This window comes from Salvia splendens, chromosome 21, assembly GCF_004379255.2.
Source record: "Salvia splendens isolate huo1 chromosome 21, SspV2, whole genome shotgun sequence".
In the NCBI taxonomy this organism is placed as follows: Eukaryota; Viridiplantae; Streptophyta; class Magnoliopsida; order Lamiales; family Lamiaceae; genus Salvia; species Salvia splendens.
In genome coordinates this window covers 23,884,170-24,023,365 of record NC_056052.1, presented here as the reverse complement: position 1 = coordinate 24,023,365, position 139,196 = coordinate 23,884,170, and the positions used below count along the sequence as shown (strand labels likewise).

Below are 139,196 nucleotides of genomic sequence, written 5' to 3'. Positions count from 1 at the left end.
GAAGAGGTATGGGTTACCCATACTCTATGCAAGATTGTACAAATTGCACAACCCTTTTTCTATGTTTTGCACGTATCGTCCCTACAAGTTTTATCTTTAGACATCAATACATTGAATAAGCCAAGTATATCGATAAAATAAAAATATCTCGAGTATGCCAAACTTCTACGACTTGCATCCACAATTTCCATTTTCCATTGGGTGTGAGATTTGCAATTGATAATTCTATCAGTAGGGTTAGACCTGAGGGATTCAAAAATAAAGAAACATTCAAGATTTAAGACCATAGGAATCTCCAGTAGCAGCAGCAATCAACCACCCTTAAAACAACTCACAACCTCATCAAAAAAAGAAGATTCTGCACTGTCTCTCAAGATTAACAACCAACTTCTCAAAATTATTAGCTGATCAGTTTGGATGGCCACCACAGCCAATCACATAACAGCACCAAACTCACAATGAGTGAAAACGAAATAATTGAGAGATGAATGACAAATATGTACAAGGCTCCTGCAAGATTGAGTGGTGATTCATGATTCATGTACCTATCATTCAATAAAAAGGGGTACGGCATCAATCATGTCTGATCAACACCATGCCCTTCCAAGGAAGATGTTAAAGTACATTTTTGTACTGGTGATTTTCAGACATTAAAGTTGCCTTTACTTCTGAGAAAAAGAGGATTCCTGCTCACCCACTAGATTACAATATCAACACTATGATATGGACTGGACACCCCCATAAAGATTAAAGCAATCTCCTTTCTCAACCCACAGCCAAGCAGAACCCACAACAGAACAAAAGTTCTCACACCTCAAGAAAATGATAATCCAAGAAACATATCTTTCCAGCCAACTCACTATAAATATTATAGTAGTATCAAATTTTGGCTCCCTCCTTCCTACCTTTGGATGGATGGCTGAAGAAAATGTAGCCCTATCCTTTTCTTCATTGTTCTGCACACTAGCTTCCCTTCAAATATAACATGAGATGAAATAAAAGTAATGTAAATTAACTGAGGCAACCAAGATCAAGTTTTTATTCCAATACTTGATGGGGGCAATCCTAGGCATCTTGCTAGGAGTTAAAGAAAGCAATAGCTTATTAGGGATCCAAGATGAATCAGGAATACCAAATTTCCATGGCATATTTTACTTATAATACAACTGCCAATGTTATCATACAGTACATTCTGCACTTGACAACATTAAATGCACAAAATTCAAGGCCAAATAAACCAAGATATAATCAATAGCATGGCACTGTGCAGATTGAGCATTCCAAGCAAAAGGCAATAATATCTATAACCGTTGTCGTTTATGAACTGTATTAGCCTCACATTGAAAATATTTTTGTTAAATTAAATTTTAATGTGAGCAACTGGATGAGCAATACACAGCAAAACTCAAAGTTTTGAATGAATTAAAGGTTAAACCAACAGAAAACAGATCAAAATGGTGAAATCAATTCAGCATTGCCACTAAAAGGTTATTATCTACACCCATCCACCCCCAATTAAGGGATTCATCATATTTCTTTCACCATCATCACTGCCAAATTTCATATCCTTTAATAAACTTACCAACGGCTAAGGATTTAATCATTTAATCATCCTCATTTTCGCTTTCACCGCCACTACTCATCGGCAAAACCTTGCTTGTTGCGATTGCGCTCTCAACAAACGTGGCTGAGCTCATCTCCATTTGACAAATCCTCACGGCACCGAATAACCGCTCAGGCAGCTCTTCCTCCTTTTGCCCCTCAACCAGAAACCCCATATCCACTGTCACCGCCGTCACGCAACCCAACGCCAGCTTCAAAATCGCGGAGGCGATGGCGGAGCTACCGATATCGACATCGATTTCCAAATAATTAGGTCCGCGGTGGTAGTAGCAATTCAACGCCTTCCCTAACAAACACGCCGAGTAATTCCCCACCGTCGTTTTCACAATCCACGGACCTTTCACGATTTTATTCACAATCTTAAATCGACTGCTGCGGAAGGCGTCGGAGCCGTTGATGAACTGATACAGCAGCGAATTCGACCCAATCGGCTCGTCGACCTTGCTGGAAAAGTAGAAAACCGCCGAGTGATGCTCGCGCCCTGGGACTTGGAGATTGATCGCGATGACGAACGTCTTCGACGATTTCTCGCACCTCGAGGCGCGCAGCGCGTTCATCACGCGGTTGTCCGGCCGCGCCAGGACGTGATCGAGTTTGCCGCTGGATCTGAGCCAGTCGACGCCGGCCGGATTCATCAGCCACTCGCCGGCGGGGTTCTTGCCCTTCTTCGTCAGGTAATTCGGGCCGCGGACGGAGAATAGGTCCCCTGGCGGCGACCCCCAGCCGTTGGATCCGGTGTTGAGGTCGACGTGCTTCAGCGATCCGGTGGTGATGGCCTCATCCCTCCAATCCTCCCCGGTGGCGGCAGCCGTAGTGGAGGGGGAGGTGCGGGGGTGATTATGGCTGTTTTGGTGCTTCTGCTTGTGCTTTGTAGAGCACATTGTTTTTCAATTTTCCGGCGAGGGTTTTTCTCTCTCTAGACGTCGAAGCTCCGCCGTGACAATATCACACACAAACACTACTGAAGGATTTTTGGGGAATTAAATTAGGAAAGGGGAGAAATATGTGCCCTTCATACAATCTCGAATTACAAGAATGCCATTTTTGTATGTGCCAGCCTTTTCCTACTCTGTTTTGGACCTTTTGGTAGTACTACTTTTACTTGCTCCATAACATATTTCAATTTGGTATACTAAATATTTTTGCATCCGTTAATTAATATTGTTACACGTGCTACTAATTATTAAGCTAGTTGTATTTTGACTATTTAGGACATGAATATTATTAAAATATACACCTAGCAAGAATATAACTGTCACAACTAGATATTTTTTTATATAAATAGACAGCTAGAAGTAATATTTATGATAGCTTAATAAGATATTCATCCTATATTAAATTACCAAATATTTCATATTCACTTGATGTTATATTTCATTGCTACTGTAGTACTATCTGCTATTCAATATAGACCACGTAGCGTATATAAAAGTCAAGAGAAATTTAGTGGCTATACATTTTTAATTTAAAATCGAAATTAAATGAATTATCCCGGCGAGGGTATTTTCGAGAATTAACGAGATGGAGAATGGATGACGTGTACCTTTGACTTTTTAATATCACAGTCTCCTAGCTTAATAATGCCACGTTGCTCTCAATTTCACTTTTTTTTTACTTTGTCACTTTGTCAGACCTAATTTGCAATATTAGTATTTTCTAATTTAAGACCTTCTGAATATTTCTGTAAAAACAAAATTTGGATTAATTACCTTCAAGACTCAATTATATAAACTTATGAATTATGATCTGTTTTCAGTACATAACTCTTAAACTTCAGTATTTTTTATATTTTGAGCATGAATTTTAAATGACAATTTTGACTAGTATCCCTTATTAATTTAAGTTGATAGAAGCACAATTGAGTTTTTTTTTTTTATCAAAGACGCCCTTTGTGCAATATCGGTGCTAGTGTGAATCGGTGTGTGCGAGGAAGGAAACCAGGCATCGAAATACTCCCAAGCAGAAATCACCGATTGACTCGAAAAAAAGACATGGCTAAGAGACTCGACCGAAGGAGACCTACAATAGTGACACCTAGAAGCTAACTCAATCCCCCTCATCTGCAACTTCTCATCCACCGGCAGCCTACCAAACAGTAACCTTCAAATGAATACCGACATGGTAGGAATCAACCCCTGGTTCCAAAAAAGACTAAAAATCTCTCTCTTCGGCAATCTAGTCCGGATGCTCTCCCAGGCTGAGGTCACAGAGAACTCGCCATGACCAGTCAGACTCCACCGCCTCACATCCTTTGCCCCCAACTCGATCGGCATGGCTCTGATCTGGTCTATCACAACGAGAGGTACGCCAAACCTGAAAGATAAACTATGCAGCATATCCTCATCTCATGCATGCTCATGCCAATATGATGCAACGGCCCTGAGATTGGGGAGGATCATTTTCCGGGACGCACAGACTTCGGATGGGGCTAGCCCCAAGCCAGATATCATCCCAGAAGCTGATCTTCCCCTCACCCAAGGACCAACGAATATAATCATGCATGTATGACCAAATACGAGGCATACGACGCCAAGTAGGACTATCATGCGACCAGCAGGGAGATGTATGTAAATGACAGGGAAGGATATTGTACTTCTGGGTCATGAACTGTGCCCAGAGAGAGTCCTGAGCGAGAAGTCTCCACCACAACTTGAACCCAAAAGCCACTGCCACTTCCCTGAAGCGACGAATACCCAAGCCACCCTCATCAAAGGGTAGGCAAATCTGTCTCCAAGATATCCAATGCAGCTTCCTTTTTTCTCCAACTGTGCCCCTGTTAGGATCGTCGACTGCAACATTAGTTTGATATTGTCCGCTTTGGGTCAAGCCCGCACGGATTTGTTTTTGGGTCACTCCCAAAAGGCCTCAAACTAATTGGGGTTGGACAGGAATTATATACACCTTCCAACTTCCCTCACTCATCCGATGTGGGATAGGTTTGTAACCCAACAAACCTCCCCTCGAACCGAGACCACATCGGGAACGCAGTCGACACGAACATGGGTTGTTCCAGCCCTGGCCCCTGGGTCATCCTGGGCCCGACTCTAATCCGAGTCCTTCAGGGCCCGACCCTAACCGGGGCTCATCCAGGCACAACCCATAGCCACCTGGGCTCTGATACCACTTGTTAGGATCGTCGACTGCAACATTAGTTTGATATTGTCCGCTTTGGGTCAAGCCCGCACGGATTTGTTTTTGGGTCACTCCCAAAAGGCCTCAAACTAATTGGGGTTGGACAGGAATTATATACACCTTCCAACTTCCCTCACTCATCCGATGTGGGATAGGTTTGTAACCCAACAGCCCCAAAAGTATCTAGCAAATATCTGCTCCAACTCATCCAGAAAGCCAAGCAGATGGCTAATGACCTGTAAGATGTGTAGTGGGATGGCGGCTAAGGTGCTCTTAATCAGAGCAATACGGCCCCCAAAAGTAAGGTGTCGATGAGACCAACTATGGGTCCTGTCCATCAGCTTCTGCCTAAGGGGCAAAAACAATTGAGTTGGAATTCATCTATTTGCAGCTGTCCAGAATCATAAATATTGGACGCATATAATATAACTTTACAAGCTCTAATGAGTCTGTAAATATTGCATGCTAGAAATATTTGGTTTAAAGATGACAAAAAGGGAAAAATAATTAATAAGATGATTATGTTGCTTTAGAAATAAAGGCGCAAGGAAGGAATCAATTAGATGTGTCACAATCTTTGTACAACCATGCCATGTGATATATAATTATAAATTATTCCCCCAATTAAATTGTAGGGTGGCATTAAAGTTGAGAACCCATTATTTTCCCACTGCAAAAACTTATAGTAATTGATATACTATAATGATGTATGTGCCACGAATCGAATTCTCATGAATTTAATGTGGCACCTCTAATTTTAATTTTAGCTACAATTTGGGTGATTTAAAAATCGTTTTCTTTATTAATATTGGAAATGGCACTTTAGTCAGTTATGAGTTACCTACCCACTTTCGAAGAAGAAGGCAACAAAAAATTGACACAAATTCGTGCACAAATATTTCATGAATAAGACAGATAAAAGTATGAATAATCATAGTCCAAAAGGCGCAATATTCTATAGTCGGGAATAGTACAAATTTTTTTTTTATTGAAGGACTGATAAAAAACTATGAAATTTTAATTTGTTTGCAATAGTGAAAATTCGATTACCAGTAATATAATGTCAATGTTCTTCAATCAAACGATGTTGCTTTTGATATGAATGGCAACATCGTTTAACTCATCAGCAGTGACTTCCACTAAAAATATTTCACCATGTTTCACCATGTGATAATTGTAAACCTAAAAATATTTCACCATGTTTCACCATGTGATAATTGTAAACAAATCCAAACTTTATGGATTTTGTAGCTGATTTCTAAAACCGTATGACTTGTCATAATTAGACAAAATTTCATGATTTTTTTTCGACAATTTGCCAAAGTATATAATCGGGTACCCGGTTCCCAAAATATTACTACTCCACCAAACACTAGTGTACAAGACTCATACATCAATTCGTAGAATGGTCGTCATTCATTAATATATTAATTCAATTGAAAACGATTTAACTCATTCTAAATATAGCCGTAAATATTACGTTTGGCAAAAAATGGTCCCTAATAAACTAGTGACGTAAAGAAAAGAAAGGAAGGAAAAAACAAGTTTGAAAGCAAGATAAAGAGCTTTCCAATCCAGAATAACTAACACCCTTCAAATCTAAGCCATCCATATTAAGCAATCAAAACACATTAGTGAATTAATAGTCTCATTAATTGTTGATAAATAATACACATAATTTTCTAGAATACTAGTAAAAAGTAAACAATCGAGACTAAGTAAAGTTGTATAGTTTTTACCTTGTATTGCAGAATCATAGTAACCCTTCAATGTCTGTTTCACAACCTCGAACAGTAGCTCTCGAGCCAAGCAGAAGCCGACTCCAGCACTCGTAGTTCACCACTCAGGAGATCTGTTGCTAGTTTCTGCCTCAGAGCACTCTTCTCCCGTAGAGTGGGAGGCGTTGAAGCCAGCGACTTGATGTGTTCATCGTGATCTTTTATCAAACGAGACATCTCAGAAAGCAACAGCTGATGGGCTGCGAGCTCTCTGTTCTTGTTCTTCAGTGGCTTCCGAGCCAGCCTTCCATCATTCTCTGCAGCTTCCTTCGCCAGGTCGTGTAATTCTTGCTGAGAATCGCAAGCCATGATACGAGCAAATGCACGGAGTGATTGGGGGATCCCCTTCCCCCACCTGCTACCACTTCCTACTTCTCTGATCGTGAAAGAATTTTCGTAGTATGTGAACTCGTTATCATCCTTGATCCTTGGTGTGCGATCTCTGCCAAGAACCTCCAACTTCTGCGTGTAGAGAGCATTGTGTTGGGGCACATTAAGCTCAACACGAACTTGGTCATAGCAGTTGCAAGAAACAGTAAAACCAAAATCCAGAAGGAGTGTAGCATTCGAAAACTTTCCATATCTTATCAGGACCTCATCGCCTGGAGCGAAATCGCGATCAGCTATCACCTCCGAATGCTGTCTGCCTTCATCACTCAAAACATACGAATCTAAAGTGCCATCGTGATTCAAGAAATCTGCAAAGGGAATCATGGAAACACCCCTCGAGCTCACCCATGCTCGAGAAGTAACTAATCCATAAGCGTACGTGAAATCCTGCAACGTGATATTCTGTAATCTCGTAGGAAAGTTATCAGAAACCAGCTTAACAGCAAAGAAGTGTTTCTCAATCTGCTTCTTCTGTTTGAGAGTTTCTTCATACAGAGCACTCAGTCGAATCATCTCCAGTTCTTCATCACTCCAGAATACCGAGCTATGCATATCCGCGGGCAGAGGAAGCCGGCTGATATAAGGCGCCCACTCTGACTTCTTCCCCAACTGTTTCTCATAGAGAATGAGCAAAGCAACTTTAGCAACATCACCAACTTCATCTCCCAGCAAACAAGCTATTCCCGGGGGGAGATTATCCGGGGCGAGCTGCACGCTATACGGAACCTTCAACAGACAATCCCCACTTTGTATATCCTTAGCAGCACACAATGCCCTACCATAGGCCGATTTCCCAATCGAAAGTAACGAAGAAATTTCACATCCAGCCTTGTTTCCAAGCCATGGCAGAAAATCATTGCAATCCTCACGCGAAGAAACTGAAGTAAAAGCATCATTTGATTTGCATGAACATCGAAAGAGAGAGGGGAGTATAGGTCTCTGAGACCGAGCCCACAAACTGTTTGTTGAAATGACTGAGTGAAGTAGCATATCACAATGTAAGAACTTATAGTGAATCAATGCAAATGCAGTACTCAAATCGCAATCATTTCACATAAAATTCCTTTTTGTAACAACTTTGAACAATCAATTCATAGATGAGACTTACTAATCGAACAATACTCAGAAAATTAATCAAAAACGAGAATAAAAAACATTCAATTTTCACTTCCTTCGCCGATTTTCCTCTGCTGTCACTAGTGCTTCTTTTTCTTCGATGTCTTATCAGTAGCTAATTTGTAAAACCAGTAAACCTAAATCAGCCAAAAAAAAGTGTTATGAGGATTGGGGCAAAACTGCACAATCAGTTCAGTTCGGTTACCAATATACTGTTCGGCGATTAGGGACCGATATGCTGTTCGGTGATCTGACGAACTGCAATCATGCTCGGTGATTGGTCGAGTTTGTAGTCGTGCTCAGGGATTAACCGAGCTCAATGTTCGGTGTTGAGCTCGGTGCTCAGTGCTCGGTGTTGGTGTTCGGTGTTGGCCGAACTTAAACGTGTTCGGTGTTGGCCGAACTTAAACGAGTTCGGAGTTGACAGTTGTTATTAACTGATGCACGTCGTCGGATGCGACTAGTTAGTTAGCTTTAAATGAAAGCCGTTAGGTTGAACTAGTTAAATAGAGCCGAGCTGTGGAAAAAGAAAAGAGAATTTTTCATCCAAGAGTTTTGTAATCTTCCACACAAATAAAACACAAGATTTCCATTGACTCTCCAAGAATTGTTTTTGCTTATTCATTTTCATATCAAGTATTCGTTCTTCTCGTTCCGGAATCGATCTCGTTGTGATAACAAGATTGAGTCGCGTATCTGATAGCATTACAAATTGGCGCCGTCTGTGGGAATCGAAGAAGGACGACGAATTCAACAATGTCTACCGCAAAGTTCGACGTTGAGAAATTCACCGGCGAAAATGATTTCGGCCTGTGGAGATTGAAGATGAGAGCTGTTCTGATGCAGCAAGGCGTCTGGGATTATGTGAAATCCAAGACGGACAAGAAAGAGATTCAAGGGATGGATGCGGCGAAATGTCAAGAACTGGAATACAAGGCGTATAGCTCGATTGTCTTGTGCCTCAGCGATAGAGTCTTGAGGGAGGTTCAGAAAGAGGATGATGCCGCGGGAGTGTGGGAGAAATTGGAGAAAATATATATGGAGAAGTCAATCTCCAATAGGTTGCATCTCAAGCAAAGATTGTTCAACTTTAGATTTTCTGACTCCAAGAATCTGGCGGATCAGCTGGAAGATTTTCGAAAGTATATAGATGATCTTGAGGGTGTGGATGATCCCATGAAAGATGATGATAAAGCTTTGATGTTATTGAATGCTCTGCCTCAGAGTTTTGAGCAATTCAAAGACTCAATACTTCTTGGAAGGGATTCGAAAGTGACTTTGGAGGAGGTATTTTCTGCATTAAAGCTGAAGGCAATGCAGAAATGTGTCAGCAAGCCAATCGATCAAGCTGCTGAAAGCCTCAATGTGAAGGCAACTTCAAAGAAACAATTCAAATTCAAGAAACCCCCATCTGACAAGTGGAAGCCAAGATCATCTAAGGAAGGAGATCAAAAGGAATCTAGAAGCTGCTTCTGGTGTAAGAAACCAGGACACATCAAGCAAAATTGTTTTGCTTGGAAGAAAAAGCAATCTGAAAATCACAAAGGAGATGGTACAGCAGCTATCACTGAGGAAATTGAAGAGGCAAGAGCTCTCAATGTGGTGGAGGATAGCCCATTATCAAGGCTATGGATCATGGACTCAGGCTGCAGTTTCCATATGTCCTCCAATCTCGACTGGTTCCAAGATTTAAAGGAATCTGAAGGCTCGGTGTTGCTGGGAGATGACCATGTGTGTGATGTAAGGGGTGTTGGGAGCATATGTTTGAGAATGGACAATGGAATTTTCAGAACTCTCACTGATGTGAGATACATCCCATCCATTAAAAGGAATCTTATATCCTTGGGTCTTCTTGAGAAGAATGGCTATGAATTGACTCTCTTTGGTGGAGAGATGCTTGTCAAAAAGGATGGCCAAATGATCATGAAGGCTGTCAGAAACAATGTGCTCTATTATCTGAAAGCTGAGGCAGTTGCTGGAACAGCTAACAACACACAAAAGACCATCAATTGGCATGCTAGGCTGGGCCATGTGGGGGACACTGGGCTGATGCAGCTGGTAAAGCAAGGCATTATTCAGATGGCTGATTCAGAGATACAAAGAGCCATTGGATCGTGTGAAGAATGCATTCTTGGCAAAAACAAGAAGCTGCCATATGGAGTGGGCAAACATAACTCAACACAACCTCTCCAATATGTTCACAGTGACATATGGGGCCCTGCACCAGTAAATAGCATTGGAGGAGGCAGGTATTTCTTATCATTTGTTGATGATTTTTCAAGAAAGGTTTGGATAATGATCATGAAAGAAAAGTCAGAGACCTTCAAGAAATTTCAGGAGTGGTGTACTGCAGTTGAGCTAGAAAAGGGGAAGCCTTTGAGATGCCTAAGAACTGACAATGGGCTGGAATTTTTGTCCCATGAGTTTGATGAGTTTTGCAAGAGAAAAGGAATTAAAAGGCATAGAACGGTGCCTCACAACCCACAACAAAATGGGGTCGCCGAGAGAATAAATAGAACCATTCTTGAAAGGGTAAGATGCATGTTGATAGCATCTGGAATGTCAAAACCATTTTGGGCAGAAGCAGCCTCCACAGCTGTTGTTTTAATCAACAAATGCCCCTCTGCTGCCATTGAAAATCAGACTCCGGATAGTAGATGGTATGGATCTTATGGAGACTATTCAAAATTAAGACCATTTGGGTGTAGAGCATATGCTCACATCAAACAAGGAAAGCTGGAACCAAGGGCTCTCAGATGTGTGATGATAGGCTATCAGGTTGGAGTTAAAGGTTACAGATTATGGTGCTGTGAGGAAGGGAATAAGAAGGTTGTCATCAGTAGGGATGTTATTTTCAGGGAATCTGAAATGCCTTTCTTCATGAAGCAAGTTCAGACTGTTGAGTTTGAGGTGGAGGGTCAGAGGGAATCCTCATCTGATGCTGTAAGAAGTCCACCAGATACTGTGAGAAATTCACAAGAAACCAGTGTTGGTGGATCCTCTGAACATGAAAGTAACATCAAGACTCCACAGAGACTGGTTGCAAGAGACAGAACCAGAAGAAGGATCAAGCTCCCTTCCAGATTTCAGGATTTTGATATGATGCACTATGCACTGGCCATAGCTGAGGAGATGGACTATCATGAGCCTTCAAATTACAAGGAAGCAATAAGGAGTCCGGAGAAGGATCAGTGGCTATTAGCCATGCAGGAGGAGATTGATAGCTTGTACAAAAATCACACATGGATTTTGGTGTTGAGGCCAACTGATCAGAAAACAGTTGGTTGTAAATGGATTTTTAAGAAGAAAATTGAGGCCTTCAACAACAATCAAATCAGATTTAAAGCCAGGTTGGTGGCCAAAGGCTTTACACAAAAGGAGGGAGTAGATTATAATGAAATATTCTCCCCTGTGGTAAAGCATAGCTCCATCAGGATTCTACTTGCCATTGTTGCTCAGAGAAATTGGGAATTGCAGCAACTCGATGTCAAAACAGCCTTTCTTCATGGAGAGCTCGAAGAGAAAATTTACATGGAGCAGCCTCCTGGTTTTGTCCAACCAGGAAATGAAGGAAAGGTGTGTTTGCTGAAAAGAAGCTTGTATGGTCTAAAACAAAGTTCAAGACAGTGGTATCTCAGGTTCAATGAGTTCATGCATAAGATCGGTTTTGAGAAGTCTTTGTATGATCATTGTGTCTTCATCAAGAGAAGAGGTGGAGTTGCTGTGGCATATCTACTATTGTATGTAGATGATATGCTGATCTCTGCAGAGCATAAGGAAGAGGTGGAGTTAGTGAAAGGTGATCTGAAATCTGAATTTGATATGAAGGATCTTGGAGATGCAAAGAAGATCCTTGGAATGGAGATCATAAGGGATAGAGACAAGAAAAGGATATGGCTAACTCAGAAAGATTACATCAGGAATGTGATCAAGAAATTTCAGATGGATAAAAGCAAACCAGTGAGTGTGCCCCTGAGCCAGCAGTTTAAGCTCAGTGTAAATCAGTGCCCTAAAGATGATAGTCAGAGAAGAGAGATGGATAAAATCCCATATGCAAACATAGTGGGAAGCATCATGTACACCATGGTGTGTACAAGGCCAGACATCAGCCAAGCCATAAGTGTTGTGAGCAGATACATGGCAGATCCAGGTATGGAGCATTGGCATGCTTTAAAATGGATACTAAGGTATCTGAATGGTACTCAGGATTATGGCATACTGTTTGATGGAAGTAAGAATTTTGATGCACAGCCTCTATTGGGATATTGTGATTCTGATTTTGCTACTAACATTGACACAAGGAAGTCCCAATCCGGCTATGTTTTCTGCATGTATGGAGCTGCTGTAAGTTGGAAGTCGAGTTTGCAATCTGTGGTGGCACTCTCAACAACTGAGGCAGAATATATTTCCATGGCTGAGGCCGTAAAGGAGAGCATGTGGCTGAAAGGAATCTGCTCGGATTTTGGAGTTGATCAAGGAGCTGTGACTGTATTATGTGATTCAAATAGTGCCATATGTTTGTCAAAACATCAGACATTCCATGAGAGGAGCAAGCATGTGGATGTTAAGCTTCATTTTGTGAGGGATGAAGTTGAAATGGGCTCAGTGAAGATTGAAAAGGTAGCTACTGAGCACAATGCAGCTGATATGCTAACAAAGGTGTTGCCCGGACTTAAGTTGAAGTATTGCATGGATTTGGTGAATCTGATTCAGCTGGAGTGATTGTGGAAGATGGATGAAATCTATGGATTGTCCAGTTATGTCCCAAGGTGGAGATTTGTTATGAGGATTGGGGCAAAACTGCACAATCAGTTCAGTTCGGTTACCAATATACTGTTCGGCGATTAGGGACCGATATGCTGTTCGGTGATCTGACGAACTGCAATCATGCTCGGTGATTGGTCGAGTTTGTAGTCGTGCTCAGGGATTAACCGAGCTCAATGTTCGGTGTTGAGCTCGGTGCTCAGTGCTCGGTGTTGGTGTTCGGTGTTGGCCGAACTTAAACGTGTTCGGTGTTGGCCGAACTTAAACGAGTTCGGAGTTGACAGTTGTTATTAACTGATGCACGTCGTCGGATGCGACTAGTTAGTTAGCTTTAAATGAAAGCCGTTAGGTTGAACTAGTTAAATAGAGCCGAGCTGTGGAAAAAGAAAAGAGAATTTTTCATCCAAGAGTTTTGTAATCTTCCACACAAATAAAACACAAGATTTCCATTGACTCTCCAAGAATTGTTTTTGCTTATTCATTTTCATATCAAGTATTCGTTCTTCTCGTTCCGGAATCGATCTCGTTGTGATAACAAGATTGAGTCGCGTATCTGATAGCATTACAAAAAGTGATAAGGATATTCACATCAACACAGCGACAAAATTAAAGATAGATGAGTTCAATTTGAGGAGTGTGGATACTGACAAATGCGATGACGTGGGCAACGATGAGAAGGACGACCATGAAAGGCAGGAGATCGATCCGCTTCGACGGTAGGTCAAGGTTAGCCATTTTTGTCTTGAGTTGGCGCATTCAAAATATCAATACGTAGCGCTTCTCCTTGATCTTAATTTGATTTGTGGCTATATTAATTAAAATTAATACTACCTAATTATGACTATTAATTTCATTAATATCAATATATCATCATCATCAACTCAATTTATCTTCATTCGTTGTTCGAGTTTAATATTCTTCAAACCAGCTGAAGGTGAATTCCTCTCAACTTAATTATTACTTTCAAGTTGAAATATTGTTCTGATAGAGTAAATAAATTTGTTGATTCGTGAGGCTGAAATTACTGCGTGTTCTCTAATTGATGATAAGCATCACTGTATTTTTTTTTCTTTTTATTTCCCCCAAATTGTTTGTCTGACACTGTTCTACTGCTCTTGACGTGTTAATAATCATATTGTTTTAAACCGCCCATCATTATATGAACAATTTCCGAAGCTCCTGAATTAGGGGAAACTTCTGCACTGTGAGGAAATGGTGGTCTAACCTCATAAGCCTTGAATTCGTTAGGATTTTGCAATGTCGAGTGGCTTAGGGTTTGTGCACCAATGCTCGAATCCGCTGATAGCGCTTCGATCGCCGAGACACTCCATCCCCATCCCTGCAAGGGGGTTGATCGTGAGCAGGGGCGTTGCTTGCCGCTTGAAGGCATTGAAGTCTGTTCCAAATTCAGACACGGTTGTGGTAGCTGATGAGAGTTATGGGCGCAAGGAAGTCATTAGTGTGAATCCTCGGCTGTATGACTACTTATTGGCTAATACCAGAGAGCCTAAGGTTGCCACTTTTATCTTTTCATTATCTGGTCTTAATACTTTTGTGGTCAAATTTGTTCATTTTTCGTGTTTCAGATACTGCGTGAGCTCCGAGAGGAAACTGCTACTAGGCATGGCAGCCAGATGCAGGTTTTCATGTGCTTGACTTAATTTACGGCTTGTTTTTTTTAATGGTGTTACGCTACTAGCTTCTAAATTTCCCCAGTGGAATGATTATATAGTGTGGGTGTCTTAATTCCTAGTGTTTCGTTTCGGTTATAGGTATCTCCTGATCAAGCACAGCTTCTTGCAATGCTTGTCCAGATTATGGGAGCAGAGAAGTGTATCGAAGTTGGTGTCTACACTGTATGCATCCTGGATTAGTTTCTTTTTTCCACACACACACACGTGTATATTACTAGTTTGCAGTTTGAAAGCTCAAACAAGCATTGTTCCTTGAGGATATTGAATTGTAGTGTCTTGGTACACGGTTAGCCTTACAGTCTATAATCCTATCAGTTTGTTGAAAATGACCTTGTTTGTATTTTGATCCCAAAACTCATGAAGTTGTCGATTGCTTTTGGAAGCCCTCCCTTACAAGCTCTTAGTATGTGTTTGCTTTGTTAATTTATAGTTTGATTGATTTAAATATGAGTAGATTGAATGTTGAAAATGATCTAAACTTACAGAGATAATTCAGGAATATTTTAATGCTCTAACCAAGAGAGGATGAATGCACTCCACCTCTTTAGGTGGGATAAATATCACCCAATTAATCACCAAGTCCAAAACAATTGGCTTTGTGTTATCCTCCCAGTTAAGCAAGGCCTTATAGTCTTATTTTAAAGTTTGTTATATTCCTTTGGCAAATGTCTGCCTCTAATAGTTCGTGAATGGCAAAGATGGTGTCTGTTCACTTAATTTTTAAACTTCACATATGTGCCAGGGTTACTCATCCCTTGCAGTTGCTTTGGTACTACCAGAAGGAGGTCAGCTGGTGGCATGCGAGAGAGACGCAAAATCTCTAGAAGTTGCACAAAGGTACTATGATCGTGCAGGTGTTTCAGAGAAGGTATGTTGGTTGATTACAATGTTTAATGTTTCTGGGCTGGTGTTGTTGGTTACGATACCTATGCTGCTGTGAGCATTTTATTACCTTTAATCACCAAAGTAGCAGGTTTATAAGAGGATCTGAGATTATTAACTCATCTTATAAATGTCGGTTAAACCCACTGATGGTAACTTGCCTCACAACCTGCTACTGCTCCATTGATCAAGCACATATTCCATAGCATTTACAAAAGAATTGACTTTATATAAGTCTTAAATGTGTATTGACTATATATAGTTGCAGGACCTATGCCGTAGAGATTTATTCACCATGTAGCATTTTTGTGATTTAGGTGATTGTCAAACATGGGTTAGCAGCTGATACTCTGAAGTCCTTGGTTCAGAATGGCGAAGCTAGCAGGTTTGTTCTTGTCTAAATATCTAAATATTGGCTCTTTAGTTGTATGGAAATTCATTGAATTTCAGCAATTTTAATCATGTTTATGTGACTGACTCATATTTTAGTATTTGGGTCAATTTCTGACTTCTCTTATAACCCATTCACCTTCTTTTCTTCTCTAACTTGCCCTTGAAAAAATTTCGTTCACGTTTCTATGTTTCTTTTTTTTCATTTTTCAGCTGCTATAATCTACGTCTATCATACGTTCGACTAACCATGGTTTTTAAACTCTGCAGCTATGATTTTGCTTTTGTTGATGCTGAGAAGAAAATGTACCAGGATTATTTTGAATTGCTACTGCAACTGGTTAGTAGCTTAACATCCCGAGCAGCATATCTAGTCTAGGCCATTCAAAAACCTTTTCTGACTACACATTGTTTCATCATACAGGTGAGAGTCGGAGGTGTTATAGTGATGGACAACGTCCTCTGGCACGGAAGGGTCGCTGATCCACTGGTCAATTATGCTCCAACTTTTCTCATACTTGCACACTTCCACTGACTTAGAAAATTCGTTTGAACCAAATGTGTTTTTGAATGAACAGATAAATGACTCGAAGACGATCAGTATCAGAAACTTCAATAGAAAATTGATGGAGGATGATCGTGTAAGCATTAGCATGGTATGCCCTAGCACATTTCTCTTAACAGAATCAATAACTAGACAAGTCTTTTCAACTTTCATTTGCAAATGCTGATTGTAGGTTCCCATTGGTGATGGAATGACCATTTGTCGGAAAAGATAGAGCTCGAAGGCTACCACTGTGTCGCGTATCTACAAATCATCCACCAGAGTTTTCAAGTTAACACGCCCAGGTTTGGTCATGGAAACCTAAGAACAGTGGCTCGACAGCTTCGTAGAAAGGTGAAGTATTGCCATGCACGAGGTGCGAAACCAACAAGCACGATGTGATGAACAAGGAGAATCTCTTGTGCGAGGTTCAAGCTTCGACTAATTCTTGAGGGCAATCGAGCAAAGTGCATATGAATGGCGGACACAGAAAAAAAATGTTGGTAGGAGGCAGGAGCTCAACTATTTTTATACGGAGTAATTTTTTAGACATTAGTTCGTGAAGGACTGAAGACAATTTTTATTAATTTCCATAAATTATTTTTTAAAAAAACAAAATAATTGGTAGCCCCTACTCCCTCCATACTGTGTCCCACATGGCTGGCCTGTATGTAGTATTTGGGTTGATATCATAAATTCCACCAACTACTATGTGGAATTTATGTGTGAATCTAGGCCCCTTCTATATCCAGCTAATTGGTGCTAGAATTTGGTAAAATATGTAAATGCATTGTGTGGTACAGAAGCAGTATAGTTGTTGAAATCCAGTTAAGAATTGAATATGGTCAAGAACAATAATGGGACTTTGATACGAAATGGCAGGTCTACAGGAGAGGAGATCGGGAGGTCGTTTGGCCATCAAATCCGGAAGAATAGCGAGAAAGATTTTGAAGTAGGGCTAGGCACAAATATCTCGGCAGCTTTTGTTATGAAGATTTGTTTTCATTGTTTATTTCAATTTCCACATAGTCTATAAATAGGAGCTCTCGTAGAGATATAGAATCATCTTGGAGAGATCAGGTTTAGGACGATTTCATATCGTAGGCCTCCTTCGTGAGGATTTGTTTTATCTTTGTTCTTCCCATTCTAGTTATAAATAAAGCCGAGAGTTTTCCTCCTCAAAGATTATTGTGATTTCATTGTGGCAATTTATCAAACAACTGGTGTGTGAGTGTGCAGTGAGTCATTTCGTCGAGCATAACTCGTGCTCGCATCTGATCGGCAGTCTTAACTCTTAACAGACTTGGTCAATAATGACTATTATACATACACATTTATGACAATATCCATCGATAATTATCAAGAATATTGCACATATTCTAAAGCGGACTTCAATTTATGGCTACTGATTGGTGTGATTTTGATGAATGAATAAGTTCACATCTTCGACCGTCCGAATCAATCCTTAATGGATGTTCAAAACTATCAGATACTATAATTTTAATTAATCGAATAATATATCTAAGATTCTATATACATTTCAATTCACTATAGAACATTGCATTATTTTAGGATTGCCTTCTTATTCGGCGGTTTGGTTTTGTTTTGTCACAGTCAATTTTCCCACAGAATTGGGCTCCCTTGCTCACCACCAAATAAAAAATAAAATATATGTCCCATCAACCATTACCCTTAAATAAGTGTATTTTATCCAATTCCAAATAGAAAAGAAAACAAAAATCAAATTCTAGGTATGGAATTGTTGAATTATTGGGTATGATTTTTTGACCTTATATTGCATACTACAAAATTATTGCACGGGTAGATTATCAATCCTATTCCCTAGGTAACATTTGTTTTTTGGTAGAAGTAAAACCATACTTTGATGATTTTATGAAACTACTAGTACTTCTATAGATAAACTTACCCATTCTTTGTCTATGTCTAATGAAATAATTGTTGTATAATTTTGGTGGAATGAAATAGTAGCACAAAACATTTAAAAATAGGATAGTAAACATGATGCGCTTATCCATTCCCTTTCGACAAAGAGATTTATTTGTATGACTCCCACCTTTTATGCTTTGCCATAATTATTGCTCTACCGTTGTGATTTTTATAATATATATCCATTGGAGAGAGAGAAGAGAGATTGTTGAAGGGGGGAATATATGTATATCAAAACCCCTTGGCTCTTGCTGCATGTAAGCCAAGTGTTGGGCGACCTCAATTTTGCAGGTACATAAATGTGCAAGTGCAATGTGGGTTGACTGAGTCACAACTCAATTTTAGCATGACTATGTTGATACCGTGCTTAGTCAAACAATTTTGACTAATAATAAATAATACAAGATATTTAATTTTATAAAATTTAATGTAATAGCATCGATCTATGTTCCGAGTAGATGACCGAGCATATTCATTTTCTCAAATTTGATTCCCATTAAGTGATAAATAATATATTAAAGTTAGTCACAATAAAGCTAGAAATGAGCTATGAGAAAAACTAATAGATTAATTATTTGAGTATTAATTATCTCACATCGGGGATGATAAACTTCTTTGATGAAGTATTTAATAAGATAAATTATTATGTGTAATAATTATCGTGGAATAAGATGGGTGACAGAGCCGTCGCCGCCCGCCCGCGCACCGGGGTGCCTTGTGCCTTGGATCTTTGGCTGTTCTTTGGAGCTGGTCGTTGAGCGTGGTTCAAGCCCCGCTTGTTCTTTTTAGACCACCTCAAACTCCACGCTATCCCCGACGGACCCCGACTCATGGTGGTCGCGTGCGTTGGATCTTTGGTTGTTCTTTGGAGCTGGTCGTTGAGCGTGGTTCAAGCCCCGCTTGTTCCTTTTAGACCACCTCAAACTCCACGCTATCCCCGACGGACCCCGACTCATGGTGGTCCCGGTCCACGTCAGGTCCCCGCTGGATCCCGACGCATAACGGGAGACAAAAAGTCCCCGCTGGATCCCGACGCATAACGGGAGACAAATGGTTCCCGATGGACCCCGACGGTCCATGATGTATCCCGTCGTGTAGTGTGTCCAGATGCATCGTGTCTCTTCATCTTCCAATGGCTAGTGTACCAGACAGTAACCCCCGGCGGTTACAGTCAATGGGCTTGATGACATACATTATGTCTGTTGACTCCAGCAACCCCTGCGGGTGGACTTGGCCTATAAATAGGCATGCATCCATTGCATTCAAGAAACAACAAACTCAAGCATTCTTGCATACACGCTATCTCCCTCTCTGCATAATCTTCCCGTTGAAGCTCTGCCCTCGCCTTACTCCCGTTCGCCGGAGCTCTGCTGCTAGCGGTGCTGCTACTTCAGAGACGAAGCCGTTTTATCTTTGGGGATGACATGCCAATCCGAGAGCACTATCGGGACATATCTCGTTTTGCGGAAAGAGGACTCCTCGACTCTGCTTACATCTTTACGGTTTATTGTTTCGAATTCTTCTTTGTAAATTCAATTCAGTTTATTTCCGTTTAGAGCATCCACAACGGTGGTGGGAGTGAAGGCCGCCGTCCGTGCCAGCGGCGAGGACGAGGACCGTCGCCGCTGCGCTCGCGCCGCTGGCATGGCGCTGCTCATCGAGCAGCGCCGTGCCAGCGAGCAGGCGACGTGGCGGCTTATGATTGGGCAACGGCATAGCCGTTGCCTTTGAATTATTTTTTTTATTATTTTAAAAATCGTTTTTAAATTATATAAAATGATTTTAAAAAAATTCCAAATCCCAAAAATATGGCCGTTTTTCTCGTTTTTTCTGAATTTTTTTGAGTTTTTTTTTATTTTTTTTCCCCCAAAATCATCTATAAATACACACATTCATCATCCATTTATCACATCAATTCATCTCCCATTCATCTCTCATTCTTAAAATTCTCATACAAACTATCAACACATTCATCCCTCATTCAAAACCTCAAATGGATTTCACCCATATTATGGCGGAAGCGGAACGCGAAGAACAAGAATACTACGAACAACATCGTGCCGCTTACGAAGCATATGTCATGGCGAATACCCCAGCTCCTCCTCCTCAACGAACCAGATCAAATCGGCGCTACATCCATCGTGACCGGGAGGGAGCCCACGAAAGGCTCGTTGCCGACTACTTTGCCGACCAGCCGCGGTTTCCGGCAGATACAAGAAGACCTAATCAAACACATGTGGGCGAAATTCGGCAACGAGTAGTGGTTTTTTAATTTTTAGTATTTTAATTATGTAATTTTTAATTTTTAGGATTTTAATTATGTCGTTTTTTATTTTATTTGCCATTTGTAATATTATTTATGTTTTTTAATGAATTTTAGTATTATGGAAATGTTTATGTTTAATTGAATATTAAATTAATTGTGCTCGTCCTTGCGGAAGAGCACAGTTGTGGGTGTTGTGCTCTTGCCAGAGAGCAGGCATGAATAGTACCACCCGGGCCCACAACCGTGCCGCTGGCAAAAGCACGGGCGTGGATGCTCTTAATTTCTCCATTCTTTATTGGGTTATATTACGCCCGATTAGTGTATCTTTATATCACAGTCCATCTATAACCAAAAGAGTAAACCACAACCCAAATCAGGCAAATGAAAACAAGGTCATGAAATGAATCTGTATGCACCTTTTCTTTCAAGGCCAAAAGATAAAAATCCAATCTTGAAGAGGAAAGGAGATAATTAAAAAGAGGGATTGATTTGATTACTTTCACTTATACTAGTTTATCTTCAAGGAGATAATGAAAAGAGCCATTGATTTGATTACTTTCACTTATACTAGTTTATATTCTTTGATTGAACTGCTCCAATAATTATATTACTACAATCCCCTACCCCATCTCTTTACTCTCCATTTTTCTTCATCTTGACATTTTTTCTCATTTCTTTTCTAAAGTCTCTTTCTTCTCCCCTACCTGCCCAACACTTCAGGTTCTCTCTCTCTCTAGCTTATGTTTTTGTTGTTTTAATGTATGATAAGAATTTGCCCTTATGTGGTTTCCATGCATTTTCTTTATTGATATATGAAAGCTTCTTAATCATTTTTTGATCAAGACTGGATTTTTTGGGGATTAAAATGAAAAAAGATGGAATTTGTAATTTGGGTTTTCTTATGATTTGCACCCACAGGCATATATATGTAGAGTTGCTCGAATTTTATCATATTCTATTGGAATGATGGGTTTTGGAGATGAAAAGGGTTGTTGGACGGTTGCAACTTTTTTTCATTTTGAAGGCTCTTATTTTTCTGCACATGCATATTAGATCTATACTTGAATATGAAGTTTCATGTGTTTTATTGCTTCGCTTGCCGTGTTTCAGTGAATCAAGATGTAATTTTTAACCTTTTTTTGCAGGATAAATTGAAAAATATCCTTGATTGTATTTGAACCAATTTCAGATGCTGTGATGGTTTGATCTTGCCGTTTTTTAATTAATACATCCTCCCAATTTTAGCCTCTTAAGATTTGTTAGAGGAATTTATAAGGAAGAAAATAGGTGAATTCCTTCTATTAATTAGGAAAGAGTGTCGAACATATTGGAGCTAAAACAACAAGTTTGAATTGGAAAGGAAATTGAAGAGTGATTGATCACATGGGTTATCTGAACTCAGTATTCTCACAGTCGACAAGCCAAGTCCACGTCGATAGCGCTCCAGTCAGCGGGGGTGGCCTTAGGTGATTTTCTCACCCTATCTATTTTGTAATCTTGTTCATGTTATGTTTCTTTGGACAATGTTGGATTCATTGTTCTTGAATTGAATATTTCTTAAGTTTTGCATTATAGCTAGTAATGAGGTTTCTAAAAATTTCATAGATGAGGCCTTTATCAAGATAAATAACTATAAGATCAAACAGATGTTAACCCATATTTAATTCCCTACAACTTTTTTATGTCCACGAAAAACGGGTGTGTTTCCACAACCTGCAATACTGTAGCGTGTGAGAATCTTGCCTTTTTAACAGTCGCAATGATTGGTTGCTTACATAAGTTTTTTGGAAGTTTTATGTGTAGAACTTGAGCTTTGTCCCCTTTCAGATATTGTTTTCCATCATTCTAGAACTTCCAGCAAATCTTAACTTTTTATGCCACATGTGTATTTCATTCATATTCGAGGAATCTGATTGCTTACGCATGATAATGGCAGTTCTTCATTGGCCTTGTTAATGTGCTTTAGGATTACCATTACATGCTTCAAAAAGCTTGACAACAAACTGATGGTTGTCTTATTTGGTAAAACACTAGTTTTTTTTTTGTTGTCCACGTGCAACATTGACCGCCAACGTCCAGAATAAAAGGAATGATATCACTTCCTGATCCGTCGTTATAGAATTTTTGGTCAAAACGTAACTTTTCTATTCTTTCATACTTGAGGGATCTGATTGCTTACGCCCGATAATGGCAGTTCCTCATGGGCCTTATTAAATTACCTTACCATGTGTCAAATAGCTTCACCAACCGTTGGTTGTCTCATACGTTGATATTATTATTTTTCTAGAAAAAGGTCATATTTGACAGCCAATATCCATAAAAAGGTCTAGTTTTTTTCAGTTGCGCGACACTTGGATAAATTTATGTAAAATGCAAGTAATCGATGACCAGGAAGATCATCTTTATCCTTCAACCAAAGTGTCACTTTTATTATCCTTGCTTCGCTTGTTTAAAATATATACCATCGAACGGATGTTTATAGATCCATGTGTAGTGACGTAGAGTGACATGTCTTTTCCTTAAGGTATAATGTCTCCAAATCCGTATTCTGAACAAAAGGAACTTCATAGTACTGTTTCCTTAGCTAGCCATTGTTCCATTGAGCTCAAAATAATACTCCATCTAAATAATTCATTTGATTTTTCCTCGAATTATTTTCCACAAAGGTTTTGGTTTCCGCCTTAATTGTTTATTGACTTATTGACGTGTCTAAGAAGTGTATTATAGCGGTTCAGTTCAATCTAACATTGAGCGCATTAACTTGGTGCAGCCAGAACGGAAAGTTTAGCTACGGATATGCTAGTTCTCCAGGCAAAAGATCTTCAATGGAGGACTTTTACGAGACGAGAATTGATGGTGTTGAAGGAGAGGTGGTTGGTCTCTTTGGAGTCTTTGATGGTATCTCTCTATTTTTACTTTTGAGCAAAATCAGCCCCTCTTCAAATGTTATGAATATGGAAATATATTATTCCTCGTTTAGCATCACGTTTTAGGAATTATATGACTCTTTTATCAAGTCTGCAAAAAGATGGCAAAAGTGGCTGGACAACTACAATCATGATTAGTTCAAAACAAGTATTATCTTGATATTCTGCAGAAAAAATTATGATTTCTGATGATGATTAATATGTTTGGCATTTATTGCATCTGATGTTAATTTTTCTATGTTTCGCTCTACCCTGTATATAAGGTAATGGTATATTAACAATATTTCATCATTCTAATTAACTTCCATTGGTTATTTGGTTAGGTCACGGTGGAGCTCGAGCTGCAGAATATGTCAAACAAAACCTTTTCAGCAACCTGATAAGGCATCCAAAATTTATATCTGATACTAAATCAGCTATATGTATGTCTCGTGATGCTATTGCTATTCTCTTCTAAATAAGTTATTCTTTTGTATACATATGGTGTTTTCATATATAGTACTACTGTTTTAACTAACTTGTTCTTATTCCAGCCGACGCATACAATCATACAGATTCGGAATTCCTGAAATCTGAGAACAATCAGAACAGGGATGCTGGATCCACTGCTTCCACAGCTATCCTTGTTGGTGACCGCTTACTAGTGGCAAATGTTGGAGATTCAAGAGCTGTCATTTGCCGGGGTGGTGAGGGTAAGAGTCGGAATATTTTCGTCGTTCTCTTTTTCTTAATGAAGCACTGTTTCGTGGAGGTGATAAGATGCATTTTGGAAATGTTGCAATTTTAAATCAATGGTTGTGTTTGTTCTTGCAGCTTTTGCCGTCTCTCGAGATCACAAACCTGACCAGACAGATGAGAGACAACGGATTGAAGATGCTGGCGGCTTTGTGATGTGGGCTGGTAAATGCCTTCACGCTCATCTCTTTAAACCTCGTTTTAGTATGCTATCTTCTGCAGGAATTTTCTCATCATCTAAGTGTCCTCTACAGGAACTTGGAGAGTCGGAGGAGTGCTTGCAGTATCTCGTGCATTTGGTGATAGACTGCTGAAGCAGTATGTGGTTGCTGACCCGGATATTCAGGTACACTCGCTCACTTGTTACAGACGGTGTTCCAAAAATTCAAATCTCCTTACTAATAGTAATACTCATAGATTTGTAGTTGCATATTCAAGTGATTAAGAGTTCCTTACTTGAAACTTGAAAGGGCATATATATTTTGTCTTTTCGTTTGGCGTATACCCCGTCTTACTTGAATGTGTCCCAGGAGGAAAAAGTTGATGACACTCTCGAGTTTCTCATCCTTGCCAGCGACGGGCTTTGGGACATGGTAACAAATGAGGTCCGCCTTCTGGATATAGTTTCAAGTTTATGTGATTGTGATTGTGATTGTGATTGTCTGTTGGTCGTTCTCACCCACGTTTAACTTTCAGGAAGCTGTTTCTATGACTAAGCCGATCCCAGATCCCGAAGATGCAGCAAAGAGGCTGCTGCAAGAAGCTAACCAGAGAGGGAATGGTGATAACATCACCATTGTAGTTGTCCGGTTTCTGGCTGCCGAAGAGGAATCATCTCATGCCGCCCAATGAAACTGATTTCTTCTTCGTTCGAACATAAAAGGAAACAGCAATAGGAAGCTTGTGCAGCAGCACTGAACTGTAAAATAGATAGAGACCCAACCAGTCTTTGCTAAAATGAACTACTTAAGAAGACTATATAAGAACCAAGAATGCCTGTAACTTGAGTTCTATATATTGTTATATGAAATATGGGATTATTTATTAGTGACTGTAGTGTGCAACTTGAGTTCCAAAGTACTGAACATTAAATATGAAATGTGTTGTGATTTCTTTTGTGATGCTCTTTCCTTTTCTATGTATTTTTCCTTGAGATCTACATGCATCTGCAGATTGAGTCTGAAGAAGGAAATAATTTTGATTCAAAGAAAGATGTCACCCTGAAGGCCCTCATAGACTGCATAGTGTAATAAATCTAGTACATTGACTTGGAAAAACTCAAATCCACTCGATATTTAATAGCAATGTCGCAAAGCATATGGATTTAGTTTATAAATTGCTATTCACAACATGATCTATAGTTCTGCGAATTAGATAGCACCGCCCCTCAACGCCAGGACAAGGTGAAGAACCGAGCCACCCTCGATATTGTAGTCTTTGGCAGTCTTGTCATCTCCAAGCTGCTTGCCAGCATAAATGAGCCTACAATGTGAATGCCTTGGTGAGATCATATAGCTTTCAAATACCAGACTTCAAAAAATGGGAAATCAGTATATCTTGAGAAACAAATTTCAAAAGTTACAATTAACAGAGAAGAGTTGCAGAACAATGACAATGGAAGGAAAATATATTGACTGGTATCATGAGGAGTATCAGCACATCAGTAGATAAATCATTCTTTACAATAAATATAAATAATGAACCGTTATTGTGCTATACTTATATTGCTTGGATATCGGAGCAAAAACGCTATACAATTCACTAATGCAAGCCATCTGATTAATTGCATGAAGGAAAATTAATGTGACAAGAATGCTCATGAAGAAAGACAAACAAACAATCTCAATCCATAGGAATTTTTTTAAAAAATATTAAAGACAAACCGAACAACAACAAAAAAGGTACTCCATGAGACAATGTGTTAGTGGAAACTGGTTTCATGTTATAAAAAAACAAACCTTTGCTGCACCGGAGGAATTCCCTCTTTCTCCTCAACCCTTTCCTTGATTCGGTCGATAGTATCAGTTGGCTCAATATCGATTTCAATTTCTTTCCCAGTAAGGGTTTTAACCTTGATCATAGTACCTCCCCTAAGTCTCAAAACAAGGTGAAGCGTTGATTCCTTCTGGATATTGTAATCTGCCAGGGTCCTGCCATCTTCTAACTGTTTACCAGCAAATATTAGCCTCTGCTGGTCAGGAGGTATGCCTTCTTTATCCTGGAATCAGCAGCAACTCATATTCATTACAGACAGAAGGTTAACTATGTTCACCTAATATGATTGATCAATTAAACTAATGCCCTGAAATTAGACGGTACACATGTAACTGAAGTAAAGTAACTTCTCCCAACAACAAAGGCCGCATTTATGCAAAAACAAGATAGTTGAACAATAACACGCTAGGATTGCCACGGATTCTGGTAACTGATCACAATCTAGTGCACTTTTTACGAAGAATGGCCCAAAAAGAGATCACTACTAACTTTGAGTGATAGAATTTATGGATAAAACATAGGATTAAATATTTAGAGAATGAGATGGTCAAACCAAGCTCAAAATTAATCAATTCATCAAAGTAAATGAGATTAGCTTGGATTATAATACCAACTCCCCCCTAATCCCATTTCCAATACATAGTTAGTTATCAAAACACTAAAAACTAAAGCGATACCTATAGGAGAATACATTGATCAAAATGCTCAAATCTTGTCCTACTCATCACAGTTCACAACACAACCCTTCAATTGTCATCTCATCCTCCAATAATATACCTATGAGAATGATCAATACTACCCTAGCTAAACAGATACTCGAATTTCATAGCAAACACTTGCAGCGAAGTGATTGAAAAGGAAAAATTAATCACTCACCACCAGGCCCTAGCTCCGTCCACATCAATTAATAAAGTTTAGAAGTAAGTAAAACAATCAGAAACTCAAAATCGATAATCCCTGCAGCAGAATCGGTACAAACAATAATAAAGCAGACAATCAATAAAGCACAACACAAATCCATTAACAGGGAGAGCGAGCAAATGAAGGACCTGAATCTTGGCCTTGACATTATCGATGGTGTCGCTGCTCTCAACCTCGAGCGTAATTGTCTTTCCAGTTAGGGTTTTGACGAATATCTGCATCCTTTATTATTACGCTCTTGAGGTGTGAGATTCTGATTTCCACTACCAATTTCTGATTTTGTTTTCTCCCAACTTCGCCTTATTTATATATTCATATTTAGATTACTTGGATTTAATTATAGCGACGATCTCTCCATATAGTTGAATGACATGAAATTTTAGGAGAAATTATTAGGTGAAATAAATAGAAAGAAAAAAAAGTAGAGTAATTGAATATTTTAATAAAAAATGAATTTATTTTCTAAATACAAAAATTGAATATATTAGATGAGACAAATTAAAATAGAAATACTATAAACATCTTGAATGGAACAGAGGTAACCGTACTTAAAATTGGACCTAAAATTGTGCCAACTATTAGATTCGGTGACTCGACTCGCTTGTTTTTGCCTAACTATAGTTACTAATAGTACCATTGAATTACACAATTTAAAATAAGCTCCTAATGTTATTTCTACTTTGGTACTGTATATAACTCCATGATCTCCGACTCAAAATGCTTCATTTTGTTGCATCAATCTAAAATACTACTACTATATTTCCATTGATATCTACTTTAGTAATTTCACACTTGTATATAACTTATACATATATTTTTTTGGCATCATTTAACAGTCTAAATGAAGGGGAATGTGGACATTCACCAATATGCTTTCTTTAGTATTAATATACTACTACTTATCATGTTTGTCGACACCAATGTTTAGCAATAGTTTAGCAGTAGAGAAGGATAGAGATAAGGTGAATAATCATTAAGAGGTATCAATGCTTATCCTACATTAATTATTTGAAAAGTTAATGAAGAAAAAGATAACTTAGCATAAATACTAGGGCTAACAATTTTTGACACGACATGATAATCCGACATGAATCCGCATGAAATTATTGGGTTAGGGTCAAGTCTTATTGGGTTCGTGTCCTTATCGGATTGACCCATTAAGAACCCGATAATTTCGGGTTGAGTGCGGGTTGGATGCGGGTCGGATACAGATAACCCATTAAGAAATAATAATATTATTTTTATTATTATTTTAAAAATATGTATATTAATTTAATTTTTAATTTCTTGTAAATTAGGTTTAAATAGTATAAAATGAATTTTAATCATGTAAATTAGGTTGAAAAATAAGGTTTAATCGTTTAATATCGGGTTCAGGTCGTTATCGTGTCGTATCAACCCATATTATATCGTGTCGATAACGGGTTCGTGTCGGGTGTGGGTCGTGTTCGGATTTGAATGTAGCAGGTCGGGTTCGTGTTCGGATTTACAGTTTCCTTAACAGGTCGAGTTCGGGTTAGGCCTTATTGGGTTGGGTCGCTATTAGGTTGACCCGATAACGACCCAATCTACACGATTTGCCAGTCCTATTAAATATGTGTATTATGTTAATGCATCATGAACATATATGTAATGTACTATGCGTACAAGTAATGGGCCATGGCCCATGGGCCCATTGAGCTAGAAGTCACGCCCACGCTAGCACCCACCTCATCCACTTGAGGCAGCACGCACAGCCCATGGATCTTGATAATTCATCCATGAGTTTGCTTTGAGGTAGACTTTAGACGTTGTTAGAATGTGTCTATGTTACTTTTGGATTATCGATTCATCGAAGAGCAATTGGAGATAACCTAGACTGTTGGGCTATTTGTGCACATGTGGTGAACTTCGGTCTTAACAGCTCTCGATGTATAGGAGACAGTGGTCGTCATCCCTTGCTATAGCGAACAATGTTGTCTTGCGAGAGGCATAATGCCCATGTCGTGTAAGCAGTGGCGGATCCAGGTGGGGGCGGTCGCCTTACCCGACCGTCCGGAGAGCCTAAATTTTTCATTGAATCAAGCCGAAAATAGCATATCCGCCCCCTCCGTAGAGTGTAGAAATATTTTTATTTTCAATAAATGTCATATAAAATGTAGTAGTTCAATGGTTTGTTTGTTGGATTTTTAACTAAGATGTCTAGGGTTCAATCCTCAACAAAAATATTTTTTTTTTCATTTTTCATTTTTTATTTTATCCATTCATATTTCTTCTTATTATCAAAATAATACCTTTAAATACTTTATATAATCTAAACTTTTACTAAGTTGCATATATTATGTTGTTATATTTATTCTTTAGTTAAAATCATTTTTAATCTTGTGTTAAAGTCTTTTTTATCCTATAGTACTTATAATTTGATCCATGCATCTTAATTATTCTCTATGTAACAAAATAAACATTTTAAATATTTTTGAAATATAAATATTTAGTGCTCTACTTATATCACTTTTGTATATAATATTTACAGTGATTTAAAATGTACATATATTTACAATAATTTTATATTTTAAAATGAATAATACATATTTGCAAGCTAAAGCATGTTTATATTTACAATAATTTTATATTTTAAAATGAATAATACATATTTGCAAGCTGAAGCATGTTTATATTTTATTAATGAAGCTAGTGCTACTTAGATATTAATATAATATTTATTTATTTTATTATTAAAAATAATATTAAACTAAATATTTAATATTTAAATATAAGTTCCGCCCCCGCCATTTTCGGGTCCTGGATCCGCCACTGCGTGTAAGCTACATAGATATACATACATCCAAATCGTATTTTATACATAATTTTTACTCCTTTTCTTATGAAAACATTCAAAAATGAAAAGTTTCTCTAATAAAATAAAAGTCTAATCAACATTCCCTATCTATAAAGAAATTATATTGATTTATTGATGTTCATAAATTTGTCCATTTTAAGAGATAATATTTGATCATCATATCCTTTTTATAGGCGTGGGTGTAACGTTGGTTAATACTAGTATTATACATAATAATAATAATAATAATAATAATAATAATAATAATAATAATAACACCTTTTTATTCGATGAGAACATAGTCTTATTCGCAATCGCAATCGCAATCGCAATCAGCAGCTATAGCATTTTTGTCAATGAATAAAGAATATAGCATTTTTGTCAATGAATAAAGAATGATGAACAAGAACAAAAACAAAAAATAAGGTAAATTGACAGCAAGACCCTATAGGCAACGAGAGTAAGGGTGTCCACTGTAAGGCGGACACGCCCAATAGCCCCGCCTCAGTTTTTGTCCATATACCTAATTTTATTATCCATAGCCCCAAAATTCTATTTCCGCCACTATAATGGACAACTCCAATAGCCCCCAAATTTTATAATCAATTTTCATTTTTAAATATTTTTTAGTTTCAATCAAGTGTAATTTAAATAATCGCAGTGTAAATAACTAGAATACGAGGTAATTAGGGCCGAATATTCGTTGTATTGCAAACCGGTAAAATTATACAACGAATAATCAAAATAAAATACAACTACAAAACTCCGGCACCGACGACTGAGATGGATTGCTGTCATATCCCGATTCCTCAGTGTCTCGGTGCATTTTGTAGAGAGTGTTTTTGTAGAAAGTGGGTGTATGAATTTTGTGAAAATGGGAGTGGGGGAGGAGGGAGAGTGGTATTTATATAGAGGAAAAAATGAAAAAAAAATCAAAAAATCCGGCTATAGCCGCGGCGGATATCTGCCACTATAATAGCCGCGGCTATAGCCGCGCCTATACATCCACCGCCGCGTCCTCGCCCCACTCGCGGCGAAGCCTCGTCAGCCGCCCTCCCCCCCACCAGTCGCGTCCACCCTCGCGGCGGACACCCCCCACTATAATAGCCGCGCCTACCGCCCCCCACCGCCCCCCTTCGCGGCGTCCGCCACGTCCACTCCATAGTGGACGCTCTAAGAGTGTCCACTATGGGTAGGACGCGGCTATAGCCGCGTCCTGGGGCGGTGGGCGGGTGGCTATAGTGGGGAAGGTGGGCGGACAATTTTTGGGGGCTATTGGGGCGACGGACGCGGGATAGCCGCGTTCAGGGCGAGGACGCGGCTATGAAAATGTTGAATTTTGTATTTGGAATTTGGGGGCTATTGGAGTTGTCCACTATAGTGATGGAAATAGAATTTTGGGGCTATAGACAATAAAATTGGAGCTATGAACAAAAACTGGGGCGGGGCTATTGGTCGTGTCCGCCTTGGACACCCTAAGAGCGTCCACTATGGTTAGGCGCGGCGGTAGCCGCGCGGCGCGGCGGTGGGGCGGCGGATTATAGTGGAGAAGGAGGATAGCCGCGGGCTGGACGCGGCGAGGGGTGGGAGACGCGGCGGACGCGCGATCGCCGTGTGCGGGGCGATGTCGCGCCGAGGGGTGTATAGCCGCGCCTATAGGCGCGGCGGCTATAGTGCATCGAACCGCCGCGGCGATTTCGCCGTCAACGAGAAATTTGACGTTTTTTCCACCATCCCCTCTATAAATACCACACCCCCTCTACTTATTTTTCACCATTTTCACAAAATCCATCCACTCACTATCCACACAACTACTCTCTAAAAAAATGAATCGAGGAAACGACGACTCATCCGACTCTGAGGAATCGGGATATGACACCAATCCATCACAGCCGTCGGGTTTTGCCGGATATGGCGGGACTCCGTCCCAGTATTGGAATTGGAATCAATCTCCCCCACCATGGGCATCGAGTCCACCCCTTCCTCCATCTCAGCCGTGGAGGTCTTCTCCAACGCCGCCTCCTTTACAGCGGAATCTGAGTCGTTCCGCATTTGGGGATTACAGACCCAACCTAGACGCGCTTCACCAGCCGCGGCCGGGTTCCCCTTTCCAAGCCAGCCAATCTCCGATCACCGAAGCAGATCAAGACGCATTTGATACTATGATGGGTCTGCTCAGTTCTGGCGGCATCCCAGACACGCCGGCCGCGCGGGTGGAAACGCCCGTTCCGACCCGAGGAGGTAGCGGCAGTCGGGGCCCTGGTGGCGGTAGGGGCGGAGGCCCTAGGGGCGGAGGCGGCAGTCATGGCACCGGCGGCAGTTGTGGACGCTCGGGCAGCTGGGCCGGCATTGCGAGTAGCTCGGCCAGTGACGCCGGCGTTAGCCGTGGCGAGGGGTCCAGCCGCGGCAAGCCATACACCAAAGCCGAGAGCATTGCCGTGGCGAAGGCGTGGGATTCTATCACTTCGGACCCCGTGGTGGGCACCGATCAGGATTCGGGGAGCTTTTGGAGGCGCGTCAGTGTGGCATACGAGGAATTCAAGCCCGACGGCGCTGAGAAGCGCGACCCAGAACAGATCCGAAAAAAGGTCGGTAGGATTCTGCGGGCTACCAAGCTGTTCGCGTCCATCTACGAGAACAACCTTCGCCACGCCGAGAGTGGCCGAAGCGCAGCTGATGTGAAGACCCTGTCGGAGGGCCAATACCGCAAGACGGGCCAGCCGAAGTTCACCTTGTGGGAGGAGTATCTTGTCCTCGCGGATTGTCCGAAATTCAGGTCGATCGTCGCGCAAGAGGTGGGCACAGCTCCTGGCCCGAAGCGCACAAGGCACAACCTTGCCGGGCAATACAGCAGTGGGAGCGGCTCGCACGAGTTCGAGCAGTCCGACGAGCAAGTAGAAGAGCCAGCCGCGACTCACATAAGGCGACGACGGCTCCCGGGACAACAAGCCTCTATCCGCAGCGCCAGAGGGGGTAGAAGTGCCTCCCACATATCGGCGGCCGCGTCCGGATCGCGCTTCCCCCAGTCTGCCCCAATCCCACTGCCCACGGTGCAACCCCACGAGGTATTGGCCAATACCATAGACGTGCAGTTGATGCAACAACTGCAAGACGTATGCAGCAAATACGCAGGGGAAACTGACCCGTACCTCAGGAACGTCTACAAGCGGCTCATCACTCGGATTGAGAGTCGACTGGGGTCTGTTGATAATGCTCCTGGGGAAACCGCGGCCGGCAGCAGCGAGAGAGAAGGAGGAGAAGGAGGAGAAGGAGAAGGAGGAGAAGAAGAAGAAGACGACGACGAGGAAGCCGACTCCGACACCGAGTAGGCGGTGGCGGAATTTTTAGTTGTATTTTATTTTACATATTCGTTGTAACATTTTACCGGTTTGAAATACAACGAATATTCGGCCCTAATAATTACCTAGTTTTCTATTTATTTATAATGCGATTATTTTATTTATAAAATTTTGGGGCTATTGGAGGTGTCCACTATAGTGGCGGAAATAGAATTTTGAGGCTATGGACAACAAAACTGGGGCTATAGACAAAAACTGGGGCGGGGCTATTGGGCGTGTCCACCTTATAGTGGACACCCTAATCGTCGCCATCTTTCAATTATTTGACCTTGACGATACAAAATTACATGAATTATTAAATTTGGTGGTGGGCCCCTATCTAACTATGTGTGGCTCTGGAGACATTGGAAAATTCAGCCAACCAATAGCGTTTCGTTATTTGATCGCGGTGGGACACCGTTATCTTCATACACTATATTTCATTTTATTTTATTTGTGAATTAACAGTACTAGTCTTAGATTCTACACTATATTTGAAGGACTTTAATTTTTATGGCCGCTACAAGCCTACAAGATCTTATAAGGGTGTCCACTATGGGTAAGGCGGGGCGGTCGGCGTGAAGGAGGGCGGAGGGAGAAGGAAGGCGCGGCTATCATAGTGAAGGGGGTGTCCGCCTCGGAGGTGGACGCGGCGAGGGGGGAGGGAGGCGGCGGATGCGGGATAGCCGCGTGCGGGGCGAGGACGCGGCGGGCGTCCCTATAGGCGCGCCTCCTATAGCGGAGGACAACCGCCGCGGCTGGCGATTTTCCGATTTTTTAATTTTTTTTTTTTTACACTTCAATTCACCTATAAATACACCCCACTCCATTCATTATTTTCACACCATTCCAATACAACATCTATACAAATTTCTCTCACTAGATTCAATGTAGTGTGTAATTTTAATTTTAATTTTGAAATTAGTGTGTTTAAATACAAATTTTTATTTTAATTTGTATTTTAATTTAAAGTGAAATTTTATTTTTATTTTTAATTCGTATAGTCGACTTCTTCTACGTACGTATATCCCGATAAATTTGTTCGTAATTACTTGAAACATTAATAAAATGAAAATTGATTATAAAATTTGGGGGCTATTGGAGGTGTCCACTATAGTGGCGGAAATAGAATTTTGGGGCTATGGACAAAAATCCGGGGCTATGGACAAAAAACTGGGGCGGGGCTATTGGGCGTGTCCACCTTATAGTGGACACCCTAAACAAAATGAAATAACTGAATACACGTAAATAATAAAGAAGCGAAAGAAAATAAAAACATTATCCATTCTATGAGATGCAAAATATATGGGAATGAGAGGTCCCCAAAAGATGTAAGATCATAAAACTAAATACTCATCGTTTGTGTACTTAGTAATTTTACTAACTTTTTTTATGATTTATAGATCTGCAGTTGGATAGTTATCCAATATATGTACTCATAATTCACTCAAAATATACAATTGACTGAAACAGTCAGAAATGAAATTATGATAAACAAATAGTATGATGTTAGAAGAAAGAATTATGGTAAATGATCAAAAAAACTTTTCGACAAACACAAGTTCAAGAGGTTTAAACATGTTTATATTGATTCATATAAAATATCAAAAATTCAACAATATTATAGAAATAAAAAGAGAAACTTTTGAACTTGGTAAGAGTTTATGTAGTTTGCAAGTAAATTTTTATTGAGTTATCTAAAAACCTAGGGTTTGATTTTATCACTCCTCTTAGGTTGTACAGTACTGTAATTATTTTTCCGGCAAGTCTATAAAAATTGCTATTTGTATTATTCCATAGATGCAATGAGGTTGTAATTTTAGTAGTACAATAGCTTTTGCAAACATAGATGCAAAAAGAACGCATTTAAATCTGCGAATAAAGTGGAGTACAATTTATATTTATACCAAAGTAGGAAATGGAAAACGTTAGTACAAAATCGAGAACAAGTAACCTTAAAATATTTACCACGACGACGACATATTAATCATCATCATCGTCAAATGTTAGAGCCCAAAATTCGATTAAACCCTATGCAAGATCATTGGATCTCACTAGAAGCTCGGAACGACGCCGTACGACGCAGCGTCGCCGCCGAGGAGCGACTCCACCTCCAGCTCAGACCGCTTCGCGAATCTCCCTTTAATTCTCGGCCTCGTCTCCGCGTACGCTTTCCTCGACGCGTATCGAATCGTCTTCTCGAACTTTCTGTTCTTCCTCTTCTCTCTGTACCTCAGTACCCTCGCCTCTCTATCCATTCCCAGCACCGCCACGCTCTCGCTCTTCCCCAAGCTCTCCGCCGCATCCGGCACCACCCCGACCTCCATCGACGACGACGACGACACCTGTAATTAGCAATTTCAAAATCAATTGCGCTTATCCACCAAATTAGGGTTTATCAAATCAAAAGAGGGGAACAGGAGCATACGCTTTGGATGATGGATTGCGAGGTGAAATTGTACATGAATGGCTTGGGCACCGCGTAATCCATTTCAAAAGTGGGGAATCCGTCCACGACGGGACCCGGTACGTATTGACCCGATTCGTTCTGCACCGGCACGACTCCGTCGGAGGAGTAATGCTTCTGCTCATCGATTTGGTGAAGGTGCGGTTTCTGATCGCCCGATTTGAGATCGAGATCGAGATAGGGATCGATATCGGTAAAGAGGTACTCAGCGGACATGTATTCGGGCGATCCGGATTGGTCCTCCGCTTTGGTATTCGGGTCGGGTAGGAGCCAGGAGGCTGCCTCGGCCTCCTCCTCGGAGCACTCTGCGGAGGGAGTGGACTTTGTGATTGCGTCGTAGAAGGGGACGAAGGGGACGCGCTCGTGGCGGCGGGCGAGGGGGTTGGCGGAGTGGATGTCGCGGTCGCAGGTGGCGCAGAGGACGGCGGCGTCGGCCTTGCAGGTGAAGGCGGCCGGTGCCTGCTCACAGACCTCGCAGATCCAGACGCGGCCGTGGCGCGACGCCAGCTTGTTGGCTGAGTGGATCTTGGCGTCGCACGCGCCGCAGAGGAACGCCGATTCGGCGCGACAGAAGACGGCGGCCGGAGACGCCTTGCAAGAGTCGCAGAGCTTCGCGGTTATGCTCCAGCTTTCCACCCCCATTTTTTTCTCTTCTCAGTTTGATTCAGTTTGTGTTTGTGTGTGTTTCTTCTCTCTCAGTTTCTGTGTAGATGAAGAGAGAATTGCAAAGTGTCTTGGGAGCTTGATGAGTTTATATGAGTGCAGTGTAACAGTGGGAACTCCAAAGTGTTTGTAAAGGGAGGTGAATGGGTATAGATGATCTAGGATTTAGCCAATGAGGGGACGACATATGGCCGTTTCTTAGCCAGATAAAAAAGGTTGAATTCATTTTGTAGGAATTATGGGATTTTGCTGTTTAGACAGGGGTAGTGTGGGGTCCATAGAGATGCGTGTGGGATTTTGCAAGCTAAGGCCACCCGCAACGCGTCACGCGGGTGGCCCGTATTCCGTCCTGAGTGACGGAACCGGGGCGGGACGCGTTGCAGCGTCTCATCCCGTCACCAGCCCGTCACCAGTCCCGTTCCGCCGTGACGAAACCCGGGACGGCACGCCACGTGCCGAGGCGACGTGGCGCGCTCCCAGGCCATGCGTAACGCCCACTCGTCGTCCCCCGAGTGGGCATCGTCACGCTGACGCAATAATTCATTTTTTTAATTTGGATTAAATAAAATAAAAAAATGTGAAAAACGGTAATATTACCGTTAATAGCCGTTTTTTAATTTTTTTACTCTATAAATACTCTTAATTCATCCTCATTTCATACACAACTACACATCTATTCTTCCCAAATCATCTTCATTTCCTCTCCAATTTTCATCTAACATCTCATCACAAAATGTCCGGCGACAGAAACTCCGGCGGTGGCGGCTCTGGCTCGTGGGATCTCAACATGTTCGGCGACTGGGGGAACATGTACAACACATTGGGTGGTTCCGGTTTGTCGACGCCGGGGGGGTATCAACCACCCAATTTTGATGTGGATGCATACATTCGTCCCTCCGCCCCGCGGTATTCGCAGGGACTCTCCCAGATTCGGGAGGATTATCCGGTTCAACCCACTCCGGAAGAAGGCCGAGGCGGGGAAGTTTTAGGGCGGAGGAGGAGGATCTAGGCTGGCATCCGTACTGCCCCAAAGAAACGCTGGCGGTGTACAACGCCTGGATTAGCGTCTCGTACGATCCCATCGTCGGGAATCAACAACCTCGGAAGTGCTTCTGGGAAAAGGTCGTCTACCACAAGATTAAGCCGAAAAGACCCGCCGCCGTACATATAAGATGCTCCGCGCTCACTTTGACCGAGTCGACAGAGAGGTCAAAAGATTCTGCGTCATCTACAAGCATGAAGCGGCTCAGTACCAAAGCAGAGCCATGGGAGCCGACATTCTGAGGTCGGCTTTGCGGGTCTACTTCGAAGACACCGACAAATAATTCAAATATGCCGATGATTGGGAGGTCGTCAGGGACGAGGAAAGGTGGGCCGGCCGTGTGCGGTCCAGCTCGGGCTCGACCTCGAAGCGCACGAAGCACACGTCGAGTGGCCAATACTCGTCTGGTGAGGGCGGTTCGGGCAGCGGGCCACAAGAGTTTGCCTCGCAGGAGGAGGAGACCCCGACAGACGATGTCAGGGGGTCCTCCCGTGGGCGCCGTCGCCCGCAAGGGAGAAATGCGGCGAAGGCGGCTAGAGGGAGGAGTGGCTGAGCCGAATCATGCCAGACGGGCTCGGGGGGACCCTCGAACTCCCTTATGTACATGTACATGACCGTCACAATAGCGGACACTTCCCGCTTTACGCCCACCCAATACCAAGCCTGGCTTAACGGAATTACGTTTATGGCGGCACAACTTGGCATTCCGCCTCCTCAAGGCTTCGGTGCACCTCAACCGCCTCCTCCAGGGATGATTCGCCGACGGAGTATTTTTTTTATTTTCTATAAAATTATATTTTAAATTATGTCATTTTTATTTTTTTAGGATTTTAATTATGTCTTTTTTTATTTTTTGAATTTTAAGTTGTATTTTTTTATGTTGTAATTTTATTTTATTTTTAATGAAGTGTGTTTTTTAATTGAATTTGTTTGGAAATAAAAATAAAAAATGAAATTGAATGAATAGTAATTTAAGGGACAGTTAAGGGACGGAGGGTTGCAGGTTCCGTCCTTTAGTTAAGGGATGGAGTAAAAAAGTACAGTGAGACCTGCGAATAGTAATTTAATGGATGGTTAAGGGACGGTATAGTGACAACGTTGTGGGTGGCCTGAAACTTGAGACATTTTGATTTACTCATTTTTTCTCTAATTATTGTGATAAATTATTTATTGATATTTTTAGTTGATTATTATTTAGATTGAAGCAAAAAGTTATGAGTAAAACATAAGAAAATGAAAATATATCAATTTTTTTAGTCTCAGATTGTTAATTTGAAGCATTCAATTTTTAGGCTAATACTAGATAATGATTTGATAATTCTATTTAGACTTAGACTGTAAAAAAGAAAGTATTTCCTCCGTTCCAATTACATTGGATCAAAACTTTTGATAAGAAAATTTATAAATATTATTGAATGAATTAAATGAAACTAGAGTAAAGTTAAGAGAAAGGAGAAATAAGAAAGAGGAAAGTAGATGATACAATAAAGTAAGAGTTATTAAATGTTTTGTTTGTTCTCAGGAAAAAAATACCTCAATTTTGTTAGGACTTCTTGAAAAGGATTACGACTCAACTTAGTCGGGACGAATGAAGTAGTAGTTCGTTTCATTCTTGGTAAAACGATTGATCATTTTTTTCTTTATCCCGTCTATTTTATTTTAAATAATACACCGTGAATTATTGAACGGAGGTAGTATTAACAATGTATGGTTCAGATCAGCCCAAACCCACAGACCGGATGCAGCTAGAACCAGCCAAGTAAGGCAAGTTGAACAATTATTCTCTATATCAGGATGGGGCTTGAAACTGACAGCTATAACTGAGATTATGGAACCCACGAAAAAAAATAGGGGACCATATTATAAAAAGGAAAAATATTAGTATATAAAAGGAAAAATATTAGTATATAAAAGGAAAAATATTGCAAAGTAGAAAATGGTAGTAGTTGAATTGGTGTAAATTGATAGATGGCTTTTGTGGGAGCGTTAGGGCCATTTTAAAAACTTGGCAACTCATTATTATTGACATTCATTTTCATGCTGAATATACCCTCACCTTGCCTGCAACTAAAAGTTAAAATTGAAAAACTTGCTCTACTTCCAATTTGGTCATTTTTAGATGATCAATAATCGTGCTAAATCATGTTAAAACTCTTGATTTTTGTACTCCACTTGTTAAAAAAAGTGTCTCATCACCTAAGTCGTCTCTCTGTAGTCTTTACTTTCATTTTGCTTGGCTTGGCTTGGCTTAATCTTTCACTACTTTGTTTAATGTTTTCAAGATTTGATTTCAGTCTCTCACTCTCCCTCCTAGATTTTGTTTTAATTGTCTTAAATTTATCAATTTTTGGATTTTTTGGAGGATGATTTCAAGATTTGATTTCAGTCTCTCACTCTCCCTCCTAGATTTTGTTTTAATTGTCTTAAATTTATCAATTTTTGGATTTTTTGGAGGATAGATTTTGATTTATAAATTTACTTGAAAATTAAATTAACTAAATAATATAGGAATATGAGTGTCTCTCTTTATTTTTTATTTTTTATTTTTTTTTTGTAGTTGTAAGAATTAAATAGTCCTTTTAGCCTCAGTCCTAATTAGCTTGACGTATGCTAACTTTTTTTTTTATTAAAAATTCAAAATCATCCTATATTCAAAATTAACAGCTTCACACGGCATAATTAGATTTAGGTGGCTGACCCGACAAATAATTCAACATTGTTTCTGGTGGGTTTGAGATTTTAGTCAATAGAAACTTAACGAGATTAAGTTGATTATAATTGAATGCACATTTATTATGACTTTTTTATCAAATCTTTATTAATTTTTTTGGGATCTGTAAATTAAAAAATTGATGGTCGTATCCAATAATTATCCAAAATAACCTTTAATAGGGGGGGATTAAAAGTCGTCTTACATTAGAAAACCACTTTTCATTCAACCTAGAAATCATACATGATCTTATTTTATAATACCACCATTTAAGGATTTAGTTGAGAAATTACACTTTGCGCTCTCCATTAATTGTTAGTACATTTTGGACAGATGTAAGTTTTAATAAATTATTTGACTTTATTAAAAGAAATTAGAAGGAAAAAACAATAAATTGTTTGACTTTATTAAAAGAAATTAGAAGGAAAAAACATGGAATGTAAGTCATACTTTTAAAAATTAATGAAATATGAGACTCACTTGTCAAATATAGTAAAATGAAATAAGACAATTAATAGGGATTAGACGAAAAAGAAAAAATGAAAAAATTAGTGGAGACCGGAGTGAGTAATTTGTATGAGGGCATCCACAATGGGACGCCCGATGCGTTCCATCGTCCGCGCCCTACGCCCACGCCCGATGCATCGTCCGCGGTTGAAGCTCGGACGATGGCCTATCGTCCGCGCCATTGTGGGCTCGGCGGACGATGGGCGCGGACGATAGGCCATCGTCCGCGCCATCGGGCGCCCCATTGCGAGATCGGCGGACGATGTCACGCGTTTTTTATTTTTTTTTTCTATTTAAACCTCGTTTCTCATTCACTTGTTCATACGAACATCTCGCCTCTCTCGTTTCGCTCCTCTCTCACATTTCTACCTATCTCACATACCAAAATGAACCACGACGATGACACCACTAGTTCTAGCTCCTCGGAGTCGGGTAGTTCGCACTCGGAGACCTCGGCAGCCTTAGATGCAGCCGTTGAAGAGGCCATGGCGGAATGCTTACTCGAACTGCAGCGCGAGGAGGAGGCGGCGGAGGAGCAGCAGATCCGCATGCCAATTCGATGTCGGACATCTGTCCGACGCGACCACGAGACAGCTCACCAACGTCTGGTTGAAGACTATTTTTCCGATCAACCACGGTGGGGACCGACTGTTTTCCGCCGGCAGTTTGGAATGCAACGACAACGGCCCGACCATCGAGTTCACTGCCAACAGGCGCCGATACCACATGGGGTACTACTTGGCCGATGGCATATACCCACGGTGGCCTGTTTTTCTGAAGACGATCAGCTGCCCAATGGGTGAGAAGAGGGTTTTATTTGCGCAAAAGCAGGACTCGGGGCAGAAGGATGTCGAGCGGGCATTTGGTGTGCTCCGATCACGGTGGGCCGTTGTGAGAGGGTCGGCTCGTCTTTGGTTCAAGGAAATCATCACCGACGTCATGTATGCGTGCATTATCATGCACAACATTATAGTCGAGCATGAAGGTGGGAGCATCACCGAGTGGAACGATGATGACGGTGCATCTAGCTCGTCCAGCACGACGACTGAGCCCCCCGCTAGAGGATTGCCGTCGGGCTTCGACGAGGTTCTAGCTAGACAGGCCTCAATGCGCAACCAACAAGACCATGCGCAACTCATGAACGACATGATTGAAGAAGTGTGGGCCCGTAACCGCCGTCGTTGAGTTTGCGTATTTTTTTTAATTCGTATTGTAATGTATTAATTTTTATATATGAAATGAAGTTTTTTCCCAATTTTTTGTTATTTAAATATTCAAATAAAATAAAATACATATGACGCGCCTTAAGGCGCCCCATTGCAGATGAGAGTAAGAGAATAAAACTGCTGATGTGGCGCGCCTTAAGGCGCCCCATCGTGGATTCCCTAAGACAGAGCAAAATTTGCTCACGAGATTGAAATTGCACTGACCAAAATTCAGAATTGCTTTTACAGTAATGAAATGAGAGCGTAGTTGTCAGTCAATAAAGCTTTTGTTCACATGATTTATGTGTTTATAAAATGGGATAACTTTTATATTTGTACTTATATGGACGCATTGCATAAGATAAGATACTAAAAAAGGACAGCCTAATTAGTAATACTGCCTTAATTTTGATCTGTTCTGATTTGTTCAAATTTTTAGGGTTGAGCTACCCTTTATAGTTTCTACTGGACTCTGTAACCATACATCTAGGCCCAATTAATACTTTTCTTTTCAAATCCAAGGGCCCAATTAATTTAGTACTTCATCCTGTGTTAAGAAATGGAAGTTCTAAAGCATATTCTAAGACTTTAGACCTTTTTTTTGAAAACGCTTGTTCGCTACTGAAATGAGTCTCAACTCTCTCGTTTTTCACTAACAATACTTCAACTATTTTTCTCTTTATCTTCTTATGTTACTAATTTTACATTAAAATATGTGCCACACCCTAACAATACTACTATTTTTCGTTATATATGAAACTTCATTTACTTTTTTTAGTACATACCAAACTTCAATCAACTTGAACAATGAGCATAGCATTTATTCCAGATAAATGTATCTCGTTTTTGGATGAAAAATAAAGTAATTCTAACGATAGTGTAACAGTTAACATAAACCTGAGACATTTATCATTGAGCACTAATTGCAACATTTATACCAACACACAGCACAAAAACAAGAAATGATTTTTGTACAAAATATATGAGTACAAGCTTAAATGTTACTCAGGCTCCACTTGTTGAGGAATTTTAGGCCAACAAAAAATAAATTTTTTAGTAGTAATATATAAAAACTTATCCGTGTACGGTGTAGTCACACATTAAATAAAGTGTATAATGAGTTTGTGTATCTTTCTGTAACCAAAATTCGAATTTTACATGTATTTCACCAAATAAAGTAAGTAGCATAAATATCCATCACATTCTTATCTCATTATATTAGAGGGTAGAGCGAGAGTCACGAGGAGCTCGGCAAAAAGGATGCATTCTGTTGGGCTAAAGACAATCTAGAGATAGGAATATAATTTAGAGTATCAATTTCTCACTATGATTTCTATAGATTTGAATCTAATCTAACATTTTAAAACATGATTTATGCATTTGTGTAGCATAGTTCACACCGACGAACACACATAAAAGTAAGGATCGGTTTTAGCCCTTATAACGTTATCGAATTTTGATAAAGGATCTGTTTTAGCCCTTATAACGTTATCGAATTTTGATAAAGGATCGGTTTTAGCCCTTATAACGTTATCGAATTTTGATATTTTGTGTGAATCGTTGTGAAAAAGTATTTAATAATGAAGTTATATGGCATCGGATCGCTGCGGCTTATATGGCTATTAGTAGCTATGTAGAGTAGATCATATGCAAGCCAATCACATTGCACCACCTCAATTTCACACTTGCATCCCTACAAATTAAGCCAATCACGTCACAAACCACTCATGTCTCCCACACTACTCTCACCAAATTAATCATGTAAATTAATTTCATACTATCATTATTTCTCAAAAGAGGTTATCATTCTACATTTTAGATATTTCGGTTTAGTGGAATAATAATTGTGCTAGCAAAACTAAGTCATTGAGTGAGCTTGCATGTAGTTAAAGGTTATGAATTCAAATACAAAAAATAATTAAAGCCTCAAATCAATTTCCTCACAGATAGCGAAAAGGAAAAGGTTTATGAGATGTGTTGATCTTTGCTAAATAAGCATCTTGAAACTCGAAATACATGTGAAAAAATGAGCCAACTAAAGTAATAACATTATTTGAACCTTTTATTAATTTCCAGCTCAAAAGCAAACAATAATATAAAGCAACACTCCAATGCATGCTGATGTATATTTGGGCCCACCACCTTTCTCCGACCACACTCACGCCGCCGGTATAGCCAAATCCGGCAACTCCATTAACCACAAGAATTATGCATATCTAAACACAAATTAATTACTAATATATGCATATCTATGTGTAATGGCACCATTAATTAAGAAAAAGGAAGCCCATTAATTAAGAATATATACTTTGATCATTTTCTTAGTGTTATCCTCCTCACCAGCACAAACCTTAGTGCTTGATGACAACTTCATTTTTTATGCACCATTTTCCATCAACTTGCAAAGACAACATTAATGATTTTATCTTGTCACCAATTATACTTATGTACTTGCAACTTCTTTATTTATCCTTAAAAATAAATGATTAATGTTTCCAAACTGAGTGCTCATCTCATTAGAAAAAAATTTACATTTCCTTGGCTCACAAAATTGAGCAAGAGTCTTGCTCAAAACAAGCAAAAGAAATTTAAAAAAAAAGGATCAAAATTCACAATCCTAATAGTAATAACTTTCATCAACTCAAATGAGATTGCTCTCCATTTTCTAGTGCATTTTCACCATCTTTCTTCACCTTTCCTTCTTCTTCTTCTTCTTCAACTTTTTCTTTGTTGTCAACCTTTTCATCATCAAATGAAACATTTCTACTGCACACAGGTGTAGCAAGATAAGAAGGCTTAGCATCACCCGCCATGATCACAAGAAACTTCTCTTCGAAAACCGTCAGGGTCTTCTCGGCCGCGGCGGCGTCGCCTTTCGCGGCTGCGCCGCTCTCCACGTCGCCGTCTTGGGCTTCTTCGGCGGTGGAGAGCTTCCAGTAGGAGCAGGCGAGGATGAGGAGGGCGAAGGCGATGAGGCCGAGCATCGCGGCCAGCCCCCCGAAGAGGTACGGGACCGGGGAGTGCCACGGCGACCGCTGGAAGGTCGCCGGCGGCGAGAAGGTTGTTTTTGCGGCGGCGGTCATTTTAGTTGTGGAGTGGAATAAGTTGCTTCTCATTCTCTTTGTTTGTTTTGGAAGTGGAATAATTGAGATGATTTGAAGAGAGAAAATTGAGTGTGTTTTTTTGTGTTTGAGAAAAGCGGAGAGGTGTGTGCCTATTTATACACGAGGGTGGTGTGTTGTGTAGTGTGCTTAGGTCACTTTGCAATTTGGGGAATTTAATTATAAGATTTGATGTTTTTAATTATAATGTGGTCACCACTCGGACATATCTATTTCAAATGGAATCATTAAATTAATTCCTTATACAAAATGTAAATTCCTTATATACACCTGTGATGGGGTACGAACTAAACAAGTCCAAGGAAGAGTATGAGTTCGGCATTACCAAAGAGTTCGGAGGAGTTCGGCATTACCAAAGAGTTCGGCCTCAGCCTACAGCTCGGTAAAAGCCAACCAATCAAGCTCTGCTCTCAGGTCGGCATCAAGCTCTACTCTCAGATCGGCAACCAAAGCAGTTCGGTCTCAGTATTCGACCGAACAAGGAGTTAGTGGACCCATGCAGGATTTCCACAACTTCCAACACACCCACTACCACGTGGCGTCAACTCAGGCCACGATCTTAGGCCATGACCTACACGACCTCCACGACCTAGAGTGATGATGTAAGCCACGATCTTAGTTCAATGTATAAATAGAACTTAGATCTGGTAGAAAAGGGTTAGAATCTCTCTAGAGAAATAATCATATAGCAAGTCTGTGTTGTAAGCTGTAATTCGCAGATCAAGCAATACAAACCTGCCCCCATTTCTCCCCGTGGACGTAGATTTACCTCAGTAAATCGAACCACGTAAAATTCTCTGTGTCGTAATTTATTTTTACGAACATTTATCATTATCAAAAATTCGCGGAATCATCACTGGCGCCGTCTGTGGGAACCAGAGAACCAAATTTGTGATAAAGCGAATTTTTGACCGTTTTTTCAACCCAAAAAATGCATACCAGATCGCAGAGTACCCGTATTCCTGCCCGTGAGAACCAGGAGGAAGCCAATCCATCCCATAGGTCTGGAAAACAGCCTAGGGATAAATCCACCACCAGTTCTCATGGCGAAGGAACAAGCCGCTCCAAAAGCCGTCACACCGAGTCTTCCCAGCAGCCCGATTTGAACGAGGCTGTCAAGCTGTTTTTGGCTGAAAAGCAGGAGGAATTCTTAACCTTCCTGCAGAGAAGCCAAAAGCAGCCGGAGGCGAAAACGGCGGATTCTCCCTCTCCCTCCATACGAGACAGTCACTACCGCAGTAGTATCATGTCTTCCAGAAGAAAGAATCCTCGGTACCGGAATCACAGGAGAACTCCATCTCCTCCATACCGAAGAAATGTCGGGTTCGCCATGTACGGAGCATTGAGGACTCCGTTCTCGGACGATATTACCCGAACTTCCCTACCACAGAACTACCGAACTCCGTCGATAACCTATGACGGACTCGTGGATCCTCATGATTTCTTGGGACGCTATCAATATAACATGGCGAACCAGGGTCTCAACGAGGTCCACATGTGCAAGCTGTTTCCCGAACTGCTTATCGGGAACGCAAGAAGGTGGTTCGATAGCCTCCCCAAAGGCAGCATTAGATCCTACCGAGATCTAATGGATGCTTTCCACAGGAGGTTCTTTCAGAAAGCGGAAGCCAGAAGCACTTCGGCTCAGCTGCTTTCTATACGTCAAGGTCGCGACGAAAAGATCAGCGATTTTATGACGAGATTCCACAAGGAATGCCTACAAGTAGATAATCTCAATGATCTACTTGTCATTTCGGCATTCCAAAATGGAATCCTGCCCGGAGCTCTCTACAGAAAGCTCGTGGAGTGCGGTCCGCAAACAGCTCAAGAGATGTGGGACATTGCGGACAAGTTTTCTCGTGCCGATGAGGCAGACCGTCGAAAACGGTCTTTAGACAGCTCATCTAGAGAAGACAAAAAGAAGCCCGGTCATAGCGATCAGAGGCATCCTCGCCGAACACCTTCTCCACTAAAGGAGAGATAGCGGTCATCCGAGGTGATCGAAAAAGAGCAAGTGTGTTCGCAGATTGCGCTTAAAAGTGCCGAGCAATCAGTTCGGCACCATCGAGCATAGCAATCACAGCAGCCGGAATCAGAGGCCGGCGAAATGACCGAAGTCACACCGGAGCCGAACTCGATGGTGTACGGCACTGAAGCCGTGATTCGGTTGAGATCGGCATATCCAGTCCCCGAACTCAATTTCTCCTCAGAAATGAATGGTGACGGACTGAGAGCCGAACTAGATCTTGCCGAAGAAAGAAGAGAATTGGCCTGCCTAAAAGCAGCCAAGTACAAGGAGCAAGTAGCCCGGTATTACAACCAAAGGGTGAAGAAGCTGCAATTTCAAGTGGGAGATCTCGTCTTGAGAAACAACGAAGTAAGCCGAGCAGAAAAGCTGGGCGAACTCGAACCCACATAGAAAGGTCCATATCGGGTGTCAGAAGTCCTCGGCAAAGGGTCTTACAAATTGACTCACGCGTCGGGAGCACAAGTACCCCGAACATGGTACGTTTCCAACCTCAAAAAGTTCCATTTGTAAGAGACAGTCCGGTCGGTCAGTCTTATGTGTTTTCTTTGTTTTTTACTTGTTCTTGTCTCTACGTGCGTTGTGTCTATGTGAGTGTCGTCTCTTACAAATAAAACTGAGGTATCTCGTTCTTCAAAGGCTGATCCCCTTTTTAGAACATACAAGCCCACGATTGTGTGTCAAAGCTTCTAAAGAGGATACAAGACCACAATTCAGCTTAAACAAGCAGTTCGTCTGAAACGAGCTGCAACAAGCCCACGATTGTGTGTCAAAGCTTCTAAAGAGGATACAAGACCACAATTCTGCTTAAGAATCAAGCACTTCGTCTGAAACGAACTGCAACAAAAGTCCGATTCTCGCGATAAAACTTGCCTGAATTAGGACAAGGGAAAGTCCAATCCACGCGATAAAACTCGCCGAATTAGGACGACCAAGTTCGATCAAAGCAGTTTACCTCATAAGACCGAGGACGACCATGTCTAGTCAAAGAGGTTTACTGCATAAGACCACTTCGGTTAACTGGGAAAGTCCGATCCACGCGATAAAACTCGCCGAATTAGGACGACCAAGTTCGGTCAAAGCAGTTTACCTCATAAGACCGAGGACGACCATGTCTAGTCAAAGAGGTTTACTGCATAAGACCACTTCGGTTAACTGGGAAAGTCCGATCCACGCGATAAAACTCGCCGAATTAGGACAAGGGAAAGTTCGATCCCGGCGACGAAAATCGCCAAATTAGAACACAAAGACAAGTCCGGTCAAAGATGTTTATTTCATCAGACCAAAGACGAGTCCGGTCAAAGATGTTTATTTCATCAGACCAAAGACGAGTCCGGTCAAAGATGTTTATTTCATCAGACCAAAGACAAGTCCGGTCAAAGATGTTTATTTCATCAGACCAAAGACAAGTCCGGTCAAAGAAGTTTACTTCATAAGACCGAGGACAAGTACGATGAAATTTTTTCGCTAAGCTGTAAATACAGTGTTAGAAGCGAAAACAAAAACAAAATTTCATTTTCAAATCTTGTTCGGCACACAACTCCGCTACCCTACAAGATGGCGTTACGCTATTACAAAGGACTATTCTACTGTCCAGGGTTGCTAAAGTTGAGCCATCTATTCACAAAATCCTCGTGAAGCTGAGTTCGGGCGTTCCAGGCAGCTGCAGAATAAGCAGGTCGACGAGATGCTCTAATCGACCTGCCACCTCTTCTCTGAGCCCGGGAAGCCCTAGCACCTCGGCGGCGAAGAGTCTCTTCACGAAGCATTTGTTGATCTTGCTCACTCATAATCACAGCTCCTCTACGAACTTCAGCCTGTTCTCGTCTTGACGTTTCCGGCTGTTCCAGAGTTCGTTGCTGACTTGGAGTACGGTTTTGAGCAAGTGAATCAAAGGTTTGATCTGGAGTGCGAGCATCTGTTGGCACGATATGCCGAAGGAATCTTTCTATGGAGGGGCGCCGAGAAAGAACAATGTTGTACCGAGAAGCCCAGCGCCGCAATGATGTCACGACTTGTTGGCAAGCCGAGCTCTCCAGCGCATTGTTCCTCCGGAGTACATTATATTCCTCCCACAGTTCGTCAACTCGACTCTGAACATCTGATATGGTCATTCCCCCGCGCACACGGATGTAATCCTCGTACGCAGTCCTCTCAGCAATGGTCGTATTCAGCTCGGCCTCCAGATCATTCTTATCGGACTCTAAGTCCTTATTATCGGCATCCAGCTTCACCAAACGAGCCAGAAGCTCGTCATTCTTCGTCTGATCGGCTATAGCTCTTTTCTCAGCTTCGTCTAAAGCCGAAGAGTACAGCCGCTTCCAGTGAAGTACCTCCAGCTCCTTGAGAGTTAAGAATACAAAGCAGCTACGTCAGTTCGGCATTTCAGCTTACCGAGCAGGTAGTAAACCACAACAGGAGTAAGAGAGTACGAAAGGCTATACGAAGACACGAGCAGAAAGAAGAATTTTTTCATTCATAAGAAAAAAAAATTTTTCTATACAAGGAGGGCTTCAAGGCCATTTTACATAAAGGAAGAAACTAAACTAAGAGAAGGGAGACGAAATCATACTTCGCTAGCTTCGTCTCCTCCTTCTCGGTGAGGTTCAGCTTCCTTCTCTGCTTCAGCTTCAGCCTCTGCCTCCTTGCTCTCCCCAGCCTGCTCGGCGCCACCGTAGCCGATCTGCTGCGTCTCCTGATCGGCTTCCTTCTCCGGATGCCCGGCTCGCTCGACTTCGGCCTCCCGCTCCAGCGGCTCGGCCTCACCCTCTCCGTTGTAAGTCGAAGCGGGTGAAACGGGTCCCACGGAGGCAAAGATAGCCTCCAGGTTCTCGTCCCGATCAGCTCGACAACTCCGGACTCTGTCTGCAGAAAGCAGGACCGAAGATGAAGCGAGCTCCTCAAGGAGCGGCAGATTCTGAAGCCGAGCTGCTATCTCTCGGCTGTACAGAGGCAGCACGACGTCGGCCCCCTGCTCGCCCTTATCGGCAATTAGCCTTACCAGGCTACCGACAAAGGCCGAGAACTGGCTGCTCAAAAAGAGTTTCTCCGTGTAAACACGGAGAGCCTCCCCTTGGGCAACCACGGCAGCAGCATCGCTCCGCTTCGCCTGCTCTCGCTGGATGACGAGCTGGTTTTTGGCAAACTGAGCTTCATCCTGGGCCGAAATCCTAGCAGCTCTGGCTTTCTCAAAGTTTGCCTCGGCCTGCTCGGCCCGGTGACAAGCAGCCGCCAATTTCCTCTGCATCTCAGCATAGTCATTGGACGCTTTGGAGAGTTCGACGGCGACGAGCTTGGAGAGCATATCGTTCCTCTGAAAATGGATAAGAAAAAAAGTCAGCAGAGGGCACCAAAAATACAGGACAGAAGCCAAGCCAAAGAATCAAGGAGACAATTCACCTCGGCGAAGTCCGTGGGCCATAAAAATGGCTCACAGATATGCTCCGAAGGAGGCGCCAAGACCACGTCTTTCTCTGGCGCTCTCGGGGGCTTCTGGGTCTTCCCCTTCCTACTTGCCGAAGTCGACTCCGGCTTCTTTGGACCCGAAGAGGTCTTTTGCCTCTTCGGATTCTTCTCGGCATCAGGCGCCGAGCTGGTAGCCTTCTCTTTCTCCGGCTCCTCAAGCTCGGAGGACTTTCGGATAGCCTTATTCAGCATGAACACTGCCAAAAAGCAAGAAAACAAGGTTAGTTTTCTTCGTTAAAGCAGTAGAGCATAAAGATAAAGAGAAATCCTCACCCTCGGCCTCTTCGTCCGAAGACGAGATATTGAACACGAGGTCGCCCTTGACGAGCTCAGTTTCCGAATACTGTTTCCTAATCATAGGAATCTTATTGAGCTCGCCCTCGAGCTCGGCCAACGGTTCTAACCGAGGATGGGGAATCACGGACTTCGGCCTTCTCCAAGGAAAGCCCGGAGCCGAAGTCCTATTATAAAAAAAGAAACGGTTTTGCCATTTCGGCCACTTGGTTTTGCAGAAGGCCCTAAAAGGCTGTAAGGGGATCAAGTAAAACCAAGATCCCTTCCTTTTAAACTGGAAAAAATTAAGGATTGCCCTCAGAGACTGATCCTTATCTAGCCTACGCAGTTCGGCAGCAAAAGCCGATAAGTGCCTCCAAGAGTTCGGAGTCACCTGACCTAAAGGGAGTTGAAAAAAATCAAGAAGCTCTACAAAAGGTGGGGGAAGAGGAAAACGAAGCCCGCATTCTAAGCAGGCTTCGTAAACGGTGGCATAACCCTCCGGCGGGTCGTTAGCCCTATGATCATCGTCGGGAACCACCGCCTTCCCCCCAGGTAAAAAATATTTCTCGTGAAGGGATATCACAGTATCCTTACTCAAGATACTGTGAAAATACTCTACGGTCTTCTCCCCGGATTCTTTCCGGCTAGAAGACCCCTTATCCCCTTTCCTACCGCTACCCGACACCGAAGAAGAAGAAGAAGACATTTTTCTTACTTTTTGAAAGTGAAGAAAGTCTGAAGAAGCTCTTGAAAGCGGAAGAAAATTTCTCGAGAAAGAGAGAGTATAGAAGACGCAACAGCAAAGGTGTTCAAATGAGGAAGAAAGAGCATATTTATCAGATTCGGCGAAGATTTCAAAATCGTCGCACCGTTTCGAATCCCACCTTTTCAGGATTCAACGGCCGGATTTTACTGTCGCATTTAATGCAGTCACATGCAAGGCACGTCCCCTGACGTCAGCCTCCCCCGTACCTTTATCCAGAATGCCGAAGTGACTCGCTTCGCCGAAGTGATTCACTTCGTCTTTCGGGGGGGGTAGTGATGGGGTACGAACTAAACAAGCCCAAGGAAGAGTATGAGTTCGGCATTACCAAAGAGTTCGGAGGAGTTCGGCATTACCAAAGAGTTCGGCCTCAGCCTACAGCTCGGTAAAAGCCAACCAATCAAGCTCTGCTCTCAGGTCGGCATCAAGCTCTACTCTCAGATCGGCAACCAAAGCAGTTCGGTCTCAGTATTCGACCGAACAAGGAGTTAGTGGACCCATGCAGGATTTCCACAACTTCCAACACACCCACTACCACGTGGCGTCAACTCAGGCCACGATCTTAGGCCATGACCTACACGACCTCCACGACCTAGAGTGATGATGTAAGCCACGATCTTAGTTCAATGTATAAATAGAACTTAGATCTGGTAGAAAAGGGTTAGAATCTCTCTAGAGAAATAATCATATAGCAAGTCTGTGTTGTAAGCTGTAATTCGCAGATCAAGCAATACAAACCTGCCCCCATTTCTCCCCGTGGACGTAGATTTACCTCAGTAAATCGAACCACGTAAAATTCTCTGTGTCGTAATTTATTTTTACGAACATTTATCATTATCAAAAATTCGCGGAATCATCAACCTGAATTTTGTTTGCAGAGAATACTCTTTCTTTAAATGTTCCGATTAGAACTTCATCGCCATCTCTGTAACTCAAGCAAGGAATTACATTCCGTTTATTAAAATGTAATTTGTTTAGTATGAACACTAAATATTTATTTGTGTGAATTAAAACTTCAATTTAATTGTTTTATTCATTTTTATACAAGTGTCAAAAAAAAGTACCGAATTTCATATTCTGGACACGTTCTCCTCTCTCGTTTTGCCTTACATATGTATTTAAAAGTATTATATATTTCATAATACTAATATAATTAGTCCATTATATGATATCTAATGCAGGTGGTCTAAACATGGAAAAATAATTTCGTAATGTTTGCACTACCTGACCTGCAGACTGATAACCGTTGAATGCAAAGTAGTTTCAATATATTACAAATAAATCTTATTAAAATTTATTAATGTAGGAGAATTGAGAAAAAATAGTGAATGGGGAGATAAGGAGATTGTACATTATGTCAGTAATTAGGAAACATAAATAAAATCCCTGAATAGATTATTCATAAGTACTTAAATAAATTAAGTACCATTAGCTTCACAATAATAAAAGAATACCATAACAACATTTTCTCTCTCATTTCTTCTTCTTTTATTGCTAGCATTATTATTATTATTATTATTATTATTATTATTATTAAATTTTGGACATTCAAAAATCAAAACGAAAGTAAATCGAGTGCGTAGGGTATGTAATATGCAACAGGGCAGAAGGTGGTTTATGATGATTGAGACACACATGATTGATAGGTTGATACATAAGTCGAACAACTTGTAATTTTTCATATTTCATCTTTATTGTTTTATAGTAGTACTTCATATATGTTCACCAATTGCAATATCAATTATTTTAATTAATTAATCTATTATGGAGTAATTGGTAAGGTTCCTTTTGTTTTAAACTAAAGAAATTTCTAGAAGAATCGTTCTGCAATTATCCACCATTACGTTTCTTATTTTTTACTTTCTTTGTATGTACTAATATTTAATTTAAAGATCGAGAATCGAGTTGAACTTTACACTAATTTATTTCCTACCAGTTTGTACTCAATGGATAAAGATCTATATAAAGTAAAAGTAAATACATATCTTATAGAAAACGAGGGAGAATTTAATTACCTATATTGTCAAGTTCATATGACAACTTATCTCTTTCGAAGAATCAAATTATGGAATTTTGAGTGCATGGAATCATTTTATATCATGGCACTTTAAGTAACTAACATTCTCCCTAGCTAGATTCCAATCTCCAATCTACCTACAAATCGTAGCATGCAACACACATACTATAATTATGCACTAACAAAAATTCACCTATAACAGCTTATTCCGTTGCTCAAATCCAAATTCCAATCACTACTCACTAATTGTGACAGATATATAGAATAGAAAGACGGACTTGCTACTGAATTCACATACATACATATATATGGAAATAAACATAGAATAATGAGTACATATATGTGATGATGCTACAGCAATTAATGGCATCTTTTTTTATTCACTAAAATTAAAATATAGTAATAACAATGATCGAAAAAGGAGTATATAAATGTATTCATCGTATGAAAGCACTATGAAAAGTGATAGGGAAAGGTTATCTGAAATGTGTTCTGACACAGATAGAACAAATGGAAGCACAGTCCCAGCTACAGGGAGAAACCACTCAGGCTCAGCATATAACCAAAATCATTAATCAAGGCATTTTTTTATATAGAATATCTTTACTTCATTAACTTTGCCTTACAACAATTATATTTTCCTTTTTAGTTGTCTCTATCATCATTTCCTTAATGATTTTTTTTCTTTCCTGCGTTTGCCGATCGAATCCAATAAGTATTTGCCACTATGTAAACCACTATAATTACATCATATGACTATAGGGTAATATCCAAAATAAGGCCACTTGATTGATATTGCTACTATTTTGGTTGAATAGTTCCACAAAAGTAAGTTATTACGTCATCTCAGCATCAAAATCTTGATTGGCGGAAAAATCTGAACAAATTAATAATTTGGTGATTTACGGAGAAATTTCCATAAAAGCCATTAATTTGGATAAAATTGTAGCATGTCCTGCATTTTTTAAAACTGGCCGTAAAAACACTACTTTTAACATTTTCTTAATTTTCCCACAGAGCCTAATTCGAGTGAAATTGTATTTGATGTGTCATCCAAAAAAGTCTACGTGTCTACGATCATGAGTGAATTTTATTTTTCTCAACACACTTAGCACATAGCGCAATCACACCATCAATTTGAAACATGCGTTTGTCAAATCAACAACATACCACAAATATGCAATCAAAATATTTCGCTGTTGGAAAATGGAGAAAAAATATTAAAGTTCATTGTCATAATTTGACTAAAATTCATTATTTTCCTGACAATTTTCCCAACTTTAAAATTAGTGCTCAAAATTAGAATTAGACAAAAGTTTGACGAATAACTCTTTAATTGAACTGAAAAATAGACGACACATCAAACTATTATGCACATGGAGGAATATAAACCCTAAACTGCAAAGGCATAAAAGCAAAATTGAAGATGGCCGACATTTGCTAACATGAAAGGCTGAAACACAAACAAATTGAATCTATTTTGTGGAACATTTATATATTTTGCAATCTAAGATGATGTAGAAACCTCATCCAGATTGTATACACACATATCCGAATCGTATCATTAAAAGGTACTAGTAAATGGCAACATCGGAATGGCGTATGAAATGTCTTTTCCTAAATCTTGGCAAGAATTTTCATCTTCAATTAGTTTTAAATTTAATCAACCAAACTCAGAATTTAGAATCCAAACCCATTTGATCCATGACTTGTCACCTCAATTTGTCGTTTTTTCAACTCTAGCATTTGTCCCAGTATATATTCTTCGTTTCTGCATGCTGCTACAAATCCTCTTTATTCTGTATCTCCAGACATGCATGTTGCTCGTTTGCATACTTATTTACTACTAATATTTTCATTTTGAATTAACTTGAATATATGTTACTCTAATGAAACCATTAGTAATTGGATTATAATTTATATACTTCCGAATTTGAAGTTTAAGCTATTATTTCAGTGTTGGTATAAAATAGAAATATGGTGATTAAAATATAATTGTCATTATAATTAATTAGACTAAGACATAAATAAGAATTCAGCTCTAGTATTTGCACCTTACTCTAATTAATCACAAAAAATACCATTTGTGTATAAATGTAAAACAGTTAAAAAAAAATTTACAATGTAATGTTTCATTTTCAAATCTTGTGAGATAAATCAGAATCCTTGATTTAAATAGTACTACTACTAGTTAGATATATTTGGCTCATAACACAAGTTTGTGTATTTAAAAAAAATGAATAATACTTAAATCATGGTAAAATTCTGATTTATCTCACAACATTTGAAAATGAAATATTATATCTATAAAATTTAACTGTTTTACATTTATGACAAATACTCTAGTAATTTTTTGTGATTATTTAAATGAACTATTATCCCTTTAAAAATGCCAATTAATATGGACGGGCCCACATACACCACCAATTTATGTCTGTGCTGGGCTGGGCTGGGCCCCCCTTCTCCGCCGTGAGGGCCCAATATCTTCATTGCTTGTCCCTGTCGACCATTATAATCTTTTGAGATGAATATATGTATAAATATAAGGAGAAACATATTTATGTATAGTTTGATTTAGAAAAAGAGAGTAGAATAAAGTTGTACAAAAAATTACATATTACTACTATTATATAATTGGCCGTACACCAACGTGAAAGGACGGGGCTGTGTTGGAGATTGATTAATGGATCCCAATCTCAAAACAATATCCAAACAATTATGAGTTATGTTATCATTTCATGGGCCCAAATCTTTCACCACATTCCTTTTTTTAATCCAACACTTTAATTCTCCCTCTTTCTTTACTTCATTTCTTTAAAAATTAAAAGCAGAGAATGCTTTTGTTTTTTTATTTTATTTTATAATTTTGTATGTTTTGGAGTATAGAACTATAGAAGCTCTTGAATATGTACGTGAATGAATTTTATAATTTTTATTTTCATTATGAATCTTGAGTATGTGTATAAACAGCTAGCTAATTTGTGGTTAAGAATTTTAAGGCCAAATCAAGTGATTTTGAGGAAATAAGATTACCCTTTTTTCTAATATGAAAAGAGAGAATATTAGAAAAGAGAGAATATTAAGATCGTATCTCGTGAAAAAAGTTACTACTATTATATATTGTATTATATAGTTAGTGGGAAAAGCACTTGCATAATTGGGCTAAAATTAATGAATAATTAATTGAAAATTGCGTAAAATTTAAAACGAAAATGATAGTTAGAATCCGACGTCATGAGTCACAAATAGAGAGAGCGCATTATATTTGTTCCCCAAACAGGGTTAATACGTGACATAAAGCAGTTTATTAAGTTCAACTCAAAATATTTAAAAAAAAAGCATTTAATTAAGTCGGCCATTATTTTCTTTTCAGATAAGGAAGAATCACAATTAAAAATTAAAATCAATCATTTGCGAGACGTCGACGAGGCATCGCTTAGATTTTATTATATTTGCCTAGATATTTTAATTTTAACAGTACTAGCTTTTTATGAGACAATTTTTTAATGAGATAAAGTTGTTGCAATTAGACTATGGATTAGATATTTTAAATTTAATAGATATGCAGACAATATTTTTTTCAAATGGTGGAATAATTTTTCAGATGAGATTTAAAGGTTTTTGTTAGTGAAATTGGCTGCAGCTCAACAGAGCCACTGCATAAGACCGTTGAAGTCAGTTTGAGATTGATTCAAGATTGAGTGAACTAGCCGTTGTAGGTTAGTAACTAACTCGGAGAAGGAGGTTAGTTTGTTGCTCAGCTACTCGACGTGTATATAAGGCGTTCGAAGAAATGCAGAGAGAGATTCAGAGAGATGAATGAGAGTAATCTTCAACCAAGTGAAAACACTTGGAGTGAATTGAGTTTTTCATAGTCTATTGTTTTTCAAAGTGTTGTGTGAATCATCTTATAATCGATAGTGATCGTGAGCGTTTGTGTTCTTCCTCGTTTCCAGATCAGTTCAATAAAGAGTCACAACGTTTTGCCCGTGGACGTAGGCGAAAGCCGAACCACGTAAACTTCTCTGTTCCTTTGAATCTTGTTTGCTTACTGCTATCCATTGTTCACAGTTTTTGAAACTTTTTTTAGCTCTTACAGCTTTCTGGGATTTTCACAAGTGATGTTGATTGATAGAAAAGGTTGATTATTTTAGTGTAATTGGATTAACTTGATTGATCAATATTGTCATAATGACACATCATATAAGTTTGGAAGTGCGGAGTGCACGCTTGTTTGAATTCATTATGATTAGACGGGGGTTCGGGGGGCAGCGCCCCGAGTAGCGGGGTCCAATGGGCAGAGCCCCTGGCTGGGGTCGAGCTTGGAAATTTTTTATTTCCATTAAAGTTGTTGTGTAGAAAATTCATCAGGAAATATAATTTCTGATAGTCGAAGGACTGATTTGCAATTTTCGAAACTCCTTAAAAACTGTTAAAATCAGTTAAGAAAAACGAAGAGACGCAATGCTTCGTGAAGAGACGCGATGTTTCGTTTCAGGCCTCTTCTTATTGATTTTTTTTTCGGTTCACAAACTCATCGAGAATTAACATACGAAACTTATAAAAACCTGAATTGTATCCGATCAAATATTGGTAGAACCACCAAATTAATTTGATCTGAAAGTGTTGTTCACGCCTTTCAGTATATCAATTTGTTCACGTTTCAGTAAATCTCCCTAACAGAAAACTTATATATCTTGGTAGCTTAAACATAACTTTAGCTGCAATGAATTGCAGATGTAAAAGCTTGTGAGTTTCTTCTACATAATAATTCTCCAGCTTGTACACATTTTTGTTTTTTCATGATTTCAATTTGGTTAATTCTCCATCTAATATTTGAAATTGAAGTGTTGCACATTGCTTTGAGTTTAATTTTTGTTATTTGAAAAGGAGTGAACTGCATTTTAGGTACCTAAACTTTGCAATAATACCAAATGCGGTACTCATTCTTTAAAAATATCCCCACACGTCTAAGTAGTTTGATTTATAAGTTAAATTTGAGATTATAAGTTTGATTTTTTCATGGAGGTCTCGCTTAGAATCAAACCATTGTGGAGATTATGGCTAAATATTAGCCAAAATACCTATGTAAATTAAATATAATCGTCGATGATGAGATTGATGTGAAGACCTTCTTTGGATAAGTTATTATTTATATAGGTTAAGAGCAATAGTTTTAGAATGACATTTCAAAACTGTGCAGTAATAATAAGGATGCTACTTGAACAACTTGTGCAGGGAAGGCATAGCTCTATGCAGCGAGAAGGAATCTTATTGTCATATTTCTTCTAGTTAATGAATATGATCAGTTTTCTAGTTGTGGAAGATATCTATCTTTTATATGATCATGAAAAAACAATTTGAACTTATGAAATCCTTATTAATTCATGGGATGATAATAAAATTAATTAATTGGGCAAATTGCCTAAAAAGTCACAATCTTCGGAGAAAGTTTGATTTTTCCCACAAATCATAAAAGTTGCGCCTAAAGTCACGAACTTTATCGGATCGTGCAAATTTCCTAAACTACCCGACCTGACGACATATTTCCGTTAAAAACTTATCCCACATGGAAATTCCTGACTAGGCACAAAAAGATGTCGTTTTATCCTTTTTTATTGAGTTTTCTTTACACGTTACCGATTTCATCCCTAAACCGTTTGTCGACGATTTCACTCTTGTCGATTACGTTTTCTGTCGATTGAATTGGGGTTGCGCTTTCGAAATCAGCCAAAAAGAGGTTATATTATCTGAGTTTAGGCTTAAGCCAGAAATTTTGCCAAGTCATGCCTTTGGCATGCCACGTGGGATAAGTTTTTAACGAAAATATGCCGCCGGGTCGGGTAGTTTGAGAAATTTGCACGATCCGGTAAAGTTCGTGACTTTAAGCGCAATTTTTATAATTTGTGGAAAAAACCAAACTTTCCCCAAGAGTTTGTGACTTTTTAGGCAATTAACCCTAATTAATTTGACTATGCACACTCTCTCTATTTTTTTTTCTTTTCTCAAAATTAAATATGAGAACGTCACGAAGAATTAATCTGCTTTTTTCATATACATTTTTTCCTTTTTTTATGAGTTTCTCGACGGATGAAGAATTATAGTATCTCTTAAGTGGAGATTTATTTCAACTTATCAATGGGATTTGTTTTATAAATTAATCAAAATTAATATACAATTTATGTATTGGGGTAATAAAGTAAAATATAAATTTAATTAAAAATAAAATGTAAGGTGAAATTACTACTTAAAGTAAAAAATTAATTTCCCATAAACAAAATAATACTAGTAGAGGGTGTTCGGTTGACAAGATTAAATCTCATGATTAAATATGTATCATGTTTGGTTCATAAGATTGAACCATTCAACTTAATCCTAGATGGATAGTCTCATGCTAATTAGTCATAGCCTTCCCCCTCCAACTAAAATAATCCCACAACTTAATCCTAGATGGATAGTCTCATGATATTAGTCATGGCAACCGAACGCCACCGTATAGTATAGCAGTGAGGCAGGTAGTGAAATGAATATAAGGAAGTGCTGGAAATTGTATGGAAGATCTTGGACATCTAAGCTTTTGACTTTTTGAAGTAGTGCTGGAAATACCACTTCGAAACCACACGTCATACGCTCCTCATCTCCCTCTCTAAGTTTATCAACATTCTCCTTTTAGTATATCACTCCTATAATCAATTCACATAGATACATTTAATCAAAACAGATATGTTATTAATTAAATAAACTTTGAACGACAGTAAATGTAAATATGTGAGCTCCCTACCTCTTTTAACTTTATCGTCCTGGACATTGCATGACCTCAAAGCTACTACACATTGATCATCCGGTCAAAGATGCATAAATACTTCCCATCACCCCCACGATCCACTCCAAGCTGGAGGGGAACTCGGGGGCGTCGCGTCCTCCCACATCCTTGATCATCGCCACCCACGCTGTGTCATTGGGTGATACGCTTATTCGCCCGTTCCCCATGGTCTTCTACAATATTTTGATGCATTCTATTGGATCCTTATCCTTGTTGTTCACCTTCAATAAAATAAATAATTTTTTATGAGAAAAAAAAGGGACTGCAATTTTGTAAAGTCGCATCATGGCCTCGATCATGCACCTACTCTCGCAACTGTACAACGGGAAGCGCCGGATCAGTAATTTATGAGAGTATAAATATAATTTTGTGAAATGTTTAATCAATAGTAAGTTTATTTACCTGCAACCGCTTTTGATTTTTTCTTGTAATTAAGTCGGAGATTGAGAGAAAGGTTTTTACTGCGCTTTATTCATGTACCTACTGAAATTTAATAAGAAATATTAGTACTTTGCTACACGATTAATAGACACCGGAACATATATAGAACTTACTGGTGGTGAAACATTCCGACTGGGGAAGCTTAGTCGAGGACGGTGGAATTCTACGATGGGCCGCCGGAGAGAGGCTGAGCACTGTAATAGGTAAAGAGGCCATTCAAATTTTCTGTTAATTAGTACTCCCTCTGTCCAATGCCATTTTGGAATGTTCGCGAAAAATAATACTTTACTATATTTCATCTTTTATTACTTTTGTTTAAAAAAAATTATAGTATAAGAAATTAATTTAAGACTGCATTGTGATTGACTGAAATTAAAAGACAGGGAGAACTTTAAAGACTGCATTGTGATTGACTGAAATTAATTCTCTCCATGGTTACGCCACATTTTATAGACTCTAATTCTAGCTATACATGGAAAATATATTCTAATCATACTAATATCCTTTTTATTTGATTTTCCATAATCTTTAATTGATTTCCTTCTTTATTCTTGTCATAACTTCCTCACTTGTCTTCTTGTTCTCCAATTAATTAATTTCCTCCTTCCAACAAGAAGGAATGTGATAAGTTGATGTGGTAGTGTGGGATCCACACATGAGGAATCAGCAATGGCGTGGTGGTGAGCACTAATGTGAAGTCAAGTGATTATTTTACATGCACTTTGCACTTGACAGCATTTGCAGTTATTGTATTCCTACTTGCTCACTTTCTCTAATCATTTCCTAATTTGGTTCTTTCAAGACATGTACCTCATTATACATTTGATTTACAATAAAAACTTCGATTTATTTTTAATATCGTGTAATGTGCTTTGGATTAAACAATGAACAAATGCATAATATGGCCTTATCCAAATGAAAATTACTTGAAATTCCAGATTGTAGGTGATATTCTGTGGAGATCACATTCAACTCAATAGTCAAAAGTCAAAACTACTCCACATTTTATCTCCAACTAATTGTAGTGAGGAAAAACAACTAAATACAGAGTAAAGATACGAGATATCTAACCTACCTTGAAATGATCTGCCTATTTTTTAATTAACAATAGTCATGAAAATTCCATGACTATCTATGAGCTGCGTCGTTTTATGAACGATGATTAGATGGTCACAGTTTCACTTAGGATTGAACTCGGAACCCTAATTTCTGTGTGTCATAGTATAGTAGTAAACTGCATGGACAGTTGAATTACATGCACATATGATAAATTAGAAGGAAAAAAAATCAAAAATATTACCATATGATAAATTATTCATTTCTCACGCAAGGCTTTTTATATTGCTCACGTTCGAATTGTTTTCGTATCGTTAGCATTGAACACACTCAACAAATCTTAGTGGTAGTTTGAGCAAAATTCTGGCTCCGCCACTAATCACAGGCCAAAGAATCACAGTCATTCTCTCTAACTCTACCAAAATTAATCATAGCTTTATAATACAATATTTTTACTCTTTACTTTTTCACGAGAATTCAAGCTATCCAATTAATATATTTTTTATAAATATTTTTGGGCTATATATCTTAATAATTACTCCATGTGATTTTGTCATTGCCTATTACCGCTATAGTATTATCAAAATAATCGAATTGACACCATAATACATTATCTGGTTTTCTTATTATTTTTTTGGATCGAGTCCATGCATTCTATGCTAGCTTCTACTAGTAGAGGAGGCAAAATCCATTAACAGCTATTTATTTCATAACCCCACCACATTAATCACTTTTTGTATGCTTTAGTTTCACCTTCTTAATATTTCACATTTCGTGAAGACGACTTCATTAGATTAAAGGCTTGATATACGGTCAAGGTAAACGCTACATAATGAATCATATGATAATGCTGAACTGCTGACGAATGAGTGAGAAAAGAAAAAAATGACATTTTCGTTTAAATAATAAAATTGACTTCATATCAATTTATTGGTAGGTTTAAACTTAAAATAATTACAACTAAAAACCTACTCAGTTAATTGATATGGAATTTTTCACTTTCTTTCCTTTTAATTGCGCTCTTTAAATATTAGTCCGTGTCTGTCGATATTACACATATACTACTACTACTTAGCATCAACTTTTATATAAGTCCTCATCTAACTCGAAATATTAAAAAAAAAGGATAAAAAAAGGTAAAAGATATACATTTATATAGTACTCATTCGTCTTTAAAAAATAGACTAGTTGGATTATTTTAGATCGTCCCCTAAAATTAGATCAATTCTAAGTATGAAAAGTTTTTAACTAATTACACACCATTAACAATATGGACCTCATAATTCACTAACACTACTTTCACTATTTTTTCCCTATCTCTTTTTACTTTTTTGGGATATTGGTCTCTAAAATCATCAACTTTTGCCAAAATTTGGTATTTCCCACGAACTTTAAAATTGGTTTCAAATATCACAAACCAGGGGCGGACGCAGAAAAATTTTCTTGTAAGGGCTTCGTTGCACACATATTTTATATAGTCAATATATATAATTTTTTCTACTTGAGTGTCATTTTTCACTAATCGTACTTCAACTACATTTTTTCTTTATTTTTTTGTCACTTTACTGTTTTTAAAGAGTATGAATGTATTTTATGGACGGAAAATACAATCAACAAAACTGTACATAAATATTTTATAGTACATTAAACTAGTATAACATATATCTAACCTAAAGAATGAAACAAATAATCAGCATGCTTCTAATTTGGAGGTTTTTAACTTGAAGAAGAATGAGTTTAATTTAAAGTAGTCATGTAATTATCTTTAACTTCTAGTAATAAAAAAAGGGTTAGTTTTTAAAAAGATACTCATCTCTATAAAAATTTTGAAGCTATAAAAAATTCTATGTCTACACTTTACACTTATAGTCTATACTCTACACTTATATAGCCTTAAAAAGTGCTAGTAGCCTGCTATCTATAGTAAATAGGACTAGTAATATTATATTACTAATATTCAATACTCTTCTTCTTAGTTTCAAGTTTCCAACATACAACTGCCATTGTTGTTTCTTTAAGCATTTTCAGATACTCAAACTCAACCCTTTTCTTTTATTTATACTCGACGATTTAGTCTTTAGTGGGTTATTTTAGTAAGGGCTACAGATGGCTTCTGGAAATTTCAAAAATTGTACTAGTGGAAAAAAAAACGAAAAATAACATTTGGGTAAGGGCTTAAGCCCCACCCTTTGCCTTAGTGTGTCCGCCCTGTCACAAACTACGTGAATTGTGGTGTTGTAGACAATTGTTTAAGCATAAAATTAAAACTTTTTTATGGAAGTATGAGATTTGTTTATTTCGAGAATTGATATTGAGATGCAGCATTTCCTTCATTTCAATTACAGATGTAAATATTAATATAATATGTCTTCTAATAATAAAAGGAATTGTCATTTGACCGCAAATAAGGAGAAAATGGGGTTGAGGCGTAAGTTACGGCGAAAGTATATTTAATGTGTAATTATTTTTAGGCTTGGTCTTGGAGCGGAAGTATATTTAATGTGTAATTATTTTTAGGCTTGGCCTTGGAAATAATTACATGCACAATTATTGTAAGCAATATATCTTTTTTCCAAAACGTAAGAGAGATTGTGTGAATTTTTTTGAAAATTTTAATTTGTATCAACGAGGTTGATTGTATTTGTGATTCCAACCTTAATAATGTATAAAAAAGTTTTTTTAAAACTTATGAACTAATATGTTATGTCATCATATACACTTTTTATATTCCTTAATATTGATTATACTTTTTTTCTTAATCACACGGTTAATTATAATCTGGTAACTATACTCAAAATAATCATCATCCAAAATTTGAGAGATCAAATAACTGCACAAGATGAAGTTGGAGGCTCCCATGGTAGCCATTTTTCCTCTTGTTGTTTTGCTTCTCTTGCTGAACAGCGCCACGGTGCAGAGCACAGCTTTCCCTGTAAGAGTTGGAGTGGTGGTTGACATGGACGATTATGTCGGGAAAATGGGGTTGAACTGCATCACTATGGCACTCTCGGATTTCTACACCAAACATGGCCACTACCAGACCAGGCTGGTCCTTACCAAGAGAGACTCCAAGAAAGATGTCGTTGGAGCAGCTGCAGCAGGTACTAATATTGTTGTGAATTTTAGAGGTTATTTAATACTAATTAAACTGATAGGGATCTCACCGTTGCCTAATTCATCACCAAATACCTTCGGCCATATCTCCTCAATAATCAACATGGCATATCTTTTCCTATTTAGCATATCTTTTAGTTATCTTTATTTATTTGATAAGCTTTTATTTAATTATCTGTCTTGATTAGCAAGATAAGTTTTAGTGTTTAGTATTTTCATCATTGAGAAATAAACATAAATTTATTCTCATTCTTCTTAATTCATTGCTTTCGGGATCATGTCTTTTTACACTCCACACGCGGTTAATCACCGATCGTGCAATGGAGAACACCTAGGTCGGTTGATCACGTCCCCTAGGCTCGACTCACCTATCCCTCACCCCCACAAGATGCATATTAGAGCATTCACAATCGTGCTCTTAGCTAAGAGCACAGTGCCTGGTCCCACTTTTATGTATTTTTTATTCCGTGCTCTTAGCTGACACATGACTCCCAACCGTGCTCTTCCCTAAGAGAATACTCTTTACTATTCATGGGTTCCACTATTTTGTCATTCAATTTAAAAACTACAATTATTATAACATTTCATTCATTATAAAACCCGAAAATGACATTACAAATTTAAAAAATTAAAACTTACATATTTTAAATCCTAAAAATTAAAAATCACATTAAAAATTGCATAATTTCAAAACATAGTTAAAAAAATAAAAAATTACTCTTCCGGCGGCGGCGGCTTCAAACGAGACATGAGGAGTGAAATCGTTTGTTGATGTGTTGCTCATTCTGACGGCGACATACATGAAGTGTCAGCCGTTTTAGCGACGTGCAACATTCCAAATATGTGGAAGAATCAGGGGTCGTTTGGTTTGGCCCATGTCATCCCCTTCCTCTAGATATACTTGAATTGAGAAAAAAATAGTTTGAGAGATAGTTTGGATTGATGTAAAAAATTGGGGGACGAATGAGGGTATTTACTAGTATTTGAATAGTATTCAAATCTATAACAGTCTAGCAACATATCCATAAAAATCAACTAAAATAATTAATAGACAACGACATGAAATAAAATGATAATCTATATTTTTCAAGAGTTAAAAATTTGATTGAGAAAATTAATAAAAATAGATTAAAATATAATAATTTTTATACACAAAATGTGGTAGTAAAAATACACAAATTTGTACTATTTGTTTGGACTTTCTTAAGAGTTGCTTTTGTGTGGCTTCATATATGTATATCGATATGCTTATTAGAGCATATAGTAACTGGAATTCTTATTTGTGTCTGCTCATTACCATTTGTAACTGGAATTCTTAAGAGTTGCTTGTTCTTGGGTACTCTCCATTTCAATACTGCATCCATTTATTTATATAGAGCCAAGATGGTGTGGATTAAAAGTTTTAGCTTTAATTCCCAAAATAAGGAGTAATGTAGGAGTATGCGTTTTATATTCATGTTCAATTGGAACCCCCCTTTAGCTTTTAATGGCTAAAATAATAATGAATACATTTCATTTTCAATCGGAACCTCTTGGTTTTTCATATTCTTGCAACTAATATTATCTTCACTTAATAATGATAAAAAAGTTACTATATATTTAAATTTGAAAAGAAAAACATGCTAAGAGACATAAATTCTACCATTCGGACCTTAGGTGGATTTGAGCTTTTGATCTTCAATTGCCCTTCAAAAAATGGCACGATTTTGTTCAAAAACAAAATCTGAGTCCTTTTCTTATCTTCATCCGTAATGTAATCTGGAAATTAGTAATCTGACATAATTTATACTGAAATTTAATTATGTAATGCAGCTCTAGATTTACTGAAGAATGTGCAAGTGCAAGCGATCATAGGTCCGTTGTCCTCGATACAGGCACCTTTTATGATACATCTTGGGAACAAATCTCAAGTACCGATCATAACATTTTCAGCCTCAAGCCCGTCTCTCTTGTCAATCCAAAGTCCATACTTTGTTCGTGCTGCCTTAAGTGATTCTTCCCAAGTAACGGCCATAGCTGCAATAGTCCAAGCCTATGGATGGAGAGAGGTTGTGCCTATCTGTGTGGATAATGAGTTTGGACATGGGATTATGCCATTTTTAGCAGATAATTTGGAACAGATAAATGTGCACATACCTTACAGGAGTCTCATTTCACCATTCGCAACAGATGATCAGATTGTTGTGGAGCTTTACAAGCTGATGACTAACCAAACCAGAGTTTTCATTGTCCACATGAGGACCACTCTTGGTTCTCGCCTGTTCAGCAAAGCTAAACTACTGGAAATGATGAGTGAAGACTATGTGTGGATAATAACTGATGGCATGACAAACGAGTTAACTTCAATGGATCGTTCAGTTATAGAAGAAGATATGCAAGGAGTGATAGGTGTAAAACCTCATATTCCAAAATCAGAAGAGCTGTATAAATTCAAAGTCAAATACAAGAAAGGGGTTCAGCAGCAAGACCCAACAAATCAAGATCTGGACTTGAATATCTTTGGACTCTGGGCTTACAACTCTGCAGTTGCACTAGCAATGGCAGTAGAAAAGGCAGGAATAAGAAATGCTACGTTTCTGAAGAAGGGGTGATTCCACAACACCAACAGATCTTGAAGGCTTGGAATCTCAGCCGTTGGAACTGAACTGATTCAGGCATTGTCAAATGTCACTTTCAAAGGACTTGCTGGAGACTTTAAACTAGTTGAAGGACAACTCGAATCACCTCCTTACCAGATAATCAATGTGATTGGTGAAGGATCCCGCGTTGTAGGATATTGGACAAAAGATAATGGAATTGTTAGAGAACTCAACTTTGCAAAATCTACTACAAAAACATACTCCACTTCCAAGTCCCACATCGGATTCATTATGTGGCCAGGCGATAGAATATATCCACCCAAGGGTTGGGTCATTCCGACCAATGGGAAGAAGTTAAGAATTGGAATACCTGTAAAGCTTGGTTTCTCTGAGTTCATGCATATCATTTGGAACTCCGATGATTCTACAAAAGTGGAAGGTTACAGCAAGGATGTTTTTGATATGGTGATTGAAGCACTACCATATGGGGTGCAGTATGAGTATGTTCCTTTTGGTACATCTGACCAAAACATGACCAGCAACTATGCTGAGCTTGTTAATGCAGTGCACCAAGGAGTAAGTATCTTCCCACTAACAATTCAAAAAACACCATTATGTTATTTGTTTAGGCACTTAACCTTTCTATTCCATGGGCAGGAATTTGATGCTGCAGTTGGAGATGTAACTATCATAGCAAGTAGGTCACAGTATGTCGATTTCACCCTGCCTTATACAGAATCTGGTGTTTCAATGGTTGTACCCATTAAAAATGACAAAAGCAAAAAAGCATGGGTATTTCTAAAGCCACTGACATGGAAACTTTGGTTGACAAGCTTTTGCTCGTTCATTTTCATGGGCTTCCTTATTTGGATTCTAGAACATCGGATCAATGAAGAATTCAGGGGCCCTCTTTGGCATCAAGTAGGCACGATATTTTGGTTTGCCTTTTCAACAATGGTGTTCGCTAACAGTAAGTTAAATATTTTCTAGTATTACACATAGATTACACTATTCTAACAAGTAATTTATATTGGTTTAATTTTGTAGGGGAGAGAGTGATAAGTCACTTGTCAAGGTTTCTGCTGATCATATGGTTCTTGGTGGTTCTGATACTAACGCAGAGCTACACAGCTAGTCTTACGACAGTCCAAGAGCTGAAACCCACCATCACAGATGTCAATGAGCTTATAAGAAACAAAGAAAATGTGGGCTACCAAAATGGCTCATTTGTTTTTTATCTTCTAAAAGGGTTGAACTTTGACAAATCCAGACTTTTTGCATATAACTCCCCCAAGGAAATGCATGAACTTTTCAGGAAAGGTAGAGAAAATGGTGGTATATCTGCTGCTTTTGATGAGATACCATACGTCAAGCTTATTCTCGCTACATACTGCTCAAAATACATCATGGTTGGCCCAACATACAAGACAGATGGTTTTGGCTTTGTACAAATCACATCCCCTTGTCTTTTAAGGTATATCCATATATTACAAATGCTTATTTTTGTTAATGTAATACGTGTGCAGGCCTTTCCTATAGGATCTCCACTAGTACCTGATATTTCAAGAGCTATATTAAATGTTACTGAAGGAAGGAAGATGATGGAGATTGAGAAGAAATGGTTTGAAAACGACACAAAATGTGCAGATTCTAGTGATTTTTCCTCATCGAACAGTCTTGGGATAGAAAGCTTCTGGGGGCTCTTCATGATTGTAGGAATAGCAGGAGTTATAGCCCTGATAATCTATGTGACTAGTTTTCTCTGCAAGAATTGGCATGTTGTGCGTCGTGGCTCTGGTTCAGAGACGACACTAAAAAGCAAATCATTAGAGTTACTCCAGAGGTTCAACAGCAAAGACCTCACTTGTCACACTTTCAAGAAGTATGAACGAAAAGTGATGGTAGCGAATGTGGTTGTGCGAGAACAGTGATGGAACCTTCGGACGAGTATTTCCATCCAAGCCCATCAACCTTCTCGCAGAACTCACCAGGCAACAACGGCCCACCAAGTCCTATTTCCTCAAGTCCTGAAGCACACATCTGACAGTTCGAGTGCATCAGGATGCTTCTCGTGATAGAACAAGACCAAAACCAGAAATCGGCAGGAGCTTTTATTAATGGAATTTACTCTAAGCACCAAGGGGGCGGATAAAGTCAAGAACTTGGAATTTCGGAAAACAAACATGTCACATATGTATTCACAATATCATTTGCAAGCATAGATACAAACATTAGCAATGTTGTAGAGCAAAACTTACCAGCATATTTTCAATCACAGCTTCCACTTTAAAGCTTAAATTTCCGCCATCTTCTGCAACAGTTATTCTCTCTGCAAGCCCCTCACATTGTTACGCACCTAGATGAACGGAGAGAGATGATCACAAATAACAAAATCGAGAATTGTGTCGTAACAAAGTTAATATTCCGAATTTCTTTTAGTATTCGATTAGGCATTTTAACAAACATGTTATGGGAATTCACCAGTTCCACGATCAGACCTAACCTAATCAACACAGTATATGGAAATAGAGCATTTACCAACCTTTTTCTCGCGCAGATTTCTCATTCTTCCTTTGAAACTTTTTTTTTTTCATTCTTCCTTTGAAAGTTGAAACTATCGAAGTTTAGATTTGATTGGTAAATCTAACAATCGTCAGCATAGGCTAGTCACTTTTCATGTTATGAATATGGGAATTAATTATTGGGATTTATTTAATTAATAGCGTTACTGAATTTGAAGTGGCTTCATTCTCATTTTACTAGTAGTAAATTTTAATTTATCTAAATAAAATATATAAGATCCTCAATACAATAGGTAATTTCCAGTTATAACAAAAAGTTAACAATTTTAATACTATCTCTTGCTCTATTTTTCACATCTTATTACTATTTTTTAATTATACTAGTACTATATTATATTATCACTTACGTATTTTATTCTTTCTTACATATCAACTTTATTCTCTCCTGCATTTTTTATTTATTTTCCTCATCACAATGTCAATAGATTCTACTAGAGGCGGCAAAATCCATTTAAAACTACTCCTTTCATAACCCCACCTCATTAACTGATCACTTTTTGACTTTTTATATTTTTTTTAATTTCATCTTCTTAACATTTCACGTTTCAAAAATGGTGAATTAAAATATTAACTTTTTCTTAAATTGCTAATTTGTTAACTCATCAATGTAGTGCATTAAAAATATCAATGCGATTACATTAAAATGTCAACACATTTTTGTGTTGACATTTTAATAAACTATGTTGACATTTAAAGACCAATGTCAACATAATGTATTAAAATATCAACTTAAATTTTTATTGACATTTTTAATACATTGCATTGATGAATTAGAAAATTAGCAACTTAGGAAAAGTTAGCAACAGATCATGCCCCTTTCAAGAACACTACTTCATTATATTAGATTAAACTTCAAGGCTTGATATACGGTCAAGGTAAACGCTACATGTTCCTTGAATGAATCATCATATCATAATGCTGAACTGCAGACAATTGAGTGAGAGAAGAAAAGACAAAATTGATATTTTTGTTAAAAAAATAAAAAATGAGTTCGCTCATATTTCCACGTATAGTACTCCTTAGTATTAACATTTATTAAGTCATCCATAATACTGTCACTATACCGTCACTATACTATCCCTTAAAACACTATTTACGGGCCCCATTGTACTTTTTTACTCAATCCCTTAACTAAGGGACGGAACCAATCATCCGTCCCTTAAATTACTATTCATTCAATTTCATTTTTTTTATTTTTTTCCACCAAATTCAATTAATAAAAAACACACTTCATTAAAAATAAAATAACATTACAACATAAAATAAAAATACAATTTAAAATTTAAAAAAATAAAAAAGACATAATTAAAATCCTAAAAAAATAAAAATGACATAATTTAAAATACAATTTTATACAAAATACAAAAAACTACTCCGCCGGCGAATCATCCCCCGAAGGCGGTGGAGGTGCCCTGAGGCCACTTGGAGGCGGGATACCAAGTTGTGCCGCCATAAACATGACTCCGTTAAGCCAGGCTTCGTATTGAGTGTGCGTACAGCGGGAAGTGTCCGCCATTGTGGCGGTCATGTACATGGACATAAGGGAGTTCGAGGCCCCCCCCCCCGAGCCCGCCTGGCTTGATTCGGCTCGGCCCCTCCTCCCTCTAGCCGCCTTCGCCGCATTTCTCCCTTGCGGCCGACGGCGCCCACGGGAGGACCCCCCGACATCATCTACCGGGGTCTCCTCCTCCTGCGAGGCAAACTCTTGTGGCCCGATGCCCGAACCGCCCTCACCAGACGAGTATTGGCCACTCGTTGTGTGCTTCGTGCGCTTCGAGGTCGAGCCCGAGCTGGACCGCACACCGCCGGCCCACCTTTCCTCGTCCCTGAAGACCTCCCAAATATTGGCATATTTGAATTGTTTGCTGGTGTCTTCGTAATAGACCCGCAAAGCCGACCTCAGAATGTCGGCTCCCGTGGCTCCGTTTTGGTACTGAGCCGCTTCATTCTTGTAGATGCCGCAGAATCGTTTGACCTCTCACGGTCAAAGTGAGCGCGGAGCATCTTATATGTGCGGCGGCGGGTCTTTTTCGGCTTAATCTCGTGGTAGGCCTCGGTGACCTTTTCCCAGAAACACTTTCGGGGTTGTTGAATCCCGACGATGGGATCGTACGAGACGCTGATCCAGGCATTGTACACCGCCAGCGTTTCTTTGGGGCCGTACGGATGCCGGCCTAGATCATCCTCCTCCTCCTCCGCCTCCGCCCTGGAGCCTCCCCTGCCTCAGCCTTCTTCCGGAGTGGGTTGAACCGGATAATCCTCCCGAATCTGGGATAATCCCTGCGAATATCGCGGGGCGGAGGGACGGGCGTATGCCTTAATATCAAAATTGGGTGGTTGGTACCCCCCGGCGTGCCCGAACCCTGGGTGCCCGGTGTCGACGAACCGGAACCACCCAATGTGTTGTACATGCTCCCCCAGTCGCCGAACGCGTTGAGATCCCATGCGACGGAGCCGCCACCGTCGGAGTTTCCGTCGCCAGACATTTTGTGATTAGATGTTAGATGAAAATTGGAGAGGAAATGGAGATGAATTTAGAAGAATAGGTGTGAAATGGGGATGAATTAGGAGTATTTATAGAGTAAAAAATAAATAAATAATAAATTGAAAACGGCTCTTTTAAACAGTAACATTACTGTTTCACTTTTTTAAATTTTTTTTATTTAATTCGTTTTTTTAAAAAAAATTAATTATTGCTTCAGCGTGACGACGCCCACTAGCGGGCCGGCGAGTGGGCGTCACGGATGGCCTGGGAGCGAGCCACGTCGCCGCGGCGCGTGGCGAGTTGTCCCGCGTTACGTCCCTGCGGAACGGGTTTCGTGATGGGATGGTGACGGGCTGGGGACGAGACGGGGCGCCGTAACACGTCGCGCTAACGTCCCGTCCTTGCGTGACGGGTTCCGGGCCACCCGCGTGACGCGTTGCGGGTGGCCTTACTAATATTTGTGGTAGCTAGTAGAATCATATCCACAACTTCTCAATAAATGATTTTTGCCTTTTAGAAGACTAGGTTTAGAAGCATCCATTTATTTAAGACTTGAGTTTGTAGAAGTCACGCTAAAAGCTGATTTATATGCTAACATGTTGCTGGAATTATTATATTCACAAAATCCATTTTTGTCGATTTATTACGAAACAAAACTAGACTTTTCAAGTCAATATTCAATAGTCAATAGTCAATATTCAATATTCGTTCAAAAATCTAATACAAGTGTTAGATTTCATCTCATTTCCTCTTACATAAATCGATATCAATGTCAATATCTACAATATTATTTTCATACTTGAACTTAATATAGTGAAATTACCACGCAACTACCTCCCCAGATTTGCAATGAGACAGAATATGGCATCAACTGCAAGTAATTAAACGGTTGACAAAGATATAAGCTGGTAACTATACCTAAAATAATAATCAACATCCAAATTTTGAGAGCTCAAATAACTGCACAAGATGAAGTTGGAGGCTCCCATGAATATGATAGCCATTCCCCCTCTGGTTGTTTTGCTTCTTTTGTTGAACAGTGGCATGGCGCAGAGCACACCTTTCCCTGTAAGAGTTGGAGTGGTGGTGGACATGGACAATTATGTCGGACAAATGGGGTTGAACTGCATCACTATGGCACTCTCGGATTTCTACACCAAACATGGCCACTACCAGACCAGGCTGGTCCTTACCAAGAGAGACTCCGAGAAAGATGTTGTTGGAGCAGCTGCAGCAGGTACTAATACTACTAAATCAACCTAATTATTAAACTCGCAGGTTTAGTGAGTATACAATCAGTAAGGCCTAATTAAACATGGGAAAGTTTACTTACTGTGTCTGTTTTGTTCCTTTTTGCTGTTTTGGCCAGTCCCTCTGGCCTCCAGCACTCTGCAACCACAGAAGAGGAAAAAAAAAGCAAACTCTATTACTCTTGTCATGTTAATTGACACATGTTTGCTGAACATATATAGCTGTGATAATCAGACATGTATGATAAGTTCTTTTTTTTTTCTTAGCTGCATCCCTGTCTAAGTGGAACTTGCATCATTAATCATTCAGGAGCAATATGCCTTCCAACTTTTTAATAGTAAAATGAAATAGCAATTTATTTGCATTCCTTGAATGGTTGAAAGATTATTCACAAGCAACAGTAACTGATGGTTAATGTTCTACTAAGAACTAAAAATTTCAGCTTAATCGCCATAATACTTGCTTAAAGAATAAAATAAAGATCAAAATGTCATCATCAATAAACAGGTTTCTTCTATAAACTGCTTAAAATTTGCCAATGAATGGCTAATTAAGTTCTAAAGAAGAACAGAATATGACATACTTTTCCTTGCAATTACATTATATGCAGCTCTAGATTTACTGAAGAATGTCCAAGTGCAAGCGATTATAGGTCCGTTGTCCTCGATGCAGGCACCTTTTATGATACATCTTGGGAACAAATCTAAAGTACCGATCATAACATTTTCAGCCTCAAGCCCGTCTCTATTGTCAATCCAAAGTCCATATTTCGTTCGTGCTGCCTTAGGTGACTCTTCCCAAGTAAAGGCCATAGCAGCAATAGTCAAAGCCTATGGATGGAGAGAGGCTGTGCCAATCTATGTAGATAATGAGTTTGGACATGGGATTATGCCATTTTTAGCAGATAGTTTGGAAAAAGTAAATGTGCGCATACCTTACAGGAGTGTCATACCATCATTCGCAACGGATGATCAGATTGTTGCAGAGCTTTACAAGCTGATGAGAAACCAAACTAGAGTTTTCATTGTCCACATGAGGACCACTCTTGGTTCTCGCCTGTTCAGCAAAGCTAAACTACTGGGAATGATGAGTGAAGACTATGTGTGGATAATAACTGATGGCATGACAAACGAGTTAACTTCAATGGATCGCTCAGTTATAGAAGAAGATATGCAAGGAGTGATTGGTGTAAAACCTCATATTCCAAAATCGGAAGAGCTGGACAAATTCACATTCAAATACAAGAAAGAGATTCAGCTGCAAAACCCAACAAATCATGATATGAATTTGAACATCTTCGGACTCTGGGCTTATGACTCTGCAGTTGCACTAGCAATGGCAGTAGAAAAGGCTAGAATAAGAAATGCTACATTTCTGAAGAAGGGAAGTGATTCCACAGCACCAACAGATCTTGAAGGCTTTGGAGTCTCAAGCATTGGAACTGAACTCATTCAAATGTTGTCAAATATCACTTTCAGAGGCCTTGCTGGAGAGTTTAAACTAGTTGAAGGACAACTGGAATCACCTCCTTACCGGATAATCAATGTGATTGGTGCAGGAGCCCGAGTTGTAGGATATTGGACAAAAGGTAATGGAATTGTTAGAGAACTCAACTTTGCAAAATCAACCAATGAAACATACTCCACTTCCAAGTCCAACATCGGATTCATTATGTGGCCAGGCGATAGAAAAAATCCACCCAAGGGTTGGGTCACTCCGACCAATGGGAAGAAGTTAAGAATTGGAGTTCCTGTAAAACTTCGTTTCTTTGAGTTCATGCGTATCACTTGGAACTCCGACAATTCTACAAAAGTGGAAGGTTACTGCAAGGAAGTTTTTGATATGGTGATCGAAGCACTACCATATGGCGTGGAGTATGAGTATGTTCCTTTTGCTACGTCTGACCACAAGAGAGCCGGCAGTTATGATGAGTTTGTTTATGCAGTATACCAAGGAGTAAGTATCTTTCCATTAACGATTCAAAAACCACACATCACTACATTTAGTATGTCATTAATTTAGATACTTAACCTTTCTATTCCATGGGCAGGAATTTGATGCTGCAGTTGGAGATGTAACTATCATAGCTAATAGGTCACAGTACGTCGATTTCACCCTGCCTTATACAGAATCTGGTGTTTCAATGGTTGTACCCATTAAAAATGACAAAAGCAAAAAAGCATGGGTATTTCTAAAGCCACTGACATGGAAACTTTGGTTGACAAGCTTTTGCTCGTTCGTTTTCATGGGCTTCCTTATTTGGATTCTAGAACATCGGATCAATGAAGAATTCAGGGGCCCTCTTTGGCATCAAGTAGGCACGATATTTTGGTTTTCCTTTTCAACAATGGTGTTCGCTAACAGTAAGTTAAATATTTTCTAGCATTACACATAGATTACACTATTCTAACAAGTAATTTATATTGGTTTAATTTTGTAGGGGAGAGAGTGGTAAGTAACTTGTCTAGGTTTCTGCTGATCATATGGTTCTTGGTGGTTCTGATACTAACGCAGAGCTACACAGCTAGTCTTGCTTCCATGTTGACAGTCCAAGAGCTGAAACCCACCATCACAGATGTCAATGAGCTTATAAGAAACAAAGAAACTGTGGGCTACCATAATGGGACATTTGTTTTTGAACTTTTGAAAGGATTGAACTTTGACAAATCCAGACTTTTGGCATATGACTCCCCCGAGGAAATGCATGAACTTTTCAGGAAAGGTAGTGCAAAAGGTGGTATATCTGCTGCTTTTGATGAGATACCATATGTCAACCTTTTCATCGCCAAATACTGCTCAAAATACATCATGGTTGGCCCAACGTACAAGACAGATGGTTTTGGCTTTGTACGTATCAAATACCCTTATCTTTTGATGTATATCCATATACTTACACATGCTTATTTTTAATGTAATGCGTGTGCAGGCCTTTCCTATAGGATCTCCTCTAGTGCCTGATATTTCAAGAGCTATATTAAATGTTACTGAGGGAAAGAAGATGATGGAGATTGAGAATAGATGGTTCAAAAACGATACCACATGTGCAGATTCTAGTGAGTTTTCCTCATCAAACAGTCTTGGGATAGAAAGCTTTTGGGGGCTCTTCATGATTGTAGGAATAGCTGGAGTTATAGCCTTGATTATCTATGTGACTAGTTTTCTCTATGAGAATTGGCATGTTGTGAATCGAGGTTCTGACGCAGAGACAACAACGCTAGCTAGCAAATCGCTGGAGTTACTCCAGAGGTTCAACAGCAAAGACATCACTTCTCACACTTTCAAGAAGTACGAACGAAGAGTGAATCACAATGGTTGCGGATGTGATTGTGCGAGAATAGTGATGGAACCTTCCAACGAGTATTTCCATCCAAGCCCATCAACCTTCTCGCATAACTCACCAGGCAACAACGGCCCACCAAGTCGTATGTCTTCAAGTCCTGAAGCGCAAGCAGGATGCTTCACGATAAGGCATGAAGGAGAAGAGTCTAATGCTATAGAACAAGACCAAGACCAGCAATCAGCGTCAACCGTGGCTCAGGAAACTCACTAAGACAGTTGGCTCATATAAATGGGATTTATTCTAAACACCAAGGGCGCGGATAAAGGCAATAAATTTGCAATTCTGGAAACAAACATGTCACATATGTATTCACAGAAGCATATGCTAGCATAGATGCACACATTGACAATGTTGTAGAACAAAACTTACCCGCATTTCTGTAACAACAGCTTCCACTTTTTAACTACATATCTTTCCGCTATCTTCTGCAACATCTATTCTCTTCACGGCGGAGTCCTAGAAAAAAATAAAATTTGCAAGGATAAAATTTTTACTTATATTTATGCCACACAACACTCTCTATGCAAGCCCCTTACATTGTGACGCACATAGATGAGCCGAGAGAGAGGATCACAAATAACAAAATCGAAAATTGTGTCTTAACAAAGTTAAAATTCCGAATTTCTTAGTCTTTGTTTCTGCATTTTAAAATATGGAATGCCAATATGAAAATTGTGTCTTAACAAAGATTGCAGAGCAAAACTTACCAGCATATTTTCAATCACAACTTCCACTTTTAACTTCATATCTTTCCACTAGCTACTTGAACAGTTATTGAAATTGCTCTCTTCACGGCGGCTCCTCATCTATTTTTGAAGAAGGCTGAGTCCTATTATAATGAAATTTTGCAAGGATGAAAAATTTACTTTTGTCACAAACCACTCTCCATCCCTCACATTCGCAACGAGATTCTTGGAGAGAGAGAATCACAAATAACAGAATCGAGAATTGAGTAGTAACAAAGTTAATTTTCAGAATTTCTTTTAGCATTCGTCTCGGCATTTTATCAAACAGGTTATGGATTGTCATATCAACGACCACTCCGCCTAACCTAATCGGCACATAAATGGAAACACAAACCTTTTCTCGCGCATATTTTTCATTCTTCCTTAGAAAATTACCGTTGGCTACCTAGCTCATCAGTGTTAAGTCGGATAATGGCTTAGTAAAATTAAAATATTCAGTTAAAAATTTACAGATTTGGTAGAAATCAAAGAATATTAGCCTAAATTGTACTTCGATGACTGTATTTGCAAACAGGAAAACGAAATCAGAATGTAGCGTAGTATTCTTCTTTTTTTTCTCTTTCTTTTTTTTTATAGTTAAATGAATATAAATTTAGTCACAGAAGACCCAAACCTGAGACTTTTAGCCTCGGATGCTTTTTTTTTATAGTTAAATGAATATAAATTTAGTCATAGAGGACCCAAACCTGAGACTTTTAGCCTCGGATGCAAGTAGGGAGGTCAAATTTTTACACAATTCTAACTAATAGATTAAAACATAATTTTGACTTTTGAGAAGAATTTCCTATTGGAATTTCCAAGTAATTTCCATTTGTACATAACAATGTTTACTCTAAGTAAAGCCATATTACACTTAATCATTCCATACTCCAAAGCATATTATAAAAAAAATCGAAGCTCTTATTATTATTTCATATAAAATAGTGAAGTACTTGTCTTGATAGCATCAAACTGACTCAGATATTATTATTAAAGAAACATAACAACTATGAATACCATAAGTGCAAATAATCCCTTGACTTCACATTAGTAAACTCCAATTATAGTTTCAACCTTCTTCAAGCAAAATAGCTCACATGTGGGTCCCACACAACTCCAACTTCTCAAATTCATCCTATATTATATATTCCCACAACATTTACACATACATCTGATTATCAATATCCCAGATATCTCAATTCTTGATATACATAGATGGAGAAAAGAAGCCATAATATTCCCATCTTGTCCATTTTCCATTACTTCTTAATATCAAACATAATTTTGAGCCCAAAAATGGCAGCTTCCCAGACCATCCCCATAAAAGTAGGTGTAATTCTTGACATGGATAGCCACGGAGGAGAGATGGCCTTCAACTGCCTATCCATGGCGCTTTCCGACTTCTATTCCACCCAAAAGCCGACATCATTGGCGCCCCGGCCGCCGGTCATGCTCTCTTCCCCATTAAAAAAATCCAACTTAATCAAACATTTGGTTCGCATGATTATTTCATAATCGCACAATCACATACATCAGTCTTATCTATCAAAATCTTGAAAAAATGCAGGCCTAGACCTACTCAAGTAGGGATGGCAATGGATGCCCATTACCCGCGACCCGACGGATTTTTCTCCTATTAGGAGGAGGATTTGGGTGAAAACTTGTATCCATGGGTCTACTAATGGGTGAAAAGTCTCACCCATCGGGTGGGCCGGGTCTACTAATGGGTGAAAAGTCTCACCCAACGGATGCCCATTACCCGCGACCCGAACCCGTCACCCGTGGAGACCCGCCAAGATCCAATCCTGCTGCTCTACAGCCACCTGCTGCGGCTACTACTTCCCCACCGCCACCTGCTGCGGCTACTCCACCGCCTCCTCCAGTTCGTGTGCAGCAGCCTCGTGTTCTTGTTGTTCCAGATTTTCTTCTGGCCGTTGTTGAGTTTTTCGTGCCAGCATTGGGCACCATTACGGGCAGGGATGAAATGATGGATCCCAAGAATGATCCAATTTCTAAGAAGAACAACATAGTGCTTTCTGCTCCTTTGTATAAACAAACTGAAGATGTAGTGCAGCTATCCCCAAGTCGACAACTTGTAGCAGATTCTGTCGGGATTGATGAGTACACATATGATGGCTGTGGTAAGACAATTTAAGATGGTTAGAGGGTATGGGTACCCGACGGGTATATTTTACCCGGTGGGTTTGGATCTGGGTGAAAAACTCCACCCGTGACAGTTGATGGGTTATCCAACGGGTGGAAATTTTTTCTAAAGGATCAGGGTTTGAAGAGGGTAAACCCGATGGGTTTCCACCCATTGCCATCCCTATACTCAAGAATGTGCAAGTGCAAGCCATACTAGGCCCAACCTTCTCAACACAAGCAAGCTTCCTCATCTCTCTAGGAGACAAATCTCACGTCCCCATCATCTCCTTCTCCGCCACAAGCCCTTCCCTCTCCTCCACCCGAAGCCCCTACTTCGTCCGCGCCACCCTCAGCGACGCCTCACAAGTACACGCCATAGGCGACTTCGTAGAGGCCTTCGGGTGGCGAGAAGTCATCCCCATCTACGAGGAGAACGACTTCGGAGAAGGCATCATGCCTTACCTCAGCGACGCCCTGGGCCGCGCCAACGCCCAGATACCTTACAGGAGCGTCATCCCGCCTATCGCCACCGACGACCAGATCGAGGCCGAGCTCTACAAGCTCATGACGATGCAGACCAGAGTGTTTGTGGTCCACATGATGACCCCCCTCGCGTCTCGTCTCTTCCTTATAGCGCACAGGGTCGGCCTGATGAGCCAGGATTGCGCCTGGATCGTCACGAATGGGGTCACCAACGAGCTCGAGTACCTGGATAGATCTGTGCTGGAGTCCATGCTGGGAGTTGTTGGAGTGAGGCATTATGTCCCGAGGAGTGAAGAGGTTAAGAGCTTCGAAACTCGGTTTAGTAAACAAGTTCTTGTTGGTGATAAGTTAAGCATTTTTGGGCTGTGGGCTTATGATGCAGCCATTGCATTAGCTATAGCAGCAGAGAAGGCAGAGCTTAAAGATGTTAACTATATACAAAAATCGACGAACTCAACAGATCTCGAAGGATTTGGAGTGTCGGGTGGTGGGCCGAGCCTCATCAAGGCCTTGTCGAACACAACATTCACAGGGCTCGCGGAGCTTCAGGCTGGTCGATGGGAGCGTGAGGTTCCTCCTCTCGAGATTGTCAACTTCGTAGGCCATGGAGTTCGGGGCATTGGATATTGGACTAAAAAGAGTAAGATTGTCAAAGAACTCAATGCTAAAAGCGCGAACATGGATGCAGATTCAACTCCCAAATCGAGACTTGGTTCGATCATCTGGCCGGGCGACACGACGTCTTGGCCTAGAGGTTGGGTGATCCCAACCAATAAAAAGAAGTTGAGAGTTGGAGTGCCTGTGAAAGCTGGATTCACTGAGTTTGTGAGTGTTACATGGAGTGCTGACAATTCTACAAGAGTGGAAGGGTATTGCATTGATGTGTTTGAAGCAGTGATGGCAGCATTGCCTTATGGTGTGAGCTACGAATACATCCCATTTGCATATCCCAACCACACCACGGCCGGAGATTACAACAGCCTGACCTATCAAGTATTCCTCGGAGTAAGCATCTTCGCCTTCTTTTTTTGGTCATGTAACTCCAAGATAGATGAGTTATCTACCCTACCAAACTGCCCCTAATATGATGAATGTGCAGAACTATGATATCGTTGCTGGAGACGTGACGATTGTGGTGAACAGGTCGCAGTACGTAGACTTCACTCTGCCCTACACAGAATCGGGTGTGGCGATGATCGTGCCAATGAGAGATGACAAGAGGAAGAATGCATGGATTTTCTTGAAGCCCCTGACTTGGGAGCTGTGGGTGACGAGCTTCTGCTCGTTCGTCTTCATCGGATTCTTGATCTGGATCCTCGAACACCGGATCAACGAGGACTTTAGGGGGCCGGTCTGGTACCAAGTTGGCATGATCTTCTGGTTCTCCTTCTCAACCATGGTGTTTGCTCATAGTAAGCCTTCTATCTCTTTTCCCTTCACGTGATGATAGTTAGTAGTAGTACATCTGTCTATGGAAATAGTCTTATTTTTACAGTTTGATCCGTCCATCAAAATTAATCTATATCTATTTATAGTAAGTTTCGTCCATGTTTTCACTAGCAATATTTAAATCACCTTTTTATTTATCTCTTTTTTACTTTACCAATTTTACATTGAAACTCGTGTATTCTGATAGAGCAGAGTGTTGTGAGCAACCTGTCAAGAATGGTGTTGGTCATATGGTTTCTGGTGGTCCTGATCCTGACACAGAGCTACACCGCGAGTCTGGCATCGATGCTCACCATTCAGAAGCTGCAGCCGACGGTGACCGACGTGAATTTTCTGATCAGGAACAGCGAAAACGTGGGATACATGCAGGGATCATTCGTGTTAGGATTCCTCAAGAAGATGAACTTCGACTAGTCCCGTCTCGTGGAGTACGACTCGCCAGAGAAGCTCGACGAGCTTCTCTCCAGCGGTCGCATCGCTGCTGCGTTCCATGAAGTCCCCTACATAAAGCTCTTCCTAGGCAAATACTGCTCCAAATACACCATGATCGGACCCATAAACAAGGCCAACGGTTTCGGCATCGTATGTTTTTTTATCAAAATCTAAGGACTGTTTGGTAGGGTAGATAACTCATCTATCTTAAAGTATATATGACCGTGTGTTCTTATCATGTTTTGTTTATTTATCTTTCCCACCAAACTGCCCGTGTGTCAGTTTTGTTTCTAGCTATTGCCATATTAAATGTCGGTTTGTTCAGGTGTTCCCGATCGGTTCGCCTATGGTAAAGGACGTTTCGCGCGCAATTTTGAACGTGACAGAGGGGCGGAAGATGGCGGAGATGGAGAGGAAGTGGCTGGGAGGTGTGAAGAATTGTTTGGATTCGAATGAGCTGGCGTCGCCTACGAATCTAGGGCTTGGGAGCTTCTGGGGGCTGTTCTTGATCGTAGGGGTGGTGGGAATGGCGATGTTGATTTTTTATGTGGGCAAATTTGTGTGTGAGAATTGGGGTGAATGTGATCCTAATGCCACGATGTGGCAAAGAATAGTGGAATTGAAGCACAAGTTTGTCGAAAAAGATAAGAATAGCCATACTTTTAAGAAAGATGGATCATGTGGAGGTGATTGTGGTGGACAGAGTCCTTTACTTGTGTCGATGGCCTCTCCTCGAACCTATGGGCCGCCGAGCCCGAGCTCGGGTTTCCCGAGCCCCGTCCAAGGACGAGATTTTGAGCTTTACTTATCTCAAAGGAGATGACACATATTGTAGAATGTAGATACTTACTTATTACTCGTGACTATCTTTTTTTCCACTGCTATTATTAAGGATCTCACTTTTCTAAGGGCTTGTTTGGATTGTTGGATTTGGGTGTAGTATAACATATTAATATTTGGTATGGTATAAAAGACAAGTAGTATTTTGTTATTTTCATTGGTGGTTGCTTGCATTACAAGGCCAAAGCTAAGTTGATGCTATTTTAAGGTTTAAATTTCATTTCAGAACTTTCAAGATAGTTGGAAGTTTTTAACAAGTACGCTAGAAAGTTCAAGTAAATAATCAATAGTCAATTACTCAATTACATTAGAATATATACTGAATTATACTTACTAAAATATAATACTATATTGAATTGTTTGAATGAATACTCGGTATCTTCTAATTTTAAATTTGCTGACACGTAAAAACGACGTAACTAATAATAATGGATAAGCAATAAAATATGGTGCAGTACAAATTAAAACCAGGGCATTGACTTTCATAACGTATTGCAAAAGTTACATGCATCCAACATATTTAAGAGGACAATTTGTTTGAAATTCGATAATATGAAGACTTCAATGTTAGTAGTAAACTGTAGTTAGAAAATGGAAATAATAAGACGAAAAAGAAACAAGAGATTCGATTTGAAAACGATGAAACTTAGTTTGAAATATTCGTGATATGGTCTCAATTCTAATTAATTCAAGGTCTTGGTCATTAAAAATAGTACTCCTAGTATAACATTTATTTTAATATATACATATCCATCTTTATTTAATACTCCCATTTTACTTAACACGTCCATTTGCATCATCTTGCACCGACACTGATATTTTATGACAAAAATCTATTGACTTTCCTTTTCTCTAAAAACTTTCAAAAATTTTCTAAAAATGTCTCCAACTTTTGATTTCTATTCATAAATCCCAAACTTTCAACTTTTTCTAGAAAATGTACCCCTCAATATAATGTGAATTTTTTTAAAACAATTTAATTCCTGCAGCAAATAAGTAATAACTACCCTAGCACAGATATTACAGATAATAGAGACAATAAATTCCAACAGTTATGGGGCTTGAAAGCTGCATCTTTAGTCCTATTCATGCTATCATGTTCATGCATCAATATTATAGGATTGTGGTAATGAATTCGAATCCAGAATATTGATCAAGATTCTGGATTCACTTCATGCTGTATCATATTCATACTAGGAAAAGCATGGTGATCTATAGAATGAAACGGAGATGCTATACATTGATGTCAAAACTTCCCTAACTCATTTCCTTTCTATACAAGACGCTTACCATTTACAACTACTACTATTACTACTGTGGCACATATTGCTTCAAACATTGTTTTAAGTTCTGGAAATTCACTGGCTTTGATACGAAGGAATCCATACCATTAGCATAACAATCATCAGCACTCTCTGATAATGCATTTGCTGTCATCTGTACAAAAATCAATACATTAGAGCAGCATTAAATAATATCTCAGGTGACGCCGCTTGTTTTTATATGAAGAAAAGGACTTAATAACATCAAGTGCTTACTGCAATGATCGGTGTCCTTTTCCGTGGAAGCAAATTTGGTGAAGAATGTTGAGGTGCCAACTGCAACTCGACTCCTGCCTTCACTGCATCGTCCCAACTGCCTGTTTCCTCAAAGGATCGTATCAATCTTGTAGCTTGAAGTCCATCCATCACCGGCATGCATACATCCTGCCAATATTTCCCAATGTGTTATCAACAATAATAGATCAAATGCAGAAGGACCAAACATCAAGTTGGTATCTTATTGATTCTTAGCCATTTCTTATCAACATTTTAGACTTATTAATTAATTTAAAGCATACCATTAGAATGAAATCGTAATCGTTGCATTGAACCGCACGCACAGCTTCTGCTCCATTATTAACAACATCTATGTCGTGGCCCAACTGCTTCATCATTGACTTGGTGACAATCACATTGATCTTGTTATCTTCCACGAGAAGAATCTTTGGTTTCACCTCAGCTTTTGGAGCTTCATTTCCCTTTCTGGAAGCGCACTCAGAACTTCTGTCTGTTCGAGCCTGAGTTCGACATCTTTCTTGGGAAACACTAGGCTCGGAAATTTCACTCGAGCAGTGTGTCTGTTCATTATTTTCAGCTGAATCTAAGTTAGTCGAACTCAAGCTCTGGCTCGGTGAAACTTCAACCTTGGATGATGTATCCATGGCAGCTGAATGCGCATCTTCCTCTGAACTGATCTCTTTATATGTGATGCTACTAGAGGGTGATGAAGAATCCTCCAACAAACCATTGAAACTATGTGAGGGATCAAAGCCATAGGTGATTGGTAAGAGCTTTTGGATCCTTCCGGAACTTTGAGAAGAAAGTAAACCCAAAGTGCGCGGTTGAAACTGAAACACTCCTGCATGTAAATCTTCATCATCTGAGACATCTTGGCTATCCATATCCGACAGCTCATCAGGATCGTCTGAACTTTCAGAGATCGATGAAACTTTATAGGGTAGTATAAACGTGAAAGTAGACCCTTTGTTTTCTATGCTTGATACAGTAAGTTGACCACCCATGAGCTCAACCTGTTCATAAAACAAAAATGTGTAAAAACGCAGAGGTCGCCACTTTTGACTGCATATGAATCCCAAAATTTTGAAATGAACCAAGTAGAAGTAGCAGAAAAGTAGATGAATGAAATTGAAAATTAGATCCATCTAGGAGGCATGTTAATCTAGTTATTCTGTCGGTTGAAGATCAACTTCTCAAGAAGGAGATGCTTGAACCATATTTCCAAGGGATGATAATTTACCAGTTGTTTACAGATTGCAAGTCCTAATCCTGTCCCACCATACTTTCTAGCAGTATCTGCACCTGCTTGCGTGTATTTCTTGAACAGAGTGGGAATCGCGTGTTCTGTCACATATAGATCAATGAAGGCGATTATCGTATTCAGTTTCCAACAAAAGAGGTTTGAAATTGAAAGCAAAAAAAACAATGAATTTGAGCAGATACCTGGTATTCCAATCCCCGTGTCATAAACATCACAGCGAATCCACACTACTGATTCTTGAGTATTAGAATGGCTGGCTTCGTCTTCTTCCATTGGAGTCCCGTCTCTCTCTTGATCGTTCAGCTTGTTTTTAAGTTCATTGTTATCATCAATGCCTTCTCCCTTGCAGCATCCATGACTGCCTCTCTGGTCACCTGTGCTTTGACTCATAGATGAGTCCTTTCTTGTGTTTGGTGAATCAGTGGACTGATCTGCAAAAGCTTTCCAAGACTTTTGTTTGCTTAAATTGCACGGCTCTGGCACTACATAAAGCTTTATCCCAACCTTTCCCTTGTGCGTAAACTTGATGGCATTGCTGTTAAACATTGAGGCATGGATATCTTTATAAATAAATCAGCAAATATAGCATGCATAAACTCAAAACTGAATCATCCTTTTGCATTAACTGGTTCTCGAGAGAATATGTAACATGAGGTCTCCTAGTCAATAAGTCCATAAAAGGTGAGAAGACAAAGCTTTAGATACTGCTAAATCTTATTCTTGAAAAACTTATTCTAAATATAAGATTCAAGCATCAAAACTGTTATAGCATAAACCGATGTTATATGAGAAAGTCCTGTACGCACCTGACTAAGTTTGTTAGAATCTGGCGAATCCTTAGAACATCTCCGATCACCTGAAAAATAAGGCAGTTTATATTAATACAATCCAATCTACAAATTAAGCTGCTCGCTCTTGAATATATTTAGGACCCTAACATGATATCAACTCATTTACCTCCACAGGAACATCATCAGCTATATTTCCTTCTAAGGTTAGTAATTTCTGTAGTGATGCAGCTGCCATCTGCAGCACATGTTTTACTACCTCTCTTGGTCTAAACTTTGCAGCTTCCAGTTTCATAACTCCTGAAAGATATGAGTGGGAGGATTTATAAATTCAGTTCCATATCTTAATTAGATGAGCGAACACTAAAGATGAACTTGATGACAAAATATGTAAAATTCCCACCTGACTCAACCTTAGAAAGATCAAGGATATCATTGATTATTCGGAGAACCAAATCGCCCGAAGATATCATCACGTTCACCTGCTGTCGCTGCTCTTTGTCGAGCTTAGTGTTGGAAAGAATCTCAGCCATGCTTACGACTCCGGATAGAGGAGATCTTATCTCGTGAGACATGGTAGCCAGCATTTCTTTCGCACGCATTGATTCCTCTGTGAGAATGTCATCAAGAGAAAATTAGCTACCACTTTATCTATGGCCCGTTCTTGACATTACAACATTATGGTAGAATCTAGATAACCTGTGATATGGATCGTCTTGGTGAGCTCTGTCTCCTTAGCTTTTTGTACAGCCATCTCTTCTCTAATCTTTGCCATCTTTTCTCTTTTCCGCACCTGCAATACATCAAGGAACATAAATTAGCAGAACAAAATGTTTTGTGATTATAGATAACTAAACAAGTTAAGTGAAGGAAAAGGGTTAAGAATGGAACTGACCTGATCAGTCACTTCCATTCCCATATAATTTACACCGATTGTCTCTCCAGCCTTGCTGAAAACAGGTTCAACGTAGATTAAGAAGGTTTTTGATCCAAATAGCTCTGTTTCAAATGTGATTTCTCTCTTTGCAGGTAATCCTTTCTCCAGGACTTCTTGTTTGAAGTTTTGAGATTCCTTTACACCAGAGCCGGTGAAGATCTCAACATCTGTTTTTCCTATGATATCCTGTAAAATTAGTAACTCTGAGGAATCATTCCAGAGCAAAAGATGAACTCGAAGTTATACACTTCTTATAGTTAAAGTAGTCAGTTCAAGTGACTGTAAGATATTGCCAATTTACCTCCTCGCGCAAACTTGGGAAATGGTTAAAGATGAACCGGTAGCGTAGTTCTTTATCCTGAAAATTGTGGAGCACTTGGTCAGTAGCTAATGTAAAATTAGATGTTACTGGTGCTTACCAATGAGGAAGCAAGCAAAGAAGACAAATAGGAGTAGCAAATATGAGGATAAAGATAATCTGACAAATTTAATGAACTATCTTAGAAATCACTTCAAGGACTAGTATTCTGCCCCTTCTTTCCATCTCTCCATTGTTTTAGTACATTGGTTTTCAAGCAGCATGACAAGCACTTTCGGGAATATTGAGAATTTGCATAAGCTAAGCACAATGATGATATAAATCCCATATAGATGCAGAAGAATCGAACAACAGTATACCTGATGGCCTATGACAACTGGAGCATTCTGCAAGACGAAATGCAAGAAATTATCTGCTCTATTTAAAACCTGTGACAGTTCCTCCACAGGGGTAGACTGCTTTTCCAAATTCTCAATACTCTCCTGCAACTTCCCTATCAACACTTGCTCTCGTCTAAGACTAGCCTCTAGGAGTTTCTCCAGATTCATGGCCTGTTGCTTCCAGTAAACCACACTGTCATATTCAGCATCTACGCTTATTTTCTCATCTTGGAAGACAGAATCACGCTTCCTCCTCGGAGCATCTTGATACAAGTACTTGAGATTCTCATCAAGAATGGAGATGGGACGCTTGTTGCCACCATATCCGTCTCTTTCAAAGCGATGTTCCTCCAATATCTCTAACTTCTTGAGCTCAACTTCTCGCTGCTGCTTGCTGAGGGTATCAAGCTCCTCCCTAAGGAGGCGCACAGCGTTCTCCTGCTTGTATTCCCAATTCCTCACCAAGTTAGCCAGCTGCCAGTTCCCCTTGTCAGTGAAGTTGGCTAGCTCAATGAGGCGCTTGAAATCAACTATGTCAGGCTCCCTCTTGATGGTGACCTCCTCCAGCATGTCTTTATCCATTCCTGGCCTCTCAACATTGAACTGCCTCCCGGCTTCATTCATGTCCTCCGGCCACATAGAAGAGAGGACAATGTCCATCTCCTCTGACTCAATGGTCTCAATCGCACAACCCATGATTTCTTCTACAACTCAAGATTGCAAAATTTCCAAACCAAGCTAGGCAAATGCATCAGTGCCTGAGTTACTGTTATCGTAGTTTTGTGATGGATCAGAGTGAAGTCTGTGTTAATGATTCTGCAATTTAGAATCAATTACAACTATAAACTGAAAAGGGAACATAGAGAGGCATGGTATTAAACAAGCAGTTTAAGAGGTGTAAAGAGCTAAAGTTGCAGTATATTCTACTCCACTAATGAACAACTAATTCAATACGTTTGAAATAAAACTTGACAAAGAAATTTGCAATATTGAATTGCACCGAACAAAAGTTTGAGCTATAAGCTCCTGGAAAACACACAAACACGAAGGCAAAATATTTTTGTTTGATTTTGGTGGTTGTTCATCGCAATTAAGCGGAGAAAAAGCAGGCATTAATGAATTCGATCCTTAACAGAATTGCACACTATCAAAAGTTATAGCAATTCAATTCCATTAAAACCACTGTATTTTATCAAACAAAACCCCATTGACTGAAGTCGACGATAATGGTGAAGAACATGCAATTGCAATCAAAATTACGATAAAAATTGAATAGAGCTGACCTTGATGAAGAATTGACTAATTGAAGAATACCTGACGGCTACTTTCTGAGCTTGAAGATTAATAACAAGATGCTAAGTCGGTTCGCAATCGCAGCCTTGAAACTTTTCACTGTAGATCTGAAAGAATCTTTGCTCAGTCAGAGGGCGGAAAATGATTAATATAAGCCAAAATTTTACGCGCATAGAAAATGCAGAGAGAGAGAGAGGGGAGTGCATGTGCTGAAGCAAATAAACAAAAGAAAAGGGGAAAAAAGAAAAACTAGAAACAAAGCATGATTATATACATTAAATGCGTGTGTGGAAAAGGAAACCAAGAAGAAGCCATGTGATGATCATCGGTTTTAAGGTGATACACAGAAAAATGGTTGATTGGGTTTTCTCTTATTTATTTATGTAACTGTGTGCATGGTTTAGTTATTGCCGGAGGTTTATCCACTCTTTACTTTAATCCCAGTTTCACAATGCTCCGGCTTTTCTGGTTGTGTGGAGAGAGAGAGAGAGGAGGAGGGATTAACAGAGGTTTTTTAAACCCCGCCATTTGAGGTGAAGTTTTATTGACGCCCCATCCAAACAAGCCTCGGTTTATTTTTATTAAACGCTAAATGGATCCACGTTTTATTAACTCATTTAATTCATATTTTATTTATAAAATTAATACGAAAAAATAAGATTAAACTGAGGACATTTTAAAGTTTTTAAGTGTGAATAAATATTATGATCTAACTGTTTCGACTTCAAAAATTCATTTAAATATAAAATTGAAACCAGTTGTGATTTGTGTACGTAACATTACAACATAATTAGATGGGTGCTTGTCATAATTATTCAGAATGACTCTAGTATTTTAAAAGTCAGTTATAATCATATGGACCGTTTTATTGGTTACTGGGAAATGCAAGTTGTTACTAAATGAATTAGTTCATGCATATACATCTCCTAATTGTAATTAATTAATCATACTTATTAATGAACAAATAAAAAATCAAAAGTCGGCCACTTGGTTGGGGAATCGACCTGTGTGTATTTATATATAATACCCAAAAATGTCTGTTTAATTTAACTACGTTTTATCATGAGTGACAATCTGAATCACAGCAAGTAGCAGTGTCATTTTATTATTCTAATCATTTGTATTTTCAGTTTCCAATTATATGTGTATTTTTCTAATAAAAATCTTAGCATTATTTTAACGTGCAGGGTTGTGTTTTGAAAGATTAAATGTGGATGAATGGTGGAATATGTGTCTGCATATGGATTTCCATTATTATTAAGAAGCTATTTGAACATTTATTAAAAATTACTAATACTAGCTATTAAATAAAAAATATATATTCTATAGGAGTATAATAGAAAAAGGTATTCAAAGAAATTTTATTTTATTTCCCGAAACTAAGTAGTATTTGTCAACACTAAATAAATACCAACTGATCAAATTTAAAAGGTGCAGTAAATGGGTTAATTAACTAATTTCATTTTACGTGCAATGGACGAACATGTTTTCGCGTTGAATAATATATGTGAATTACATATATAGGACGTTTAAATTTATATCGAAAATTCAAACATATAGCATGATAGACTAATACTTATAAAAATATTAGGTCAACCCTAAAAGAACAATTCATAACTTTATCTGTATGGTTCGGAATACAATTTAGAAAAAGATTATTAGAATTAGAATCTTTCAATCATAATATACATACGAAGTAATGAATATAGTTCATAAATTCTAGTATTAGTAAGCGGAATAAATTAAATAAAAAAGATAAGGAAGTGGCTAAGATGTTCTGGTATCCCATGATTGGTTTATTCATCTCCTATTTCTTTATGAGGTTTAGACCTTTCTCCCCAATTAAGCAATTAACTCAGTTGGTTCCTGGGTGGTAGATTGTCCCTAAGCAGACAGGATTGGTTAATTTTTTTTTTTGCCCGCACGGGCTTAACTCAGTTGGTTCCTGGGTGGTAGATTGTCCCTAAGCAGACAGGATCGAATGCTGGCAGCCGCAGTGTGGGAGTTTCACCACTGTGGTGGCTCCTTGTGTGCTGGTTACCAGTGTAAGTTCCTCCCACCTAATGGGCCGCTGAGGTACCGTGTTTGAACCCCTCCATAGCGATGTCGGGCCGGGTTATGGGGACGCTTGGGCTGAGCGAATCACCTTTTGTCCCTAAGCAATTAATTTTTTCATGTGACATTTAATTGCCCTTCCCTCAAATAGTCAAATAGGTGGTACTGGATTAAAAAGTAGAATCGTGATTTATTTTCTCAATTTTGTTGGCGGTATAGGATTGATATTGGTAAATTGAATTCCAAAAATGAAAATAAATATTTTGAAAGAGAACAAGCACAATACGCGTATAATATCCTAATATGTGATTATAATATTCATGGGCTTTTTATTCTTATAATAAAGATTTAAATAAACTCTCAAAGAAAAAGGGCACTATGGCTAGTCTGTCAGTAGAAAACTTATTAGAGAAATGAAAATAGTATAATTAAATTTCACACATGTCAACTTAGCAGCCCCATTAGCGCCCAGCTGTCTAATTATGCAGACTAATTAAAATTTTATTAACTAAATGATCAATCCTAAGTGCTTGACATTTGAGATTAGTTGTTTAAATAAAAAAACAAGCAATTTGACTTTAATTAATTTCATCTATAAGCCTCAAAAGGAGAGCAGCTAATCTAATTAAGTTGATGACTTTTCAGGTCATAAAAACAGTTGATCTCTAAACATGCAAATCACTCATCATTGAGTCCATCACTCAAACTATTCCAAATGTATTATTAGATTCTTTTTCTTCTAATTTCTATCTTGAATCATTAATACTTGTTACTCTTTTTCAAACATATGTCAAACCCGTGAATTCATTTCCCATCATATTAATTAGCTTTAACCCGATTTGACCAAATTCCTATCATGATAATTTTAAGTGCATTAGCAACGCGGAGTCTCTAGCTCGTCCTTGGAGGACAAGAAGGTCGAGACCCACGTTGTGGAGAAGCGGCGGGACGAGAGTTTGCGTACGAGGAAAGTCTGCGAACTAGGTGTTGAATGAGTTGTAAAAAAATACTTTAAAATTTTCATTTTCATTGAATGAAAAATGCTAGAGTAAAAAAATGGGAAGATGGATACATCAAGAACGATGATAATACAATATTAAAATCAATATAATAACTTCACTCAACAATGTCTAATACACAAACATATCAATATATTTGTTGAGTGCAAGCTCCTCATGTTACACTTTATTACACTAGTACTTTGCAATAATCAAAAGCAAAAATTATTCATTTTTTTTAGTTTAACAAAATACATGGTACTAGTATATAGACACATGAGTAGTGGAATAAATTGGATGAATACGTGATAAGATTGTGGATATCAATAGATGAGGAGATGCAAGAGAAAAATGTTGTATGGCTCAATTAAAGAAAAAAATGCTGATGACCTAAATATATAATTGGTTTATAATTTTGCATATTAGTGATTGGTTGAAAGAAAAGGGCAATTTGCAATTGTGAAAATGATCCCATTTTGAGTTAATTTGGCCCTAAACACAAACCTTGAAACCCGGAAGCAACCTTATTTTATGATGCTTACATTTGTCGTTTTGCTTGTCCTTTTTGGGCCAAGATGTAATTTTTGTATAGGAAAATGGTTCGATTTGATTATCCATTTTAATCAAGTTTTGATGTTAGACATATTTTATAAATTGTTTCAATAATATGAATCATGCATAAATAGGAGAATGGATTATGGGGGCACGTTGTGTCTGCCATCAAAAGTGTGTACGTCTTTTAAAGTGTAGGTAGTGTATTCATAAGCACCAATCGCATCGTTAATTGAATAAAAGATATTTGTGCAATTTTTCTTTTGTAAGACGTGAAAATAATTTTTAAATTATATTATACAGATAACATAAACTACAAAATTATTTAAAATTGTCAATTGTTCATATAAGTCTGCCAAATGGATATTGGGTATTGGATACCCGTTATACAAACCCGAAAAAATTGGGTAATTGGATACCCGAAACCCGAAAAATCGGGTTTCGGATCCGGATCGGGATCGGGTATTGGGAATTTTAGATTATCGGGTATTCGGGTATACCCGAATTATCCAATTTGTTTTTTTAAATTAATAAATTATATTTTTATTCTAATTAAATGGAGTATAATTTTCTTTTTAAATTACATTTTAGTTTATAGTTAGTGTAATTAGTGACTTAGGGTGTATGCCAGTACCCCAAAAATTCACAGCGCCTCCCTCACCTCTCCTGCTCTGCCCTCTCGCTTGCGCCTCCCCCCGCCGCCGCGGCGTCTCCTCTCCCAGCATCGCGTGCTCTCCTCTCGGCAGTCTCTCCGTCTCCTCTCGGCTCCCGCTCTCTACTGCCCAGCTGCGCCTCCCTTTCTTCCGCCATCTGCAACTGCCAAAGCCTCCGAAGACGCCGGAATAGTAGTTCTGTCACTGCCTCAATTATTGGCAATGTATTAAATCTCCATATCAAATTAAAGCTGCTGCCACCTCCACCTTATTTGAGTTATGTTTCTTAGATTCTGTTTAATGGGAAAATTTCATGCCTTGAGAATTGCAATGAGTTTATAATTCTAAGCTTCGATTCTAAAACACAAAAGAAAAATGGTGTCTTGATTCTAAAACACAGGAAAATGAGATCTTGATTCTAAAACAGAAGAAAAATGGCGTCTTGATTCTGAAACACTAAGAGCATCTCCAATAACCGGCGTCACCACCGCGACGCCGATTTTTCGCCCACGCCGGTTTGACGCCGAACCATTGGAACCGGCGTGGGCGAAATCGGCGTCAAAATCGGCGTCGCCATGCCGATTCCCGCGTTGACGCCGGTTCCGACGCCGATTCTCACGGGCGCCATTGTGCGTCCCCGGATCGGCGCCAAACCGGCGACGGAGGCGGCGGCGACGACGGTGAAGAAGCGCTGGGCGACGACGGAGACGAGGACGGCGGCGATGAGTGATTTTGTTTTACTTTTTAAAATTAATGTACTTTTTATTTTTTTTAGTTTTTTTATATTATTGTACTTTTTTTTAAAAGTAATGTACTTTTTAAATTTTAATATTATTATTCGAATTTTCCGTATTTGTCTCGTAAATTAAATTCTGTATGTTGATACAAGTGTAAATTAAATTATATAATTGTTATTAGTGATGTGGATAGGTAGTGTGAGGGCTATTTGATGTCCAGTTGATGTGGCAAGCTGATGTGGCAGGAGAATTGTAGTGCTGATGATGTGGCAGTGTGAAGGCTATTTGATGGCTATTTGACGTCCGTGCTTATTGGAGATGCTCTAAAGAAAAATGGTGTCTTGAGCATCAGCCGTGGGGTGGAATTCCCAAAAACACCTCCTGTCACGTCATACGGACTTCCTACTGCACTGCCACGTCATAAGGACTTCTCACTGCACAGTGGCGGACATCCCCAATGACTTCCCGAAGGACTTCCCACAATTAAAAAAATCACAAATTCACAAATTAAACAATTTCTGGAATTAAACAATTTACAGAATTAAAATTTCAACACAACTAGGGAAAAAAAATTCCATTAAAAAAAAAGAAAAGTGCATTTCACCAAATTTAAAAAAACGTTTCAATAATTAAAAACTACATCAACGACGACCCCTCCGATGCCATACTTCTTCAATAATATCGTTCTGGAGCCGAGCATGGGCTTGTCTTTTGCGCATGTCGGCAAATGCACGGACTCGATCGACATCGTCATGGGGTATCCTCATGCGTACATTGCTAATGGCCACGCCGTGGCTTGGACCCGCAGCACCAGCATCATCATTGGTCCAATCAGTCAGTGCTGGACCTTCATCTTCGAAAATTTAATGCAATAAACGGGAATTCCGCGTGGACGTCCGTGGGAGTCAACGCAATGGCGGACGTCCGCACGCCCGTCGCGACGGAATTCCGCGTAATGCCGCGGAACTGCAGTGTCCTCGGCGGAATTCCGTATCCGTGCATACCATGCACAATGGCGGAAGTCCGCCGTGGAATTCCGGCACGCCGGTCGGAATTCCACCGGGACGGGCGCCATTGCTGATGCTCTAAATAATAGTATTAAATAAATTCTAAAAATTTGTGTTTATTTTCTAAAAAAAATCAAAATCAAAATTACAATCGGGACTGGATACCCAACGGTACCCGAAATCAAATTCAAGTAGGGTATTGATTTTTGGGAATTTCGAGATTGGGTACCCAAAAATTTCGGATCGGATATCCGCGGGTACCTAATTTGACAGGCCTAGTTTCAAAAGTAATTTTCCATTGAGAAATCATGCTCAGACGACACAATCTTCATCAAGTGAGTGGGAAAATCATTTGTCCAAACAATCAAACACAAAATACACACTGCATATGAAACATAAATATAATTGAAAATTTGTTTGTGTTAAAATAAAAGAAAATTTGAGTGTTCCAAAGTACAATTAAAGGTTGAATTACAATTCGGAAAATCAGTTATCCTTTCTCAGTTTCTTGTCCTTTTATTTGAATTTAGTGCGTTCCAAATTAAATTGTTGTTAGTGTATTTATGTCTAATTAATACTACGATGTTAATTACAGTTATCCATAAATAAACCCATCAAAGTAGATTATTAGTGGGCAACATCACTCCGGAATTTCTTATGAGGTCCCATCAAACCCTAATCCCATTTGGATTTACTATCTAATCAATCAATTGGTTCTTATAAAGGAGCCATAGAGCTTAAAAAGCTGTTTAACAGTAATCCCCACTTAACCATAATCACAAAAAATAAATTTATTTTACCCAGGAATGTTGTAATGATGGGTGACTGGTTCTTTTGTTTCTTTGCATACTCCCTATAACTCAGACATGATATTTGGATACGATATATGGTGGCCTAATTTAGGGATGGATTAGATTTTGGTGGTTTGACATTTTGTATTATAAGATCCTTAATCTCATAAATCATATTCACATGCAATTTAAGTGGATTCTTGTTTATTATACTACTCTCCCGTCCCAATAAATATGAAATATTTGGTTTCCGCACGAGAATTTATGCAGTATCGTTTTGTGAGTTAATGACGAGACTAAAGTACGAGACAATTAGAGATGATGTTATTACCATTTTAGAAAACGTTTCATTTTTAATGGGTTAGAGGGAATACATATTTTATGGGCCGATCTCCTGTGCTTGTGCAAATATAAATTTTCTTCTTATTTTATCATGAGATGAGAAATTTATATTACTGCTTCGCAGCTCAAGGTGTGATAGTCTAAACCTAGAAAAATGATACAGGTCGACTTTATATGGATATATTTTTTATAGAATTAAAATTGCCACTTCATAACAAACTAGCCCAAATGAGATCCGTTCTTATCTATTACTCAGATTTACCCATGATTCTTTAGGTTTTTGAGTTAAGCATGTTTGTTTGTAGATTGTAAGTACATTTTTGCCAATTCATGAACTCTTACAAATGTATCAATGCATATTAGATCTAACTTATTGGGCCATCTAAATCGTTAAATCTAATTTTAGATATCAATTGGGCTTCTTTCCGAAACGGCCCGTTAACAGGCAACGATTTGACTTGGTCAATTTTACTGCTATTAAATATTTTTCTTTTGTTTTTATTTTTGAAAAAAATATATTTTGATTTTTTAGCTTAGTAAATATGTTGTCACTTCTGATTCAGGGAAGATATTAGTATTATTTGACATGATTAAATATTAATTACAGTGATTTGGTATTAATTACCTGATTAAAAATACATATCGCACACATGAGATGCTCTATAAATTTTCCAAATACAATTAAATTACTAATAATGTGCCTCCTCCATGGTTACACCATGAGAATGGGAGTACATTTCATGATGATGAAGGCACTCTATAAATTTTCCAAATGATTATGTAATCATTGTACCAATATACCACGGCATCACATAATCATACGGTAAGGATTTTATATTAGTGAAAGAATATTACTTGTTCAGTGAAACAAATTCGGATACTAAATACTAATAAAAATTAAAAAGATCAAGAAAATAGTTAAAATCTTGTTGTGTGCATTTTCAATATTTTTCAATAAAAAAATGGAGAAAGGTTTTTGAGTCAACCACTCATTAAGGTTTTGTTAACAATCCATAATTAAAAGTGTAGATTTTATTGCCATAGAATAGAACAGAAACATGGAAATATTTTGTTAACCCAATTGAATCTCCCCCCTTTCCCCGACAGAAGCCCTAAATCCCAGCAATTTAATTGATGATTTCCACAATCATATCACAACACCGTGAGGAAATTGCAGATTGTAAATGCATGTCACGGCGGATCTTAACTGGTTCCTGCAATTCATAGTGTTGGCGTCAGTTGGGATTTTCGGCCTGCTGTATTTGGTGCGGAACACGGCCTCCAAATACTTCGTGGTGGACTCCAATTTCGATTCCGCCTCCGCCGATTACTCGTCCTTGGATCGCCAGAAGAGGGACAGTATGGCGGAGGCCGCCGGTGGCGCTGCTGAGGGTTTTGATTCATGCGTCGTGTGCGGCCTTCTCACCAAGAAACAGTGCGCCGGCTGCAAGATGGTTAAATACTGGTAATTACGTCTTAATTGTTCATATAATTGCTTTGTTTGGTGTTTAACGATGATAATTGCTGTGTATTTGTGCGTGTGGGTTTTGTGCTGGAAGCTTGGGTTTTATCTGGAAATAGTGATTATAATCTATAATTACGGCTTGCTTTATGTAATTTGTATCCTGGTCGTTGCGAATATTGCGAAGCTGAGCTTTGTCTGTATATGAAATAATCCAAAAGTTGTACTTTTTGAGTGGAATAGGGTGATTAGACTAGGATGCAATCATTCAACGCATAATGCATGCATGTGATCTGGAAAACTACTAAACTTTTGTGAATTGTGCTCAATGTACTGTAGTTCTACTGGTTCTTGAGCTTTGCTGGTAAAAGGAATCAAATTGTTTTGCTATTGTGCTTCTCAGTTACGGAGAGTGAAGAAGAGGCTCTATCTATATGTATTCTGTAGAGCCCTAGAGAAAGATGAATTATTGCACAGCATCATACTGGTTGCTATTCCGTTGATTGGCCGCCTGATATGCTCTGATACAGTGGGAATTATGTTAGTGCTTATTAGCATGGTTTTTCATCATCCGTTACGAAATTATTGTGGAAATAAACATCTGTGACTATTTTAGTTCAAATTTTACCTTGTCATTACTGCTTTAGATTTTCTTTTATGATATTAGAAGTTTCTGTTTTCATAAACTGGATTCTCAGTGTAATCTTCTAAATATGGTCTTATATACTGATGCATCAATAACTTTTATTACTGATCGATCCTGCTATTTTGCTAAAATTTATTGTGCCTGCCAAAACTCCAGTTCTGAAGCTTGTCAAAAATCTCACTGGACTGAGCACAAGACAAGATGCAAAGAAATGAAGTCACTTTACACAGCTAACTCTATGATGCCAAAATCCACTCTGAGAGGAAGGAAAACTTCAGTTGCACCTTCGGGAGGAAGCTCAAAGATTTACAAACCTTCAAACAAAGTATTTGATCACCCCATTTTCTGATTGCTAACTTACATATTACTAGTATTTACCTCCTCCAATATGAATTTCTTATATCATTCTTTTTTCAGATACTTTTCCCATACGAGGAATTTCTAAAATTTTTCACTTGGGACAAACCAGGCTATCCTCCTTGTGGACTTATAAACTGTGGAAACAGGTATTGTAGTATTTTGTTCTACATCTTACGTTTATATTTAAAATGTCAAATACCAATACTTGTCGTCACACTTGCTTTTATGCAGTTGCTTTGCTAATGTGGTTCTTCAGTGTCTTGCATACACCCGACCCCTTGTTGCCTATTTGTTGGAGAAAGGCCACCGCAGAGAATGTAATTACCTTGATCTAATCTATATGTTGATCATATTCTATGTGAACACAGTAACACATTATTCCATTTTTTTTCTTTGTTTTTATTGGTGGATTATCCTTACCTTTCCTTTCAATCTCTGTGTTATCCAGGTCAAAGGGATGATTGGTGTTTTCTTTGTGAATTTCAATTGCACATGGAAAGGGCTAGTCGAAGTGTTAATCCATTTTCTCCTATGAACATTCTTTCAAGATTGCCTAACATAGGTGGTAATCTTGGATATGGGAAACAGGAGGATGCGCATGAGTTTATGAGGTCTTTATAACTTGTTCCACATGTGGTTGCCACCACAACCCCCCCTCCCAAAAAAGTGCTCTCTTTAATTTCGGTTAAGTAACATGCAGTTGCTTTTCAGGTTTGCCATTGACATGATGCAGTCTGTATGCCTTGATGAGTTTGGTGGAGAAAAGGTTGTTCATCCTAGCTATCAAGAGACAACCCTTATTCAACATATATTTGGGGGTCGTCTTCGATCACAGGTGGCATGCATAATGAAGCTCGAGCTTTTATTTAGTTTGCTGTGTTTTCTTTTCCGTTCTTGTGTTTACCTCTAATGCTAAAGATCCCGCATCACGCTTGCTTAATCTGGTCCACTTTCAGGTTATATGCACAGAGTGTAATAATGTTTCAAACCAATTTGAAAATATGATGGATTTAACTGTTGAAATTCATGGGGATGCTGGATCAATGGAAGAGTGTTTGGATCAATTTACTGCCAAAGAACGGCTTCATGGGGATAATATGTATAAATGCGACGGGTAAGTGCTATATTTGCAAGTTCAGATTTTTATAGCAAAACTTATTCTCAAGAGTCATATTATAACCTTATCTTGAATTTTAATTTCACTTTGGAGCAATCTAAACTGGCACATTGATCAATAATTTCTGTTTAGCAAAACTTATTCTCAACAGTATACTATAATCTTATCTTGAATTTAAATTTCACTTTGGAGCAATCTAAATTAGCACATAGATCAATAATTTCTGTTTATACAATCTTGTGCTTTCAATTTCATCTGCCAATGTCAGGATATGTGTATTTTATTTTGGCTCGATTATCATCATTGTAACTGCTTTTATCCAATCTTTTTGGGTTCTTGCTGCACTTGTGAACTTATTTTTACTTTCTTTATAGTTGGCTATTTCTTCCATTTGATTCAGTTGACTCACATTTTAGTATTTTCCTTGACACTTGTGTCAAATCATATAATTTAGAGAAGTATTTGACTAATTGTCGATACCAAGTTATAAAACATGAAAATGCTATAATTTATGCAGTAGATATTGCAACTTTTGATCAATCTGGATGAGTTGTCCTTACAGTTGTAATGCATATGTCATGGCATGGAAACGCCTTACTGTCCAGCGAGCACCAAACATTCTTACAATTGCCTTGAAAAGATTCCAGGTCTGGTCATTTTATCTACCATGCTAAATATCGTTTCCCTAATATCTATGATTCTGTAGAAGTAGATGAAGCTTAAGCTTAAATATTCACATTTTATCTTTTGCCAAAAAAGTTAAAAAGTGAGTAATGGTATCAGTACACTGTCTGAGCTCTACTCCGTGTTTGTTCCTTTTTTGTTCAGAGTGGTAGATTTGGGAAGCTTAACAAGAGGGTGACTTTCCCAGAGACTCTGGATCTTAGCCCATACATGAGTGAGTTAGAAGACAGAAATGATGTTTACAAGCTGTATGCTGTTATTGTCCATGTGGACATGCTGAATGCATCTTTTTTTGGCCATTACATCTGTTATATTAAGGATTTCCATGGAAAGTGGTACAGAATTGATGATTGCAAGGTAACAGTTGCTGATTTTTCTGTTAGATTACATCCTTGTTCCTTTGGTGTAAGTCTTTCATTTTAGATCATTGGATTTTTGAACTTGCATATCGGTCTTCTTCTTTAGGTTGCTAGCGTTGATTTGGATGAGGTGCTTTCACAGGGAGCTTATATGCTCTTGTACAGCAGGTAATTCTATCGTTTATGGGGTTATCAAGATTAACAAATACTCTAAAATTTTGGGGTTATCAAGATGCCTGCCTGGTTTTGACAGGATGCATGCTCGACCATCATGCTTGCTTCCCACTGAATTATTGACAAAAGAAGAAAGTGAGAAATTGAAAATAACTGAAGTGAACTCTTCCATGAAACAACATGCTGATTCCTCAACTGATGCAGTATGCACTGACAGTCCTCTTGATTTAGAGCAACCATCTACTAATGGTTCGGGATATAAGGTCAATAGTGAGGAAGAATTGTCGTTAACTACAGCCACAAAAGATGCAAAAGGAGATACAAAAATGGCATCTCCTGACTTAAGTTTGCCTATTGTCAGCGATGCTGAACTTCACAACAAAGACGGATTGCCCACCACACAAATAGAAGTTCCTTCCACCAGAAATCATGGTGACGAGCCAGATCAAACTAGCACTTCATTGGTTGATGCTTCGTCTACAGAATCAGACACCAAGTGTTACGAGGCATCCTCATCTACTTCTGATGTTCAAGCAAGTTGTGGGAATGAAGTCAATAGTGATTTAGGCTCATCCACAAAGTTGACCGAAGCATCCACTGCAGTTGGGAACTGTAAAGATGATGTAGACAGCAGAACGTGTAGTGTCCCAGCCATGGATACCACCAGTAAGGTCCTAGATAAAGAGAACTCTGCTAGTTTAACATCTAATGATGGAAATATTGGGCATGATAACGGCTCATCGTCCTCTGGTGATAATAAAAAGTCTATGAAGAAAGCAGATGGCGGAAGTTCCTCAGAAAAGTGTAAGCCTCTCTTCCGGCCTGGTTTTTTTGGAAAACCGCCACTAAAGAAGCTAAATAACCATACAAATGAAGCTGCGCATGAAAATGGTGGCTGGTTGAAAGAAAAGATTCACATAACACATGAGAATGGAGATGTTTCTACAGAATCTAATATGCGTAAGAGCCTTGTAAATGGGGATTCCGCGAGTGGAATATGATCAGATAGAAACTTCAGATGTGTCGAGAAGATTCACTCACGAGTGGTGCTCAAATTTGTCGAATCAAATGCAGAAGATTGGAGTTATTTATGCAGGTGGATTCAATAGAGTTGATGTGTTGAGAAGATTCAAACCTCAAAGTCTTAGAAATAACGTTGACTATGTGCTGGTAAGAGCAAAATTCTTTTCTCTTTTCTTTGCTGTTTATAGCATTCGATTATCCCATCCCCACAACTGGATGCGCTGGGAATATATATCATTGGTTTCAATATTTACAGGAATCTTGGATACTCTTATTGTCTATCCTTCAATCTCTTTCTCTGACTGAAATCTAAATTCTTTTTTACTAAGTATCATATTGCTACCTTTGACTGGAAATCTGAGCATTTATGTTTAAAGATGAAATATACTAATAACAATCAAGGTTTAAAATAGTGTTATTATTTTACAACATAGTAATATGGAATAGAATCATATCCTTCAAAAGTAGGAACGTTACAACTAATTTAGTGGAGAAAAGACCCATTAAAATAGCTCTCTGTAGGAGTTGAAGAAATCCCTTCACTTATTGAATGCACATTCTGGCTTGGCAGTATAAGGTTGAGCACAGTAGTCATAAGTCATGTACAATCTTCTATACTGCTTCATTTTTTGTAATTGCCCATTTCCAAACTGCCAATAGTTTAATCTGTTGCAGCGGGGGCCGAGGCTGGCGGGGCAAGCCTTGAACCCGAAATCTTGAAAACGAGCTATAAATGGAGCTTGGCTCCAATCCACAGTTCCTGACCAATCTGCATTCCATACACTTGCTTCAATATGCATCGGCTTTGACGGATAGTCTATTCCGTGTGCATAGTTGTTGTTGAACACCCTTATCGGGATATAATCCACCAAGAATCTGCAATATTATTTGTTACAAGTACATATGGTCAAGTATCAAAAACTTGTATACATCCAGATTAACAGAGACGGACGGATACGTACACTATCTGGTGAGAGTTCCATAGAATTTCATAAGTGTGGAAATCTTCTGAAGGATTGAACCAAAGATTGAAGCTTTGCTCTCTGTGGCCTCCATCGTTGTTATACACATTGGTTTGGACCGTGCCGTTGGTGCCCAGAAACTCGAAGTCGAGTTCATAGTGATTTCCTGGGTCCTGGTTGTCTGGTGCTGAAGTTAACTGCCAATAACCAAGAAAACGTTAAAACTAGTTCAATTATCAAGAAAACATTAGTTAAAAAGTGAATTAGTACAATTCTTACATAGAAGCTTGTAACTATTCCTCCTGTTTTCCTCTCTGGTATCTTCATCCTTATGTGAAACAACCCTGACCTATACTCCAATTTTGACCTAAATCCAGCTCCTATACATACACACACTCAAACATTATATTCATGATTTTATTTTACAAGAGTGAGTGAGAGAGAGAAAGATAGAGACCATAGGACTTATCCATCAAGAGTTGAACTTGAGTTCCTTGAGGATCAACAGAGAAATGATCGGATCCCCATAGATAGTTATAGTAATTATGAAAACTATTTTGTGCAAGAATTTCTTGCATTAAGAAAAAGGAAACAAAAACTAGCATAACCATAATGCGAATAGCCATGGAAGAGTTGATCATTGATCAATGAGCAATAATGATTACTATTACTATTACTATTACTATTACTTCTTTGATATAATTCATGAATGGTTATTCCTCTATATATAGGGATGATTTTTCAACATTTCAAGCACGTAAAGTTATACACATGCAATACAATTATGGCATGATTAGCCAAATCTTGTGATATTACACCTTTTTTTTGGAAATGATTAGGGAGAAGAGGTGAGAATAATTAATTGTGCTATATATGTGGTAAATTTAGTTACAAAATATTTACACGCAATAGTATTTTCAGTTAAACATGGACAAAGTGAGAATAGTTTGATTCTGAGTATCAATTATGTGCCGCAATTAGCACTATCATAAATCATGCTTATTTATTGAGTTGCTAAAAAAAGATGGGACAGTTAACAAAACAACCTCGGACTTATGACAAATCCAACTCATTAATTGAGATACATTCTCTTTTCATTGTTTGTAAACCAAATCATATCTATATGCAAATTAATATGTGGATGTTAATTGTCATAAAAGGTTGTGTAGATCATGCTACAGTGCACGTGATAACTGTATCCAAATTGTAGTTTGTCGTTTAGCTAGTTAGGACTTAGGATCCTCCCAAATTTTAACATTTGTCCTTTGTTAAACAACATCATCGATAAGTAATCATGTTTGTAGTTAGTTGTCAAAAATAAGCTTGATTCAGTCTAATGGGCCAATCTAGTTTTGAGTGGGTTTGTACTTGGGGATTTTATTAGGCTAAAACTATTGTAAATACATTTTGGGCCTATATTTTGAAGTCCAATGGGCTCCTCCGAAAAAAAAAGAAACTCTATACCATCTGCTACTTAAGCAAAAATAGTACTACCAATTAGTACTTTTCTAATTTTAAAAAATTAATTTACAGGCCATTTATTTATTTACACTGAATAATTAAAATTTCAAAATTTCATATCTAAAACAAAAAAATCTACTAAATCAAAATTTAAAAAATGGCATAATCTATCAAACACAAGTAATACTATAACATCTACATAAATATATTAATCAAATTAAATAAGAAAAAATAACAAGAAATTAATACATAGTACTCCATAAAGAAAGAAAAGGAAACAAGAAATTGGAAAAAAAAGTAGTGTGAAACTGTGAATGGTTGTCCAGTTCCAGGATAGGAGTACTATAAAGTCACTCTTATTTCCAATTTCGTCAAAATAATTACAATTTACATAATATTTTACACACATACGAATATAATATAGCTGATTTTTCAAGCTTTGTTGCATCAATATTAATATACTATAAAAACGAAACTCTAGTAAATATAACTTATAATAACTCATCAAAAACGACAATGTAAAATGCAATACTTGTTTTATTATATTCTCCCAATTGTTCCGTACCATTTTTTATTGGAGAAGACAAAAAACAAATTCTTTATTTCCGCGTTGGCTTCTCCCACAAACTGTCTCATCTCATCTCATCTCATCTCATCTCACTGCCTCCCCATTTCACTGCCTCGCCACCGCAACCAACGCCGCCAATCCAATCACCAGCCCTAATTTCACCCCCAAATCCACTCCCCCGCTCGTCTCCTTCTCCGACGTCAGATCCGCCGCCGCATTCACATCTTCTCCTTCATCGGCCGCCGCATCCGGGCTAGGCACCGGCGACGGAGCCTCCGTCTCCTCCACAGGTTCCTTCTCCACCGGACTCGCCGGAGGCGGAGTCTTCATCTTCGGCCGCCGGTGGAGGAGGAGTCGCCGGCGTTTCGACGTAGGTACCGTCCATCCCCGGGGCGATGATGGGCTGGGAGATGTTGAAGGGCTGGGCGGCGACGGGGTTGACGAAATTGCAAACGAGGGGAGAGCCGAAGACGATGGTGCCGTCGCGGCGGCGGACGACGTCGATGAAGCCCTGCTGGCCGTTGGCGACGCCGGAGGACTGGTAGAGGGTGGTCTTATTGGCGGGGGTGAGCTTGGACATGTCGAAGTAGTCGAGGATGACGTGGAGGGTGAGGATGCTCTTCTGGACGTCCTCGGGGAGCTGCATTAGGGTTCCGATGCGGTCGTTGGGGAGGCCGAGGACCGTGATGGTGCGGCGGCTGTTCACTTGCCAAGAACCCACCCCACGCAAGAGCCAACTTAAAATGATCTTAAAATGGAATTATTCTATAAAAAATAAGAATCAATTCCACTTAAATTCTCCAAGAACTAGTGACGGAGCTACTATAGGGCCTGGCCTGGCTTCCATGAAACCCAACAATTTATAGTTTTTGTAGATAGTAATATATGCATATGCATATGTAGAATACATATGAAGTTGTTGTTCAATTGGTATTTGTTTCTATATTAGATGTATTTAGACCCGAGTTCGCAACTCGCTCTCTCGTGTGACATGTCCATAGAGTAACAACTTTTCCCGTTTGCCCATGTTACACATATGTGTAATAAGCACTCCACATTAAGCTACATAATACGTAATATTCGATGCATGACCTAGTCCATTCTCATAAACGAATATACCAATGTGTTGTACTCCTAAACAAAACATAATTCAAAATGTACAAGCAAATATATCAAATAATGATATAATGTCCATTATAACCTTCTCACACCATCACCACTGCCCATCTCCATCCTCGATGCCTTGTCGCTTTGGTAAACATCGTTCCTCACGTCGCTTGAGTAGAAAAAAATGATGGTTTGCTTCTCCTAAACAATTGTCTCGCATATACATATCCTATATGGCCAGTCAGTTGAATAGAGTCGAGTCTAGTTTAGGCGAACTTGATCTATGATCGTGCGAGTTCGTGCAAAGTCATTTTTTAAAGTTAGTACCTACTTGCATAAACATAGTAGTTTAACTTGTTAATTTACGCTCAATACTACTAGTCGTTATGAATGAAGCTTGAGACTATCTTCGCCATCGCCAATTTCTCAATAATGAGATCCATCATCGCCAATTTCTCCAACATATGTTTGATGCACACTGTCCAAAAGACAAGCCAGTATCTCATCCACTAAGAATGTTTAATCTTCTAATCTCATCCATGCATTTGTTCATCTCCTTCATCACATCCTTGAATATCCATCCTTTTAACTCCTCGACTATTGGAGCTTAACATTGCATCCCCTTTGAGTTAAACTGGATCGAGTTAGGTCGAGTTTATGGATGATATTTTAAGACCCATGCACGAAAAACAATCGCACGATTTTGCTTTCATTTCGCTCTATTACTATGCTAATCAAGAGATAAGCTCCTCTCTTTTGTGTGTGGATTATGTTTTTTCAATTTGTTTCCTTACTTCCATTTCTAACAAGATTGTACGTTATCTAGAAAAAGTCATTGTTTTCATTTTCGTAATTAATTTGATCTAGACCAACTTATATCTACAAAACATATGAAGTTCTATTTTATGGTAGTTATATAGCAACTGAGTTTTCTTCAAGAAAGAACCTTTAATTTTACATAATTTAATATGAGGAACTTTTTTCACAATTTAATTTGATCATTATAATTGACAAACTTTTTCTAAATTTACGATCTACAAGGATATACCTATCAAGCGAATTTGATTATTTTACAAATAACATTCTGAAAGTGAATTCAAAGTGACATTGTAAAAGTAAAATTTTCGTATTAATATGATAGAACTCCAAAATAAAAAGTTTACCCTGTCTGACAATCAACCATTAAAAGCATGATTATTAATAGGAAACACATTGTTTTGACTCAATAAACCAAACAAATTTCAACTGCCAAAGAACTTTAAGTTTACAAAGGCAAATGAAGCGATTCTAAACTAGCAAGTCTCATTCGTGAAAACAAGACCAAGATACATGGTCACATGCCAAACAAAGCAAAATTCATGCAGATATTTTGTATTATCGTCTCAAAACATACAAAATATTCACCTTCTCCATTGGTGAATACTCAAAAATCCACCAACTAAAGCAAACGGTCAAAAAGAGCTAATCAAACATACCCTAAAAACAGAGACCAAGACAAATCCAGCCACAAATCCAAAAATTTCTAAGCGGGTAAACAGGCTGATTGCAGATACCTTTGTTGAAGGCAACAAAATTTCTAACCCGAACAATCGCAGAAAAATATTCAAAGATCATTTTTCAAAGTCTAAAGAAATAACTTAGGAATCTAGGTTGTGTCAGCTTCTACAGTGAACGCCACAAGGTCCATGAAATAATATCAATCTCTGATTTCACTAGTCGAGGGGGAGGGGGAGGGGGAGGGGAGGGGTTGAAGAACTGCAGTGAGTGGGTCGTTCACTACCAAAGCCATAAACTATAAAGATAACATCTCAACGAGGGGAAAAATGCGCCAGGCACAAAGATCCCAACCGAGTGTCGGTGAAGAGGGTAACATTGTGATAGAGTAACATGCAACTTTCAGCCCCCCTAAGTCAGCATTCTCCCCACATCTTGCAACTCAAAGGGAATAGAAGTCAACACGTTCCATTTAAGAAGAATTACGAACTTGTCATAAGCATTTGACGCAGGCTTTCAATAAATCAAATCAAATAACACTATTTGGGGAGAAGGAGCATCACATCCGCATATATGCAATCAAAGAAGCATCTACCACTCTAGCCAGTTGGGATCCACAATGTTTCAAATTGAAGATCCCACAGCAGGGCAGTGAAGGGCGAAAGAGAAGTGCAGATGCAGAAAACCAATGAAGCAGTACCACGTAGAGACCTCGACACAAAAACAAAATCATAAAGCTTTAGCAAAGTTCCATAAAAGACAATAATAGAACATATCATCTATGAACAACAGATCCGGAAGTTGTGAGATAAGTGCTATTTCAAGAGAGGTTTGCATATGACGAACACGTAATAGGGAAAAAGTAACAAACTTACTACTGAAGTAGTAAAGATAACCAAATGCCTCAGTCGAAGCTGAAGGTGTCGCCCCACTTACATAGCAGTAACAAAGTCCAAGCAGAGTAAACACTACTGTAAAAACTGCACCATCAGTTCAAATACTGAATAAGATAAATGCTTAGCTCCTGCTTCTGCGTCTTTCGACTCTTTCCCTAGGACCATCTCTGCATAACAAGACACAAATGTAAATCGCCTATAAGGATCTAAAGTAGGCTTGTACACAAAATACAACTACATCTTGAAAGTTGCAACTGAAGAAATTAAGCATTAAAATATCAATTTTAGGTCCAGCCATTTCTTAACATTTTCATTTGTCCTATTTGACAAGTGAAAGAACTCATTATAAGAGATGCATTGGCATGGGGAAATTTTAAAGGAATAAAAACTAACCCGTTAGCATATGGCACTTCCTCTCGTCCACGATAAGGCGACCTGCTGAAGCTGCGATCTTTGGGTGATAAGCTTCGACGCCGAGGGGAACGCGCACGAGGACTATAACTCCTGTTGCAGCAACATGACATCAAACAATACAAACAATGAAACAAGTCAAGACAAATATTCAAATCAACATACTGGTTTAGCTTTTTCTCTATTAATAAACAATACCTCCGACCATAACTTGGACTCCGACGGTATCTAGGAGGGCTGCGACTTCTACGCCTTCCAGTACCACCACGAGTTCTGCACTCACGAGCAAAATGACCAGCCTCGCCACATTCATAACACTTCAAATCAGAACCAGACCTTCCGCGACCACCACCGCCACCACCACCACCACGGCCTCCACCGCCACCACCGCTGGAGTTATGTGAGAGTTCAACTCTCCATCCATTTTTGCCTTCACCAAAGATCACAACAACAAGGTAACACTAGATGCTGATTGAAAATAAAGCTACAGAATAACTTTTTTTGTTTTGGTTTGAAGGAGGGGGCAGGGAGAAATAGAAATTCAAAATAAAGATGGACTTTTTAGCTCAAAATGTGTGCAGGATGTTAATGTTCTTGAAGTTTCATCAAATGTAGTCAGCTTAGAAACATTAGCAGGGAGCAGACTAAAGTTAAAAGTTTCAAATCAAACCATCAAGATCTCTGATGGCATCTTGGGCATCTCTTCGATCGTCAAAATCAATGAAAGCATAGCCTGGAGGTCTTCTGGCAACCCATACACTGGAAAAAACATTAATATTAAAAAAGATACAAGCACAAGAGATAATGTGAAAAATTGAAAAACTAATATATTCAAGTGGCAAACACAAATCCACATGCTTAACAAATGAAAAACATGATGTTCAACAGCAGTCATTCAAAGCAAACATCTAGCCTAGCTCCTTTAAGAACCACCACTACCAGCCGAGGATAGTTTTATCACTGTGTGTCACAAAGTATTGAAGCTAAAATATAGTAGTCATCCAATACTTTTGTTCAAATGGAGAAAAAAATTCTTTTATAGAATAGTCCACAGATATCAGACCCTTATCAGATAAATTTATTAGAGAACAAAATTCTTTTATATAATAGTCCACATGAATTATATATAATATTGTTGACAGAGTGAGCCAAAAGAAGACATTATCACTTGCAGGGAGATAAAAAAAACCATCACAACCACCCAGCGCACCATGCACTAAAGCATCTCCGAACACATTTACTCCATACCAAAAAATTGTCACTCCATAAGCACGGCAAAAAAGTCCTAGAAGTTACAGCTCGAAACATAATACTACTATATACTACTCCTTACAAGATATTGCTTGAAAACTAGATGGTTAAATAGGCAGACATTAAAATTCAACTTCCAGGAGCATTTTCAACTTTTTCCAATATATTTACAAGAAAGACTTCATTTAAGATTTAACTTCCACAAGGACAAGGGGCTAAGTAGCAACTAGCAATATACGATAGCAACTACTGTGCGATTTTTACCTTCTGATAACGCCAAACACACGAAATTCATCCTCGAGTTCGCGCTCAGTGACTCGGGGATCAAGATTTCCAACATAAACTCTGGACATCTTGACTTACTAGAACTGCAAGAACAATCTCAAAATGCAGATAGATCAGAAATAGCAGGGGAACCAATCATATCACCGATCTTAAATACATAAACAGAATTTCAAACATAACATCATACAGACAAACCGAACAAAATAACAAAAAAAAAAAGAACTTTCTCAAAAATTAAAAAAAAATCATTCATATTTTCACCGCAGTGTGAAGTTGCAACATCAAATTGGCGCACATAAAATCCAAGACCCAATGCAAAATTATGAATCCAATAGATACGATTACGGACCATAACAACGCCGGATTTGTTCTAGACGGAAAATTTTAACAAATGAGATAGAGAGAGAGAGACCTGCTGCAAGTCTGAAACCCTAGTGTTGAAGCTGGCGAAAAACCCTAGGAGAATGAGCGGCTAACCTTGTTAAAGGCTAAGAGGGAACAACGTTTGAAATTACTTTAGTGACCCTTCCGTATTTTCTTAATCGTATTTAAAAAATACAAAATATCCAAAATTTAATTTCAACGATTTTCATTTTTTTTTCGTTACAAATTGTACAATATTAATTTTTAATTTTTGAAATCACAAAATATCAAAAAATGTATATGCGTCCTACAACTTTAAAATTAATTAAAAATCATCTAAAATTCAAATTTGTTCGCAATTAATATATATCAGCTAAAAATCAAATTACTATGTATCAATTCATGAATGCATTATGAATTTGAATTTGAATTTTTTTTGTTGTGTGTAATTATTAAAAAATTGAATTTCGTGATTTTTAACTAATTTTTAATATTACGAGATTATTTATACATCAATTAATTCTAAAGGTGATTCTTATAGTGTTGGGCTTGTGTCTCACCAAAAGTGCTTATGACTTTGGGCTTGTGTTAAATTGGGCCTGGGTCCATATTCTTTTTCCAATAAGTCTTATGATGTTAGGCTTGTGTCAAGTAAAAATGATAAATTCGATGAAGTGTGTAAACCTCACATCAGACTTTAGAAAGTCCGAGCTATTGATCAAATGAAATTTGAACTCATTCCAAATTTGGAAAAATGATATTTTTTGTACTTTTTAAGAAAAAATGGCTAAACATAAACTTTTAGTATAATTGATTCGTTATCCATTAACTTTTCTTTCATAAAGAAAAAAGCAAAATGTCCAATTACATTCGTATATAGTACTCCTCCGTCCCATATAATTTGGGACACTTTGACCGGGCACGGATTTTAAGAAATGTAATGAAAAGTGAGTTGAAAAAGCTAGTGGAATGTGGGTCCTACTTTTATATATTAGTTTTATAATTAAATGTGAGTAGAAATGAGTTAGTGGAATGTGGGGTTCACTATCAAAAATGGTAAAAGTGAAATGGGTCAAATTATATGGGACGTCCCGAAATGGAAAACTTGGTCAAATTATGTGGGACGGAGGGAGTACAAAATTAGACCAAATTGTCAATTTCTCAACTAACCGAAATGAATTGATTTATACCGATACTAAGGCCATCCACAATAGGCGCCCAGCGACCGCCCAGCCGAGCGCCGGCGCTGGGCGGTTCGCTGGGCGGTCTATTGCAGTCGCCCAGCGGACGATTGGAGAGAGAAACCGCGCAGCGCTGGGCGGTTTCGTGGCGCTGGGCGATCCGCTCGGCGCTATTGCAGCGCCCGGATCACCCAGCGCGATTTTTTTTTAAATTCAAATTTTTGAAATTCGAATTTTTTTAAAAAAATCAAATATAAAAAAATATTATTTATTTATAAAAATTGTTTTCTATATATAAAAATCAATTTTTATAAATAAATTTATACTAGAAATTCGTAATAGCCCATATATATTTAATGGGCTTGCGAATTTATGAAACTCATTCTTGGTTGTCTCTCTTTTATAGAGACATCCTTGAATGTTTTATGTTCCACTTTCGATGTGGGACAAACTCATTCAAGGATGTTTCTCTTTTATAGAGAGATATCCATGAATGTTTTATGTTCCACTTTCGATGTGGGACAAACTCATTCAAGGATGTTTCTCTTTTATAGAGAGATATCCTTGAATGTTTTATGTTCCACTTTCGATGTGGGACAATCTCATTCAAGGATTTTCTATAAAATTGTATTTTAAATTATGTCATTTTTTTTTTAGATTTTAATTATGTCTTTTTTTTATTTTTTAACTTTAAGTTGTAATGTTATTTTAAATTTTTATTTGTAAATTTAATTAATGTAATTTTTTTTAATTATGTAATTTTTTTTAATTATGTACTTTTTAAATTTTATTAATATTAGTGAATTTTCCCGTATATGTCTCGTAAATTAAATTTCGTATATTGCGTTATTGTTAATTATTGCATTTTGTATATATTTGTTAATAGTGATGTGGATAGTATGTGGCTAGGCTATGGCTGGGCTATTGCTGGGCTATTTGCTTGTTTTGATGATGTGGCAGGAGGATTTTTAGTGCTGATGATGTGGCAGTGGCTAGGCTATGGCTGGGCTATTGCTGGGCTATTTCTATTGTGGATGGCCTAAGTAATAAGAAGAGAACATGCGTCGTTATCTTTTGAATATGCAAATAAGTGATCTTTTATTTATTTATTTTCCGAGCAAGAATTGATTGAAATGGGAAGATTTACAAAAGTGGCCGTCCATTTATTTTATTTTAATTAAATGTTGCTAGTTCATGTCAATTTGGGATTTTATATTAAAAGCAAGTGCCTAAGCATCATCTTGCTTTGCGTAGTGCTTCATAATAATATAAGTAAACGATAATTACAGAATCATCACTTTTTTATTGTCATTTTTTAATTAATAAATAAAGTCGAGTGAAGCCATATGTCGGCCATTTTTAAGTTAAAGTTCTTACACGATTCTTCTTTTTACAAGCTTATTAACTTGTCACCTAATTATATCAAATTGTCAATGTCAACATAATTAAATAAAAATTTATTGGTCCGGACACGTTTTCATATGATATGTTTAGTCAATCACTTAACACACTAAGACGATATATTTAGATCGGTAAATTTTTTTAGTAGATTAGACAAAAGATGTTGGTTATAAAAAATTAAGGGCATGATGATGGCGATGGCACTAAATAAGACATAAATATCTCACGTCTTAATTTGTTACACTTTCTGTTTTGACATTTTAATCAATCACTCATCTTATAAATTTTTTTAGTTGAGTGGTTGTTAGATATTTTAATCATAGTGGTTGCTAAGGTTCATTTAGAGGAGGTGACTGGTGAGCCGTTGGTTTGGTCAAATTCCTATCTTTTCATTGAGAATTTGCTATCACTATATAACTAATTTCTAAATATGTCACGTTCGTCGTGGTGCCAATATAAGGCAATTGAATGGCTATCATTGTTCATAATCTTTTAGCCCTCGTGAATACTATTTGCGTCGAGCCTTCCACGTTTGTGGGCCTAGCTTCTAGAATCATTTTGTACTTCTTGATTACTATTCATGTTTGAATTTAAAATAAATATGTGTCTATGTGTATATATTTATGATTGCGTGGAATATGATCATTCATCTTTAACCAAATGTCACAAAATGTCCTAATTAGCTTTAGGCAGGGAGCCGCTTAAATCTTTTGATCACTTGTACTACCTCGTTCATAAAAAATAAATAAAATTGTAAATAACACAAATTATAATGCACAATTGGTAAATTAAGAGAAAGATGTAAAAGCTTATGGAAGTGTGATGGTGTTAGAGGAATGTGGAGTCTATATTTAGTTTAAAACTTTCCATATTTAGAATTGATTTAATTTTAATGAACGATCCAAAATGATAAAACTAGTCTATTTTTTGTGGGTAGAGATATTACTTTTAAAGGTATTTACAGATTAGCGAGATGCATGTCTTTGAGTTCGCGGAAGAAATTTAGTTGAATTTTAGCTCATCAGTATCTTTTAAAATTAACCAAAATCTATAATAGTATTTATTTATTTTTAATATTTATCACACAATGAAAAAATTCAATCGTTGCATCTAATATATTGTTGAGGTTTTCATACGAACCATGTAATTTCTGTATAAATAGAAAGCATCATTTAATTTACTAGCAATAACGTTGTCATAAAATTTTTTAACTACCATATCAAATACAATTTCATAAAAATAATTCGTCCTACAATTTCTTACAATTTGATCTGATGGAGTTGTAGTTTTCACAATGACTAGCCTAGAGTTCCTTTTCTAACTCAAAGACTGTAATTTCTTGAGTGTTACAGATTTATTGTTTTGTTGCGGTACAAGTAGTGAATGTTGTCGTACCCATTGATGCTTCCTTACATAAATCCAAATTCCAAGCCATCACAATTCACACACTGCCACCACATAACACCACCAATTCTAATTCAGAGGCGATGGAGGATCAGTTCGATGTTATCGTCATCGGCGCCGGAGTCATGGGCAGCTCCACCGCCTACCAGACCTCCAAGCGCCACCTCAAGACCCTCCTCCTCGAGCAGTTCGACTTCCTCCACCACCGCGGCTCCTCCCACGGCGAGTCCCGCACCACCCGCGCCACCTACCCCGAGGACTACTACTCCGGCATGGTCCTCGAGTCCTCCCGCCTCTGGCGCCAAGCCGAGTCCGAAGCCGGCTACAAAGTCTGCTTCGACACTCGCCAGCTCGACATCGGCCCCTCCGACAACAAAGCCCTCCTCGCCGTCATCGACAGCTGCCGGAAAAATTCCATCGCCGTTGCCATCCTCCGGCGCCTCCAGCTCCTGGAGGAGTTCTCTGGAATGTTCGACATTCCGGAGGACTGGATCGGCGTCGTCACCCAGCACGGCGGCGTCATCAAGCCGACTAAGGCCGTCGCGATGTTCCAAGCCCTAGCGCTCCGAAACGGCGCCGTGCTAAGGGACAACGCCGAAGTTGTTGGTATAAGTAGGGACGGGAGAACTAACGAGATCGTCGTGGCCACGGCCGGTGGCATGAGCTATCGCTGCCGAAAATGCGTGATCACGGCGGGGCCGTGGACACGAAAGCTGGTGAAGAAGGCGAGAGGAATCGATCTCCCTATACAGCCGTTGGAGACCGCGGTACATTACTGGAAAGTCAATGAGGGGCACGAAGGTAAATTTACCATCGAGAGCGGCTTCCCGACATTCGCCAGCTACGGCGAGCCGTACATATACGGGACGCCATCACTGGAATTCCCAGGATTGTTGAAAATCCCTGTGCACGCGGGCCGCGCGTGCGATCCCGAGGATCGCACGTGGGGGGCGCCTCCAGTGCTGGTGGATGCACTAAGGGCATGGATTAAGGGCCGGTTCGGGGATATAATTGATGTGGCGAAGCCAGTGCTGACGCAGTCGTGCATGTACTCGATGACGCCCGACGAGGACTTTGTGATCGATTTCCTCGGCGGGGAGTTCGGGGAGGACGCCGTGGTGTGCGGCGGGTTCTCCGGACACGGGTTTAAGATGGCACCGGTGGTGGGGCGGGTGGCGGCCGATCTCGTGGAGAGCGGCCGGGCTGATGGCGTGGAGCTCACGCGCTTTAGTGTGGGGAGATTTGATGGAGAGAATCGTAATGGGAATGTCAAGGATTTTGATGATCAAGTCATGTCCCATTGAGGAGACTGCACGTTAATTTTTCCAAGTCAAATGTGTATTTGCAAATTGTAACGTGTAGTTAGTTAGTTGTCGTGTGTGATTAAGGCTTCCAAAGAAATATGCAAGTGTTGTGTGTGATGTCGCTCTCAATCCACGTGTCTTAAATGTCCTATTGTGTCATATTTATGTGCTGTATTTCATTCACTTTTTATTCTCTCCAACTCATCAGTGAGAATTAAGGCATTAAAAATTTAAAAGCATGTATGTATATACCAAGGGAAATATCCCATCTTAGAAAGTGTCAATAGTACAACATTTTGATTTTGATGATCCAGCACTAGAGCAATAATATATGGGTGATGCATCATCAATCATCATACAACAAAATCCCAATTCCACAGAGAGAATGAACAAAACCAAGGGCACATTTGCTAGTCAAGCTACAACTAAAAACAGGAGAATAAATTGTGTCAACTATAATCAACTACTTCTCCACTATGTATTCACGTCCTCCTATTTAAAACTTCTCCTCTTATTGAACAAACACCAAGCCATCTGTGATTCTGTGTTCTAAAAGTGAGGAAATCACAGTTCACTGGTCCATGAATGATGAAAGAACGATCGATCTATATATGACTATACATATGAGAGCTTATAAACCTATCTCAGCCACACCTGAAGCTGTGATGTCAAACCTAGAATCATCAGAGACCTGCAGGACTGTAAGAGGCTAAAGCATCAGCAAACGTGCACAACTAATGTAATCGAGACAGAAAGGAAAGGAAAGGAAAGTACAGAGAGTTAAGAGCGGAGACATTGCTAGTGTTGTAAAAGGATTTCTGAGTATATCCTAAAGGATCAGATGGCATTTTCAGAAATGAATAGCATCGAGTGACTCCATACCTTTCATAGCATTGAGTAACTGGGATTGCTAATAGAAACTAGATAATATAGATCTAAGAGATGCATAGAAAGAAGTTAAGAGAGACATCACGGACCAGTTGTTTAGATTCTCAGACTACTAAAGTAGCAAGCATGGCATGCAACACAGCCCAATACAGGATTAGACCAAGACGTAAAGCAGGTTGTCGCATTAGGGCTCGGTCACAGGACATCCTGAAATGATATGTAGATGGAGATGAATATAGGCATAATAAATTTAAAATACAAGATGATATTGAGGCTTACCATAATCCATCAACCAAGTTTGAGACAGGTCTTGTAAATCTCGGGACAATTTTTGATGTGGTCAGCGACTTAAAGCCATGAGCTGAATTGAGAAAACAAGTTACATTCAAATAGTAGCTTTCAAGAGGTACAATAAATTCTACATTTTACACTTTTATTGCCCACTGGCCACAAGCAGTTTACCTTTATCGTCATCATCATCCTCCAGCCCCTGACTACTGTCATCCATATCTATTGCAACAGCAACTTGATCATTATTTGGTTTCCGCAAACTGCGAACTTGCGTAGCAATGGTCCCACTAGACGTCCATTTGTTTGCCTGCACCAATCAATACATTGTGTACATGAATATGCCAAGTGACAAAAAAAGCATATAAAAAAAAGGAAGAAATCAACGAAAAATAGATAACTGGGAGAAAGAAAATAAGTGAGAAGATACAAATAGCAAGACCATCAGCAATAGTATATAAATGGGGACCCCAATTCATCAAGTGACATAGACGTATTTCTAACCATTGATACCTTCTTAAATTGCATTTCTTTTCTGGAGGAATGAAAGCAAGTCAATTTGTTATCATGAACTTATATATGACTCTAGATGAAAAACATGTCATACTTCCTAATTCCTATAGATGCAGGCTTATTCATGTCATTAATGCAATTCGATAAAGAGTAGTAGCACAATAACTGAGCAGTATATTTAGCCCAAAAAAAAAACGAAGCAGTGTACCTTAGGCTCAACCTCCACAATCTCTGAAGAAGACATTGTAGCTTTATCAGAATCTCCAGCACCTTGAAGCATAACTATTTGAGATTCCATTTCACGCAATGAGTTCTTCAGATGCTGTTCTTTCTGTGTTAGTTCATCCACTTTAGCTCTCTCTTCTTGCAACAGTATATCTCTGTTCTGGGTCGTCACACGAAGATTCTCCAATTCAGATATCAAGTTTAAAATTTTCTTCTGTAATACCTCTTTACATTCCTCGACCAAATGATTCGAATAATCAATAGTCACATCATTGACCAGTAAATGAGATATCGAGGAATCAAGCCAAGCAAGCAACTCCCGAATCTCATCAGAACTCTTCTTGTTCATTTGTGTAACAGCCAGTGCATCATTAGTGCACCTAGTAACCTCTTGCCTAAGAAAAGAAATCTCTCCCTCTTTATCTTGCAGCTGGGATTGGAGTTTCTCAACCTCAGATAGGAGATTTTCAGAGAGATAATGAACTTCATCAAACTTGCTCACGGTAACAGAAAGCTTCTTTAAAGCTTTAGCACGGGAAGCTTCAAGGTTCTCCAAGTCTTTGTTCCTTTGATGCAACTCATTTTCAAACCCCGCAATCTTGTTTGCAAGGTTTTCCATTTCCGTCTCCTCTTCATCAAGGGCGTGCATCAGCGCCTCACATTCTGCAGCAGAACATTGAACGAATTAGAATGGGATCTTTTAACAAAGGCACTTAGTGATCTGCATATAAGCTAAAATAGAGTAGTAGTCTATAACTCACCTTGTACTTTTGCAGCTAATTCATCTGTCAGTGAGTTAACTTTCAGCTGCAAATCTGTTGCATTAGTTTCATTAACTTGGAGTTCTTTCAATCTGTGTTCCAACAACTTATGCTCCTCACCCATTGCATCCAACTGTCTCCGTGTATCATCTAGCTCTATCCTTGCTTGCTGAAGGTCAAGTAGATGATTCTTTGCAGTAGTTTCGGCTTCCTTTATCTGATCAACAAGTTCCTTGCAAACTTTCTCTCTCTGGATGTCCTTCTCTTGAAGTTCATTCTGTAAATTCATTATGGTACTCTTCATCTCACTCTGCCCAACTTCCATCACTTTGGCCAACTCATTAGTATGCATGCTTATGGAATCCCCCACAACCAGTGATAGTTTGTCACACATGCTCCTAACTATTTCCTCATTGAAGATACGAGCATCGCCAATGGAAATATTTACTGCAATTTGATTTTGAGAATTCAAGTTCCTCAGTGGAGATCTAGATGCCAATGAATTTTCAACCATATGTTCCTCCCAATTTTCAAGTCTTGAAATTGCACTAGCACAGCTTTCAAACAACAATGAAATATTCCCTTGCAAGATATGCAATCTTGACTCCTTCTCTTTGTCAATTGATTGCAAATGATCAGCATCTCTCTTTACAGATTCATAGAACTCCTTCTCAGAAGCATATTCTCTACGGACACTCATGATGATTTCAGATAACTGAAATGATTCTTCTTGTAATAAACGTGAATGATCATGAATTCTCTCCCGGATAGAATCAATATGGGTCATAAAAACCTGCCATGAAATACAATGTTAAACTCAGACATCTCATACACTCTGTCAGAGAGACCCTAGATACAGAACTGTATGGATTAACAAGTAACTTGCAGGTGCCAGACAAAGATTGCATCAGTTACCCAAACATTAAGGACAATACTGAAACAATACCACCTAAAGAAAAAGCACTGTACCCTATACTGTTATCCTCTTCTCTATGGTAATACAAATGGTTTAAATTTAGTCTTCAAGAACACAATGTTGCTCTCCCAGAGCACAGAGTTCAGTCAGAAACACCTTATAACACATAAAATAAAATATAAAATTGTTCTCTTTATAAATTTAATGCTTAAAGGAGGCCATAGCATCACACCTTAAGACACAAATGCTGCTTTTGTTATGGACATTCAGGAAAGGGAATATTGTTTTAAATGGAAATAGAAAGTATTACATCCATTCACCAAGAGTGTGCAAGGTTGAGGATAGCGTGGGTTTTAATAAAGTGCTAGGAAGATATTTGGTTGTTGGAGAATGTCTCTCATCAAGTACACATAGTGGGTTAAGATGGTGTGCCATGGGTTGTTTTTTTGTACACAGGAGTGTTGTAAAGGTAAATTGTAAGGAGGGATGTCAAAAAAAAAAGTTGCACACTATCTGTAGATGCCTAATAAGGAAATCGTTGGACAGTGAGAGTATTATTTACAAGCATATAAAAATCTGATAGCATAATTGTTTTACCTTGTTCTCTGATTTTGCTGACAATGTGCCCCCAGGTAAGCTAGCAGGAAATAGAGCACCCAGAGCAGGAAAGCCATCAAAATCAAAAAATGATTTCATAGTAGCCTTCACGTTGTACAGAACTTCCAAATCTTTAGATAGAACATCCCCCAGATCTCTGTCAATTGAAGAAAGATCATTTTTCATGTTGTCCACACCAGATTTTAAAACCGTAATTTCAGACATCTGCCTCTCCTTTTCTTCTGATTGTAAGTAAGATAGCTTTTCGAAATGTGCAATAGCTTCATGTTTTGCATTTTCAGCTAGATCTTTTTCCCTGGAAACTTCTGAAAGTTCATTAACAACTTTTGCTAGCTCATCTTGAAGGCCATCATTTCTTTCCTGAACTTCATTCAGCTCAGCAAGTAGCAGTTCAGCTGCTCTTTTAGATTTTCTTGATTCCTGTTCAAGGGAATCCATTTGACCATGTAGATCATGCACAAGCTTGCCTATTTCCTTTATCCTCTCAACTGGATTTACAGAATGAAATTCAATACCAACATTTATTTCACCCAAAGCATTCAAAATACTGCTCCAGCTACGCTCTTTCTCCTGCATATAGCGTTCAGTTTCTGCCATGCGATCCCTGAGGAAACTATTTTCAGATTCCGCTTCTTGTATCCTGTCACGGGCAGCAAACAAGTTCTTGATCTGTTCCTCATATTCAGAAATAGTTTTTTCAGTGTCCTTGGTCTCAGACTTGAGGCGCTCAACCTCAGCATTTAGTTCTTCGATTGATTGCTTCATGACATCTCGCTGTTGCACCAAGGACTTCCCTTTCCTAACAGCAACATTAAGCTTCTCTCTCAAAGAAGCTGATTTACGCTCTTCCTGATTAAGTAGTTCTTCCAATTCTTTCTTTTTTACTTCCAGCCCCTCTAACTCACAGACTAGGGATTGATTGGTCTGCATGTATCTATCTTTCTCCTCCTTCAAGCTCATTAGTTCACCCATACATTCATCTAGTTTTTTGCTCAGAGTCGAGACATCTGGCTCTTCAAAATCTCTGGATGTGTTTGACAGCTCCCCCTTTCCAGTGGCATGCACATCAGTTGAATCTACACTAACAAGCTTCTCAGATAATAGTGTCTTATGTTTCTCTACAAGTTTCCTTAACATTTCTTCGAAATATTCAACCCCCTCCCGATCAAGTTCCACATCTTCAGGACAAGAATCCTGAAGAGCATCATTAACTATTTCCTTTAGTCTTCTAATTGCACCCTCAATACGATCCTTATATTCCTCCAAGTGAAGTTTCTGTGCTTGTAACAAACTTGATTCATTTTGGAGATTCTCATTTCTAAGAGAAAAATCAGCTATTCTTTTTATGCTTTCATCACTATCTTGTCTCAGCATCTCCAAGTCCTTTGCTAGGATTTCTTTTTCTGCACAAGCCTGATGGAAGGCTGTCTCAAGCTCAGCTGCTCTTCTTTTTGAATCTTCCACATCAGCACTGAGGGATCCACAAAAGGTCTCCAAGTTATCAATCTTCTGCTGGAGAGAATAAGAGTGGTTTTGTGCCTCTGATAGAGCATTTCCCAACCACTGAATCTTATCATCAGACTCCACAGATCGCAGATGAGATGGCATATCAACTCTGTCCAAAATCTCTTCCCATCGCTGCACAAGGTTGTTCCTTTCCATTAGTGACTGTTCAAGCATCTCATTTTGCTCAGCTAACCCGTAAAATCTGTTTTGTAGTTCTTCATATCTTCTCCTTAAGTCCTCAGCAGAAGTAGGGATTGGCTGCATATCTTCTTTCAAGCCATCTGAACCCCCAAATCCAGCATCAGAATATGAACCTCCCTCAGCTGAGCTTCTGTGATCCCATTCACCAAGAGGCAAGGAGTGACTTCCAACTATTTTTGCTAACCAGTCAATCTTTTCAATTATATCTTTGGAGTGGAAGTTCTCTGGAAGCTCTAAATCGTTTAGAATCTCTTCTATTCTCAGTAAGACAGAATCCTTAAGCAGAAATGACTCTCTTAGTGCAGTAGCTGAGTTGCGAATGTATGAGAGCTCAGATTCCAGGGCTTCCATGCGCTCACCTGCCTCAGAGTAGACTTTTACATTTGTTTCGAGTTCATGAAGCCTCTCATCTTTAGAAAGTAATTCTTGGGAACATTTCTTCAGTTCCTTGGACATTTCAGCCAACGATTGCTTGAGACTCTCCCGTTGCGAAATAAGGCCTTTCCCCTTTGTAACTGCTATACCTAACTTCTCTCTGAGGGATGATATTCGCTGCTCAGACAGTTCTAGCTCAGCAACTTTCTCATTTACTTTAGAATTGAGAGCAATAATAATCTCTTGAGCACTCTTCAGACTGTGCTTAAAAACCAGGTTCTCATTTCCATATTCCATAAGAGATAAGTTCAAGCATTCCACTTCACCCTGCAAATCATGTAATTGCATTTCTAGAGATACACATAAGCTTGAGTCCTGACCAGTTTCTCTGCATTTCTGTACGAGCAAATGAATCAGAGACTCCAGGAGTAAGGCAGGTTCATCCTCACACATAGCTGGCCTCTCCAACTTTACTGATTGTTCGATCTCGCCAATTAACTTGAGAACTGTATCTGATTTCAGACATAAGTTTTGCAGTTCGTCAGTCTCCCTTGCTGTGTCAGTCATCTGTGAACTGAGTTGTTTATTTGCAGACTCGAGCTCCAACTTCTCACTATAAAGATTTTTCAATTGGTCCAACAGGTCATCAAAAAAATTAGGATGTAAAAGATCCAGCTTTTTATCATCAGCTACGACTTCATCTGCTGCATCTGGGTAATACCCAAATAATGTCCTCACAAGTTCACTGTAAAGTCGATGCAAAATGCTCAGAGCCACATTAGTTTTGTGTTCCATTTCGTGAAAATCCTTTTGCGCAGCCTCGAGTTGACCATGCAAACCCCCAATCACTTTGCAGGCACCATCAACAGAAGCAGCAACACAGCCAACAATATCAGGGTTGCTATTTCCACTAGGAAATGGGTTGCCAGAAATATTCTTTGTCGTCGAATCCAGCAGGCCAACAGTCTGAAGAATCTGAGCTGAAACAGAACTCTGTTCTTCTTGAAGAATCAATTCTCTGTCAGCCACTTCTGACTGGAGTACTTGCAGTTGATTGGAAATTGAAGCAGCCATCTCATCTGAGTCTCTACAGTGTCCCTCCAAATGAACCTGCAGCTCATTAATATGAGCTTGAAAAGCATTCACCTTCTCTTGAAGATGATGGTTCTCTGATTTTAGAACTGCTTCTTGCTTCTGCGTGGTATCACATAGACCAAGAAGTTCATTCTCTTTTGCAATAACATGATGGATAAGCTCTCTCATAGCCTCGTAGACAACCATAAGCTCTATGTTTGCTTCTTGTACTTGATCATTGTGCTCTTTCAATGTAGTATAATACTTGCTCAATTCTGTTCTAGAGGCATTAGACAGCAGTTTACTCTGCATACCTCTAAAGAATTCACTGGCATCCTCTGCATCATTTTCTAACTCTTTGAGCAATATTTTGAGATTTTGTGCAAACATTTTTGTTCTAACGCATGAATCTTCAGTTGTGCGACCTTCTGATGAAGGGGATATGTCTGAATCTTGGTCATCCTTATATGTGTAACCTTTTGGCTCAAAAGTATGACTCAATTGAGACACTCCAGGGGAAACATCCATCGATCTACTCAAAGAAGATGAATCTAAGTGCATTCTGTCAATTTCCCTCTCAAGTTTTTGCACTAGAACTCCTGCTTCCTCCAAGTTCCTTTTTAGTGATAGAAATCCAAATGAGTCATTGTAAATATCCAATTTCGTCTGTTCCCCAGATGACTGATAAGATTTGTGCTCATGTAACGCACCACTATCATTCTTAAGAGCTTGACTTGCAACTTCATCAAACTGAGATGAGATTTTCTCACAGTCGAATTCTTTTATTTTAAACTTGAGAAACTCTAAATCAGCGCAGAGGGATTTGTTTTCTATAGTATGATGCTTAATGGAAGTTCTGGCTTCTTTTAGATCATTCACTGCCTTACAACATTCCGCTTGCAAAACTGCTTCCAGAACTTTGAACTCCACCAACTCATGATATTGCTTTTCATACTCCCTGAAAATTGTCTTCTGCTCTTCTTCAAGCTTGCTCTTCTCATTACATATGGATGTGATGCGCTCATTTAGAGTGATGATCTCTGTTTGAAGAGTTAGAATCAATTCTTTGCAGTTAATTAATTCTTCTGACATTCTTCCAAACTGATGGTACATTGATACTTTTTCCTCTTCGAGATTTTTTCTTTCTTCTGATAAAGATGCCAAAATCTTATTTATGTTTTTGTTTTCCAACCTAAGAACTTCCACTGTATCCTGACACACTGCCAAATCAGCAAGTAATTTGCCATTCTCACTGATCATGCCACTATTTTCCTGCTCGAGTCTTTTCCTGTCATCATGTATCAAATTCTGGAGTGACTCTAAAGAAACTTTGTGCTGATATAATTCCTCGGTGATTTTTTCATTTTCGAGCAAAAAGTTCCTACTCTCCTGTGAAAGTTTGTTTTTCTCCTCAGTCATCACTTCGAAACTTTCATTCAAGTTCACATTTTCAGATTGCAAGGCTTTTACCAAATTCCTGCAGTCAACTAGCTCAGAAAATATGGTTGACATTTCTCCTTGTTTCATTTCTAGTTTATGCTGCAATTCATTAACTTTATCAGCAAAAACTTCAGCCTCAGCTCTTGATAACTGAAGCTGATTCTCGAGCTCTACCTTCTCTGATACAACCTCCTGAAGCTCATTTCTGCACTGCACAATTTCTTTGGCAGTTGTTTCATCTGCATTTCGAGGTTTCTCAACTGATGATTCTCTTGACGCGAATATGTACCTGAATTCATCTTGATCGAGTAGCTGTAAAATTTCTGCAAGCTGGGAAAGTTTGACTAGACTTCCATTCAAAATCGATGACAAGTCTACGTGTTTACATGCTAACACATTTGCAGTATCTCTATTTTCAACCTCATAAGATCTTTCTACCTCAACAAATCCAGAGCTTGCTTGAGTACCTTCTGTATCTGAGACACTAACTGCCTCTGCTTTCTCATCATTTGAACCAAATGACGTACCATCTCTCTCTTGACCCATTGTTGCAGATCTTATGGTCGACGCCAGTGAGGACTCAGTTAAAGGAGAAGTGCCAAAAGAATGTCCATGTGCCTCTTCACCTTCTCCAGCATAATTGGTAACAGAAACAGCCAATGATGCACTGTCAATCTTGTTGAGTTGTGTGGTGGCGGAGATATTCTCCTCATCAAAAGTATTCCCTGAATTAACTTCCCTACTGTCTGTAATAGACTCCGTTATATCATTTGAAGGAGGAATACTATCTCCATCAAGCAAATTCGCCATGTGGTAGTCCATTTGATTTCCACTGGAAAAGGAGCAGCCAACTTCCTGCATTGCCCCTACCAAAATATTATACAAACTTTTAACTCTAACAACAATTAAGAGGCCAAATGAGTAAATTTTAGGGATAGTGTCAAGAGTGAAAGCACAAACCTACACCTTTTACCTGCTCTTCCACATGCTCCCTCTCCAGTCCAGAAGAAAAATCAGTGGGCAAACGTAAACTGGAATCTTCTGACATCTCTTCTAAAACCATTGCTGGAATATTAATGGATGTATCCTCAAGAACCAGAGAAGATGATCCATCCTCCAGGGAAGCCTTAATATATACATCATTTCCATTACTAGTGTTATCCATTCCCGATCCCTCTGATGGAAATCCAGCAGCATCCAATAGACATGCTACTGTATCCACTCTAGAAACTGAGTCTGGTAAAGCAGTAGTATCTTCTGCATCATGCTTGAATCTCTCTCCATCTGCATCATTTTGCTGCTCTACTGCTGTGTCATTGGAAGTGCCTCCTGTTACATCATGCTCGGAAATACCAGTAGCTGTATCACTTGCCTCTGCAACCACACCAGAACTTGACTCTGAAAAATCAACAGTTACACTTGCATCATGCTTGGATAATACTCCATCTGGAACATTTTGCTCTGTCACAGCTGCTTCAGAAACTGTGTCTGCCTTCCTATCACGCCCAGATTTACCACCTTTGCCCGATGGCTTGCTATTATTTCCTTTATTATCCTTCTTCTTCCTGAACTGTTGAAGCTGGCATACGATGAAACATGCCATCACAAGTGATTGTAATAAGTAAATGATATTAATAATATCACTTTTTTTGTGAATAGTCCACAATGAAATATAATATTTCCTAACATTTCCATTGTTGACCCGCGAAGTTAAACATTTAAAATGGTTGTTTTATACACCATAGGTCAAACATTATTCTTACTCTGAGCATATTAAACCACCATTAGTAATAAAGGTAGCACCCTATCAACTATGGATAAACTACAAGGTTTTAGATGACGATTCAGTTTTTCAAAAAATATGAAAACTAATTTTTAAAAAATTGAATAGTATTTTCCAGAAGACTGACACCACAGACAGAAGAATTTCTCAACACTTAACTGAATGAATTGTGTCGTGTATATAAAATCTAAAATGTTAAAGAGGCAGTTCCAAAATAAAAGGACCAAAAAAGCCATTCACCAACCACTTTATGTGAATATCAAATTTCATCCACACATAAAAGCGCACAAATATGCGTTTATCCTATATCTGCCGCATAAACTCTTCTGTTAACGAAAAGAAGAATTGGATTTAACAAACTCTACAGATAAAGCTCCAAACCAGCATAAGCTTAAGTTCATGTTTCCACACAGATAATCACACATGTGAATGATGTTTAACATTGTATGCATATTTATTCGTTCTCATCCATTTCCTAAAATTAAACCATAAATAAAACTCATATTCCCCATCATACGCTACATTCATTAAAAAAATGCTCAGAATGGAATAAATCAGTTACCTTTTTCCGTCCGGCAGCGAGCAGATCGTCTCGACTCTTGTTATTATCCATTCAATCCAATTCAATATGCTCTCAACAGCTACCTATAACCATTGGATTAAACAGATTGCTGCTCTACAAACCCCTAGAAAAGGAGGAAATATTTAGTGAATTGTTCAATTCTATATGTTAGCGAATTGAACAAATTGAGAAAAATCAGATTTCAGTTCCAAACTTTCAATATCTAGTTGGAAATGATCGAAGTCATATTCTCACCCGATTGAACCGCTCGTTTGGTGAGGTGAATGTCGAGTGTAATTGAATATACCGCTCTCTTAGATCTGAAGCGATGATTTTTTTTTCTTAATTTTTTTCTTTTTTCGAATTTCTTTCCGAAATCGGTAGGCGTTTCAGAATTTCAGCTTATGTGTCACCCTAAGCATCTCCAGTAAGACTGGACGTCAAATAGTACTCACATAGCCTTCACACTGCCACATTATCAGCACTACAATTCTCCTGCCACATCAGCTTGCCACATCAACTGGACATCAAATAGCCCTCACATAGCCTTCACACTACCTATCCACATCACTAATAACAATTACTCCCTCCGTCCCTGAAAATTTGTCACATATTTCCTTTTTCGTCCGTCCCTAAAAATTTGTCACCTTTCACTTTTACCATTTTTGGTAGTGGACCCTACATTCCACTAACTCATTCACACTCACATTTTATTATAAAACTAATATATAAAAGTAGGACCCACATGCCACCAACTTTTTCAACCCACTTTCTATTACATTTATTAAAACCCGTGCCGGGTCAAATGGTGACGAATTTTGGGGGACGGAGGGAGTATATAATTTAATTTACACTCGTATCAACATACGGAATTTAATTTACGAGACAAATACGGAAAATTCGAATAATAATATTAAAACTTAAAAGGTACATTAATTTTTAAAAAAAAGTACAATAATTTTTAAAAAAGTACAAAAATTTAAAAAAAGTACAAAAATTAAAAAGTACATTAATTTAAAAAAGTAAAACAAAATTACTCCTCGCCGCCGTCCTCGTCTCCGTCGTCGCCCAGCGCTTCTTCACCGTCATCGCCGCCGCCTCCGTCGCCACCTACGCCGCGGCTATTCCCGCCGGTGTCCCTCCTCATCGCCTCCAATTCTTCACGCTGGCTCTGGAGCAATACACGAAGAAAATCCTTCACCTCGGGGTCCACCGCCGCTTGGAAGTCGGCTAAGGTCTTCACCATTTGAGCGCGCGTTTGTTGGCGCGCGAAGAATTTGAGCTCCTCGGTAGACCTGCCGAGGGGGGAAGTCGAATGGACCCCCTGGGAACTCGGGGTGCCCCCCTCGCAACCTGTTGCGCCCGCCTTTGGCCAACCGGGCGAGGTCGGCGACCGAATGAACGAGGAGTCGGGACCTCCTGGGCCGTCTCGGGGAGGTCTGTCGAACGACCGCTGCTGCCGCTATAATCTCCGGTATAGTTCAGTTTCTGCCTCTTCGGCCAGCCAACGTCGACGCCTGCCCGAAATTTCTCCGACTCGTTGAGCACAACGTAGCAGTTTCAGTAGGTGAACTCATAGTACTTCTTCTGCGGATCGGGGTAGGCTCTCTCCGTAATCCTCCTGCAGTCTTCCTCTGTTTGGCCACTGGTCTGCATGCGGAGGGCGTTGGCGTACAAACCCGAAAATCGAGAGACGCCAGACCTAATTCGGTCCCAGCACTTCCGGACCTCCTCCCCGGTGCACGGTCTCCCTTCAGGGCAAAATGCCCTGTAGGCTGCGGCTACCTTGGGCCACAAGTTGACGATCCTCTGGTTGTTCGAAATGAGAGGATCGTCGCAGACACTCACCCACGCCTTGGCAACCGCAACGTTCTCCGCGTCCGTCCACTTCCTCCGGCCCCGGATTTCCGCCTCCGGCTGCGACGACTCGCCGACCTTCTTGGCCTTGCCCTTCTTCTTACCCCGCTCTACTCCTTGGCTTTGAATGAGAGTTTCCGGAACCTCGTTCATATCAAAACCCAAGTCCGCTAAGGAGAAGGTCTCCGTATACTGTGCATCCGTTGGGGTCGATGTGTGCGAAGAACAGGTGGAAAAATCAAAAGTCGGCCGATAGGCGTTGTCCCCCCCCCCCCCCCCCCCGTGCGTCCCCTGCGCCGGTGGAATCATCTGCTGCGCCGGTGGCTGCATCCCGGGTGCCCACCCCGGCATCATCTGCATAGGGGGCTGCATGCCGGGTGCCCACCCCGGCATCATCTGCTGCCACGGGTACATGTTGTAGTACCCGGTCATCGGAGGCCAACCACCTCCCCTAGGAGCCGGGGAAGTATGGGACCCTACCCCGGGAGTCGGGGCCGTCTGAGACCCTACACCGGGAGGCGGGGGAGTCTGAGACCATCCCCCGGGAGTCACTGGAGAACCTTCGTAGTTGTTCTCCATTGCTCGTTATTGATCTTGAACAGAAAGTAAGGTAGAGAGAGTACTCGTTAAAACAAGTGGTGCGAATGAAAATGACGTTCAAAGCGCGTATATATAGTGTTTTCAAAAGAAAAAAAAAACAAAAAATAAAATCTGACGCCGGTTTGACGCCGATCCGGGACCCACAATGGCGCCGTGAGGATCGGCGTCGGAACCGGCGTCATCGCGCGAATCGGCATGGGCACGCCGATTTCGCCGACGCCGGTTCCAATGGTTCGGCGTCAGAACCGGCGTCGGCGAAAAATCGGCGTCGCGATTTTGACGCCGTTACTGGAGATGCTCTTAAGGCCATCCACAATAGCAATAGCCCAGCAATAGCCCAGCCATAGCCTAGCCACATAATATCCACATCACTATTAACAAATATATACAAAATGAAATAATTAACAATCACACAATATACGAAATTTAATTTACGAGACATATACGGGAAACATTAATAATACTATTAAAATTTTAAAAAGTACAATAATTTTTAAAAAGTACAATAATTTTAAAAAATTACAATAATTTTTAAAAAAGTACAATAATTCACTCCTCGTCGCCGTCGTCGTCCCCTCCGTGTTTCGGAAACAAAAAAAATTAAAAATTCGCGCTAGGCGGTGCGCTAGGCGATCCGGACGCTGCAATAGCGCCTAGCGGATTGCCTAGCGCACCGCCTAGCGCCGCGGAACCGCCGAGCGCTAGGCGGTTTTTTTTCGCGAAATCCGCTAGGCGGCTGCAATAGAATGCCTAGCGCACCGCCTAGCGCCGGCGCTCGGCTAGGCGGTGCGCTAAGCGCTATTGTGGATGCCCTAACTAAAGAATACATTATCTTCCCTGCCTATCAATTAACTTGTCTGCTAGCCTGAATAGCCCATCAAATTTATAGGGTTACGGCTAAAAATTTCTAATCCGATAAAATCAAAACTCGATTAGCCCACATCCGATTAACCCGTAATCCGTTAGGGCCAAATCCAAAAACCCAATGAGCTAGTTCGAAAACCTGATAAAATTTTTATTATTCTATTTTTTTATTCATAATTCGAAACTTCATTGATTAATTTTATCACATAGATAACTAAAAAATAACTTTCAATTTTGTATTAAATATATAAATTATATATTAATTTTTTATTAATATAATAATTGATAAATAAATCAAAAACTTCAAATTCACTAAAAAAATATTCACATTTCTAAAACATGCATTAAAATTCCACGAAATATATAAAATATTAATATTTGATCATGTTTATGATTGAGTTTGAGCATATATCTCAAATATATCAAAATTAAATGTTTTACATTGTATGAATACAACTAATTCTAGTCATTATTTATTTGATTGATCGTGTATTAATATTATCGGCAGCAGCCCGATTAACCCGCCGGGCTAGCCCGAAACCCGAGCTTTTAGAGTTAGGACCGAACTTTTATAATCCGAAATAAATTACAACGCGATTAGCCCGCACCCGATTGACCCGCAATTCGAATAGGGTTGGTCCTAAACCCGACTGGCCGGCCAGATTGACATCCCTAATTTTGTAATTAAAGAAGATGTGGATGAACTTTTTATGTAATAGATGATGCTCGCATACCATTTCGCAATATATACACGTATATTAATATAAATTGGTACTTAAAGAAGTGATGGAGCAACTAAGTTTATTTTTTGTGTTTATATTTGCTACTATGATTATGGAGTATTTTATAATTTTTACATGTTTATAAATAAAATTTACGTTATTAAGTTAAAATTTAGTCTTCATTCCGATAAACCTGTTGACTAGCTTGAAAATGAATGTTTAGGTTATACTTATTTGAAAATCCGTAATTCTATAAAATTTTAACTCGAATAATCCATAATCTGAATAAAGATGTTCAAAAATTCGACGGACTGCAAAGTTTGAAGAGGTAATCTCTGGGGGGACGTCCCTATTAAAACTGCAAAGTAAACATCCTATTAAAAAACTATATGTGCCCAAAACATAATTATAAAACATAACCATATCTAATATCTTCATATGCAATCTCTAATCATACAAAGTAAACATGCCCTTAATGTTCAATAGATTAAATTCATATTCAAGGAATAATTTTATTAATGAAGTCATTGCCCATTGGTGTCAATGTCATGCCAAGCCCGAGCACCAGAGTTTGTAAAAAACACGTTTAAGCTATTGGGCTTAAACAAGAAATCAGTTAAATGGGCTTACGTCATTGGGCCCTTAATGAGATGGTTTTGAAGGATATAAATCGACCCAATTCGCTTAGGCCCTTCTTGGTATGGTGGAATGGAATGGAGAAATGGAATGACATTCCTACCTCCATTCCATTCCTTTGATTGGTAAATTTTTTTCTTATAAATCACCATTCCATTTGGAATGGTCATTCCATTCCACGTGGAAATAGTCCTTCTATCCATTTAGCTAAGGAATGGTCATTTCATTCCATTTCATATTCCTTTCTTCGTATTTTAAATTTTAACAAAATTATATAAATATTATTATATATTATATTTAAATTTAATATCATCACAATTTTATAATAAAATTAAAATTTTAAAATTTTAATAATTGAAAAATACACACACACTTCACACATTTCACACACTTCACACACTACACACAATTCACACACTACACAGACTTCACACTCTACACACATTTCACACACTACACACATTTCATACAGTTCACACACTACACACAAAATACACACATTGCACACAAAATAAACACACTACATGCTCTATACACATTGTACACACATTACACACACTTACAAATTTTACACGAAATACACACACTTTACACAAGCTAAAATTTCAAATTTAGTTCAGTGTTTTGGCTTGATTCAGTTTAAACTTTTGAAAAATTTCAGTCTTTCGGTATGATTCAGTTTAAACTTTTGAAAAATTTCAATTTTTCGATTCGGTTCGGTTTGGATTGAAAAAAATTCTAAAAGCTGAAAAAAAATAAAAAATAAGATGCTTGAAATGTGTGTAGTGTGTGTAGTGTATGAAGTATGTGTAGTGTGTGAAGTGTGTAAAGTGTGTGTTTTGGATATAACTATTCATATTCCAATTTCAAGCCCTCAATTACATGGTACCGAACGCAACCTTAAATTTTTTTTTGGATTAATTATTTATATTTCATTCAATTTCATTTCTATATTAATCTGTAGTTATCAAACATAGGAATGGAATCAATCAAGGAATAACAATTCCATTCCTTTTGCATTTATTGTGCTTACCTAGCACGAGAATGGAAAGGAATATCAATTCCATTCCCACCTTCATTTCATTCCCATCTCCATTCCATTCCATCCTCATTCCATTCCATCATACCAAGAAGCCCCTTATTTCTTTTCCCAAAATTTAAGTACTACAAAATTAACTCAATTGAATGAAAACTACATATTGTTATGAAATGTTATCAAACTAAATGTTATCAAACTGTTGGAGCATCTACAATGGATGCCCGATCTCGCGCCCGATCGCCCGAGATCGGGCTCGGGCATCTACTGCAGGTGCCCGAGAGAGACGACCGAAAGATCGGTCGTCCCCATCGGGCGCTCATTGCAACGCCGAGCCCGAGCCCGATAAGACGGTTTTTGCAATTTTTTATTTTTATTTTTTAATCTTTATTAAACCACTATAAATACAGTCCTCATTCACTTTTCACACACCAACACTCTCTAGTTAGTTTTTTTTATTATTTAGTAATTTAGTTTAGTAATGTGGTTTGTTTTAGCTAAGTATGATGTAGCTTTTTTTTAATTAAGTAATGTACTCCCTCCGTCCCATTGAAAATGTCTCACTTTACTTTTTAGTTTTTCACAATCAAGATGACTCGTTACTAAAAATGGAAACACCTTTCTCTCTTAGTTTACTCTCTCCACTTCACACACAAAATAAAACTGCATAAATTCTCGTGCCGCCCAAGGAAGGGGCCATCTTCATTCGGACGGAGGGAGTAGTTGTTTTTTAAAATTTGTGGTGTTTAATATAATATATTTTGGTATTTTAGTAATTAAAAAAATTAAAAATAATAATATTAAAAATTAAAAGTAAATTGAGTTTAAATATTTAATTGATAGGGCACCCACTAAGGCTTCCATTAGGGCCAAACCATTGCAGAAAAAAAGGGGTATGCTGATGTGGCAACCACTAGGACTCCTATTAGGGCATACATAGTGGATGCTCTTACAATTAATAATTGAATAGTATTAATTGTCCGGTTTATCTAAATGGGAGTACACATATTTAGGAGTGAGATCCTATTCAAACATAGGAATACCGAATGAAAATCCAAACCTTAAGGGCCAGTTCAGTGTTTTAGAGGTGGGTTCTCAAGATATGGATATGGATTAGAAATGAGATGGTTGGGCCCACTTGCAGCCACTAAATGACACACCACTCTCATCGTTCAATGTTTTAGAAATTGGTGTGCGTTAATTTAGAGTAGTATGCTGAAAGACGGAAATGCCCCTCAAACCAAGAGAGAGAAGGGGGAAATGAAAATGTGAGGGGCAAATCCGAAAAAGTGCTCTCATTTCTGGGTGGGACACCCAATGATGTCTCAATTCTTGTCTCCCTCGCCAGAATTGATTTCTCTAAAAAACTATAAGGAATAGTGCGGGCTTTCCATTTCAGATCGGGCTGTCCATATATATTACTTAAACACTGAACGACTATATTTGTATGGAAAAAAGCCCATTTCTCACTATATACTGACTACCTAATTCATATGACCAAAAGGGGAGGCAAATTGCGAATTTGCAAGCAATAGAAAATTACAAAAGATAACGTGACAAACACCTATTTTGCAACCAGTGTAGGAAAATTGTGAAAGCTGACACTGACAATGTAGTGTTCGAATTGTCATCTAAAGACCTAATCAAATTTGGACTTTGCCCAACTTTGCAGCTCATATAATCACTCTAATATTTTCTTGTAGGATCCACATGTTGATGACAATATAGTGAAGTTCCCAATAAGACACAACTTTTTTGTCTTGACTCTTAAGACACGATTACAGTCGAAGTATCTACTTCTAACAAAATGAAAAAAAAAAATCAATTTCGATCATTCCTAGTTGTTTTCATTTTAAGATGCTAGACTGTAACCAAAAACAAATTTACAAACGGACGCATTATCCAAGCAATATTTAGATTTTGTGTTTCACTATTATTGATTAATTTTCATTTTTCAAACAAAAATATTTATTTTCTCTTACTTTATTATTTCTCATACTTACTCTTTTTTCATTTCTCTATTTTATTCCCACTTTTATTTTATTTTCTATCCAATGTCATCATAGTTCATCTTTTATAGCCTTAACTTGTAGCAAGACAAGGAAGATAATGTTCATGTTACGTCCATCCAAATATTTTTACAACCACTCCTAGAATTCACCTCTTATTGTCTGTGTCTTTCTGTTAGTGAGATCAAGGAAGAACTAATCTTTGTGTCACCTCTTTTCGAACATTTTTACAACCACACATAGAATTCAGCTCTTATCCATAACTTGCCTAAATCTTCCAATGTTCTATATATAACCTTACATAGTACACATGATCACACCCCAACCATCCTAAACACACGAAACAAATGGATCAAAAAACAGAACACAAACCACACTGCCTAATCCTTCCACATCCAACCCAAGGCCACATAAACCCTTTGATCCAATTCTCCAAACGCTTAGCCCACAAAGGCATCACAATCACCTTCGCCGTACCACAAGACATCCTCACCTCCGCCGCCGCCGACATCTCCGCCTCCATCGCCGTCGAGACGATCTCCGACGGCTACAACTCCGCCGCCGCAAGAGCCGACGCCGACCCTCGGGAGTATCTAGCCACCTTCAAAAGGGAAGGGACGGAGTCAACGTCCCGGCTCATCGAGAAGCTTCGAGAAGGCCGGGGCCGGGCCGTGGACTGCGTCGTCTACGACGCCTTCATGCCGTGGGGGCTGGCCGTGGCGAAGAGTAAAGGGCTGTTTGGCGCGGCCTTCTTCACGCAGCCCAGCTCTGTTAATCTTGTCTACTACAGCGTGTTTAAAGGGTTGCTCAAAGTTCCGGTTACGGAGAGGGAAACCGTGCTTCCCGGGCTGCCGCCGTTGGCGGTCTCGGATTTGCCGTCGTTTGTTGTTGATCAGGAGAAGCATCCGGGCGTGTTGGAGCTGCTGGTGGCTCAGTTTGAAGGTGTGGAGGATTCTGATTTCGTGTTTGTTAACTCGGTTTACGAGCTTGACGAAGAGGTAAGTGGCTAGTCTTTTGGAATAAGTCATCGAGTTGCATATAGCAAAATTTTAAGATTGCCATAATTAGAAGATTCAACATGTGCGAACGACCGCAACCTGTGGTTGATTTATTGTATCAATTGATTATTAAATAGAGGTTAATTGAAGTTTTGATTTAATTCTGTTAATTCGCAATAGAGATTTGATTGGGAAAGATGCAGCAGAGAATCTCTTTTCCTAATTTAATATGGCTCAAAAGATGGTTGCACTTGCACCCATTTCCTAATTTATTTGGTACCTAAGTGACCCTTTATTTATTTGCTAAAGTATTCCTAATTCACCTCAGATTTTATCACTAACCTGGTACTAATTAACATATCAAAATAAAAATACAGCTTGGAACATATCAACTCATACGTGGTATGACTATGAGCATGATTTTAGAATCTCTGTTCTATGATTATTGAGTTTTGAGACAATATGTAACAATTACTATTAAAGTAACTTATTTACTTGGAATCTTGTTTCAGGCAAATGATTGGATGAAAAAATCAATGTCAGTAAAAACAATTGGACCAGCCATACCTTCAATCTACCTAGACAAAAGATTACCACATGACAAAAGTTATGGTCTTAGTTTGTTCAAGCCAGATGACATTTGCATGAGATGGCTACAACAAAGACCACCTAAATCAGTTATCTACGTCTCCTTCGGTAGTATTGCCAAATTGGAAAAGCATGAAATGGAGGAATTGGCAACGGCCCTTAAGCAAACCGGAAAACACTTCCTATGGGTGGTCCGATCCTCGGAGGTGTCGAAGCTCCCGGAAAAATTTGCGGACGAGGCCTCGGGTAAGGGACTGATCGTGTCATGGTGCTCGCAGCTTGAGGTACTTGCCCATGAAGCCGTAGGATGCTTTGTCTCGCACTGTGGGTGGAACTCGACTCTGGAAGCACTGAGCCTCGGGGTCCCGATGGTGGGGGTCCCGTGGTGGAGTGATCAGGCTACGAATGCGAAGTTTGTGATGGATGTTTGGAAGATGGGAGTGAGGAGTTGCCCCAATGAAGAAGGTGTTGTTGGGCATGAGGAATTGGTTCGTTGTGTAAATTGTGTGATGGAGGGAGAGAGAGCGGAAGAGATGAGAGAGAACGCAAGGAAATGGAAGGAGTTGGCAAAGGGAGCTGTTGATGAAGGGGGAAGTTCGGATGGAAATATTCAAGAATTTATTTCTACTCTGATGGGTGGACAAATATCATAAAGTAGTCACATTCTTGACTATTAATATATCTTCAAATAAACGGGACACATACTCGACAATCAAGTGACATAAAAAATTGGGTTGAACTTGTATTTTAAGTTGTCTAGTTATGTACATATGGTTGAACTTGTATTATAATAATAAAAAAAAATGGAATGAACATCTCGTTTGATTACTCTTATCAAATGAGCAAGATTGTACTCCATAAGTCATATTGTGAAAATCTTCAACACACAAACCGATATTGTACTCACTATAATCAACAAACTATTTTAGACACTTAATTTTGAAAATCTCAAAGTGGATGTACATGAAACTACAATTAACAAGAAAATCCAACTTATTTAATTTCCAATAACAACATTTCAATTTGCAAATTTCTTTGGGCCCATTGTAAAACGATGAATCGCACGTATACGTTATTCTCCCTCCGTCCATTTCCGGTACGGATTTTAGTTAAGAAAAGTCGGGTAAAAAAGTTAGTGAGATGAGTCAGTGGAATATGGAGTTCTATTACCATTTATAGTAGTTATTATGAATTGGAACCGATATTTGTGGATCGATTAAAATGGAAAAACGAAACTTTTATTTGCTGACGGAGGGAGTATATTTTAGAGAACTAGGCTGTCGAATGCAATATAATCTAGAGAATTAAAATCCAACGAAGAAAGGAAATAAAAGATCTTCTATATCCACTTAACAGTCAGAGTGGGAGAAAAAATTCTCTAGTCCATGAACACCACATGGCAATCTTATTTGGTATGCCTCACTAATAATATCTTGCCAAATGGAAATGTATAGCATACATGGCCAAATAATTATAATGGCATAATATGATATTTTAAGAAAAATTTTATAATTCCCATATATAATATATACAATCATATATACACACAATATGTTAAATTATTAATTGTTCATTTCAAGTAAAGAATTAAAGTCGTTTGAGATTTGATAAGCACATTCTTTTTGTATAATGCTTTTTTTCCTTTGTATTTTTTTTTCACTTGAGTACATTTTTATTCATTTTTTATATTTCATCACATAATTTTCTAGAATCGTATGTATCAAAATCTGGTCTTTTTTTAGTCAAGTAGTTATATATTATTGACTATATTTATAATTTATTGATTATATCTTTATATATATTTAATTTTTATCTTCATTATTTTATAATTATTTTTTACAGTTAAGTAAATATAAATTAAAAACAGGCATATTTATGACTAG

At 38.9% G+C, this 139,196-nt stretch overlaps 16 protein-coding genes, 1 long non-coding RNA gene and 2 pseudogenes across 36 annotated transcripts in view; 8 read left to right on the top strand and 11 right to left on the bottom strand.

Annotated features, from left to right (window-relative positions):
- Nucleotides 1-2,597, bottom strand: part of LOC121783667 (protein ENHANCED DISEASE RESISTANCE 2-like) — a 2,629-nt gene extending 32 nt beyond the window's left edge. The window contains exons 1-3 of one of the 5 annotated variants that reach the window (XR_006046615.1): nt 1,583-2,597; nt 339-972; nt 1-243 (exon numbers count right to left, since the gene is read on the bottom strand). The exon at nt 1-243 is cut by the window's left edge and continues 32 nt beyond it. Coding sequence is in view for 3 of the 5 variants with exons in the window: in XM_042181812.1 (XP_042037746.1) it covers nt 1,605-2,504 (900 nt within the window). In the remaining 2 variants the exon portion in view is untranslated. The other 4 variants (XR_006046616.1, XM_042181812.1, XM_042181810.1 and 1 more) reach the window with 4 other exon arrangements.
- A 3,793-nt stretch (nt 2,598-6,390) lies between these two features.
- On the bottom strand, nt 6,391-8,170 carry LOC121783748 (actin-histidine N-methyltransferase-like). Its single transcript, XM_042181917.1, has one exon. It carries the CDS (start codon nt 7,911-7,913, stop codon nt 6,534-6,536), a length of 1,380 nt encoding a protein of 459 aa, XP_042037851.1. The 5' UTR covers nt 7,914-8,170; the 3' UTR covers nt 6,391-6,533.
- Nucleotides 8,171-13,423: 5,253 nt separating this feature from the next.
- LOC121783251 (O-methyltransferase MdmC-like) lies at nt 13,424-17,342 on the top strand. Of its 5 annotated transcripts, XR_006046555.1 has the most exons (11): nt 13,540-13,737; nt 14,052-14,315; nt 14,390-14,443; nt 14,576-14,659; nt 15,240-15,365; nt 15,697-15,764; nt 16,040-16,109; nt 16,194-16,259; nt 16,348-16,425; nt 16,507-16,816; nt 17,196-17,342. XR_006046555.1 is itself a non-coding variant. In XM_042181269.1 (10 exons), exons 2-10 carry the CDS (start codon nt 14,061-14,063, stop codon nt 16,546-16,548), a joined length of 843 nt encoding a protein of 280 aa, XP_042037203.1. In that variant the 5' UTR covers nt 13,424-13,529; nt 14,052-14,060; the 3' UTR covers nt 16,549-16,940. The 5 variants fall into 5 exon arrangements, 4 of the variants coding, with proteins under 4 accessions (XP_042037203.1, XP_042037202.1, XP_042037201.1 ...); XM_042181269.1 differs by lacking the exons at nt 13,540-13,737; nt 17,196-17,342 and adding an exon at nt 13,424-13,529 and having other exon boundaries at nt 16,507-16,940; XM_042181268.1 differs by lacking the exons at nt 13,540-13,737; nt 17,196-17,342 and adding an exon at nt 13,433-13,519 and having other exon boundaries at nt 16,507-16,940.
- A 3,702-nt stretch (nt 17,343-21,044) lies between these two features.
- Nucleotides 21,045-25,304, top strand: LOC121784814 (probable protein phosphatase 2C 59). Its single transcript, XM_042183053.1, has 9 exons — nt 21,045-21,246; nt 21,672-21,992; nt 23,297-23,424; nt 23,777-23,875; nt 23,987-24,145; nt 24,267-24,353; nt 24,443-24,534; nt 24,719-24,793; nt 24,885-25,304. The coding sequence occupies exons 2-9, from the start codon at nt 21,910-21,912 to the stop codon at nt 25,038-25,040; spliced, it is 879 nt and encodes a 292-aa protein (XP_042038987.1). The 5' UTR covers nt 21,045-21,246; nt 21,672-21,909; the 3' UTR covers nt 25,041-25,304.
- A 152-nt stretch (nt 25,305-25,456) lies between these two features.
- Nucleotides 25,457-27,425, bottom strand: LOC121784815 (ubiquitin-NEDD8-like protein RUB2). Its single transcript, XM_042183054.1, has 3 exons — nt 27,233-27,425; nt 26,147-26,406; nt 25,457-25,670 (listed from the first exon to the last, which is right to left on the bottom strand). Exons 1-3 carry the CDS (start codon nt 27,323-27,325, stop codon nt 25,559-25,561), a joined length of 465 nt encoding a protein of 154 aa, XP_042038988.1. The 5' UTR covers nt 27,326-27,425; the 3' UTR covers nt 25,457-25,558.
- A 7,685-nt stretch (nt 27,426-35,110) lies between these two features.
- On the bottom strand, nt 35,111-36,514 carry LOC121785483 (zinc finger protein CONSTANS-LIKE 4-like). 2 transcript variants are annotated; one of them, XM_042183929.1, is made up of 2 exons: nt 35,687-36,514; nt 35,111-35,600 (listed from the first exon to the last, which is right to left on the bottom strand). In XM_042183929.1, exons 1-2 carry the CDS (start codon nt 36,367-36,369, stop codon nt 35,315-35,317), a joined length of 969 nt encoding a protein of 322 aa, XP_042039863.1. In that variant the 5' UTR covers nt 36,370-36,514; the 3' UTR covers nt 35,111-35,314. The 2 variants fall into 2 exon arrangements, with proteins under 2 accessions (XP_042039863.1, XP_042039862.1); XM_042183928.1 differs by having other exon boundaries at nt 35,111-35,605; nt 35,689-36,512.
- Nucleotides 36,515-44,340: 7,826 nt separating this feature from the next.
- Nucleotides 44,341-45,057, bottom strand: LOC121783490 (protein GLUTAMINE DUMPER 5-like). The gene has a single exon (XM_042181580.1). It carries the CDS (start codon nt 44,968-44,970, stop codon nt 44,491-44,493), a length of 480 nt encoding a protein of 159 aa, XP_042037514.1. The 5' UTR covers nt 44,971-45,057; the 3' UTR covers nt 44,341-44,490.
- Nucleotides 45,058-64,700: 19,643 nt separating this feature from the next.
- Nucleotides 64,701-69,888, top strand: LOC121784406 (annotated as a pseudogene).
- A 3,452-nt stretch (nt 69,889-73,340) lies between these two features.
- On the top strand, nt 73,341-77,600 carry LOC121783586 (glutamate receptor 2.7-like). Of its 3 annotated transcripts, XM_042181703.1 has the most exons (6): nt 73,341-73,840; nt 74,465-75,442; nt 75,536-75,810; nt 75,905-76,217; nt 76,295-76,701; nt 76,781-77,600. In XM_042181703.1, exons 1-6 carry the CDS (start codon nt 73,573-73,575, stop codon nt 77,402-77,404), a joined length of 2,865 nt encoding a protein of 954 aa, XP_042037637.1. In that variant the 5' UTR covers nt 73,341-73,572; the 3' UTR covers nt 77,405-77,600. The 3 variants fall into 3 exon arrangements, with proteins under 3 accessions (XP_042037637.1, XP_042037636.1, XP_042037638.1); XM_042181702.1 differs by having other exon boundaries at nt 74,465-75,810; XM_042181704.1 differs by having other exon boundaries at nt 73,710-73,840; nt 74,527-75,810.
- Nucleotides 73,722-78,240, bottom strand: LOC121783587. Its single transcript, XR_006046601.1, has 4 exons — nt 77,902-78,240; nt 77,564-77,650; nt 73,937-73,992; nt 73,722-73,862 (listed from the first exon to the last, which is right to left on the bottom strand). It is a non-coding gene; the product is annotated as an uncharacterized LOC121783587 (long non-coding RNA).
- Nucleotides 78,241-79,588: 1,348 nt separating this feature from the next.
- On the top strand, nt 79,589-83,251 carry LOC121784405 (annotated as a pseudogene).
- Nucleotides 83,252-84,459: 1,208 nt separating this feature from the next.
- On the bottom strand, nt 84,460-90,298 carry LOC121783300 (histidine kinase 5-like). The gene is made up of 14 exons (XM_042181331.1): nt 90,080-90,298; nt 89,796-89,912; nt 88,492-89,328; nt 88,115-88,171; nt 87,772-87,999; nt 87,576-87,669; nt 87,280-87,486; nt 87,046-87,176; nt 86,895-86,944; nt 86,271-86,623; nt 86,068-86,171; nt 85,109-85,840; nt 84,807-84,974; nt 84,460-84,705 (listed from the first exon to the last, which is right to left on the bottom strand). Exons 3-14 carry the CDS (start codon nt 89,206-89,208, stop codon nt 84,580-84,582), a joined length of 2,967 nt encoding a protein of 988 aa, XP_042037265.1. The 5' UTR covers nt 89,209-89,328; nt 89,796-89,912; nt 90,080-90,298; the 3' UTR covers nt 84,460-84,579.
- Nucleotides 90,299-97,974: 7,676 nt separating this feature from the next.
- LOC121785319 (ubiquitin carboxyl-terminal hydrolase 18-like) lies at nt 97,975-103,039 on the top strand. The gene is made up of 11 exons (XM_042183703.1): nt 97,975-98,405; nt 99,205-99,373; nt 99,466-99,554; nt 99,640-99,725; nt 99,857-100,019; nt 100,120-100,243; nt 100,365-100,522; nt 101,088-101,172; nt 101,354-101,566; nt 101,675-101,736; nt 101,822-103,039. Exons 1-11 carry the CDS (start codon nt 98,125-98,127, stop codon nt 102,741-102,743), a joined length of 2,352 nt encoding a protein of 783 aa, XP_042039637.1. The 5' UTR covers nt 97,975-98,124; the 3' UTR covers nt 102,744-103,039.
- Nucleotides 103,040-103,248: 209 nt separating this feature from the next.
- On the bottom strand, nt 103,249-104,400 carry LOC121785320 (xyloglucan endotransglucosylase/hydrolase protein 3-like). Its single transcript, XM_042183704.1, has 4 exons — nt 104,185-104,400; nt 104,007-104,107; nt 103,728-103,924; nt 103,249-103,641 (listed from the first exon to the last, which is right to left on the bottom strand). Exons 1-4 carry the CDS (start codon nt 104,366-104,368, stop codon nt 103,305-103,307), a joined length of 819 nt encoding a protein of 272 aa, XP_042039638.1. The 5' UTR covers nt 104,369-104,400; the 3' UTR covers nt 103,249-103,304.
- Nucleotides 104,401-105,850: 1,450 nt separating this feature from the next.
- Nucleotides 105,851-106,989, bottom strand: LOC121784404 (fasciclin-like arabinogalactan protein 3). Its single transcript, XM_042182547.1, has 2 exons — nt 106,966-106,989; nt 105,851-106,504 (listed from the first exon to the last, which is right to left on the bottom strand). Exons 1-2 carry the CDS (start codon nt 106,987-106,989, stop codon nt 106,010-106,012), a joined length of 519 nt encoding a protein of 172 aa, XP_042038481.1. The 3' UTR covers nt 105,851-106,009.
- A 2,094-nt stretch (nt 106,990-109,083) lies between these two features.
- On the bottom strand, nt 109,084-111,704 carry LOC121785560 (serine/arginine-rich splicing factor RSZ22-like). 4 transcript variants are annotated; one of them, XM_042184017.1, is made up of 6 exons: nt 111,613-111,704; nt 111,180-111,283; nt 110,335-110,423; nt 109,863-110,094; nt 109,647-109,757; nt 109,084-109,420 (listed from the first exon to the last, which is right to left on the bottom strand). In XM_042184017.1, exons 2-6 carry the CDS (start codon nt 111,266-111,268, stop codon nt 109,375-109,377), a joined length of 567 nt encoding a protein of 188 aa, XP_042039951.1. In that variant the 5' UTR covers nt 111,269-111,283; nt 111,613-111,704; the 3' UTR covers nt 109,084-109,374. The 4 variants fall into 4 exon arrangements, with proteins under 4 accessions (XP_042039951.1, XP_042039952.1, XP_042039950.1 ...); XM_042184018.1 differs by having other exon boundaries at nt 111,550-111,691; XM_042184016.1 differs by having other exon boundaries at nt 111,180-111,286; nt 111,550-111,683.
- Nucleotides 111,705-115,372: 3,668 nt separating this feature from the next.
- LOC121784701 (probable sarcosine oxidase) lies at nt 115,373-117,002 on the top strand. Its single transcript, XM_042182913.1, has one exon. It carries the CDS (start codon nt 115,633-115,635, stop codon nt 116,851-116,853), a length of 1,221 nt encoding a protein of 406 aa, XP_042038847.1. The 5' UTR covers nt 115,373-115,632; the 3' UTR covers nt 116,854-117,002.
- A 168-nt stretch (nt 117,003-117,170) lies between these two features.
- LOC121784700 (golgin subfamily B member 1-like) lies at nt 117,171-128,398 on the bottom strand. 6 transcript variants are annotated; one of them, XM_042182907.1, is made up of 10 exons: nt 128,259-128,398; nt 128,004-128,127; nt 126,619-127,237; nt 121,042-126,524; nt 119,529-120,321; nt 118,751-119,430; nt 118,204-118,339; nt 118,021-118,102; nt 117,831-117,948; nt 117,171-117,552 (listed from the first exon to the last, which is right to left on the bottom strand). In XM_042182907.1, the coding sequence occupies exons 2-9, from the start codon at nt 128,052-128,054 to the stop codon at nt 117,846-117,848; spliced, it is 7,947 nt and encodes a 2,648-aa protein (XP_042038841.1). In that variant the 5' UTR covers nt 128,055-128,127; nt 128,259-128,398; the 3' UTR covers nt 117,171-117,552; nt 117,831-117,845. The 6 variants fall into 6 exon arrangements, with proteins under 6 accessions (XP_042038841.1, XP_042038843.1, XP_042038842.1 ...); XM_042182909.1 differs by having other exon boundaries at nt 118,763-119,430; XM_042182908.1 differs by having other exon boundaries at nt 126,625-127,237.
- Nucleotides 128,399-135,926: 7,528 nt separating this feature from the next.
- LOC121785129 (mogroside IE synthase-like) lies at nt 135,927-138,147 on the top strand. Its single transcript, XM_042183499.1, has 2 exons — nt 135,927-136,725; nt 137,238-138,147. Exons 1-2 carry the CDS (start codon nt 136,075-136,077, stop codon nt 137,964-137,966), a joined length of 1,380 nt encoding a protein of 459 aa, XP_042039433.1. The 5' UTR covers nt 135,927-136,074; the 3' UTR covers nt 137,967-138,147.
- Nucleotides 138,148-139,196: the final 1,049 nt, after the last annotated feature.

What these genes read in the sequence shown, in the direction of transcription:
- LOC121784701 (XM_042182913.1), top strand. Translation starts at nt 115,633, where the DNA reads ATGGAGGATCAGTTCGATGTTATCGTCATCGGCGCCGGAGTCATGGGC.
- LOC121784404 (XM_042182547.1), bottom strand. Translation starts at nt 106,989, where the DNA reads ATGGAGATGGGCAGTGGTGATGGT. An exon ending in AGATGGGCAGTGGTGATGGT is followed by an intron (nt 106,505 to 106,965) that starts GTGAGAAGGTTA and finishes TTCCATTTTAAG; the next exon opens with ATCATTTTAAGTTGGCTCTT.
- LOC121784815 (XM_042183054.1), bottom strand. Translation starts at nt 27,325, where the DNA reads ATGCAGATATTCGTCAAAACCCTAACTGGAAAGACAATTACGCTCGAG. An exon ending in ATGTCAAGGCCAAGATTCAG is followed by an intron (nt 26,407 to 27,232) that starts GTCCTTCATTTG and finishes TGCTGATTCCAG; the next exon opens with GATAAAGAAGGCATACCTCC. An exon ending in ATTCCTCCGGTGCAGCAAAG is followed by an intron (nt 25,671 to 26,146) that starts GTTTGTTTTTTT and finishes TTCACATTGTAG; the next exon opens with GCTCATTTATGCTGGCAAGC.
- LOC121783748 (XM_042181917.1), bottom strand. Translation starts at nt 7,913, where the DNA reads ATGCTACTTCACTCAGTCATTTCAACAAACAGTTTGTGGGCTCGGTCT.
- LOC121783300 (XM_042181331.1), bottom strand. Translation starts at nt 89,208, where the DNA reads ATGGGTTGTGCGATTGAGACCATTGAGTCAGAGGAGATGGACATTGTC. An exon ending in CAGTTGTCATAGGCCATCAG is followed by an intron (nt 88,172 to 88,491) that starts GTATACTGTTGT and finishes CACAATTTTCAG; the next exon opens with GATAAAGAACTACGCTACCG. An exon ending in GAATGGAAGTGACTGATCAG is followed by an intron (nt 87,670 to 87,771) that starts GTCAGTTCCATT and finishes GATGTATTGCAG; the next exon opens with GTGCGGAAAAGAGAAAAGAT.
- LOC121785319 (XM_042183703.1), top strand. Translation starts at nt 98,125, where the DNA reads ATGCATGTCACGGCGGATCTTAACTGGTTCCTGCAATTCATAGTGTTG. An exon ending in TTTACAAACCTTCAAACAAA is followed by an intron (nt 99,374 to 99,465) that starts GTATTTGATCAC and finishes TTCTTTTTTCAG; the next exon opens with ATACTTTTCCCATACGAGGA. An exon ending in GATGCGCATGAGTTTATGAG is followed by an intron (nt 100,020 to 100,119) that starts GTCTTTATAACT and finishes GTTGCTTTTCAG; the next exon opens with GTTTGCCATTGACATGATGC.
- LOC121785560 (XM_042184017.1), bottom strand. Translation starts at nt 111,268, where the DNA reads ATGTCCAGAGTTTATGTTGGAAATCTTGATCCCCGAGTCACTGAGCGC. An exon ending in TGCCATCAGAGATCTTGATG is followed by an intron (nt 110,095 to 110,334) that starts GTTTGATTTGAA and finishes TCTTTGGTGAAG; the next exon opens with GCAAAAATGGATGGAGAGTT. An exon ending in GAAGTGCCATATGCTAACGG is followed by an intron (nt 109,421 to 109,646) that starts GTTAGTTTTTAT and finishes CTTGTTATGCAG; the next exon opens with AGATGGTCCTAGGGAAAGAG.
- LOC121783251 (XM_042181269.1), top strand. Translation starts at nt 14,061, where the DNA reads ATGTCGAGTGGCTTAGGGTTTGTGCACCAATGCTCGAATCCGCTGATA. An exon ending in GTGCAGGTGTTTCAGAGAAG is followed by an intron (nt 15,366 to 15,696) that starts GTATGTTGGTTG and finishes TTTGTGATTTAG; the next exon opens with GTGATTGTCAAACATGGGTT. An exon ending in GAAGGGTCGCTGATCCACTG is followed by an intron (nt 16,260 to 16,347) that starts GTCAATTATGCT and finishes TTGAATGAACAG; the next exon opens with ATAAATGACTCGAAGACGAT.
- LOC121785483 (XM_042183928.1), bottom strand. Translation starts at nt 36,369, where the DNA reads ATGGGGGTGGAAAGCTGGAGCATAACCGCGAAGCTCTGCGACTCTTGC. An exon ending in CGCAATCCATCATCCAAAGC is followed by an intron (nt 35,606 to 35,688) that starts GTATGCTCCTGT and finishes TGCTAATTACAG; the next exon opens with GTGTCGTCGTCGTCGTCGAT.
- LOC121785129 (XM_042183499.1), top strand. Translation starts at nt 136,075, where the DNA reads ATGGATCAAAAAACAGAACACAAACCACACTGCCTAATCCTTCCACAT. An exon ending in TTTACGAGCTTGACGAAGAG is followed by an intron (nt 136,726 to 137,237) that starts GTAAGTGGCTAG and finishes ATCTTGTTTCAG; the next exon opens with GCAAATGATTGGATGAAAAA.
- LOC121785320 (XM_042183704.1), bottom strand. Translation starts at nt 104,368, where the DNA reads ATGATCAACTCTTCCATGGCTATTCGCATTATGGTTATGCTAGTTTTT. An exon ending in GAATAGTTACAAGCTTCTAT is followed by an intron (nt 103,925 to 104,006) that starts GTAAGAATTGTA and finishes GGTTATTGGCAG; the next exon opens with TTAACTTCAGCACCAGACAA. An exon ending in TGGAACTCTCACCAGATAGT is followed by an intron (nt 103,642 to 103,727) that starts GTACGTATCCGT and finishes ATAATATTGCAG; the next exon opens with ATTCTTGGTGGATTATATCC.
- LOC121783490 (XM_042181580.1), bottom strand. Translation starts at nt 44,970, where the DNA reads ATGAGAAGCAACTTATTCCACTCCACAACTAAAATGACCGCCGCCGCA.
- LOC121784814 (XM_042183053.1), top strand. Translation starts at nt 21,910, where the DNA reads ATGGGTTATCTGAACTCAGTATTCTCACAGTCGACAAGCCAAGTCCAC. An exon ending in TCTCTTTGGAGTCTTTGATG is followed by an intron (nt 23,425 to 23,776) that starts GTATCTCTCTAT and finishes TTATTTGGTTAG; the next exon opens with GTCACGGTGGAGCTCGAGCT. An exon ending in GGGACATGGTAACAAATGAG is followed by an intron (nt 24,794 to 24,884) that starts GTCCGCCTTCTG and finishes TTTAACTTTCAG; the next exon opens with GAAGCTGTTTCTATGACTAA.
- LOC121784700 (XM_042182907.1), bottom strand. Translation starts at nt 128,054, where the DNA reads ATGGATAATAACAAGAGTCGAGACGATCTGCTCGCTGCCGGACGGAAA. An exon ending in TCGCTGCCGGACGGAAAAAG is followed by an intron (nt 127,238 to 128,003) that starts GTAACTGATTTA and finishes ATCGTATGCCAG; the next exon opens with CTTCAACAGTTCAGGAAGAA. An exon ending in AACTTGGTTGATGGATTATG is followed by an intron (nt 117,949 to 118,020) that starts GTAAGCCTCAAT and finishes ATATCATTTCAG; the next exon opens with GATGTCCTGTGACCGAGCCC.
- LOC121783586 (XM_042181702.1), top strand. Translation starts at nt 73,573, where the DNA reads ATGAAGTTGGAGGCTCCCATGAATATGATAGCCATTCCCCCTCTGGTT. An exon ending in TTTATGCAGTATACCAAGGA is followed by an intron (nt 75,811 to 75,904) that starts GTAAGTATCTTT and finishes TTCCATGGGCAG; the next exon opens with GAATTTGATGCTGCAGTTGG. An exon ending in AGACAGATGGTTTTGGCTTT is followed by an intron (nt 76,702 to 76,780) that starts GTACGTATCAAA and finishes ATGCGTGTGCAG; the next exon opens with GCCTTTCCTATAGGATCTCC.